Raw genomic sequence first — 144,179 nt, 5'->3', positions numbered from 1 at the left:
TAATAAGCAAGGTTGTAGACAACAGTACACCTATATTTCTCCATCAAGAAGAGGACGACCCCCTTGCGATGGAAGAGGATAAACTTTTCACTCCTCTACAGTCCCTCCCTGTCAACAGAAATTTCACAATTTTGTAGGGATAGCATCTGACTTCCTTATGTACAAAGTCTGTGGCAAGGGAGGTGATGAAATAGTCATCACTTGTCTAACGTACAGCATAAAAGAGTTCCAAGGTACATAAGGACAGATGAGCTAGGCTTTATAGGGACAGAGTAAAATAGTCATTTTAAGGGGGGACTGTGATGGATTTGGTAAAATGCCTATTCTGTTTTCTGTTTAAAATATACATTTTATACATTTTTACTTTTATACTTTTTTATATTTCTAAATATATGTGTTGTGAGTATATATATATATATATACTGTCTGCTGGGCTTTGCAGTCCTCCTTAACTTGTTTTGCTCAGAGCGATGCTCTCAACCCCTCCCTTCGCACTGAAAGGACCCTTTACTTAGACTTTGGGAATGTGAAGGGGAGTGAAAAGAGATAACGGGATGAGAAGCAAGCATCAAGTTTCTACATTTCTCCTATATTTCAACCAAGCAAAATGTGCCTTTTAGAATGTGACTGTATATACGTAATAGTGACGTATACTCTATTGTTTTCTATGTATAAAAGGTTAAGCATCGCCCTGCAATAAACAGAGATGATGTGAAGGTGGTTGTACTGGACAGTTGTCCGTGTAATTATTTTCCGGCGTGCACGCAATCCATATCTCAAAATTAGGAGCAGCAGCAGAAATCCTACCCTGAGCCCGATTGTGGTTCTCCCAACCTTTTTAATTGTACTATATGGCAGGCGGGAGGTGGTTAAAACCAACATCATATTCGTAAGCCGGAACAGCTACCTATACCTTGATTTTATTTTTAATACACTTGGAAATATAAAGTTAATGATTTTTTATAAAAGTGGACCTTTTAGTAACTTTGCAAATCTGCATTAATAAATCCCTGGCATACCAAAAGATACAGTTAGGGCCTTTCATTGCAATGCATAGCTGTAACATACCCCATGGCGTCCCTTCACGCTTGCATTACAGCAAAACGCAACAAATGTCAATGTGGAAACATGTTGCAGGAAATTCATGTGTGTGTTTTAGTGAGACCCTTGATTTGTGAAATGAATTGTCTGCCTTAACATAGCGGTGGACACAACACGTTAATGCACCAGAACATGAAGGTGCAACTGGACCCTAACAGTATAAATTTTATGAAAAGCACCCTTTTTTTATCATTGGAAAGTAAGCCATAAGCTCCAGTTTATTGAGATAACATGACCAGATTATACAGGCAGAGGGAAGCATGTTCTGATTTTCCTCTCTCGTTGATCAGACTGCAAATTCTAACTTTGTAGCCTGTCACAAAGGGAAAGGCTATAGTAGGGGCTGATTTGTGTCAGACTTTTGTGACACAGCTAAAAAATATATAGGAACCAGAATTTACATGACTGTTATCCCTGAGCCAGCATCTCAGTCCAACAACTAGAAGCTGGATGAATTCTGAACAAATATGACTCCATGCTTCTGTAGAGGAAAGCAGTTGAATTTCTGTGAGAGGTAATAAATATAGAAGTGTTGCATCAGCATTCAATAGAGACCAATAGGGTATCTTCTGTTATTAAAAAAAAACGTGCATGTCAGGATTTCTTTTTTATTTTCACTTTTCAATTCCACTTTGTGATTTAACTGCTTCTCATCCAGCCTCTTTGAGTGGTTCTGTGTCTTCTTTAGTGACCTTAGATTAAACAGTTCACTCCCAATGCTAGAGTCACCAGTGAAAGATTTGTGTATGTCAAGGATATTGAATTAAAATTCATCGAGATCCAGTTAGTAAAATGTTCCTCCTGCAGAAGTCCGAATCTCATGTTTGTGCGATGACACAGATCCCTCCTCTCTTCTTAGGCTAGGTTTACATCTCTGTGGCTGGGGAACAAATGTAAATTGCATGCGTTCCCGACCAACAGAGAAATGCACTACACTTTAGCAAATGTGTTGGGGTGCCATTAATTCTTAGTTAATGGCATTACAGTCCTCAGATAGACCCCATTACAGTCCGGAGCACCCCCCATTACTGTCCCCAGCAACCCCCATTTCTGTCCGCAGCACCCCAACATTACAGTGCTCAGATCCCCCCTATTACTGTCCCCAGATCCCACTATTATTGTTCTCAGACCTCATTGCTGTCCTCAGCACCCCCATTAAAATCCTAACACCCCCCATTACTGTTCTCAGTGCCCCACCACATTATTGTCCTCAGCACCCCCCATTACTGTCCCCAGAACCCTCCATTATGGTCTCCAGCACCCCCATAAGAGTCCTCAAACCTGCTCAATTACTGTCCTCCGTCCCCCTTTACTGTCCTCAGCACCCCTCCATTATTGTCCTCAGACCCTCCCCCATTGCTGTCCTAAGCACCTCCCATTACTTTCCTCAGTACCCCCCATTACTTTCCGCAGACCCCCCATTAGTGTCCTCAGCCCCCCCAATACTGCCATCAGACCTCCCTAATACTGTCCTCAGCAACCCCCATTACTGTCCCCAGCATTCTCCTATTACACTGCTCAGCGCCCCCATTACAGTCCCCTGACCCCCCCCATTACTTTCCTCAGACCCCCCATTACTGTTTTCAGATCCTATTACTGTACTCAGTACCCACCCATTACTGTCCTCATTACCACCATTACAGTCTTCACACTCCCCCATTACTGTCCCCAGCACCCCCATTACTGTCCTCAGTACCCTCCCATTATTGTCCCCAGCAACCCCCATTATTGTCCCCAGCACCTCCACATTACGGTCTCCAGCACCCCCATTACTGTCCTCAGCTCCCCTAATTACTGTTTTTAAGAGTTCTCAGCCCCCAACACCCCTCATTACAGTGCTTAGACCTACCCTATTGCTGTTCTCAGAATCCCCATTACTTTCCTCAGCACCCCCCATTACTTTCCTCAGACACCCCATTACTGTCATCAGACCCCCCCCCCCCATTACTGTCCTCAAAACTCTCTATTACTGTCCCCAGCATCCTGCTATTACAGCACTCAGCACCCCCCATTACAGCCCTCTGACCCCCCCATTACTGTCCTCAGACCCTATTGCTGTCCTCAGCACCCCCCATTAGTATCCTCAGCACCCCCATTACAGTCCTCATTCCCCCATTACAGTCCTCAGCCCCCCTAATTACTGTCCACAGACCCCCATTACTGTCCTTAGCATTGCCCATTACTGTACCCAGTACCCCCCCATTATTGTCCCCAACACCCCCATTACAGCGCTCAGACCCCCCATTACTATCCTCAGACCCCCCACATTGCTGACCCAGCACCCCCCCCCCACATTATTTTCCTGAGACCCCCCCATTACTGTCCTGGGAACCCCATTACTGTGCTAAGCACCTCCCATTACTGTACCCAGCACCCCCCATTATTGTCCCCAACACCCCTATTACAGCGCTCAGACCCCCCATTACTATCCTCAGATCCCCCACATTGCTGTCCTCAGCACCCCCCATTATTTTACTCAGACCCCCCCATTACTGTCCTGAGACCCCCCATTACTGTGCTCAGACCCCCCCTCCATTACTATCCTCAGACCCCCCCATTACTGTCCTCAGACCACTCTCTCTTTACTGTCCTGAGAGCCCCATTACTGTCCTCAACACCCGCCCATTACAGTCCTTCTCTACCCCCCCTCCCCACTACTTTTCTCAGCTCCTCCATTAATGTCCACAGCCCACATTAATGTTCTCACCTCCCCCCACTGCTGTTCTGAGCCAGGTCAGAAGGGACCACACACAGGAAGACACAGCTGAATCATACAGAGGGTACGAGCTGCAAACTGGTGATTGGTTGCTAGGACTGCCCTGAATCCCTGAAGCAACCAATCACTTGCTTGTTAACTCAGGCAGCCCCCACCCTCCATCCAGGAATGTCATGCCTCCCCGCTATGGGCTCTGAAAGAATGACAGCAGTGGGGGTGATAGCTGCTGGGCAGAACAGCTCCTTAATGGAAGGACAGCAGCAATCCGGATGGGACATTGATTCGGACTGCATTCGGACCGTGGTTCACCATTTAGTGATGCCTGGTATATGTGATCATATCACCTCTTATTCTCTGATTCTCTTCTCCAGGGAGAATAAGGTTAATTTTTGTAGTTGATCTTTATAACTGAGGTCCTCCAGTCCTCTGTAGCCCTTCTCTGGACTCACTCCAGTTCAAGGAATCCCTCCTGAGGACTGGTGGCCAAAACCTCATGATATACTGAAGATGTGGCAGTACTAGAGTTTTGTAAAATAGTAGAACTACAGTTTTAACTTTTGAGCAAATACCCTTTTTAATGCATGTTGATGGTCTGCTAGCCTTGTTTGCTGTAGCTTGGCATTGCATGCTATTGCTACATCTGTTGTGTACAAGGATACTCAGATCTCCATCCTCAATTCCCACAGAGGTCCTCTCCCTAGTGAGTATCTTCCATGAATAATATTAGTTTCATAAAGAGTTTATTGTGAGAAAAATCTGAATATTACAAACAGAATAACAGTGGTAGCATGAAATGCTCAAAGAGAAATATAGGTGATTATTGATTGAAGAATATTACAAATAGACAACAAAACTATAGGAGTTTCCATTCAATAAAGCAAATTGTGCAGTCAAAAACAATATTAAAAGCAGGGGCGGACTGACCATTTGGAAACTCGGGCACTGCCCGAGGGCCCGGGGTCAGTAGGGGGCCCCATGAGATGCCCCTGGTACCTTTTTCATAGGCTTTTTTGAGTTTGGGCAAGGACACAGGGGCCCCATGATCCCCTATTGCCCAGGGGCCCCATGAGTTGTCAGTCCGCCCCTGATTAAAAGACTAAGATAAAAGATTTAGTGGAGGATTATAGTAATAAGTAAACTGGATAAAAGACTAGACATCAAGGAAGATCGTGGATACCATTGGCCTTTCCCAAATAGTGTTACAGCTGACTGTTATGTTTGCCAAACCCTGAACTGTAATTGAGTAGTAAACCGATATGACAGGCCATTCCCTTTGTCGTCCCCGTCAGCAAACCCTTATAGCTTTATTGTATCATTAGCCAGAAACCAATGATAAAAAATATGCATGGAGATGACTGAGACAAAGTTATCACTTCCCTGAGTAGAAATAGGCAGGGCAATGTTCAAGGGTCAAGAAAAAGGCGGTGAAAGCAAATGCCGCAAAATATGCCCTATCTACATGACAGAGGGGCCGGCGACAGACTGCGATACCTGCAAAGTAAGAAACAGAGAAGTAAATCCAGATAAGAGATGGAAAAAGAAGAGGAGTAAAAATGTGGGAGGAGACAGAAAAAAGGGGGGGGGGACTGTCACATCAGAACCCGAGTGACTCCGCAATCAATAAAAAGTTTCCCAAATATCTAAAGCTGCCTGCATACTTTTAGCTCCCATGTTATTATTATAAGTACTTATATACAGTAGTGCTGTTAATTTACACAGCTCTTTACATACATATATTGTACATTCACATCAGTCCCTAACCCTCAAGGGGTGTACAATTAAAGGTCCCTAACTCGCAAATACTAGGGCTAATTTACCTACCAGCATGTCTTTGGAGTGTGGAAGGAAACCCATGCAAGCACAAGGAGAACATGCAAACTCCAGGCAGCTGTTGCCGTGGTTGGGAATCAAACTAACGACCATAGTACTGCCAGGCAAAAGTGCTAACCATTGGAAACAGAAGCAACACCTCCTGCGCTCAGGGACCCAGACCAAGGGTGGATGGTGGATAGACCACTTCTGGAAGTTCGTCCACCAATGGATCAGAGGTTGTGCAGCTCATAACAAGACTGGGGAAGCCTGACCAGTACTGCAAAGTAAAACAAAAAGTGCACCAACCTTGCGCATTACCTCAATAAACTGTGATTTTATTTAAAATGAGGTATATACTCACAAAGCAGTAAAACAAGAGTATAAGATCCTGCACTTCAATGTTCCTTTGAGGATTTTAAATGCTTGTTTTACTGCTGCTTTGTTTGTGAGCATATATCTCATTTTAAATAAAATCGCAGTTTATGGAGGTAAAGCGCAAGGTTGGTGCGCTTTTTGTTTTACTTTGCAGGAAGTGTTAACCATATAGCCACTACGCTGTCATCCTATTTGCATTGCTTTACATTTTTCAGTATTAACCCTCATCTGTTATTTGGCTGCTCTATTTTATCTAGACCCTCATGTAAAGTTGCTATATCCTGATTAAAAGTTATTGGTTAACCCCTTGACGCCGACGTCACACAAATATGCGGCCTCACAGAACTGGGCTTTTTTCCGTGGGGCCACAAATTTGCGTACCTGTCTTTGTGCTGGGAGCGCGCCACACAGCACACTCCCAGTACAAAGACCGCGGTGTCACTGAGAGCCCCGGATCCCGTTCTAACAATCGGACCCGGGACTCCCGATTCTGGGTCACATGATCGTTATGATTGCCTCTGATTGGCTATCACAGTGATCAGTCACTGCACAGCCCGGCCCCCTTGTTTTTTTCTCTCTCTATGAATAGAGAAGAGAGATACATTGTATCTCTCTAACTCCTGGCATAGAGAGAAAAAAAAGTGTTTGTAAAAAAAAAAAAAAAAAATATTAAAAAATAAAATAAAAATAAAGAAAAAAATACCTAGATCAAGGTTTGATCTATTTCAGTGCCAGAGTTATTGTTTGGGTCAGGGTCAAAGGTCAAGGTCAAAGGTCAGGGTCAAAGGTCAGAATTTAAATAAAAATTAGTATCAGTGTCAGTTAATGTCAATGTCAGTGTCAGAGTGTTTTAGGTAAAAAAAAAAAAAAGACAAAAACAAAATGCGCACTATTGTTTCTGGGCTGTACTACGGATACAAACAACAAATAACATACACATATATGGTATCGCTGCGATCATCAAGAGCTGGAGAATTTATTTTGGGTTGTTCTTTGGTGGTAGGTTATAATATTAACAAGAAACACACAGCTAAATAAAAAAAATATTTTTTTATTATTTTGGGCCAGGTATCCTTTGATAATAAAAAAAAAATCAGGAGATAACCATTACCATTTACTACCAAATGAAAGCCCAATTTGTCTTAAAAAAAAAACATGGTGTAATTCACCTGGATGTACAAAGTAGTTGTGATGATATGTACGGTTTTACTAACACATGTCAACGTTGCAAAATTGTGCTTAGGCATTTAGATTTGTTTTACCCTTAGGTGCGAAGGGGTTAAAGGTGTCTTAGAAAACGTTGGGTACGTATGCATCTTTTTGTGCCTAATTCCACTGGAGAGCTCCTACTGACTGGTTGCTCATTCACTTAGAATTGCATTGTGGAATGGAAGTTTTTTCTCCACTAACAATAAGTCAGCATTTACATAAGCACAGGGAAGGGTGTGACAGCATTTTATAAGGCAGATTTTAAAACTACCGGTGTCCCTTGGCACATTTAGGTTTGGTGTGTATGGGAAAAAAGCAATTTGCTTTCAAGTACATTCAGCTTTCATTTCAGACCACTTGTGAGTTTAGTCAAGAGTTCCTTTACAGGTGCATTTAACCTGCAGTTCACCTTTTTCTGATCTATATGTTGGAGGGGCCCCTAGCATTTGTGTAAAGTAATTATATATTATAACTAACTATAATTCAAACTTTTTTTTTGGATAGAGTAAGGGAGGGTCAGTTTATTTTTGGCCATATGTGTCCCATTGGAAAGATGTACCTTCACTTCCTGTACCAGAGCCAAAACAGGAAGTGGGAGAAAATCCCTGCAAAAAAAAATCTAATCAAATTGTTTGAACTGCGCTTCCAGAAATGTGGTGTATCTTCTCAGGTGTTCTAGTGGACAGGCATATATTGGACAAACCTCATGTGAGATTCGGATCAGGTTTGGTAAACACAGTGAACAAGGGAAGTGAAGGAGGTAACCCTACCTCACCAATAGCACGCCATTTCTGGAATGCAAATCATAACTGCTCACTATTACGGCATCCATGAAGAGGGGGACCTGGATGGGCCAGTACTCCAGATGGAATTATATTGGATTTATAAACTGAGCACGTTATAATCAAAGAGTATGAATGAAGAATGTGATCTTATAGTGTTTCTTTGATATGGTCTGGTTTCAACTTAAGTTGGTCATATGCTGTAAAATCAGATTGGAGAGTCTCCTTTAGATCCACTGTTTGTTTCATAGTGCTCAAGCTTGCCTGATGAGTTGCTAATTGAAAAGATTGCATAGAATAACCTACATAATGTGCAGTCTGTAAGAACCTGTGTGGGCAGAAGATATATATATATATATATATATATATATATATATATATATATATCTTTAACAAACTATGAATGATATTGCAAGCATATATGTATTAACCACTTGCCCTCCAGAGGATTTACCCCCCTTCCTGACCAGGCCATTTTTTGCGATACGGCGCTGTGTTACCTTAACTGAGAATTACGTGGTCATGCAACGCTGCATCCAAATGTATTTTACGTTATTTTTTCCCACAAATAGAGCTTTCTTTCAGTGGTATTTGATTGCCTATGAGTTTTTTATTTTCTGCGCTATAAACAAAAAAAGACCGACAATTTAAAGAAAAAAAAACTATATTTTTGACTTTTTGCTATTAACCACTTGCCTACTGGGCACGTAAAAAATCCCACAAAAATGTTTCTAAGTGTTAGTTTTGTTTCCTCTCCCACCTTGAAGACCAGGTCATATTAAAGTGTGTACACTGCTGGCATTTAAAAATACATTTGAGGTTATATTAGTAAACACAAAGCAGCATTAACCGCTTCCTGACTGCCCTATAGCAGAACTACTGCTACATGGTGGCAGGGCTGCGCAAAATCACATATATATATATATATATATATATATGTGATTTTGTATTTCCAGGGAGGGGGCACCCTACCAGCACCGCCATTGGTGGCTTCAGCTATCAACAGCTGGTGATTCCCCGCCGGCACACGGTGATCGCTGAGTAATACTGACTGGGGAGAGGTCTGTATGTAAACAATACCGATCTCTCCCGTCAGCTCCAGCACGCTGCTTTGTATGGCAAAGCATAGCAGAGCCATACAAAACACTATGCCTCCCTAGTAAAATACACACACACAGCACACAGTAAAACACACATTTGTACATTGTCAGTGCTTTTTATTAGCACTGATCACTGTATTAGTATCACTGGGGATGACAATGACAGGTAGTCAGTTCCCACCCAGTGTCAGAATGCCCACCACAGTCCCACTATAAGTCGCTGATCACCGCCATTACTAGTATAAAAAAAAAAAATTCCATTATATATACCACCATTTGTAAACGCTATAACTTTCACGTACACCAATTAATTTATACGTATTAAAATTTTGTTAGGCAAAGACAAGTAGCAGAATACATATTGTCCTAAATGTATGACAAAATTAGATTTTTTTAATTTTTTTACTGAACATGTTTAATAGCAAAATGTATTGTTTATAGTGCAGAAAAATAAAAAAGTGCACAGGCAATTAAATACTACCAAAAGAAAGCTCCATTTGTGGGAAAAAAAGGACAGTGCAACTGTAAGTTAAAGTGACGCAGCGCCGTATTGCAAAAAATGGCCTGGTTTATTTATAAAACATTGTTTGGAAGAATACCACAAGAATTTGTGTAGGCTGCATGAATGTTCCCCGTATTTTCAATTCCTAGGATTGTCAGCTCCATTTAGTAACCAAAATTCATTATAAATTCTCATTGAGATATTGCAGGAAACTATACTGCATATTGGCCACCAGATGGAGATGACAAACAATCATAGAAACTAATACATTATGGAAAACATGGGGAAAAGTCCTGCAGCCTGCATGAATCTTTGTGACATTCATCTAACTAACATTTTACAAATGGACCCACTTAGGGTTTCAATATTTATAGTACTATTTTTCTGTTTTCACTTTCTTTGTGTACCGCTTCCCCCTTGAGAGGCGCTGCTTTTGGGTCCCCCTATTTCTCTGCACAGCCTGTCAATATGCATTTTCCAACTCTCATTCAGAATCAGTAACCAGTCTATGGGCTTGTTTTTGTTGTTTTATTTGGGGATAAACAACTTTGATAGGGTCTAGGGGTATATGGGATGTCCAATCTGACTTAAAACTAATTTCTTTGAGGACAAACTTCACAAAATGTAGAATCCTTGACTTTCTTCTCCCTCTGGAGTGGCAACAGTCTCTTCATGGACCAGTAATAAAGTCTCTGTGAGGAGTTCTTGGCCCCCTCTAAGTGAACGTCTCCAGACCTCAGCTAGAAACTACCCATCTACCTGGTTGTCTTTTGAAGAGTATCCCAGAGCAAGTGATTCTAGTACAGGCTTGCAGCACTGTCCCAGGGAAAACTGGCTGGGTATAGGACCTAGCAGCCCTCTCTCCTGTAGGCCCTGGGGGTGTAGAGGTACTCACACTGTCCTTGTGTCCTGTAGCTTTGGAAAAAAACTGCTTTTGCTGAGCTGGTTTTCTCTCCAGGCTAACAGGCTCTCCTTCCTCAGTAAACTGTAGGACAGTGGAGCTCCTTCTGTAGCTTCTTGCTTCCATCCTTCTGACCTCCCGCCTGGAGGCAGAACCTCCCCTTCTCCGGGGTCTCTTCACAGGCTAAACAGCAGCACACATCAGCATCCCATCTTCGACCTGACTCCCCTGCTGGCCAGGCTTGTCTCATAGTTATGGGCCAGTCTGCCACATTGCCAGGGCCTCCTGCCTGGGATTGGTCAGGCTCTCATTAATATGCAGATCAGCATCTCCTGGCCTTCACCTACTGGCTTCTAGAAACTTCTCCAAGCTTCTAGAACCAGGAGGATGTACCAGAGGACTGATCAGTAGAGTAATCCAGCCTGACCTGAAGTAAACCCTCTGACTCAAACCCAGGCTTCTACCAAGCCTCTAGCTACACTCACCATCTATGTACACACGAGGGTGCTAAAACTGTAATATTTAACATGTCCCTTTAAACTCTCTCCTTGACTTTGTAAATTATTTTAAAGCACCTATATCTTACTATAGTAAGACAATTATGTGGAAACTTTGCACTTTTCAGCTGCTATATTAGGCACTGCATAATCCCCTTGTAAACTTAATTTGTAAAGGATTACAGAGTGGGAAAAAAACAACACGTCAGCAAATCAATTACTTTATTGATTTTCATTTGTGCTTTTGTACAGCTACAAAGGATTTCAGGAACAAACTCATAATAGAGACCATCTCCTTTAGGGTACATTCATACCAGGTGTGTATTGTTACACTGGGAAGACTTGCCCAGTGCGGTCCAATGCATGGACAAGGCAAGTTGCTTTATGTCCTGTGTGTTCAGTTCACATGTACAGTAGTGTGCACTGAAAAAGAGTAGGACACGCAGTGCTTTTTTCATCATGCCACATTGCAACACAGTACACCACATTGTAACGCATTGTGGTGAATACATATGAATTGAATATCATTTTGTAACATTCCGATAAAGTTTAAAAAAAAAGAAGAAAAGCAAGTAAACAGTGTGATGTGCTGTGTGTTACATTGCATCTGCTGGTTTTAACCAGCAATTACGAAGGAGACCGCTAAGCTCTGATCCCACCACAAATACTAAATAAGACATAAGCCTTTGCCTTTGCACATTAGGTCTTGATGGTATTAGGGATTAAGACATTACAGATCTCAATTTCTTTGTGATGTATTTAAATTAAACTTTTAGCCATGGGCTTTCAATACTTAAAAGAAAATGTACTGAAAAAAAAAAACTATAGATGTTACTACTGGCAATATCCTGCAAATGCTAGTTCCATGGCTATCATGTATTAGCACTGTCACTGACACAGAATATGAATGCAAACTAGGATTTCTGAGTTGATTCTAACTTTCCTGATCTGTATCAGGGTCTCAAAGTAATGACACCAAAGATAGCCAGGCAGCTAGCATTTTTTGGAAGGTGGTCAGTATTGTGTCCATGAAGATAAGGGGGCAGATCAAAAAAAGTCAACAACCAGTAGAAAAAAAAAGCCAAACACTCCACAAATGATGCAATGATACAGTAAATGAATAACAGCAAGGTTTACTTGCAACTTAATATGGTGAGCTCATTTTATTTAGTGTATAACGCAAACATAATGATATGGGTATCCCCATGTCAGATACTCAGACACAAAAGTTAAAGCGGTAATAAACCGTGAAAAAGAAAACTAAAGTGGTCCCCCCACAGGCTCATGTCGTTGCATCGCATACTAGCACATTAGGACACATTATAAAAATGAAGCCCTCAACGTTGACAGGGCTTCCATCCTCATTTGGACTTCCTTTGAGGGGCTGTTTAATTGGGTGAGCTGCGATTACATTTTCCTGTGCTCATGAGTGGTATGCATGGCCGTGGCACAGCTCTTTCAATGTTGATGCCACTGGCTGCTACACATAGTAATATCCCCTAAACGGTGCATGTTTAGGAGATATTCACTGTACCTACAGGTGAGTCTTTTTATAGGTTTACCTGAAGGTACAAGAGAATAGCAGAGTTTACTACTGTTTCAATGATATTCTTAAATAGTTTTAACATTATTGGTGTTTAATGAACAACCAAAAACAGCTGAAACACCAACATGCCTAGACAAAAAAGCCAATAGAAAAGAACATAAAGATGTGCAGGAGCATTGTCAAAAATAACATGTACGTAAGAGCACTAGTGCTGAGCAGAGATGGTAACTTTTTTTAATTTTTTTGTAAAAAATTTTATTGGTTTTATAAAAAAAAAAAAAACAATAAACATAAAAAATACAACACCCACACAGATGAAGATGGGCATTACAACATTATATTAGAGGTACAGGTCATACTAGTCATACACTGATAGCTGTAAACAGTTACATGGCATTTATCTGTGAGCGTATTGACCTTGCGTGGATGGAGTTAGACAGTTGTGATTTCACCAGAGTGCTTGGCATTGCTTTGATATTAACTAATCTGGTGGGGTAGGCTTAAGGACAGGGGGTAGCCTAGTATGAATATGCAAGGGTGGGTTCAGGATATGGGTTCTGCATAGTTGAGAAGTACATAGATGCCAGGATCGTATCATATCTGTCTGATGTAGTCTGTTCTTTAGTGGTGTGAGAAAAGATAGGTATTGGAATTGGTAGGGGTGGGTGAGGAAGGGGAATGGTAGTGGGAAGCGGAAAGGTAAGGAATAAAGATGAAGGGAGCTGGATGTCCAGAGAAGAACCACAGGAAGGTTGTTAAGGCTGAAAGACTTGTTTAAAGTGCCTGCAGACCTTGAAGAGGGAAAAGAGGAATTGTGTGGGAGCCCCTTTTTTGTCTATGTATCAGTAAATTGAAAGATCATCCATTTTGTCTGCATTTTCGTATACATGAGATGGTCACTTTTAACCCAGTAAAAGTATTATGCTCATGTGTGCCCTATATTGCATGGCAGAGCTGAGCTCCTAAAAAACTTGTTGGCATCCAAACACGAAGATCTTTGTCTGTGTTTCTGGCAGTGTACATCAGGAATGTATTTGAGATGGCAAGGTGTATGGTGAGAAGCCTGCACCTAAAGAAAAACCTAATCAAGAACACATATTAATGCATGAGATGTACAGTGATAATCCTAGATAGGAAAGAGGGAATAGAATGAAATATATAGGGTGCATAAGAGTGGAAAGGAAGGCGAAAGGGGCACATAGAAGGTGGAAAGGATCAGAGCAAAGAAGGAAACAAAGAAATGAGCAAGGATGGTGCAGAAAACAAGTGGAAATTTTAGGGAGAAGAAGAAGCCAACGTTCATGACATGTCAAAGACCTGATACTTCATAATACAGTAATAGGTTCCATATATTGGGTTGTTACAGCTGGCACATTTAGGCAAGCATGCATACCTTTATTCAAGTTTAAAGATTAGTTGTTCGATTTTTGTTTTCTTTAGAAATATCACCTTGGATCAAAAAATTTGGTAAATTACCCATTGCTATACTGAAACCCAGGGTGCTGTACAAGCAAGTTCTCCATCTCTGAGTCCTTCATGTTTCTCTTAGTACTGTTGGTTATGTGTTATAGAAGACACTGGTAGTGATAGCAGAATTCAGGCTTTACTTGTGTGGCTTAAGTTACAAACATACAGAGCACATTTCAGCAGACTGTATAACAGCAGACATATTACTTCCTGAAGAGATGATAGAGAAGAAGAAAGAAGCAGCAAGTTTTACACATATACAACTAGTAACCTTTAGCGTACAGTGCCATCTACTGGTCAAGTGATATTACCACAGAATACTGTATATAGTACATTATAGTACATGCTGTTGCATTCCCAACACCCCTTCTCAACGGCATGTGCATAATTATATGACATTTAGTCTCTTTTGTAGAAAACAATGACGTTCCCTTGGCAAAGGTTTGGTGAGTGCGTCTGCAGTCATCTCCTCTGATGGGCAGTACTGGATGTCGATAACCCCTTGTTCTTGCATGTCTCTGAGCAGATGATATCTTACATCAATGTGCTTGGTTCTTGGGTTAATCTTCTCAGAGTGTGTAAGCTTTATGCATCCCTGATTGTCTTCAAAGATGGGTGTGGGTTGTGACATATTCAGTCCCATGTCTAGTAGAAGTTGACGAATCCAAATGGCTTCTTGACATGCATGTGCTGCTGCTATGTATTCCGCTTCAGTTGAAGAGAGTGCAACAGTCACTTGTTTCCGACTAGACCAGCTTATGGTTCCTTGTCCATACTGGAAGATGTAACCACTTGTAGATTTGCGGTCAGTGGTGTCTCCAGCCCAATCGGCGTCCACATATCCAATCAGTTTTGGGTTTGACGATGCTGGAAGTCGCAGCTTCATCCGATTTGTTCCCTTTAGGTATTGCATTACCCTCTTTACTGCATTCCAGTCGTGTTGACACGGTGTTGCGACTTTCTTGCAAAGTATTCCCACTGCTAGGGCGATGTCTGGTCTTGTCACGGTGGCGATGTAGCTGGCCAGCTAAGACCAGTCCTAGGTTGTTAATATGGTTCACATATATGTGTATACCAAACCTGCCAATAACCTCAGTACAGTATATATGTGCACATGTTAAAGCCAAAAGCAGAATCATTGCTGTGATTTATGTCTTTGATTGTTATATGACATTTATATATTCATTGTGTTAGCAGAAGCAGAAAAGGAAAATATGCCTTTAAGAGTTAGTATAGAGCTAAGCCAATCACAGACAGCCTCACACTGTACAGAGCCTTAACCAATCCCAGCCAGTTTCACATTTATGCCTGTGTAAAACTCCCTACTAGGATTTTCTAGAGACACATGCTCACCAGACAGAGGAGGAAATAGACAAAGTTCCAATCAGAGAAGCTCCATGGAAGTACAGAAGGCCAAATAGGTATTTAATGCACTTGTGTGTTCCTCTATGGTTTAACAGTGCAGGTAGATCTGTGTCTAAAAACTGTTGTATGTGTATACTTGTAGTTCCACCGAACTTATCGAATATAACGAATTTATAAATCCAAGTGAATTTATCAATCTATCGAAATATACAGAACAAATTTATTGAATCTATTGAACCTATCGAGATAAGCTAACAAATCAAACCACTGTAATAGGAAAGAAATAAGCTACTGTATGATAAATGAAACAAGCCATTGTAAGCAGTGTAATATGAAGAAGATTGAAGTTATTAAAGAAGTTAACTAAAGTATTCGGTGTGCTCTTTAAACCTACTGCATCCATAGAGCGGCATTGGAGGAAATACAGAGTAAAGTCAGTCTAATCAAACAAAGAAACAGCAATTGCATAATTGTTCTAATGCCACAGCGCACTAGGCACCAAAGGGTGCTGCGCCTGCCACAGTGGAACTATTACCCTCAGAGGTCAAGCAACAGCGCTCCTCAACTTGCACAGTAAAGAGTACACTAGAATAACAGAGCGCCAACATATACCACCATGCGGAGACACCTCAGCGGAACAACAGTACAGGCCATAGCACTTGCGCATTAGTCAGACTGCAGCCAACTCTTAAAGTGGCATAACGGCAAAGGCAAGACAGTCAGAGAAAGAGCGCCAAACCTCCTGCACCCCTAGAGAGAGAAAGAGATGCATGGGGGGGAGGGCCACAGTCCAGAGCTAGAGTGCCCGCACCGCTATCCATCAAGAGACCACGTGTTGCAACCAGAGAGTTCACGCAGAGCATCGCAAGTCACCGCAGAGCATCGCAAGTCACCGCAGAGCATCGCAAAGTCACCGCAGAGCATCGCAAGTCACCGCAGAGCATCGCAAGTCACCGCATCAAGAAAAGTCTCCTTTTAAGACTGACATTTGTTTCTGCAACCTTCAGATCACGGTATCATGCTTTCCAATTAAGGTCAGAGCTTTCCTTTATTACTCACTTATGCACATAGGTTTCTGCAAGAGACATTTTTGTGCTCAAGAGAATACAGACTTTTAATAAAAAGAGACAGTTATAGTATATAATTCTGATGTATTTAAAGTGAAATTCATTTATTGCCTGTGTTTTGGTGCTATTACATGTAAAGTGAAAGTCATTTATTCTTGCATTTGTTAGTATTGCATTTAAAGTGACAGGTCCTTATTATTCATATTAATTGTTATAGCATTCAGAAATGGCTGAGCCTAGCATTGCCACCCCAGTGTTAGCAGATGCAATGATAGATATGGTAGAAGGTGAAGAGCAAGAGAACCTGTCTGAATCTGAAAGGTGCAATGTAACGGTAGTCTCACCCCAAACAAATAAAGCTGAAACAGGTGAACTAAGACGTTCATCACGGGACAGAAAACTGACCCAAAAGTTGCTAGAAAATTTGGAGCAAGAGGCAGCACTGAAAGGAAAAAAAGTTCGCCCGAATGTATGAGAGGTGGAAAGTATACATCAAAGACATTCGCAGAAAGCTAAAACAAGAAAGCATAAAGGAGAATTTGAATGAAATAATAGAGACAGTAGAAGATTCTGAGTCAGAGCTTATGACAGCATATGTCAACTTGCGGTCGTCCTTGACACCCTCCCAGGATACTGTAAGAAACATGGATACATGTACCGCAGTCACTAGGGATTTAGTGATGCTTATGAGAGAACTATCATCTGCAGCAAATTATGATGAAGTCAAGGCACGAAAGGGAATGAATGAGCTCTTCATGAAAGACTATGCTAGGTCCTTAGGAGGAACCACAATCTCAAGTGTGACTTCCATCACTAGCAGAAGCGCCAGCCACATAACAGAATTCTCAAGTACATCAGCCAAAAGAAAGGAATTAGCTGAACAACTCGCTGCCAAAAGAGCAGAAGTTGAGATGGAATCTGCCATTGAGGCTCAGCGCCAGGAAATGGAAGCTCAGCACCATAAAATGGATGCTCAGCGCCATAAAATGGAAGCCGAACTGGAGGCTCAGCGCCATAAAATGGAAGCTGAAATGAAAAGTCTGGAAAGGCAGAAGGAAGTTAAGATTATAGAAGCCAGACTCAGAGTGCACGAAGAGGATACGAATCAGGGTAGTCATAGATCCAAATCAGTACTAAGTGGAGAAGCTGACTCCTACGTTCTTCCTTACGCCCAGGAAAATGGAAGGAAATCTCTAGCATGTAGTAAAGAAATAAGTCATAGTCCTTCCATTCCTGCTCAGAGAGAAATGAAGAGAGACTCACCTGATTCAGAACAAAGTGGAAAAAGAGAACCAGATAATTCAACTCCCTTATGTCATGGCAGTGGTCACGTGTCAAGGTCCTACCTTTTCCCAGAGGTTTTGTTACTCCATGTGCTAGCATCCATCTTGGATTTCTGCTGAGCATGATGGGAATCTTTTATGCCTTCAGGTCTCTGAGGTCCATCCCCCAGAGGGGCGTGGCTGAGTACATATAAGCCTGGGATCTGCACATGCTCTTTGCACTTGTGTCTTGGTCTTGCTACAGCTCTGTGTATATGCTCGTGACTCTTCTGGTATTCTGACTCGGCTTGTGACTCTGTGTTTCCCTTTGATCTGACCTTCCGTTGCTGAACCCGGCCCGTGACCTGTGATTCTCTGTCTACTGTTCTGTACTGTTTTGTCCCGTTGTTATTGACCCGGCTTGTCTGACTACACTATTGTCATTCTCACCAGCTACACGCCATTGGTGGCGGCCATTACCGCAGCTGGGGTGTCTCGGGGGCCGCGACCTGGTCCCTGGTTGCGTCAAATCCATCCCCACCATCAGGGGCCCTGGTGAAGGGCAGCCTGGGACTTAGACTCCGCGCCCTGAGGGACTTCAGTCTGTTGGTGGTGGTTGTCGTCAGCCAGTGCGTTACCCTGCCACTAGGCCTACCTGTCCGTTCCACAGCCCTGCCCTGACATCACGAGGATGTTACAACTGTTGACCCGACGAAACCTCAGAGAATATTTCTTACTAGACTTCCTGTTCCGGAACCTACTGTATTCTTCGGAGATGTACTGAAGTTTATAGAGTGGAAGGCAAGTTTTGAAATGATCATTGAACATCATTGCTCCCGTCCAGTGGACAAGTTATTCTACCTCCAGCGGTATACTGGCGGAGAAGCAAAAAGGGTTCTTGAAGGTAACTTCTATAGGAAAGATGAAGAAACCTACAAGCAAGCTTGGGAAAAATTAAATGCAAGATATGGTCATCCTTTCTTGGTGCAAAGAGCTTTCAGAGAGAAGTTGATAAACTGGCCCAAAATAGGTCCTAAAGAACACTTCAAGCTCCAAGAGTATGGCGACTTCCTGCAAGCATGCAGCAATGCTATCCCACATGTTCAAGGACTAGAAGTATTGAACGACTATCTAGAAAACCACAGGATGCTAGCCAAGCTACCAGAACAAGTGGCTTCTGGATGGAATCGCTATGTGACTGAACAGTTAGATAACGGCAAAAACTTCCCAAGTTTCAAAGAGTTCTCTGAATTTGTCAATAAGGAAGCATGAATAGCGTGTAATCCAGTAACAGCATCTTATGTCTTAAAACCCTTAGAAGAAAGGCCTACAAGAGAGATAAGACGCTCAAGAGCAACTAGCTTTGCAACCAACACAGCTACTAAAGGTCCAGATGCCCATGAGAGCAAGTTCAACATCACTACTGGGATCAGTAAAGAGTCAGAACCGACAAGTCTTCAGACTACCTTCAAGTGTATGTTCTGTGAAGAGAATCACTCCATACATAAGTGCCAACAATTGAAGGAAAGGTCTCCAGACGAAAAGAAGAAGTTTGTGTTTGATAATCAGCTGTGTTTTGGATGTTTAAGAAAAGGCCATATTACTAAAGAATGCAAGAAAAAGGCCACTAGCAGCGTTTGTAAAGGACGTCATCCTACACCACTACATGAAGAACGTCCAAAGAAAGAGAAACTCTTAATGCCCAAGGACACTGAGGAAGAAAATAAAGCGACAGTATTCTCTTGCAGAGTGAGAGAAAGAGAAATCAATGGCACGTCAATGGTTGTACCAGTGTGTATTTCAAATCCTAAAAGGAAGAACAAGAAGGTATACGCCTATGCGCTACTGGATGCCCAGAGTGACGTCACCTTCATTGATCAAGAAATCTGCAAGAAATTACAAGTGGCCACAGAACCAGTGAAACTCAAACTCACCACAATGACAGGAAGAGACACATTGGTGAACAGTCAAAGAGTCAAAGGACTGAGAGTTAGAGGACTCCACTCAAACTGCATATTAGATCTACCTCCAGCTTATACAAAAGACGACATACCTCTAGATCGAGATCGCATACCTACCTGTGAAACAGCCAACAAATGGGAACACCTATCTGTCATATCTCATGAAATGTCCCTGCTGAAGGAATTTGGTGTTGGACTGTTGATAGGCTATGACTGTCCCGAGGCGTTGGTACCACAAAAGATAATCGCAGGAGGAAAGGGTGAACCCTATGCAGTCCAAACTGATCTAGGATGGGGTGTTGTTGGAGGAAAAACGACAGATTGCAGATTCAGGACAGTTGACAGGATTGTGTCATAGAATATCTGTCCAAGAGTTACCAACTGTAAGTCCAGCAAAAGTACTCAAAATCCTAGAATCCGACTTTGCAGACGTAAGTTGTAATGAAAAGAGTGTATCCCAAGAGGACATAAAGTTTGTACAAGTTTTAGAAGATAATATTCAGCAAAATCAACACGGTCATCTTGAAATGCCCTTACCTTTTAGAGAACGACCTCATCTGCCAAATAACAGAGATCTTACCCTGACAAGATTGAAAAGCTTAAAGAAAAGGATGGGAAGAGATCCCAAACTCAAAGACGATTATTTGAATTTCATGAAAGAAATCCTCAAAGAAGGGCATGCAGAGAAAGTTGATGGTCAGCCTAAAAATGGAGAAGTGTGGTACATCCCACATCAAGGTGTCTATCACCCAAAGAAACCAGATAAGATCAGAGTAGTTTTTGATTGCTCAGCAAGGTACAATGATGTTGCATTGAACGATCATCTACTAAAAGGACCAGATCTTACAAACACTGTACCTGGAGTACTCTGTAGATTCATAAAGTATCCCATGGCAGTCATGTGCGACATTGAAAAGATGTTCCACCAATTTCATGTGAAGGAAGAAGATAGAGACTTCCTGAGGTTCCTATGGTGGGAAGACGGAGATACAGATACAGAGCCAGCGGAATACAGGATGAAAGTACACTTGTTTGGAGCAGCATCATCCCCAGGTTGTGCTAATTATGGTATGAAGTATCTGGCCAATCAGAATGAAAAGGATTGTCCATCAGCAGCAAATTTTTTGAAGAAAAACTTTTATGTAGATGATGGTCTTATAAGCCTAGAATCCTCAGAATCGGCAATTCAATTGGTGAGAGAGAGCCAAGAGTTATGCGCAAAAGGAAACCTGCATCTTCACAAATTCATCTCAAACGACAGAGAGGTACTAGAATCCATCAGTGACTCCGAACGTGCATCAACAATAAAGAATGTGGATCTTAACTATGATCCTCTTCCAGTTCAAAATGTACTCGGATTGGGATGGAATGTAGAAAACGACAATTTTTTCTTTGAAATATCCATGGAAGAGAAAGTTCCAACTAGACGTACCATTCTTTCCGCAGTAGCCTCAATATATGATCCGTTGGGATTCTTGGCACCAGTAATTCTCAGAGCAAAATAAATACTGCAAGAATTATGCAGATAGAAGTTGGGATGGGACGAACCCATACCTGCAGGCTTGAGGCCAAGGTGGGAGAGTTGGATAAGAGACTTGCAAATTTGAAAGAAATTCGGATACCCAGATGTTTTGTACCTCCTGATTTCGGAAAGTACAAGAAAATAGAACTTCATCACTTTTCAGATGCCAGTAGTCATGGTTATGGTCAGTGCTCCTACATCAGAGCAGTAGGAGAAGGAAAGATACACTGTGCCCTAGTTATGGGAAAGGCCAGAGTAGCACCCAACAATATTCAGACAATACCAAGACTCGAACTAACGGCAGCCGTCGTTTCAGCCTTAGTAAGTCAGTTTCTGAGAGAAGAATTGGAACTAAAAATAGATGAAGAGCATTTTTGGACAGACTCACAAGTTGTCCTAGGTTACATAAACAATGAAGCTCGAAGATTCCACACCTTTGTCGCTAACAGAGTTCAAAAAATTCGAAAAACAACAAATCCAGAACATTGGCACTATGTTGACACAAAGCAAAACCCGGCAGATCATGCTTCAAGAGGCCTAAATGTAACAGAATTGAAGAATTCAAACTGGTTCACCGGTCCAGAGTTCCTTTGGGAAAGGGAAATCATACCCAGTGAAGGTTATACAGAACTGTCTATGGGTGATCCAGAAGTAAAGGTAGTTCAAACATTGAGCACTGCCGCCAAGTGTCAGGATGACATACTTGAACGACTAGCCAGATGTTCAAAGTGGAATACAGTCATAAACATAGTAGCTCGAATTCAACGCTTAGCAAAAGGAATCAGAAAGAAGGAATCATTGAATGTAGAGGAAAGATTGAAAGCTGAAGAAACGGTCGTAAGACTCATTCATCAAAGATTCTACAGTGAAGAATTGAAGAGACTTAGTCAAGAACCTAAGACATTCCAAACAACCACCCATTGTACAAGCTTAATCTTATTCTGCAGGATGGTATACTGAAGGTGGGAGGGAGGCTGGAAAATGCGTCGCTACCTAACAGAGTTAAGCATCCAGCAATTCTACCCAAAAATTCTACCTTCACAAGATTGATTATCAATCACTACCACAACAAATCCTTGCATCAAGGAAGAAGCTTTACTCAAAGCTGTTTGAGAGACGGTGGTTACTGGATAGTGAAAGGAAGCAAAGTTATAGCAAAGTACATAAGCAAATGTGTAATCTGTAGAAAGACACGTAGACCTACAGAAGAACAAAGAATGGCTGATCTACCAGCTGATCGTGTAAACCCATCACCACCATTTCTTTATAGCGGAATGGATTGCTTCGGCCCATTTATCATCAAACAAAACCGCAAGGAGTACAAGAGATATGGACTGATATTTACATGTCTAAGCTCCAGAGCAATTCACCTGGAAATGTTGGAAGATATGTCAACCGACGCCTTAAGATGTTTCATAGCCATTAGAGGTACTGTCAGAGAACTTAGATCTGACCAAGGATCTAATTTTGTTGGAGCAAAGAACGAATTGAAGAAGGTTCTAAAAGAGATTGATAAAGAAAAAGTAACTGAGTACTTGTTAGAGAAACAGTGTGATTTTCACATGAATGCTCCACATGCAAGCCATACAGGCGGAGTCTGGGAGAGGCAAATCAGAACTGTAAGAAACGTACTAAGTTCAGTGTTGAAAAAGAACGCCGGAAGATTAGATGATGCTTCACTTAGGACACTATTCTATGAAGTAATGTCTATTGTTAACAGTCGTCCACTTACAGTCAACAACATCAATGACCCAACAAGTTTGGAACCTCTAACGCCCAACCATCTACTTCACCTTAAGTCTGATTACATACAGCCACCACCTGGCAACTTCACAAAAGAGGATTTATACGCAAGGAAAAGATGGCGAAGAGTTCAATATCTATCAGAGCAGTTTTGGAATAGATGGAGCAAGGAGTACTTAGCTCATCTCATACTAAGAAGTAGTGGCAAACGCCTAGAAGAAATGTTCATGTTGATGACATAGTGTTTGTAAAGGAAGACGACTTACCTAGAAGTCAATGGAAATTGGCCAAAGTCCTAGAAGCTCGAAAGGATGAAGAAGGACTAGTAAGAAGAGTATTGTTACAAATGGGAGACTCAAAACTGGACAAAAAGGGAAAACGTCTCACAACTCCACTCAAGTTGGAACGTCCAATACAAAAGTTAGTTGTTCTGCTTGAGAGTGACAAAGACACTTGAGAATTGAGAAACGGATGGAAAATTCCTCAAATTCATGTTCGAATCCTATTACTGAGAACATAGAATTATAGGTAATTTTGGTGGGAGTGTAGCTGGCCAGCTAAGACCAGTCCTAGGTTGTTAATATGGTTCGCATATATGTGTATACCAAACCTGCCAATAACATCAGTATAGTATATATGTGCATATGTTAAAGCAGTGGTTCTTAACCTGGGTTCGATCGAACCCCAAGGGTTCGGTGAGTCAGTCTCGGGGGTTCGGCGGAGGTGACCCACACCCGACTCATGATTTGTGATGACATGCCCAGTGGTCGGCAAGCTGCGGCTCTTGTGTGCCGGGCGCCCGCTCCCCTCCCTCCTCTCGGGCGGCAGGGACTCAAATGCAATGATTGGCCAGTCTCGCTGCCACTCACATCCTGATAGCCAGTGATTGGCTGTCAGGATGTGTGTAGGCAGGGCAGCCTGACGAACATGAGAGGAGCTAGGCTCCTCTCACAGTCCGCCCTGAAGACCGGAACGGTGCGGGAATACAGCGAGAGGAACGCGCGGAGCAAAGGTAAGTGAATTGACACAGGGGGGACTTAATATGGGGGATGAATTAATATGGGGAATGAATTACTATAGGGGGGATGAATTACTATATGGGGGATGAATTACTATATGGGGGATGAATTATTATATGGGGGATGAATTACTATATGGGGGATGTATTACTATATGGGGGATGTATTACTATATGGGGGATGAATTACTATATGGGGGATGTATTACTATGGGGGATGAATTACTATATGGGGGATGAATTATTATATGGGGGATGTATTACTATATGGGGGATGTATTACTATATGGGGGATGAATTACTATATGGGGGATGAATTACTATATGGGGGATGAATTACTATATGGGGAAGGAATTACTATAGGGGGGATGAATTACTATATGGGGGATGAATTACTATATGGGGGGATGAATTACTATGGGGGATGAATTACTATATGGGGGATGAATTACTATGAGGGATGAATTACTATGGGGGATGAATTACTATATGGGGGATGAATTACTATATGGGGGATGAATTACTATGGGGGATGAATTACTATATGGGGGATGAATTACTATATGGGGGATGAATTACTATATGGGGGATGAATTACTATGGGGGATGAATTACTATATGGGGGATGAATTACTATATGGGGGATGAATTACTATGGGGGATGAATTTTCATACCGTTTGTTACAACATATCTTTGCGAGCAATCCTTTTCGAGGATGCTGGACATAAAGACGAAGAAAAGGAACAGACTTTGTTGCGAAAATGACATGAGAGTGGCACTTGCCAAGGTAATGCCGCGCATTTCTGAACTGGCCTCTGAAAGACAACAGCAGAAGTCACACTGATTTGCGGTAAATATTCATTATTTTGTTTTTGTGTGAAAATCATGTTTTAATGGTTTTGTTCTTTGTTCTTAATGGTTTTGTTCATTTTGTGCACCTATGTATAAATATATACCTATGTTTTGAATTTTAAAAATCATATTTTATTTTTCCAATTAAGAAGGGTTCGGTGAATGCGCATATGAAACTGGTGGGGTTCAGTACCTCCAAAAAGGTTAAGAACCACTGTGTTAAAGCCAAAAGCAGAATCATTGCTGTAATTTATGTCTTTGATTGTTATATGACATTTATATATTCATTGTGTTAGCAGAAGCAGAAAAGGAAAATATGCCTTTAAGAGTTAGTTAAAGATGAGCCAATCACAGACAGCCTCATACTGTACAGAGCTTTAACCAATCCCAGCCAGTTTCACATCTATGCCTGTGTAAAACTCCCTGCTAGGATTTTCTAGAGACACATGCTCACCAGACAGAAGAGGAAACAGACAGTTCTAATCAGAAGAGCTTTATGGAGGCAGAGCAGGCCAAATAGGTATTTAATGCACTTGTGTGTTCCTCTATTGTTTGGCAGTGCAGGTGGATCTGTGTGTTGAAACTGTTGTGTGTGTTTTACTTGTAGTTCCACTGAACGAACTTACGAATTTACGAACTTATCGAACTTATGAATCGTCACTGTAGAGTAATCATAAAATGAATTTACCGAATTTATCAATCTACTGAATTAATCTAACAACATAAGCTAATGAATCTATCGAGATAAGCTATTGAATCAACCCAATGTAATACGAATTAAACCATTGTAATATGAAAGAAACAAGCCATTTTAAGCAGTGTTATATGAAGAAGATTGAAGTTATTAAAGAAGTTAACTAAAGTATTCGGTGTGCTCTTTAAACCTACTGCATCCATAGAGCGGCATTGGAGGAATTATAGAGTAAAGTCAGTCTAATCAACAAAGAAACAGCAATTGCATAATTTTTCTAATGCCACAACGCACTAGGCACCAAAGGGTGCTAAGCCTGCCACAAGAAGTGTGATGCTTTAGTTTTTTTGGCTTCTTGCCAAACTGGTATTTGTAAGTGTGATTGCATGACTGTGCCAAACATCTGTAAGTTCCTTCAGTAGCAGGGAGGGACTTCAATGTTCTCAAGAAGCAATATTCAACATCAGAACACCGTGCAAATAAACAAATCTTGGATCCCAAAGAGCCAGTCTTTCCGGTAACAAGACACCTGTCACCACATCCCTAAGGCTTGTGTCTTTTCTCTAAAAAATACACTCTGACAGCTCAGTAAAGATTCTGCAAAGCATTGCCTGGCCAGGTGTACATAGCATGTTGGATAAAGAGGGTTTGTTGTTAAGGCAAGTTTCACATCTATCCATTGCAGTAATACATGGTAAAATATATTTTACCAAATACTTTGGAAATGCACCCCAACGCAATATATGTTGTGGTGTGGTACATTGAAAAATAGTCCAGGTCTGTTTTTGTGCATTGTGGTGCATTGGCACCCATTTGTAATACATAGGCTGTCCTAAAACTGAACTATAGGTATGATTTATACTGCATAGATACATTGATCTAGGTCAAGCCAATGTAAGTATACATATCTCATACCTGATAGACCGCTGTGGAAGATGCAATATGCTGATATTGCAATAGTAGTCAGCACTACTATAGTAATATCAGTGATCTTCCAGGTCCTGTACCAAGTGGCTTATCTTTTGCATAGTAACTACAGGGGGTTGCTCAGTAGCACTGCTGCCATTTACAGAAAACCCTGTTCTTTTTGTTTTCAATTAATACAAGGCATTCTCTGATTGGACAAGGAAGAGATAGTGATGTCACTGCCTTTCCTCCCCACCTCCTCCAATCAGTGAATGCCTAGCACTCATTAACAAAAATATAATGTGTTCTATGAATTGCAGCAGTTCTGACTGAGTGACCACTTGTGGTTATTATGCAGAAGGGCTCCGAAAACTACAGTGGTTTGCAGCTTCCACAGCGATTGCTCATGCAGAATTTATTTTGTTAATTTATGTAAAACTTTTACCCCAAGAGGTAAAAAAAAAACTGTTTGCTGTGTTCAGCAATTCAGCAGGAAGGGCTCGTTCACACTTGGCTGTTTTACCAACGCTTGCCAAACGCCCCTATAGTGTTTGGCAAGCGTTGGTCCGGCATTTGCGGAGCGTTTTTTAACGCTCGGCAAACGCTCCACAAACGCTGCATGCAAGGTTTAGCGGCGGTTGCTAGGCGTTTGCAGAGCGGTACAAATGCCTATAATGCAGTTTGAATGGTGTTACCGCTCCGCAAACGCCCCACAACCGCGTCACAAACGCCGGCCGGGCGTTTGTGGAGCGGCACCATAGACTAGAATAGGAGGCTTCAACGCCTCCTGACTCGACCAGAGGCGTCCGTTTTGCCGCGATGCGTCGCAAACGCTCCCGTTAGAACAGCACCATGTGCTGTAATGTGCAGAATTGGCAGAGGCGTTTGGGAAGTGGTAAAAATCCTTCCCAAACGCCTCTCTGTGGCCTGCACACAACGCTAGTGTGAACGTAGCCGAACTGTGGTTGAACAGAAGACAATTTACTGATCAACTTCTGTACAACTCCCTGTCGAAAAAAAGCTGCTTGATCAGCACCACAGGCAATAGAGTACAGCACTGATCTGTGTATTCTGATGGTGAGGAAGTTTCCACATCCTCAGAATACAAAGACACAGTGTGGATGGGTGAATCGGGTACCTGATGTATTGATAGCCAGCTTAATTCTGCTAATTCCCTCTCTCCACAAGTAACAGTACTGCTGTCCACGGGTGTCTCCATAGTTCCTACATACAGAGGGGAGACCCCCCAAAACAGAAATAGAATGTGTTTTACTGGCTGGATCACTAGGTGAAAATAAAGGGGGGAAAAGAAAAAGGAAATAAATGCAGCCACCTCATTTAAAGATTGGAAAGCTACTGTATCTTATGTAACACCCTGCAGTAATATTGGTTGCAGGATGTTAAGTAAACGCATGATGGCAGTGTTCTGCAGCTCAGTTATACAGATTCTATTGAAGAAGAGCTTTGTTGGATTTGTATGCTGGTAGTAGGACGTTGGTGCTTAGATAATGAGTGAACAGACTACATTTCCTAGAGGTAATAGCTAAAGGAGTGGTAGTATATACAGGTGAAACTCGAAAAATTAGAATATCGTGCAAAAGTTCATTTATTTCAGTGATGCAACTTAAAAGGTGAAACTAATATATGGGATAGACTCATTACATGCAAAGCAAGATAGTTCAAGCCGTGATTTGTCATAATTGTGGTGATTATGGCTTACAGCTCATGAAAACCCCAAATCCACAATCTCAGAAAATTAGATTATTACATGTAATCAATAAAACAAGAATTGTACATAGAACAATATCGGACCTCTGAAAAGTATAAGCATGCATATGTACTCAGTACTTGGTCTGGGCCCCTTTTGCAGCAATTACTGCCTCAATGTGACGTGGCATGGAAGCTATCAGCCTGTGGCACTGCTGAGGTGTTAAGGAAGACCAGGATGCTTCAATAGCGGCCTTCAGCTCTTCTGCATTGTTCGGTCTCATGTCTCTCATCTTTCTCTTGGCAATGCCCCATAGATTCTCTATGGGGTTTAGGTCAGGCGAGTTTGCTGGCCAATCAGAGTAATCCCACGGTCATTGAACCAGGTTTTGGTGCTTTTGGCAGTGTGGGCAGGTGCCAAGTCCTGCTAGAAAATGAAGTTAGCATCCCCATAAAGCTCGTCTGCAGAAGAAAGTATAAAGTGCTCCAAAATGTCGTGGTAGACGGCTGTGTTGACCCTGGACTTAATGAAGCACAGTGGACCAACACCAGCAGATGACATGGCTCCCTAAATCAACACAGACTGTGGAAACTTCACACTGGACTTCAAGCATCTTGCACTGTGTGCCTCTCCATTCTTCCTCCATACTCTGGGTCCTTGCTTTTCAAATGAGATGCAAAAGTTGCTCTCATCAGAAAAGAGGACTTTGGACCACTGAGCAACAGACCAGGTCTGTTTTTCTTTAGCCCAGGTAAGACGCTTCTGATGTTGTTTGTTGTTCAGGAGCGGCTTGACAAGAGGAATACGACATTTGAAGCCCATGTCCAGGGTCCATGTGTGGTGGCTCTTGATGCACAGACTCCAGCCTCAGTCCACTCCTTGTGAAAGTCCTCAACACTTTTGAATGGCCTTTTCTTGACAATCCTCTCCAGGCTGCGGTCATCCCTGCTGCTTGTGCACCTTTTTCTTCCACACTTTTCTCTTCCACATAACTTTCTATTAATGTGCTTTGATACAGCACTTTGGGAACATCCAACTTCTTTTGCAATTACCTTTTGAGGCTTTCCCTCCTTATGGAGGGTGTCAATGATGGTTTTCTGCACAACTGTCAGGTCAGCAGTCCTTCCCATGATTGTGATTCCTACTGAACCAGACTGAGAGACCATTTAAAGGCCCAGGAACCTTTTGCAGGTGTTATGGCTTAATTAGCCTATTAGAGTGGGACACTTTGAGCCTAGAATATTGAACCTTTTCACAATATTCTAATTTTCTGAGATCTAGAAGGCAGGAAGTGGATGGTGAGAGCCTGAGAACGGCAGTGTGTAGAAGACTGTGCAGGACTCGGGAGATACGAGCTGGGTCAGGCCACAGAGTGGAGAATTGAGGAGGAATCACAGACCACTGACATTGCTGACAAGCAGGATGGACAATCCTGCAGGCAGGCGGATCGGAGTGCTGTCATCTGCATCACTCTTCAACGAAAGAACCAAGGGAACACTGCCCCCCACCCCCTGCTGAGAGGCTCTCTCTCGTTCAATTGCCTTCTTTTCAGTTCAGTAGACTTCTTTCACAGCTATTTACACTGAGGCCTAGATTACCCCGCCTAATTTGCACTGCGGCCTACTGATTATTGCATTATCAACAGCTTAAACAGCAGGTCTTTGCTACAATACATGCATCCTGCAGACAGAATCACATTAGTCTCTCAGTTCCAGTCTGTTCTAACCCCAAAGGAACTTTCACATCACATTAGCTCACCACCCTTAATGAGGGAACAAAACCTGCTTAAGTCTGCTTCCACCCCTTTCTACAATCTCAGTTAAATCTTAGACTTCATGTGTTAAAGAGATATCATCTAAATTCAACATCACTTAAAGGAGGATCTCTCTTTTATCTGCGTTTATACTATCTTGAGGGAATCTTGATTTTACACAAGGAAGGATCTGAACCTTTATGTGCTTCAACTAGGGCCCTATCGAGTGTGCAGAAGAATGGACACCACTGTGTTAAAGAAAAACAAACAAAAGGGACATGGATGCATCTAACCAAAGAATGCACCTTCAGAGTTAAATCCAGTCACCAGTGACTGAGGACTCAAATGTGAGTTAGTCTGACAGTTTGATAGTTCCTTTCAGCTCATTTGGGGAGAAAGATCTCAGAAGCTGGAACATATTTTGCAGGACATATAAGAATTTAATAAAGTGATACTGTGTTTTTGGTTGAATCTTTTAGAGTGTTTAACTTTTATTCTATGCACATATACTAATATAATTTTGTTGTGCTTACACTCTTTATATTCTGACCTCAGCATAACCAGAATATCAGTTCACCCTAAACTGTGTGTTTAGTTTTATGGTTTAAATCCAGGGAGTCCTCCTGGCCAAAGGTTTAATGTGGTGTCAGCAGGGGTTGAGCTTCCAAAGCAGGCTTAGAACAGACTGAGAACCCATAAATACTCAGCGGCCCTCAAGGGGGTAGCGCTACAATTACATTTGTTTTGTAAGGTTTAATACTGCTTTAATACTGAAAAATAGGTATTATATATATACTGTATATATGAAACAATTGAATACAGGTCTGTAATCATAAATACATCCTAATTTTGTTTCTTTAAAAGCAAGCAGTGTAAGTACCGGTATTTGACTTGACATCAACCTTTTGAACAGCAGAGCTCAGACTGGGAGAAGAGAGAAGCAGCACAAAGAGCTAATCAATTGTGCTGCATTGTAAAGCTGGGTGCTCAGTAGAAGTTTTTTTTCTTTCAACCCACTGGGCTGAACAGAAAAACAAAAACGACAGATCTACATAGTAACACAAGCTAAGTTAACTGACCCCCCAGAGAGATGTACTCATTAGTATGCAATTTCTCCTTTAGTTAGTGTGCAGCAGATTAAAATCAGGTCCCATCCCCTGCCAGATAGGACTGTTTTCTGGTGTTCTGTAGGGGCCCATTTACACTTATCCATTGTAGTGCTTTGCAGAAATATGGTGATACTGCAAGACAAAGCAATGCACCATACACACGGTGGGTGTTGTGGTGCCATTCATTGTCATTGGCACCTCGTGCTCTAAGGCAACGGACCTTTGCATGTAGTATACTGCAAGGCATGGCAATGCACTAATAGTGTGGTGCTTTGCATTGGAAATAAAAAATGATGAATGTAAATTTAGTGGTTTGTGCTAGTGTGTTGGCAACCCATACCATTTACATTTGTGCATTAATGCACCACACCGGAATGGACAGATGTGAAGGACCCCTACATTTCAGAACTAGATGGACAGAAATAAAATCCTTTGATGGGCAAAACTCCTCTCCTTTATTTATTTCACTTGTGTATTTATTTGTTTGCCTGGATTTCAGGTTTTATGTAACAGACATTAATGTGCAAAATAATGCATGTTGACATGCATGGGCTAATGCACAGCAATGTAATACATGAGTGTTTTGATGTTGTGAACATTTTTATATGGCTGTGAAATTTTTTTTTTTGTATTCTGACAGTTAACAAATGGAACTAACAAGAAAGCAAAAATCCTTTCATGTGAGCTTGAGGACAAAGGCTCCTGTGACTTCTGTCCCAGTTTTAAACATATTTGAGTTTCAGTTCTATTTCCTAAGGGTAGACTTGGCCATAGTGACACCTGAATGATAACATATCTTCACTTCATGATTTCAACTAGAACAAAAACAGTGGTTAAAGGCACATATTTTCAAAATAATTGTCCCCAGTAGGCAAAGAAAACTCTGTATTTTTCACTCCATAAGACGCACCTGACCATAAGACGCACCTAGATTTTAGAGGAGAAAAACAAGAAAAAAAAACTTTGAACCAATGGACTGCAGACATAGTACAGGAGATGACCAGAGACTGCGGACATAGTACAGGAGATGACCAGAGACTGCGGACATAGTACAGGCGATGACCAGAGACTGCGGACATAGTACAGGCGATGACCAGAGACTGCGGACATAGTACAGGCGATGACCAGAGACTGCGGACATAGTACAGGCGATGACCAGAGACTGCGGACATAGTACAGGAGATGACCAGAGACTGCGGACATAGTACAGGAGATGACCAGAGACTGCGGACATAGTACAGGAAATGACCAGAGACTGCAAACAAAGTACAGGAGATGACCAGAGACTGCAAACATAGTACAGGAGATGACCAGAGACTGCAAACATAGTACAGGAGATGACCAGAGACTGCGGACATAGTACAGAGATGAACAGAGACTGCGGACACAGTACAGGAGATGGCCAGAGAGTGCAGACATAGTACAGGAGATGACCAGAGACTGCAAACATAATACAGGAGATGACCAGAGACTGCAGACATAGTACAGGAGATGACCAGAGACTGCGGACATAGTACAGAGATGACCAGAGACTGCGGACACAGTACAGGAGATGACCAGAGACTGCAAACATAGTACAGGAGATGACCAGAGACTGCGGACATAGTACAGAGATGACCAGAGACTGCGGACACAGTACAGGAGACGATCAGAGACTGCAAACATAGTAAAGGAGATATGCTGTTACACAGTTAATATTTATGTTAATGTACATGAGAATTCATATAGTTTATTTTTTGTACCATTTCCTATGGACATTTCTATAGTTAGTAATGCTGCCATCCAGTGGTCTTATTTGGTAATGCATTTATTTTTCATATTGCCTCCCTGAGATCTATGACAATTCCTTTGTATATGAAGCTCCTCCCTTCTTTTTGAGTTCAGCACTTCCTGTGTCATGGAGGCAGCTAACAGACCACATGTAACAGGGACACATGTATTCTGCATAGTATGCTACAGAAAGTATCATCTTTTGACCGCATAATACTGGAAATTATTCATTCTGCTGTATCCTGTTTCACATGTACAGAATAAAGCAACTTCTGGATGAACACAGTATTGGTGAGTTCAGCTATCTGATAAGGATTGCCCACAGTGATTATATCTGCTTATACAGGCTAGGCAGAGAGGTCTCACAAGGGATAAATCGCTATCGCAACAATCTGAGTCAGAATAGTCAAAAGATGCATAGAATCCCTACAGCCTGCTGTGTATATGTGTGTGCCTAATCTGCAATCAAGCTCAGTGCCATCCGCCATCTTGCAAAGCACATGGTCGCACAAGCTTACTGCACTTTATGTGAATGTTGAAAACTGTTTCTCTGCATCGAACTGTGTTACCCCACCTGTCTAAGCTGCTATTCATCTTCTTAAAGAGACAGTACCAACTTTTGCAGAACAGTAAAAAATGTCTAGACAAGGCTCTGAACACTCCTTTATGGCCGAACCAACGCAGATACATCATTCCTCTGAACCAGCAGACGTACAGGGAGCAGATTCTGCTGACATTCCCGAACAGGGCATAAAACCCAAACGTACAATAAAACCGACACAGAAACTCAGGGAAAACTATGAAGCCACTAGAGATGAGTTCTCCAGTAATCTGTCAGACCTCTGGGACCGAACTTCACAATGCATGTCAGTTTTGTCACACTTTAATGATCAACCAGCTGAATTAAGAGACTCTATAAATCGCCTATCTGCTGCGTATGAACGCTATCAGCGGCTGTCTGTAAAATACTCAGCTTTCTTGCAGGACTCTAATATAGAGGATTCTTCAGCAGAACTGACCAGGACTGATGCACTAAACCAACAAAGGGATCTTGCAGTGCAAAATGCTAAGTTTAAAGCAGAACTCCGCATTACTCAACTGCAGGAGACCAGATCTCACAGATCCACCTCAACCAAGCGCACTGCACTTTCTTCTAGATCCTCTCGCTCCAGAAGTTCGACGTTAAGCGATAAGCTAATAGAGGCCCGCACTGATGCTGAATCAAAAAAGGCGTAAGGCTCTTTTACCAGAAAGGAAGCAGAGGTAGAAGCACGCAAGATAGCTCAACAAGCAGAGATGATAGCTCAGCAAGCAGAGATAGAAGCACGCAAGATAGCTCAACAAGCAGAGATGGAAGCTAAAAGCAAAGCTCAACAAGCAGAGATGGAAGCTAAAAGCAAAGCTCTCCAAGCACAAATGGCTTCTCAACAAGCAGAGGCAGATTCCCAAATAAAGATTCTGCAGATGGAAGGGGAGGAAGCAGCTTCCCTAGCAAGGCTGAAAGTCCTTGAACAAGCAATGGGACAAAGTACTAATTCAGACTGCCTTATCCCAGCAGAACTGGAAGATCCAGTTGAACGTACCAGTGAATACGTATTAAAGCATAACATGTGCGAAGATACAGAATCATCTCCTGTACCTCCTACTAACAACACTGTTCTGACTCTCATCACAGAGACCTCTCAGCTCCATATGCCTAAGCCTCTTCAAATCTACAACACAAGTACATCTATGCAGCAAACCACATCAACTCCTGCCAAGAACAAGGTGACTTCCAGTGACAAGCCGCAGCTCAAGCCACAGCCAGCACAAGCCTTAGAGACTACACCACAGTTAAACGCTCATGCAACATCATTTTACCCTGGTAAACCTCACCCTACATCACCAGAGAACTTTCACGCCCAAGGGGTTCCATAAGTTACTTTGGCACCAAAGAGTGAGAGATCAGACTTGAATGACTTTGCCAGATATATGATTCGCCGTGAGCTCATTAACACCAGCCTCTCAAGGTTTGACGACTGTCCAGAGAGCTACAGGGCCTGGAGATCAACCTTCAAGGCTGCTATTGCTGATCTCAACCTTACTACTAAGGAAGAACTTGATTTGCTCATAAAGTGGCTGGGACCAGAATCTGCAGATCGTGTTAAAAGACTGAGAACAGTACATGTTGACCACCCAGATGCAGGTCTTGTTGCTGCATGGGCAAGACTTGAGCAAGCCTATGGTAGCTCTGAAGCCATAGAGAGCGCTCTATTCAAGAGACTGCAAAACATCCCAAAAATAGGAAACAGAGACTATCGCAAGCTCCAAGATCTAAGTGACCTCCTCATGGAGCTAGAGTTGGCAAAGACAGACCCACGTCTATCTGGACTAAACTTTCTGGACACCGCTCATGGTGTCAACCCAGTGGTGTCTAAACTGCCATACGGCCTGCAAGAGAAATGGGCACAACAGGGCTCAAGGTACAAAAGAGACTATAACGTATCCTTTCCTCCATTCTCATACTTTTGCAGGTTCATTAGTGATCAAGCCTGGACGAGAAACGATCCCAGCTTCAGCTTCAGTGAACCAAACTTGCCTGCTTCATCCTCATCATCATCAAGGTATGATAACACAGCAGCTAAACGTAGAGACTGTACTAGAGCAATATCTGTTAAAAGGACAGACATCTCACCCTCCACAACCTTGCCTACTGACCAAGGCATTGTGGATGTCAGAGATAAAGACCCTAATCGTCAGTGTCCTATTCACAAGAAGCCTCACCCTCTTAAGAAATGTCGTGGGCTTAGGGCAAAGACTTTACAAGAGCGCAGGGAGATTCGCCAGAAACTTGGAATATGCTACAAGTTCTGTGCTTCTTATAACCACTTTGCTAAAGACTATAAAGTTGTCATCAAGTGCACAGAATGCGGTAGCGACAGACATGTTACAGCCATGCATCCTACTCCACTTCCAGACAACCCGAAGCAGCTACCTACCTCAACCCCTGTCTCAAATTATGGCGGGGAGCAACAAAGTCATGCTCCAGCCAAAAGTAATGTTTCTTCTTCATGCACAGAAGTCTGTGGAGAGGGACTGGATCACAAATGCTGTGCCAAGATATGCCTAGTCAAGATATACCCCAAGGATCATCCTGAGGAAGCTGCTAGGATGTATGCCATAATAGATGAACAGAGCAACAGATCCCTGGTTAAGCCTAAATTCTTTGAGATCTTTGGCTTAGAAGGTCACGCCACACCGTATACTCTCAGAACCTGTTCTGGTCGTGTAGAGACCTTTGGCAGAAGGGTCGATGGATTCATGGTCTCTCATATCAAGGATGGAGAAGGCATACCCCTCCCAACATTAGTTGAGTGTGATCAGATACCAGACGAAAGAGAAGAGATTCCTACTCCAGAAGCTGCATATCATCATCCTCACTTAAGGCACCTTGCTGATGAGATTCCGGCGATGGACAAGAGTGCTGAAATCTTGGTCCTGCTAGGAAGAGACATTCTCAGAGTACATAAAGTACGCGACCAATGCGATGGACCTAACAATGCCCCTTATGCACAAAGACTTGACCTAGGCTGGGTAATAGTGGGCGATGTATGCCTGGACAGAACATCATCTGAGATCCACTCCTTCAAAACTTACATGTTGGGAAATGGACGTGCATCCCACTTCAAACAGTGCCCTCACCATTATGAAGTAAAGGAGAAGCCTCTTGACATCATCCAAGTACCTGATGTTACTCCTGTTCTTTGTGAGGACAACCCAGGTACCACAGTGTTTTGTACTACAAGTGACGACAACAAAATAGCCTTGTCAGTCGAAGATAGAGAGTTCATCAAAATAATGGACGAAGAATTCTTCCAGGATGAGTCTAACAGCTGGATCGCACCATTACCTCTTCGTGCTGCAAGGGCCACACTCCCAACCAATCGTGAACAGGCTTTATCCAGATTCAACTCCCTTCAACGAACACTAAAGAACAGGCCTGAAATGAAGGAACATTTCATCGCTTTTATGAAAAGGATCTTTGACAGTGATCACGCCGAACCAGCGCCACCACTTCAAAGACACAATGAGTGCTGGTACCTGCCTTTCTTTGGAGTGTATCATCCACGTAAGCCAAAACAAATCAGGGTAGTATTTGACTCCAGTGCCAAGCATCAAGGCGTATCCCTGAACGATGTTCTCACTGGCCCGAATCTAACCAACAACCTTGTAAGTATACTTATGAGATTTAGAAGAGAACCAGTTGCCATAACTGCTGATATTGAGAAAATGTTTCATTGCTTCATTGTACGTGAAGACCATAGGAACCTCCTAAGGTTTCTGTGGCACCGTAACAACAACATGGACAATGAGATAATTGAATACCGCATGAAGGTACATGTTTTTGGAAATAGTCCCTCACCCGCTGTTGCAACATATGATTTACGAAGGACTGCCCTTGATGGAGAAAAGGAGTATGGTGCGGATGCTCGACACTTCGTTGAGAGAGACTTTTATGTTGACGATGGACTTAAGTCTTTACCTACAGACGAAGAAGCCATAGACCTGCTCCAAAGGACACAAGGTATGCTTTCCGAGGCATACCTCAGACTACACAAGATTGCCTCGAACAGTGTCGCTGTTATGAAAGCCTTTCAACCTGGCAATCATGCCACTGGGTTTAAAGATTTAAATCTTGGGATGGACATGCCACCTGTACAGAGAAGTCTGGGCCTACGGTGGGACTTATTAAAAGATACCTTCGGCTTTCAAGTCGGCTCTGCAGACAAACCATTTACCAAGCGTGGTGTTCTGTCAGTGGTGAACAGCTTATACGATCCATTGGGATTTGTGGCTCCCATCACCATACAAGGTAAAGCCTTGCTTAGACAGTTCTCAGAGTCTATTAAAGATTGGGATGCTCCGCTGCCTACAGACAAGCTTCCAAAGTGGGAGTCCTGGAAACAATCTCTACATGCCTTGGAATCAGTATACCATGCTGTTACACCTCAGCTTTCCTTGCTACAAGTCAGAGAAAAGAGCTTCACATCTTCTCAGAAGCATCTGCCATAATCAATTCAAGACCACTTGTTCCAGTTTCTACAGATCCAGAGACCCCAACTATCCTTACCCCAGCTACTCTACTTACCCAGATGTGGCAGGCTTAGCACCCTTTGGTGCCTAGTGCGCTGTGGCATTAGAAAAATTATGCAATTGCTGTTTCTTTGTTTGATTAGACTGACTTTACTCTGTAATTCCTCCAATGCCGCTCTATGGATGCAGTAGGTTTAAAGAGCACACCGAATACTTTAGTTAACTTCTTTAATAACTTCAATCTTCTTCATATAACACTGCTTACAATGGCTTATTTCTTTCATATTACAATGGTTTAATTCGTATTACATTGGGTTGATTCGATACCTTATCTCGATAGGTTCAATAGATTTGATAAATTCGTTCTGTATATTTCGATAGATTGATAAATTCACTTGGATTTATAAATTCGTTACTCTACAGTGACTTGATTCGTAAATTCGATAAGTTTGTAAGTTCGATAAGTTCGTAAGTTCGGTGGAACTACAAGTAAAACACACACAACAGTTTTACACACAGATCTACCTGCACTGTTAAACAATAGAGGAACACACAAGTGCATTAAATACCTATTTGGCCTGCTCTGCTTCCATAAAGCTTTTCTGATTGGAACTGTCTGTTTCCTCTTCTGTCTGGTGAGCATGTGTCTCTAGAAAATCCTAGCAGGGAGTTTTACACAGGCATAAATGTGAAACTGGCTGGGATTGGTTAAGGCTCTGTACAGTGTGAGGCTGTCTGTGATTGGCTCAGTTCTTTACTAACTCTTAAAGGCATATTTTCCTTTTTCTGCTTCTGCTAACACAATGAATATATAAATGTCATATAACAATCAAAGACATAAATCACAGCAACGATTTTGCTTTTGGCTTTAACATATGCACATATATACTGTACTGAGATTATTGGCAGGTTTGGTATACACATATATTTGAACCATATTAACAACCTAGGACTGGTCTTAGCTGGCCAGCTACACTCCCACCAAAATTACCTATAATTCTATGTTCTCAGTAATAGGAATCGAACATGAATTTGAGGAATTTTCCATCAGTTTCTCAACTCTCCAGTGTCTGTGTTCTTCTGTAGGTCTACGTGCCTTTCTACAGATTACACATTTACTTATGTACTTCGCTATAACTTTGTTTCCTTTCACTATCCAGTAACCACCTTCTCTCAAACAGCTTTGAGTAAAGCTTCTTCCTTGATGCAAGGATTTGTTGTGGTAGTGATTGATAATCAATCTTGTGAAGGCAGAGTTTTTGGGTAAAATTGCTGGATGCTTAACTCTGTTAGGTAGCGATGCATTTTCCAGCCTCCCTCCCACCTTCAGTATACCATCCTGCAGAATAAGATGAAGCTTGTACAATGGGTGGTTGTTTGGAAGTCTCTTAGGTTCTTGACTAAGTCTCTTCAGTTCTTCACTGTAGAATCTTTGATGAATGAGTCTTATAACCGTTTATTCAGCTTTCACTCTTTCCTCTACATTCAACGATTCTTTCTCTCTGATTCCTTTTGCTAAGTGTTGAATTCGAGCTACTATGTTTATGACTGTATTCCACTTTGAACATCTGGCTAGTCGTTCAAGTATGTCATCTGGACACTTGGCGGCAGTGCTCAATGTTTGAACTACCTTTACTTCTGGATCACCCATAGACAGTTCTGTATAACCTTCACTAGGTATGATCTCCTTTTCCCAAAGGAACTCTGGACCGGTGAACCAGTTTGAATTCTTCAATTCTGTTAAATTTAGGCCTCTTGAAGCATGATCTGCCGGGTTATGCTTTGTGTCAACATAGTGCCAATGTTCTGGATTCGTTGTTTTCCGAATTTTTTGAACTCTGTTAGCGACAAAGGTGTGGAATCTTCGAGCTTCATTGTTTATGTAACCTAGGACAACTTGTGAGTCTGTCCAAAAATGCTCTTCATCTATTTTCAGTTCCAATTCTTCTCTCAGAAACTGACTTACTGATGCTGAAACGACGGCTGCCGTTAGTTCGAGTCTTGGTATTGTCTGAATATTATTGGGTGCTACTCTGGCCTTTCCCATAACTAGGGCACAGTGTATCTTTTCTTCTCCTACTGCTCTGATGTAGGAGCACTGACCATAACCATGACTACTGGCATCTGAAAAGTGATGAAGTTCTATTTTCTTGTACTTTCCGAAATCAGGAGGTACAAAACATCTGGGTATCCGAATTTCTTTCAAATTTTGCAAGTCTCTTATCCAACTCTCCCACCTTGGCCTCAAGCCTGCAGGTATGGCTTCGTCCCATCCCAACTTCTGTCTGCATAATTCTTGCAGTATTTCTTTTGCTCTGAGGATTACTGGTGCCAAGAATCCCAACGGATCATATAATGAGGCTACTGTGGAAAGAATGGTACGTCTAGTTGGAACTTTCTCTTCCATGGATATTTCAAAGAAAAAATTGTCGTTTTCTACATTCCATCCCAATCCGAGTACATTCTGAACTGGAAGAGGATCATAGTTAAGATCCACATTCTTCATTGTTGATGCACGTTCGGAGTCACTGATGGATTCTAGTACCTCTCTGTCGTTTGAAATGAATTTGTGAAGACGCAGGTTTGCCTTTGCGCATAACTCTTGGCTCTCTCTCACCAATTGAATTGCCGATTCTGAGGATTCTAGGCTTATAAGACCATCATCTACATAAAAGTTTTCCTTCAAAAAATTTGCTGCTGATGGACAATCCTTTTCATTCTGATTGGCCAGATACTTCATACCATAATTAGCACAACCTGGGGATGATGCTGCTCCAAACAAGTGTACTTTCATCCTGTATTCCGCTGGCTCTGTATCTGTATCTCCGTCTTCCCACCATAGGAACCTCAGGAAGTCTCTATCTTCTTCCTTCACATGAAATTGGTGGAACATCTTTTCAATGTCGCACATGACTGCCATGGGATACTTTATGAATCTACAGAGTACTCCAGGTACAGTTTTTGTAAGATCTGGTCCTTTTAGTAGATGATCGTTCAATGCAACATCATTGTACCTTGCTGAGCAATCAAAAACTACTCTGATCTTATCTGGTTTCTTTGGGTGATAGACACCTTGATGTGGGATGTACCACACTTCTCCATTTTTAGGCTGACCATCAACTTTCTCTGCATGCCCTTCTTTGAGGATTTCTTTCATGAAATTCAAATAATCGTCTTTGAGTTTGGGATCTCTTCCCATCCTTTTCTTTAAGCTTTTCAATCTTGTCAGGGTAAGATCTCTGTTATTTGGCAGATGAGGTCGTTCTCTAAAAGGTAAGGGCATTTCAAGATGACCGTGTTGATTTTGCTGAATATTATCTTCTAAAACTTGTACAAACTTTATGTCCTCTTGGGATACACTCTTTTCATTACAACTTACGTCTGCAAAGTCGGATTCTAGGATTTTGAGTACTTTTGCTGGACTTACAGTTGGTAACTCTTGGACAGATATTCTATGACACAATCCTGTCAACTGTCCTGAATCTGCAATCTGTCGTTTTTCCTCCAACAACACCCCATCCTAGATCAGTTTGGACTGCATAGGGTTCACCCTTTCCTCCTGCGATTATCTTTTGTGGTACCAACGCCTCGGGACAGTCATAGCCTATCAACAGTCCAACACCAAATTCCTTCAGCAGGGACATTTCATGAGATATGATAGGTGTTCCCATTTGTTGGCTGTTTCACAGGTAGGTATGCGATCTCGATCTAGAGGTATGTCGTCTTTTGTATAAGCTGGAGGTAGATCTAATATGCAGTTTGAGTGGAGTCCTCTAACTCTCAGTCCTTTGACTCTTTGACTGTTCACCAATGTGTCTCTTCCTGTCATTGTGGTGAGTTTGAGTTTCACTGGTTCTGTGGCCACTTGTAATTTCTTGCAGATTTCTTGATCAATGAAGGTGACGTCACTCTGGGCATCCAGTAGCGCATAGGCGTATACCTTCTTGTTCTTCCTTTTAGGATTTGAAATACACACTGGTACAACCATTGACGTGCCATTGATTTCTCTTTCTCTCACTCTGCAAGAGAATACTGGTGCTTTATTTTCTTCCTCAGTGTCCTTGGGCATTAAGGGTTTCTCTTTCTTTGGACGTTCTTCATGTAGTGGTGTAGGATGACGTCCTTTACAAACGCTGCAAGTGGCCTTTTTCTTGCATTCTTTAGTAATATGGCCTTTTCTTAAACATCCAAAACACAGCTGATTATCAAACACAAACTTCTTCTTTTCGTCTGGAGACCTTTCCTTCAATTGTTGGCACTTATGTATGGAGTGATTCTCTTCACAGAACATACACTTGAAGGTAGTCTGAAGACTTGTCGGTTCTGACTCTTTACTGATCCCAGTAGTGATGTTGAACTTGCTCTCATGGACATCTGGACCTTTAGTAGCTGTGTTGGTTGCAAAGCTAGTTGCTCTTGAGCATCTTATCTCTCTTGTAGGCCTTTCTTCTAAGGGTTTTAAGACATAAGATGCTGTTACTGGATTACACGCTATTTGTGCTTCCTTATTGACAAATTCAGAGAACTCTTTGAAACTTGGGAAGTTTTTGCCGTGATCTAACTGTTCAGTCACATAGCGATTCCATCCAGAAGCCACTTGTTCTGGTAGCTTGGCTAGCATCCTGTGGTTTTCTAGATAGTCGTTCAATACTTCTAGTCCTTGAACATGTGGGATAGCATTGCTGCATGCTTGCAGAAAGTCGCCATACTCTTGGAGCTTGAAGTGTTCTTTAGGACCTATTTTAGGCCAGTTTATCAACTTCTCTCTGAAAGCTCTTTGTGCTAAGAAGGGATGACCATATCTTGCATTCAATTTTTCCCAAGCTTGCTTGTAGGCTTCTTCATCTTTTCTATAGAAGTTACATTCAAGAACCTTTTTTGCTTCTCCGCCAGTATACCGTTGGAGGTAGAATAACTTGTCCACTGGACGGGAGCAATTATGTTCAATGATCATTTCAAAACTTGCCTTCCATTCTATAAACTTCAGTACGTCTCCGGAGAATACAGTAGGTTCCGGAACAGGAAGTCTAGTGAGAAATATTCTCTGAGGTTTCGTCGGGTCAACAGTTGTAACATCCTCGTGACCACTGCCATGACATATGGGAGTTGAATTATCTGGTTCTCTTTTTCCACTTTGTTCTGAATCAGGTGAGTCTCTCTTCTTTTCTCTCTGAGCAGGGATGGAAGGACTATGACTTATTTCTTTACTACATGCTGGAGATTTCCTTCCATTTTCCTGGGCGTAAGGAAGATCGTAGCAGTCAGCTTCTCCTCTTAGCACTGATTTGGATCTATGACTACCCTAATTCGTATCCTCTTCATGCACTCTGAGTCTGGCTTCTATAATCCTAACTTCCTTCTGCCTTTCCAGACTTTTCATTTCGGCTTCCATTTTATGACGCTGAGCCTCCATTTCGGCTTCCATTTTATGACGCTGAGCCTCCATTTCGGCTTCCATTTTATGGTGCTGAGCATCCATTTTATGGTGCTGAGCTTCCATTTCCTGGCGCTGAGCCTCAATGGCAGATTCAATCTCTACTTCTGCTCTTTTGGCAGTGAGTTGTTCAGCTAATTCCTCTCTTTTGGCTGACGTACTTGAGAACTCTGTTATGTGGCTGGTGCTTCTGCTAGTGATGGAAGTCACACTTGAGATTGTGGTTCCTCCTAAGGACCTAGCATAGTCTTTCATGAAGAGCTCATTCATTCTCTTTCGTGCCTTGACTTCATCATACTTTGCTGCAGATGATAGTTCTTTCATAAGCATCACTAAATCCCTAGTGACTGCAGTACATGTATCCATGTTCCTTACAATATCCTGGGAGGGTGTCAAGGACGAACGTAAGTTGACATATGCTGTTATAAGCTCTGACTCAGAATCTTCTACTGTCTCTATTATTTCACTCAAATTCTCCTTTATGCTTTCTTGTTTTAGCTTTCTGCGAATGTCTTTGATGTATGCTTTCCACCTCTCATACATTCGTGCAAACTTTTTTCCTTTCAGTGCTGCCTCTTGCTCCAAATTTTCTAGCACCTTTTGGGTCAGTTTTCTGTCCCGTGATGAACGTCTTAGTTCATCTGTTTCAGCTATATTTGTTTGGGGCGAGACTACAGTTTCATTGCACCTTTCAGATACAGATGGGTTCTCTTGCTCTTCAGCTTCTACCATACCTATCATTGCATTCGCTAGCAGTGGGGTGGCAATGCTAGGCTCAGCCATTTCTGAATGCTATAACAATTAATATGAAAAATAAGGACCTGTCACTTTAAATGCAATACTAACAAATGCAAGAATAAATTACTTTCACTTTACATGTAATAGCACCAAAACACAAGCAATAAATGACTTTCACTTTAAATACATCAGAATCATATACTATAACTGTCTCTCTTTTATTAAAAGTCTGTATTCTCTTGAGCACAAAAATGTCTCTTGCAGAAACCTATGTGCATAAGTGAGTAATAAAGGAAAGCTCTGACCTTAATTGAAGAGCAGGATATCGTGATCTGAAGGTTGCAGAAACAAAAGTCAGTCTTAAAGGAGACTTTTCTTTTCTTGATGCGATGACTTGCGATGCTCTGCGGTGACTTCGCGACGCTCTGCGGTGACTTGCGACGCTCTGCGGTGACTTGCGACGCTCTGCGGTGACTTTGCGACGCTCTGCGGTGACTTGCGACTAGTATCGTGAACTCTCTGGATACAACACGTGGTCTCTTGATGGATAGCGGTGTGGGCACTCTAGCTCTGGACTCTGGCCCTCCCCCCATGCATCTCTTTCTCTCTCTAGGGGTGCAGGAGGTTTGGTCTTTCTCTGACTGTCTTGCCCTTGCCGGTATGCCACTTTAAGAGTCGGCTGCAGTATGACTAATGCACTTGTGCTATGGCCTGTACTGTTGTTCCGCTGAGGTGTCTCAGCGTGGCGGTATATGCTGGCGCTCTGTTTCTCTAGTGTACTCTTTACTGTGCAAGTTGAGAAGCGCTGTTGCTTGACCTCTGAGGGTAATAGTTCCACTGTGGCAGGCGCAGCACCCTTTGGTGCCTAGTGCGTTGTGGCATTAGAAAAATTATGCAATTGCTGTTTCTTTGCTTGATTAGACTGACTTTACTCTGTAATTCCTCCAATGCCGCTCTATGGATGCAGTAGGTTTAAAGAGCACACCGAATACTTTAGTTAACTTCTTTAATAACTTCAATCTTCTTCATATAACACTGCTTACAATGGCTTATTTCTTTCATATTACAATGGTTTAATTCGTATTACATTGGGTTGATTCGATACCTTATCTCGATAGGTTCAATAGATTTGATAAATTTGTTCTGTATATTTCGATAGATTGATAAATTCACTTGGATTTATAAATTCGTTAGATTACTCTACAGTGACTTGATTTGTAAGTTCGTAAATTTGATAAGTTCGATAAGTTCGTAAGTTCGGTGGAACTACAAGTAAAACACACACAACAGTTTTACACACAGATCTACCTGCACTGTTAAACAATAGAGGAAAACACAAGTGCATTAAATACCTATTTGGCCTGCTCTGCTTCCATAAAGCTTTTCTGATTGGAACTGTCTGTTTCCTCCTCTGTCTGGTGAGCATGTGTCTCTAGAAAATCCTAGCAGGGAGTTTTACACAGGCATAAATGTGAAACTGGCTGGGATTGGTTAAGGCTCTGTACAGTGTGAGGCTGTCTGTGATTGGCTCCGTTCTTTACTAACTCTTAAAGGCATATTTTCCTTTTTCTGCTTCTGCTAACACAATGAATATATAAATGTCATATAACAATCAAAGACATAAATCACAGCAATGATTTTGCTTTTGGCTTTAACATATGCACATATATACTGTACTGAGATTATTGGCAGGTTTGGTATACACATATATTTGAACCATATTAACAACCTAGGACTGGTCTTAGCTGGCCAGCTACACCAGAAGCTTGGGTCCGTTCCTGTTCCACCTGGAAACTTTAAAGCAGGAAATCTGTGCTATGACCAGTGGAAGCGAGTAAAACACCTCTCCAACCACTTCTGGAATCGTTGGAGAATGGAGTATATTTCTACTCTGCAAGGACGCAGAAAATGGCAACGCTTGAACCCTAACATTAAAGTTGGAGATCTCGTTCTGCTGAAGGACCAGCAAGCTGAAAGAATCGAGTGGCCTATGGGACTCATTGTAAAGAACATTCCTAGTGATGACGGCAAGGTACGCAAGGTGGAGGTGAAAGTTGGAAGACAAGGGACTGTAAAGACTTTCAGCAGACCTATCACGGAACTTGTTCTGCTCTTGCCCTTTGGAGAATGAACTTGCTTGCGTATGCTGCTGGATCCAACCTGTGACTTCAAGAAGGAAGTGTCTTGAACTTTAATTGATACAACTTGAAGCCTTAAGTTATAATTGTTGCACTATATGCATGTTCTATTTTTTATGTCTTTCAGGTCTTCAAGACATCAAGCAAATTGCACTGTTTATTTGCAATTGTATAACTACTGTTATGGTTTAAATAGTGACATTTACAATGCCAGACGGGAGTATGCTGTTACATAGTTAATATTTATGTTAATGTACATGATAATTCATATAGTTTATTTTTTGTACCATTTCCTATGGCCATTTCTATAGTTAGTAATGCTGCCATCCAGTGGTCTTATTTGGTAATGCATTTGTTTTTCATATTGCCTCCCTGTGATCTATGACACAGTTCCTTTGTATATGAAGCTCCTCCCTTCTTCTTGAGTTCAGCACTTCCTGTGTCATGGAGGCAGCTAACAGACCACATGTAACAGGGACACATGTATTCTGCATAGTACGCTACAGAAAGTATCATCTTTTGACCGCATAATACTGGAAACCATTCATTCTGCTGTATCCTGTTTCACATGTACAGAATAAAGCAACTTCTGGATGAACACAGTATTGGTGAGTTCAGCTATCTGATAAGGATTGTCCACAGTGATTATATCTGCTTATACAGGTTAGGCAGAGAGGTCTCACAAGGGATAAATTGCTATCACAACAATCTGAGTCAGAATAGGAGATGACCAGAGACTGCGGACACAGTACAGGAGATGACCAGAGACTGCAGACATAGTACAGGAGATGGCCAGAGACTGCGGACACAGTACAGGAGATGGCCAGAGACTGCATAGTACAGGAGATGACCAGAGACTGCATAGTACAGGAGATGACCAGAGACTGCGGACATAGTACAGGAGATGACCAGAGACTGCGGACATAGTACAGGAGATGACCAGAGACTGCGGACATAGTACAGGAGATGACCAGAGACTACGGACATAGTACAGGAGATGACCAGAGACTGCAGACATAGTACAGAGATGACCAGAGACTGCAGACATAGCACAGAGATGACCAGAGACTGCGAACATAGCACAGGAGATGACCAGAGACTGCAGACATAGTACAGGAGATGACCAGAGACTGCGGACATAGTACAGGAGATGACCAGAGACTACGGACATAGTACAGGAGATGACCAGAGTCTACGGACATAGTACAGGAGATGACCAGAGTCTACGGACATAGTACAGGAGATGACCAGAGACTGCGGACATAGTACAGGAGATGACCAGAGACTGCGGACATAGTACAGGAGATGACCAGAGACTGCGGACATAGTACAGGAGATGACCAGAGACTGCGGACATAGTACAGGAGATGACCAGAGACTGCGGACATAGTACAGAAGATGACCAGAGACTGCGGACATAGTACAGGAGATGACCAGAGACTGCAGACCTTTGGGGGGGTACCCAAATTTGACAGGTACCCACTCCCACTTCCGCAGAGTTGTCCTCCCCCCTCCCCATAGTCTTGTGGGACACGTGACTACAGGCCATTTACAAAGCGCAGCCCTTCTCGGTCATGCACAGCAGGCACCCGGCTGTGAAGCCGCAAGCTGTCACAGCCAAGTGCCCACACTGAAGTTGCCGACGTAAAGGAGAGAAGATGGCTGATGGAAGCAGTACACTGCTGGACCGAGGAACAGGTAGGATGGAGGAGTGGGTTCTTCTACACATTAGAGCCGAGTGGTCGGCCTGGTATTCTACCACGAGGGAGTACCGGGCCAGCCGCTCCATAAGATGCACAGACATTTTCCCCCATTTTTGGGAGGAGGAAAGTGCGTCTTATGGAGCGAAAAATACAGTAGTTTGGAAAAATGTTAATTAATGTAACTGCAATACCCTTAGCCCATTTTCACTCCTTCCCCCTGAATGCTGGCTGAAAAACTCCTATAGTTAGCATTCCCCCTTCCTGCCTTGTTGCTGGGATGCTCACCACCCACATCATAGGAGTGAGCACATGTGCAGTGCACTCTTATCCTCTTTCAAAGCAATGCTGAGCTTAGTGGGGCAAAGAAAGCGCAACACAAATGCACAGAATTTGGAACAAGGAAGAGTGCTTGCTCCTGTGATGCAGGGGGCTAACTCCCAATGACTGGAGCATCCCAGCAGCAGCATCCATTTGGGAATTAGAAAGATTCCCACAGAGATGGTGCCTCGAATCTTGACAAAAAGAATAGCATCTTCAAATTTCATCCGATCTTGCAGAGGAGTTTTAGAGGGTTTAAACCACTTGCCCTCCAGAGGATTTAACCACCCCCCCCCCCTTCCTGACCAGGCCATTTTTTGCGATACGGCACTGCGTTAATTTAGCTGACGATTGCGTGGTCATGCAACGATGTACATAAATAAAATTTATGTACCGTATTTTTCGCTCCATAAGACGCACTTTTTTCCCCCCAAAAAAGGGGGGAAAATGTCAGTGCGTCTTATGAGCGAATATGGAGCGGCCGGTCCGGTATTTCCACCGCCGCCATGCAGAATACCGGGCCGGCCGCTCAGCTCTGCAGCGGGACCTTATAGAGATGACTGCTGACCTTTGGGGAGGGGGGGAGCGGGTACCTGAATTTGACAGGTACCCGCTCCCACTTTCGTGGAGTTTTTCTTTCATCTTACCCGTTCCTCTATCCAGCGGCGCGGTCTTCCCGGCTTCTGTAGTGTGGGCATGACAGCCGGGTGCCAAGTGCGCATGCGCAAGAAGCGATGCTTTTTGTGAATGGTAAGGCGGCACCTGGGACACATGACAGATCCCAGAAGCTGCCGGACCAATCACAAAGCGCAAGTGCTTCTCGCTCATGCGCACTGGGCACCCGGCTGTCATGCCGAGCGCCATTACAGAAGCCGGGAAGACAGCGCGCGGCTGGATAGAGGAACAGGTAAGATGAAAGAACAACTCCACGGAAGTGGGAGCGGGTACCTGTCAAATTCAGGTACTCGCTCCCCACCTCCCCAAAGGTCAGCAGTCATCTCCTGTACTATCCACAGTCTCTGGTCATCCCCTGTACTGTCCGCAGTCTCTGGTCATCCCTGTGCTGTCCGCAGTCTCTGGTCATCTCCTATACTATGTCCGCAGTCTCTGGTCATCCCTGTACTATGTCCGCAGTCTCTGGTCATCCCTGTACTATGTCCGCAGTCTCTGGTCATCCCTGTGCTGTCCGCAGTCTCTGGTCATCCCTGTACTATGTCCGCAGTCTCTGGTCATCCCTGTGCTGTCCGCAGTCTCTGGTCATCCCTGTACTATGTCCGCAGTCTCTGGTCATCCCTGTGCTGTCCGCAGTCTCTGGTCATCCCCTGTACTGTGTCCGCAGTCTCTGGTCATCCCTGTACTGTGTCCGCAGTCTCTGGTCATCTCCTGTACTGTGTCCGCAGTCTCTGGTCATCTCCTGTACTGTGTCCGCAGTCTCTGGTCATCTCCTGTACTGTGTCCGCAGTCTCTGGTCATCCCCTGTACTGTGTCCGCAGTCTCTGGTCATCCCTGTACTGTGTCCGCAGTCTCTGGTCATCCCTGTACTGTGTCCGCAGTCTCTGGTCATCCCTGTACTGTGTCCGCAGTCTCTGGTCATCTCCTGTACTGTGTCCGCAGTCTCTGGTCATCTCCTGTACTGTGTCCGCAGTCTCTGGTCATCTCCTGTACTGTGTCCGCAGTCTCTGGTCATCTCCTGTACTGTGTCCGCAGTCTCTGGTCATCCCTGTACTGTGTCTGCAGTCTCTGGTCATCCCTGTACTGTGTCCGCAGTCTCTGGTCATCCCTGTACTGTGTCTGCAGTCTCTGGTCATCCCTGTACTGTGTCCGCAGTCTCTGGTCATCTCCTGCACTGTGTCCGCAGTCTCTGGTCATCTCCTGTACTGTGTCCGCAGTCTCTGGTCATCTCCTGTACTGTGTCCGCAGTCTCTGGTCATCTCCTGTACTGTGTCCGCAGTCTCTGGTCATCCCTGTACTGTGTCCGCAGTCTCTGGTCATCTCCTGTACTATGTCCGCAGTCTCTGGTCATCTCCTGTACTATGTCTGCAGTCCATTAGTTCAGAATTTTTTTTTTTCCTGTTTTCTGCCTCTAAAACCTAGGTGCGTCTTATGGTCAGGTGCGTCTTATGGAGTGAAAAATACGGTAATTTTTTTTCCCACAGATAGAGCTTTCTTTCGGTGGTATTTGATCACCTCTGAGTTTTTAATTTTTTGCACTGTAAACAAAAAAAAGGCCGCCAATTTTTGGAAAAAAAACTATATTTTCGACTTTTTTTGCTACAAAACATATCCAATAAAAAAATTGTAAAAATCAAATTTCCTCAGATTTAGGCCAAAATGTATTCTGCTACATGTCTTTGCTAAAAAAAAATCCCAATAAGTGTATATTAATTGGTTTACGTGAAAGTTATCGCATCTACAAATGGCGGTATATATACTGGCGTTTAAATTTTTTTTATACTAGTAATGGGAGCGATCAGCGGGCATTCTGACACTGGATGGGAACTGATTAACTGCCACTGACATCCCCAGTGACACTAATACAGTGATCAGTACTAATAAAAAGCACTGACACTGTACTAATAACACTGGGCAGGAAGGAGTTAACATCTAGGGCGATCAAAGGGTTAACTGTGTGCTGTGTGTGTTTCACATTGTGTGCTGTGTTGTGTTTTACTAGGGAGGCATGCTGCTTTGTATCTCTCTGCTGTGCAGAGAGATACAAAGCAGCATGCCCATGCTGACAGGAGAGAGATCTGTGTTGTTTACACACAGATCTCTCCCCTCTCAGCCCTGCCGACGATCATCAAGTCCCGATTACCATCCCTGAGTGATTGACATCCCCAGCAGCCAATAGCGGCGGGGGTAGTGCACATGCGTGCGCTCCCCTACCCGGAAATGCAAATCACATATATATACATACACACATATATATATATATATATGTGTGTGTGTGTGATTTTGCGCAGCCGTGCTACCCTGTAGCAGTAGTTCTGCTATAGGGCGAATGGCAAGTAGTTAAATGATCCATTCCTGGAATGAAATTGTCAAACATAGTATACCAAAATAAATCAAAATTTAAGTCCAATATGCACGGTTTCCTGGAGCATATATTGAGGTTTGGATAAAGAAGCACTGGATGTTTTAGACACATTTATTTGTGGTTATTTAAAGTGGCTCAAGGTTTTTACCTTCAAGCATTCTATGCACGAAGGTAAAGAATCTTCTCCGTGCAGCATCCCCTCCAGCCCGCCCTAATACTCACCTAAGCCCCCTCTTGATCCAGCGGTGTGCACTGGAGTCTGGGCTATCCCGGGACTCCCTCTCCTCGTTGGCTGAGACAGAAGCAGGTGCCATTGGCTCCCACTGCTGTCAATCACAGCCAGTGAGCAAATGAGAAGAGAGGGGGAGGCGCAGAGCTGCAGCTCCATGTGTGAATGGATACACGGAGCAGCAGGAGCAGACTGCTTGCTGTGTGGGCACAGGAGGGAGGGGCAAGGAGCGCCAGAAGGGGGACCCAAGAAAAGGAGGATTTGGGCTGCTCTGTGCAAAAGCACTGCACACAGCAGGTAAGTATAAATATGTTTGTTATTTTTTGTTTTTAAATAAGCCTTTAAAATCACTTTAAGTATAAGGACACGTTGGATGGACTTTGATTCCACTTTATGGTCTTTCACTGGATACTGATCACATTACATGAGTTGATCATTTATCACAAATGTTTTAGCACGTTTTACTTTGATTATAGGAGCATGATACTTTATACTTATGTATATAATGGGAGCGCAGCAGTTAATTGTATTTATCACAAAATAACTGTTATCCACTTAGATAAGGGGGTATATGGTTCACAGTGCTAGCAGCCTCCAATGAAAAAAGCACAGATATAAATGGGCCCCATACAAAATAATTGCAATCTTCTTGTCCTGCATTGTGGCATGTTGGCCAACGCATGTTAAAATACCTCCAATCAGCTGCCTGTTTTACTGGCCTCTGGCCGCCTATATGAAGCAGGCCTTATACTTTAATCGCACAATTGCTAAAAGACCTTTGTTGTTACATGGACTCTATCGTTTAGCAAAAAGTCTGTGTTCATACCTATGGTATGAACAGGGACTTTTTGCTAAATGGTAGAGTCCATGTAACAACAAAGGTCTTTTAACAATTGTGCGATTAAAGTATAAGGCCTGTTTCATATAGGCGGCCAGAGGCCAGTAAAACAGGCAGCTGATTGGAGGTTTTAATTTCATAAATTTTAATTGCTGGCTGCCTGGTGCGAGGTAGAGGATTTCCTCTCACCATGCTGCTCTGATATAAAGTACTGAATGCAGTATTTTTTATCAGCACACTGTGTCTGCACACCACACGCAATAGTGTGGACAGGGCACATAGGAGACAAGGCATTTTGCCTTGTCCATGCAGTGGGACTGTGCTGGAATAGGTGCCCAATGCAGTCCCACTTCATCTGGTGTGAACATACCCTTACTCTACCCAAAATGCAAAAAAAAAAAAAAAAGTTTTGCCTTCAGTTCTACTTTAGATATATATTATAAAGTAATTTTTTGTACCTACTGCTCTGTAGTATTTTTTTTTCTCCATAATGTGGATATGAAAATGTACAGGGTGTCCCTAATGTCTGAACACATAGGAGATATCACTATATGCATATATACACTATATTGCCAAAAGTATTGGGACACCCCTCCAAATCATTGGATTCAGGTGTTCAAATCACCACCATGCCCACAGCTGTATAAAATCAAGCACCTAGGCATACAGACTACTTCTACAAACATTTGTGAAAGAATGAGTCGCTCTCAGGAGCTCAGCGAATTCCAGAGTGGTACTATGATAGGTTGCCACCTGTGCAATAAGTCCATCCATGAAATTTCCTTGCTACCAAATATTCCACAGTCAACTGTTAGTGGTAATATAACAAAGTGGAAGCAACTGGGAACAGCAGCAATGCAGCCACGAAGTAGTAGGCCACGTAAAATGACAGCACATGCTGAAGTGCACAGTACGCAGAAGTCACCAACTGTACTGCATCAACTGCTAAAGACCTCCAAACTTCGAGTGGCCTTCAAATTAGCACAACAAAAGTGTGTAGAGATTCATGGAATGGGTTTACATGGCAGAGCAGCTGCATCCAAGCCTTACATCACCAAGTGCAATGCAAAGTGTCAGATGCAATGGTGTAAAGCACGCCGCCACTGGACTTTAGAGCAGTGGAGACATGTTCTCTAGAGTGAGGAATCACGCTTCTCTGTCTGGTAATGCGATGGACGTGTATGGGTTTGGCGGTTGCCAGGAGAACGGTACTTGCCTGACTGCATTGTGCCAAGTGTAAAGTTTGGTGGAGGGAGGATTATGGTGTGGGGTTGTTTTTCAGGGGTTGGGTTTGGCCCCTTAGTTCCAGTGAAGGGAACTCTTAAGACATCAGCATACCAAGACATTTTGGACAATTTCATGCTCCCAACTTTGTGGGATGAGGATGGCCCCTTCCTGATCCAAGACAACCAGTGCACAAAGCAAGGTCCATAAAGACATGGATGAGCGAGTTTGGGGTGAAGGAACTTGACTGGCCTGCACAGAGTCCTAACCTCAACCCAACAGAACACCTTTGGGATGAATTAGACTTCTCATCAGTGCCTGACCTCACAAATGCGCTTCTGAAAGAATGGTCAAACATTCCCATAGACACACTTCTAAACCAGAAGAGTTGAAGCTGTTATAGCTGCAAAGGGTGGGCCAACTCAATATTGAACCCTATGGACTAAGACTGGGATGCCATTAAAATTCATGTGTGTGTAAAAGCAGGCGTCCCAATATTTTTGACAATAGTGTGTGTGTGTCAGGAATCAAGGAATGACCAGAAAGGTGTGGACTGACACAAGGAAACGCAGGTTTCAGGTATAGTATAATACAGGTTATTATTAGCCACCCAGATATATATATATATATATATATATATATATATAAACACACAGTGAGCAAACCAACCTTCCACTAATCTTTAGGAGGTGCAGGAACACAGGCGTAGTCAGGGCTGGAGAGGTGGAACGGTCAGGCCGGCCGTAGGGTTCTGTAATGACCGTTTGGTGGTACCTCTAGCGGTCCTCAGGGCAGGATTCCCCAGGGCGTGGAGTCTAAGCCCCAGTCTGCCTTTTCACCAGAGCCCCTGATGGTGGGGATGGACTTGGCGCAGGACTGAGACCAGGTCGCGGCCCCTGAGTACACCTGCTAGTGGTAGAGGGATCCGCCAGAGGTATATGCAGGTACGGCTGGATCCGTGCAGGATGGATGGATGGCAGAGTAGTTAGCGTGGTCAGACAAGCCGGGTCGGTAACGGTGGAGGCAGATCAGTACAGAGCAGCAGGCAAAGAGTAAACGGGTCACAAGCCAAGGTACAGCAACAGGAGGTCAAACAGCATAGGAGTAGGCAGAAGAATAGTCAGGGATGAGCCAGTAGTCAGAACAGGAGACGGTCAACAGAGATCAGGATCAAGCCGGGTCAGCAACGAAGCAGGAACACAGGATACAGGTACAGAGGCTCATGGGAAACCATACACCAAGGCCCAGAGCACAGGCCTGGTCATGCCTTATATACACCTTTCTGCAATCAGCCCCAGTTTTGGCTGATTGTGAGCTTCTGGCTGCTAAGAGCACCCGCTGGTCAGCTCTGGTACTGCAGCCCACACGGCTGGTGAGTCCCACCACCAGTGCTGAGAGCACCTGCTGGTCAGCTCTGGTACTGCAGCCCACACGGCAGGCGAGTCCCACCACCAGTGCTGAGTCCATTCGTGTGTGTGTGTGTGTGTGTGTGTGCGTGCGTGCGTGCGTGCGTGTGTGTGTCACTATATAAGCTCACCAGACCTTAAACCCTTGACTTCTTTTTTAGGGTATGCTAAAGGAGAAGGTATACTCAATGAAAATCACAGATATGAATCACCTAGAGCAACGCGTTATGAACGTATGTGCTCAAACTGACGGAAATGTGCAGTTACTGCATTGGGTTCATGTGAATCTTGCAAAGCGCATGGAACTTTGCAACACAAATGGTGGAAATCACATTGAAGATGTTGTTGATTATTCCAATGAAATAAAATGTTGCTGAGAAATGTATTTTGCATTTTGCCTATGTGCACAGACTTTAGGGACACCCTGTATAATAAAGTTACACATTATTAGCCAACCTCAAACCAATATTTTCCTTTATCCTTTCAGCAGAGCATTCTGCAAGAGAGGACATGTCTAAACATTATAGGGATATACTTTTACTTTCATTTGGAATTAGAATGCTTTGCTCCACCCCGCCACTTATACATATGCAGTACATTGTCTCTAAAGGTTGCTAGATGAACTTCCTCTACAAGACGGATAACAATGCCTTCCACCCTTCCAGCTGCAAGACGCTCATCATGTTTTTTATTAAGTTGTTTTATTTTCCTGAATGTATGCTTCCCTTTACTGGGGCAGTCTACTGAGAAGAAGGAACTTAGACTTGTTGTTGTGGTGAGTGATCTGCATTTCAGATGTTTTTAGAGGAAAAGCTGTTTCTTGTTCTATACTACATTTACTACTTGTATGTAACCTTCAGCATATGGAATACTGCATATCTTATCGTTCAAGTTTTGAAAACAATCTGTTCATAGTTGCTTTACTTTTGTGAATGTTTTAGGATTTTCAGTTTTGTGTTCTGTACTCTGTGTTGATGTGAGCGGTTTCCTGTTATGGTCATTTCAGATGTCTGTGACACATGTTTGGGGGTTTGTGCTATAACTGTACTATATAGCATTTCTCTTTTCTGTTTTCCTTGCTGCTTTGTTTTCCTGTGATCTAAGGCTACGAACAAACTGGCGATTAGGGCCGATGCGACTCGTAGCGGCAGGAATCTTCTGATTCTTGCTGAGGCTCTGAGCGGATAGAAGGCTATAATGACAGGTCACTGGCTGCCACAGGTATTCGCAGCATTCCACAAATGACCAGTTTTAGATGCTTGTACAAATGGCTATTGATTTTTCCATGATACTGCTGCAGCCAGGCAGTTGTCTGTCCCCCCTCCCTGCGCCCTCCTCCATAGGTGTTAACATACCTGTAGACTGGTTAGACGACTCGAGTGTACATGCAATGCATTTGTGTTTAATTATCATTAGAATAAATTAGTTTTGGGAAATCTGACATTTTTTTTCAAGGTTAACACCACTCAAAACTGATTTTTCAATATACTGGAGAAGCTGACGTTTAGGTAAAGTGTAACTGAAGGCAAACTTTTTAAAGCTGTGGATAGAGTGGAGAGGGATTAGAGCAGCTGTCAGGTTTTTATTGCTGCCTGTGCCCCCCGTTAAGGAGATTCGCCCTCTCTATTTGTCTTGTTTACTGTTCACATCCAAAATGAAAGTAAAAGAAAATCCCACATTTTTGGTTGTCACCAGAACAGAAATAGAGGGAAATCTTTCAATGGGGACGCTAGTTTTCCTACACACAGTGGGATCATAGAGAACAAATGTAGCCACCTTCTAACAGGAAGTTCGATCACAGCAGCAGCAGCAGCAGCAGCAACAAAAAAAAAAAAATATGGAGATGTGGAGGAGCTTGAGAGCAATAGATATTTGTGAGGTATAAAGGTATACTTAAAGCGGAGCTCCACCCAAAAGGGTAAGTTCCACTTTAAAGACTAGTCCCCTGCTCCCCATTAAGGACTGGCACCTTTGGGGAGCAGGGGAGGAGTGGGTATCCGAAATTGACAGGTACCCACTCCCACTTCTGCTGCGATCGCCTAGGTGATTGGATGTGAAAGTTTCCTCCTACCCTCCCTCCCTGTAGTCTTCTGGGACACGTGACAGGTCCCAGAAGACTATGGGACCATTTAGGAAGCGCAGCGCTAGTCACACATGCGCAGTGGGCACCCGGCTGTGAATCTGCAAGCTGCCACAGCTGGGTGCCCACACTGAAGATGCCGGTGCCTGGAACACCAGACGGCTGGTGAAGCGGGCTGCGTGGAGGACACCACTGAACCGAGGAACAGGTAAGTGGCTGTTTTTTAAAGGTCAGCAGCTACAGTTTTTGTAGCTGCTGACTTTTATTTTTTCACAGTGCGACTGGAACTCCGCTTTAAATTGAATTTATTTTCTAAACCACAGTTTTGAGTTACTTTAACTTCCTCAGCTCTTACTTATATTATTACAGGTATGTATTTATTACTGGTACTTATATAGTGCAGTCAATCTACGCAGTGCTTTCACATATACAGTTAGGTCCATATATATTTGGACACAGGACACATTTTAGTTTTTTTCAACTATTTACCAAAACATATTCAAGCTATAGTTATATGATGTATATGGGCTGAAAGTGCACACTCTCAGGTTTAATCCGAGGGTATGTATATCCAAATTGGAAGAACTAAAATGTGTCCTGTGTCCAAATATATATGGGCCACACTGTATATTGTACAGTCACATCAGTCTTTAACCCTCAATCTAAAGTCTCTAGCTTACATTCATACATACACATACTAGGGCCAATTTAGACAGGATCTAATTAACCTACCAGCCAGGGGCGTACTGACAACTCATGGGGCCCCCAGGCAATAGGGGATCATGGGGCCCCTGTGTCCTCACCCACACTCAAACCACACCCAAAAAAGCCTATGAAAAGGTACCAGGGCATCTCATGGGGCCCCCTACTGACCCTGGGCCCTCAGGCAGTGCCTGAGTGCCCAAATGGTCAGTCCGCCCCTGCTACCAGCTTGTCTTTGGTTGGGATTTGAACCAAAGACCCTTGTACTGCCAGCTGGAAGGGCTAGCCATTTAGCCACTGTGCTATAAGTATACATATATCCAGCATATTGAAGAAGTCCTATTGGCCACCTGCCCCTTTTGTTTTTTACAGAATGCCACATGTTCTGTAAATGGGGGACAGTATCCTGTCATTCATCCTCATCTCCTCCATTCACAAATCGTGCTGCATGCTGTGAAAGCAATACAACACTTTTCTGGATGGGGGAGAGGACAGTAAGAGAAGGGTGCCCATCAGGATTTTGTAAATGTACTGCAAAGGCAGAAGAAGTTAACCCCTGCAGCACAGGAGGTTCAGCACTGTGAAGAGGACCTGTCGTCATTGCAGGTAACATTTCTACACTAAGGAGCAATCAGCAGGATGATGTGGGAAATTGAAAGAAACTTTTGTGTTATATGAATTGGCAGCTTCTTATATCTCTTGAATTCTGTTGGAGAGATTTTGAGACTTGAGTTCCTGGGTCTGCATATTTGCTCAGGTCAGAAGGAGTCCTGTTCTCCTTATCAGATCTATTATTTATTTTATATCAAAAGAATGCCGCAGGAGGAACTGGAACATGCATAGCTGTGTGGGAGCACTCAGCGCATAAACAGCACAGAACTGGGAATTATGGCAAAGAGGTTTCGCTACTGAACACATTTAAAGCGGAGTTCCAGTTAGTTTTGTGTTTAGTAAAAGTAAGAAACTACAAAAACTGTAGCTGCTGACTTTTAAGAAACACACAGGGTCCAGCGATGTGCTCATCCATGCCGTCCCTTCTCTGCCTCTTCTCTCCCTGGCGCTGGCATCACAACTGTGGGCACCAGGCTGTGACAGTTTGTGGCTTCACAGCCGGGTGCCCACTGTGCATGCACAAGTCACGCTGCGCATTCTGATTGGTCCAGAAGTCTTCTGGGACCTGTGAGGGTTCTCAGGAGACTATAGGAAGAAGGAGGGGGCCAAACTTCCAGCTCACACGGCTAACTGAGCCGGAAGTGGGAGCAGGTACCTATCTACCTTTTACCCCCCAAAAGGTGACAAATATGGCAATATGGGGGGAGGCAAATAAGTGGAGCTTCCACTGTTGAGTGGAGCTCTGCTTTAAGACACCAGTGACTGACATGGCTGACAAAACATCCACCTACTGTTCAACTTCAATATGCCTTTTGGGTGTGTTTACCCTGTGGGCCTTTGACTGGATCACCATTCCAAATTGCCATATTACAGATACTGTAGCAATATTTAGAAGAGGCTGTTAACACAAGGAAAGAAGTTGACTGGCTGAGAATGAAAGAGACTTATGTCCATTGGCTTTTAACAAGCATTGTGTAATGAAAAAGAGAAATATGCGCTAGTTGCGAGAAAAAAACACAGTAGAGCAGCTAGAACAATATCACGACACCAAATATCAAAAACGTATTGCAAAACAGTACAGCACTTCAAATACAGGAGAAATGTGCAAAAAAAAACCACTATTAAACAAGATCATAAAAATATGTCACATGCTTATAACAAAATAGTATAAATATCATATAAAGAGGATTTGCCATTCAAGTGCAATTACAGATACCTATTACCTATTCAAAGTAAACGTACTGCATAAAAATCATAAACGGAAAAAAACGTGCTGAAAATTCACAAAAAGAAACACAGTCCCAATTCCACATGAATATACAAAGGTGCAAGCTATAATAATGGTCTTAAATTTCAACAATACATGCTGTCACCTTGTATTCATGCAGGTACATCAGCTCACACAGTGCTTAATAGGAGCTTACTAGATTAGCTTGACCATCAAATTATAGAGTGGTCAAGAACAGCCTTGTATTGAAGATCCCTCTGGCTGCTGCAAACATCCAGGCATATAACAATAAGTGACCCCCTTGCTCTCCAGTTCCAGTCATAATTTCACAGTAAATCCATGAAAGGAACAAACACACTCTCCATAGTGTAAATACCGAAGGTTAAAAATGTGGTTTATTAAAAATACACTTACAAGATCATATGGTTAAAACAGCGCTGTATACAGAGATCTCCTGCATATGCCCATTTGCAAATGGCTGCCGTCCAGCGTGCATATGTGGTAACATACACGCCAGCTCCTCTCGACGCGTTTCATCAGAGGTGACGTCATAAGGGGTTCTTCATTACTGTATATTGAAGCTGCACACTGATGTTTCTGTAGCACCCTGCTCATTAGAGTAGGCTCCTTTGTAACTTTTGATGGCTCCTCTGTAAACAGTGGAGCGGGGAATAATTGCTTAGAGCTGGTCAGCGTTTCCCAGGCTGCTGCTCTGCTACTTCCCCCATCTTCCAGACATTTCTAGAATATAGTGGAAGGAAGGACAGAGTCTTCAGCCTGAATATTTCTGGAACCCCAATCCCTGGGTAGGTGTGCCCAGAAAGTGGAGAGAGAGACCATAAATAGTCTGAGGTCTGAGCAGCAAGGGGAGATTGTTCTTGGGTCCAGTTCTGCAGGAGGAGACCCCCAATGAGGAGCTCTACCTTTTGCACATAAGTCTGGAAGAAAGCCAGCCTGAAGAAATCAAGGTCCCAGCTGGGCTTAGCTAGGGGCCCTATTTGCCACTCATGAAATAAAGCTGTTAAGAAGCTGTGGGAGAGAGCTCAAGTTGTCCAGAGAAGGTGTGAGACTACATCTCCCTCACTAGGAAGACCCTGGTGGACATTGGCAGGAGGCAACTGATGATCCTGTGACACAAGTGAGCACAAGAACCCAATGCTGTGAGTGTGAAAGTGTGGTGCTTTGAGATTCTGGGAGAAGTACAGGTAACAGACAGCTTAGAGATCCTGTGGGACATTAATGTGTGAAACTGCAGCTAGCAGTTGTCGTGCAGTACAGCCAGAAGTTGTTCAAAACCACCAGGAGTTGTGTAGAGCAACCAGAAGTTAAGCAATCCTCAAGATGGACAGTTTTACAGTTCCGGGGTATCCCTTGCTCCTTAGCCCTGTGTCGTGTGCCTGGCTGTGTGTGCTTTAAGGGGGGAAATAGGACTCAATCTAATAGCAGCTCTTTAGGGGGTGTGCTACATTTCTTCCAGCAATATTCCTTGTTGGCTTTCACCATTAGGTAACATACGGTCTATATAATACCAATCATGTGTCATTGACTGGGGACCCTACTCTAATTAATGTCTGCATGGTGACTCCACTCAGGGCCACCTGCATAACAAATTTTTTTTAGTACCCAAGAGTCATCTGCCCTTCTTCCCCCAGCCAAGTCTACACAAACCCAAGAACATTCAATAAGGGCAACCACCAGATTTCAAAAGGTCCCTTATCACAAGACTCTTACTCAATTCTACATGTTATTGCACCATGGGAAATTACATCCTATGGCATTTTGTTTTTGCTCTTTAAAAAATACAAGCTACATAAATTTAAAAACATCTCTGCCCCACATTTTCCACTTGCATTCCCAACAATGGAGTGTTAAACTTTCCATTGGGGTTAAAGAATTACTAAAATATTTTTTCTATTGACCTATTGGTCAAATTTTCTGATCACTGATCAAACTCTTAACCTGATAACCAATTATATATATTTAATGTGATGCCCAAAATCATCCTGTGTTCAAACTGACATGAATGGGACTGCCTACACATGGGTGTATGGAACACCTGTGCATGTCATGCAAGCAAGGTACGGCCTTCACATGAGTGAGCACTTAACTACATCCATTTGAATGAGGCCTCAACCTTCTACAATATGGACACTCTCAAGTTCTTCTGACCTCTGTGCAAATATAGTCTATGTCAGGGGTCTCCAAACTTTCCAAACAAGGGGCCTGTATATTGTCCTTCAGACTGCAGGAGGGCTGGACTGAAGCCAGTGAGAGTAGAAATGTTCTTGGTGTCAGTGGGACTAAACAATGCCCCATCATTGCTGTGAGTGGTAGGAATACTGCCCCATCCTTTGTGTCATTAGGAGGAATTTTGCCCCTTCATTGGTGTCAGTCGAATGACATATACCTGAATGTTGGTGTCAGTAGGAGGAATTGTGTCCCATCCTTGGTGTCATTGAGAGAAATTGTGCCCTCTCATTGGTGTCATTAAAAGGAATTGTGCCCCATTATTGCTGTCATTGAAATTGATTGTGCCCCATTGTTGGAGTCATCGGGAGCAATTGTGGCCCATCGTTGGTGTCATTGAGAGGAACTTTCCCTGATCATTGGGAGAAATTGTGCCCCATCATTGCTGTCATTGAGAGGAATTTTTCCCCATCATTGGTGTCATTGGGATGAATTTTGCCCCATAGTTGGTGTCATTGGGAGGAATTGGGCCCCATCATTGGTGTCATTGGAAGGAATTTTGCCCCATTGTTGATGTCATTGAGAGGAATTTTGCCCCATCATTGGAGTCATTGGTAGGAATTTTGCCCCACTGTTGGAGTCATTGGGAGGAATTGTGCCCCATCGTTGGTGTCATTAGAAGGAATTGTGCCCCATTGTTGATGTCTTTGGGAGGAATTGTGCCCTGTTTTTGTTGTCAATGGGGGGGACACAAGTCCAATTCCAATTGTTGGTGTCAGTGGATGGAATAATGCCCCAAGGGCTGGATAAGAGCAAGCAAAGGACCGCAGTTTGGAGACCACTGGTCTATATAATATCATAAGCAAATATTGTCTTAATACAAAAGGTGCTTGTTTTGTTACTTGGTGTGCTTTGTGTATTTCTTCCAGATCTGTGCAGTAATCCAATGCGAAAAGTTGCCTCTGTTCAGGAGCTTCCTGCAATAAAGACCAGCCACTGCTGCTTTCTCTTCCTGTGCAGGGTGACTGGTCTTGTCTTTGCCTCCTCCTGTAGTTTTCTGCAGGCAGCCTTTAGTGGGAGGGGCCTGATGGGCTCCTCCCACAGCTCTGCTGTCTGCACAAGCTATGTACAAGACAGCGATGATGTCACTATTACTTTTACAAAGTATTATCTGGGTTTGAAAAGGCATTTGGTGGATTTTGTGGCTATTGAGGAATATATTTGATACATTTTTGTATGTACATCCAGCTTTAAAATAATGTCTATGCCACACCATTTACATTGTGTTCTCTAATCAGAGAATTTAGCTAGGCAAGACACTCCCTTGCAGTCTCATATTGTTATTTTGTAAGGGTTCATACACATAGACACAAAATATTCTGCATTCAGATCTGTTACGTGTACACTTTTTTGCAAACTCTGGACACAGGTAAAATTTTTTGCTAATGTTTATATGGTTATAGGGACCATATTTGCTGTCACCACTGCTCAGGATCAGCATGTCAACATCAACAATGTACAGGTGAAACTCGAAAAATTAGAATATCGTGCAAGAGTTCATTTATTTCAATAATGCAACTTAAAAGGTGAAACTAATATATGAGATAGACTCATCACATGCAAAGCAAGATAGGTCAAGCCGTGATTTGTCATAATTGTGATGATTATGGCTTACAGTTCATGAAAACCCCAAATCCATAATCTCAGAAAATTAGAATATTGTGAAAAGGTGCAATATTCTAGGCTTAAAGTGTCCCACTCTAATCAGCTAATTAAGCCATAACACCTGCAAAGGGTTACTGAGCCTTTAAATGGTCTCTCAGTCTGGTTCAGTAGGAATCAAAATCATGGGAAAGACTGCTGACCTGACAGTTGTGCAGAAAACCATCATTGACACCCTCCATGAGCGAAAGCCTCAAAAGGTAATTGCAAAAGAAGTTGGATGTTCCCAAAGTGCTGTATCAAAGCACATTAATAGAAAGTTATGTGGAAGGGAAAAGTGTGGAAGAAAAAGGTGCACAAGCAACAGGGATGACCGCAGCCTGGCGAGTGTTGGGGACTTTCACAAGGAGTGGACTGAGGCTGGAGTCAGTGCATCAAGAGCCACCACACAGAGACAAATCCTGGACATGGGCTTCAAATGTCATATTCCTCTTGTCAAGCCGCTCCTGAACAATCAACGTTAGAAGCGTCTTACCGGGGCTAAAGAAAAACAGACCTGGTCTGTTGCTCAGTGGTCCAAAGTCCTCTTTTCTGATGAGAGCAACTTTTGCATCTCATTTGGAAACCAAGGACCCAGAGTATGGAGGAAGAATGGAGAGGCACACACTGCAAGATGCTTGAAGTCCAGTGTAAAGTTTCCACAGTCTGTGCTGATTTGGGGAGCCATGTCATCTGCTGGTGTTGGTCCTCTGTGCTTCATTAAGTCCAGGGTCAACACAGCCGTCTCCTAGGAGATTTTGGAGCACATCATGCTTCCTTCCGCAGATGAGCTTTATGGGGATGCTGACTTAATTTTCCAGCAGGACTTGGCAACTGCCCACACTGCCAAAAGCACCAAAATCTGGTTCAATGACCGTGGGATTACTGTGCTTGATTGGCCAGCAAACTCGCCTGACCTGAACCCCATAGAGAATCTATGGGGCATTGCCAAGAGAAAGATGAGAGACATGAGACCAAACAATGCAGAAGAGCTGAAGGCCGCTATTGAAGCATCCTGGTCTTCCATAACACCTCAGCAGTGCCACAGGCTGATAGCTTCCATGCCACGTCGCATTGAGGCAGTAATTGCTGCAAAAGGGGCCCAAACCAAGTACTGAGTACATATGCATGCTACTTTTCAGAGGTCCAATATTGTTCTATGTACAATCCTTGTTTTATTGATTGCATGTAATATTCTAATTTTCTGAGATTGTGGATTTGGGGTTTTCAGGAGCTGTAAGCCATAATCATCACAATTTTGACAAATCACGACTTGAACTATCTTGCTTTGCATGTAATGAGTCTATCTCATATATTAGTTTCACCTTTTAAGTTGCATTACTGAAATAAATGAACATTTGCACGATATTCTAATTTTTCGAGTTTCACCTGTATATCCAGTGGTGTCTGATCCACTAATTACATACTATTGATGTTTACATGTGTTGAATAGAACTCCTTTCACATGGGGCAGATTCATTCCATTCAGCAAGGGATCAGCTTACAGAGCTCAGAGCAGTGCAGCCGGATGACAGGTCTGTGTTTGCTCAGCTTCTGCAGAGAAGACATGGAAAAAGCTTTATGGGGATGCTGCTGTATGTGTCACTGGGTGTATACAGACTTTGCTGTCCGTTTACACCCGAATACCTTTCAATCCAATCTGCCTAAACGGAAGATGACGGATCCCCTTACATTTTGTTTTAGTGGACCCAATCGGGTACGGAGGTAGGCAGATGTACTGTAAATGGACACAAGTCAGCTTACACCCACCTGTCCATAGGAATGAATGGACCTTCTGATCAGATCCATCTTAAAAACGAATAGGCAAACCTTATCAGATCACCCATGTGAAAGGGGCCCAAGTCATTCACGTAGCGGCACAATGACTGAAAGCAGTATCTAATCAGCAGGCACCGAAGAGAAAGAACACTTACTGATTTCTAATAGTGAAAGAATCAGGTGAATTAATTCACATTTTGTTGCATAAACCTTAAAAATATCTGTAAGCATTGACAAAAACATAGCTTCTCACTAGATTTGCTAATCAAACCTTTCCACAAGTTATGACAATCTTTACTTGTCAAACTGAAAGGAAAACCTGCCATGTATGAAATACAGTTGTTCTATCATGTTGATACCTATTTAACCACTGACCTGGAACAAGCATACAGATGATGAACTTTTGATTTTTCTCGTCTGCCTCTTTGTTCTTTGTCAACCCAGGGGGTCAGTATACAAACCAATCAAATACCATGTTCTAAAAAGAGCTCAGCGATGTCAGCCTCCATGTTTCACACTTGACAAGTTTTTTTAAAGTGTTACTAAACCCACAACAGTAAAATTAGTCTGTATATACAGTAAAGCATGCTTGTTATACTCACTGTGGAACTTAAGGGGTTAATCCTCTGCATTGTGTAAAAAAGATGTTTGATCCTGTCTTCTCTGATCCTCTCCTTCTTCAGTGTTTCCCATTACATCTCCTGATAGAACACAACCTGGGGGACACTGCACATGCTCAGTTTTGTGTGTACAGCTAGAGAGTTTTTCTTTTTCTTGGGAGGGTTCATGTGATCAGCACAGGGCCAATCAGCACTGTCCAGACAGAGGGTTGGGGGTTATGAAATCACATAGTGAGAGGAGATTGAAAACTCCTCCTACAAGCTTTATTCAGTGCTCAGCTGGACACTGATAGAAGTGACAAGACTGCTCTAACTGCTGATGAGAAAAGGTATTTAGCAGTTTATATTTACTAAAATAATTGAATTTTCATTTTCTGTGTACTGTGGTAGATCAGATATAGTGAATGCAGGGTCCTGGGTTTAGTAACACTTTAAAGCTCTCATTGAGCTCCGGAGGTTGCTATTGCCAAGTCCCCAAAAGGAGAAGCTTTATAGATTCATTCTTAGCAACACTTTCAGGAATTGAGCCATGACAGCTTGCATCACTGGACTGAAAATTTGTCTGTGACCTTGAAATCATCTGCAGGGCTTTGTGAGAACATTATAGTTTAGAGGAAATACAAATTACAGCAACTTTCAAATCTGTGGCCTTACAGAGATGGATTAGGAGAAAAAAGGGCCCTAAGTAAGATAGTAGGATATTGCTCCTTATATCCCTTGACATTAATAAGGATTTCAATAAGCACATAGGCACTGCCCCATTTTCACAATCTGTACTGGCATGGCTGCCCTCATCAGACACCAACTGTCTACAAGTCCATCCCTCATTGTGTAGTGCTACCTCCTCAGGGGCCACTGATATTAGTTCCTTGTTTCCCAAACCATATAGAGGATTGCAGTCACCCAAGCAAAAGTCCATTCACTTTGTCTCCAATAAGCAGTCTAGGCAGGGGTGTATTTACCACAAGGCAAACAAGGCATTTGCCTAGGGCGGCATTTTTCAGGGGAGGCAGCACCACCTCCTGGAAGAAGGGACATTTGCAGCATGGGGACAAGGTAGGAGTCAAGAGAAGCTGTGGACTACTTGATGGGGTATATACAGAGCTCGACTCTCGTTCCCAGGGATGTCCAGAGATGTGAAAGTGAGTGACTTTCTCTCTGGGGGGTGGGATGTGTGTTAGTGGAAGGCTCTCTCGGGTGGAGGGGAAGAGGTGTTGTTGGTCAATGTTAGGCTCTCTGCTGGGCAGCACAAAACCTAAATATACCACTGAGTCTAGGGCTTGTCTTTTTGTAATTTATTGCTTGTAGAACTTGTAACAGGAGAGGGGTTGGAGCATGGGATACTCCAAAATTCTCAGTAACATTGATCAGAAGACACTTATCTCCTTGTGGGTTTGGGGACAGTCCAAGGCCTTACAGCTGAAGACCATGAGACAATTTCTTAGGCATCTGGCTACACTGCATGGCTGCACAGCTATAGGTAAATCAGTGCAGTTTTAGGGTGTACAGTCAAAAGGGGGTCAATTAAGGTCTTTACTCACAAGTCCCAACCACAGCTGCCTCCCTCCAGCTTCCTTTGAACATGGTCCAGTGGGTGAGAATCTCCCTCTCCAGACTCGATCTCCAGACTCGATCTAGAAATCCTGCACTCGGCTCCATATTATTCCCAAACCTTCCCTGACAGGGAAAAGAACAGTCTCTTCTGGGCTCCTATTTTCTACCTCCCAGACCACCTTCTGGGCACACCTCCCCAAGGATTGGTCAGGACATGATAAATATTTGCACCAGTTATTTGAATTTTCCACCAAAATCTCTAGAAACATATTCCAGAGACAGGGCGAAACAATCAAACTCTCAGCCTGTGAAACCCTGAGCAGAACTGAACAAGTGATTACTGCTCCCTTGCTTACAGAAAAAGGCAAAAACTGTGCTTTTAGAGCCTTTTCACACTAATGGCTGGAGGAGGGTGGTAAAACAGGTAGTAGAGCTGCGGTTTTACCATCTCTTGGAATTCTAACATTACGGTCAGGCTGTACACATGTTGTGGTCACAATGCTTTACTTCGCGGCCGCTGCATTTTCAACTCTGGCTGCAGAATTTGACAGACAACATGGCTTGTAAAACTCGTCCATTGAGATCAGTGGGACAACACTGCAACTAGGAACCAAATATGTGGGTGACAGTTCAGATTTCCCAGAGCTGGGCTTTAAGCTGGGCCTCTGGAATATCTTAGGCATCTGCTCAGGTTGCCATGTAGATGGATGATCTAACTTTGGGCCCATAACAAGTTTGGTGAAATTACTGATATTTCTGTATTACTCAGTCCTCATGCACACTTGACATTTTTACAGCTGCTGTTTTTGGCTTTTGATGTTTTTTTCTACAGCTAGTAAACCCCCCAGCATGTTATCCTATGTGTCCATGCACACATAGACTGTAATCAACATTTTTTGGCTGGAAAAAAACCCAGAACTAGTGGGTTTCTAGAGGAGTTTTTTAGCTGTAAAAACGCTCTAACGTTGAAAAATGAAGTAAAACATGGTAAGGCTCCATGCACACTGGGCGTTTTAATAACGCTCGTAACGTTAGCTGTGTAAAGTCATGTTAAAAACGTGAGTTTTTCAACATTTTTTAACGGTTTTGTGTTAGCGTTTAGCGGTGTTTTGCCACATTTTTTTGCGCTTGCGTTTTTTAGAGTTTTTTTAACCTAGAAAAAATTTTTTTTGATCAAAAAAAGTCCAAAAATGCTGGTTTGCCATGATTTTCCATGATTTACCACATTTTGCTGTGTTTTTTATCGTTAGAGCATTTTTTCTCCTTTCACATCAAGCCCGACTTTGATATTGTGTGACTTACAGTGAAGTCGCATGATTTCAAAGTCAGGGGACCTGTCGATTTCAGGTGCGGTTTGCAAGAAATCGGATACAAATGTCTGTGCAAATCGCACCAAAAGTAGTGCATATACTACTTTTGAAATCGGTGTGGCTCCGACACAGTTGGAATTGCACCGATATGGCCACTCTAATAGTGAACGATAGGGTACGACTTGGCATACGATTTGCAAGTCGCATGATATACATGGCATGCCAAATTGCACCCGATGTGACTGGGGGCTTACAGCTAAAAAACTCCTCTAAAAACCCACTAGTCCTGGGGGTTTTTTCAGCCAAAAAACGCCCCTGCCGAAAAACGTTGATTACAGTCTATGTGTACATGGACAAATAGAATAACATGCTGGGGGGTTTACTGGCTTTAGAAAAAAAGTCAAAAGCCAAAAACAGCCGCTGTAAAAATGTCCAGTGTGCATGAGGACGAAAAAAAATTTTTGTATAGTAATAATAGCGAGCGCTCTAGAAAAATAGCAGCTAGAACACTAAAAGGAAATCACAGTAACCTTAAAGTAACAATCGGTAAATGAAGTGCAGCGCTAACAAAGGATAAATAGATGAATAAATAAATAATAAATGAAACAAAGTTCGTTCAGAATAATTAGTTCACTCGATGGCCTCTAGTGAATGACACCACTGGAAATATCCACAACAGCACGTATGTCTAAAAGCTTGTGACAGGAAACAAATGGCAGAAGCGTGCACTCACCAACTGCGCATAGGAAATGATCCAGAGGTCTCCTTTAGGGATGTGTGAAAACAGCTTTGATGCAGGGCTCCCTCCTCTGGATACTGAATGTACTGTGGGTATAATAGCTCCTCCATTAGGAGCCAAAAAAAGGGAGGGTGCCAATAGTGTAGTAACTTCAGGTATTTATTGAGCAAACATGGTAAAAACACAGGGTGCAGGTACAGATACAAAGTGCCAAAATAATAGAGCAGAGTACTGCATGCGTGCATGCGCAGTCCCAAATTCTTCATGAAAATGGTGGCGGCGTAATGCGCATGCGCCATTTTGCTATATAAGCACCAGACGTCAGTCACACGGCTGTTAGCCTCCCCTCTGACGATGTGCCTTAGCACAAAAAGGCCTCAGGAGGAGCTAACAGCGTGTGACGTCATCGCCGCCGGGACCACAAGAAGTAGGCCCAGCGGCCATCTTGCTTAAGGGTCAGTGCTGCAGTACTTTGCTCTATTATTTTGGCACTTTGTATCTGTACCCGCACCCTGTGTTTTTACCATGTTTGCTCAATAAATACCTGAAGTTACTACACTATTGGCACCCCCCCCCCCTTTTTTTGGCTCCTATTGGAGGAGCTATTATACCCACAGTACATCCAGTATCCAGAGGAGGGAGCCCTGCATCAAAGCTGTATTCACACATCCCTAAAGGAGACCTCTGGATCCAGCAGAGTGATACTTCATCCAAGCTTGATGACCATTCTTCTGAGGGAAGCCCACCATACACCTACTGTTTACACTCCATTTGGCGGTTACATTTATGCGCATTTCCTATGCGCAGTCGGTGAGTGCGCACTTCTGCCATTTGTTTCCTGTCACAAGCTTTTAGACATACGTGCTGTTGTGGATATTTCCAGTGGTGTCATTCACTAGAGGCCATCGAGTGAACGAATTATTCTGAATGAACTTTCTTTCATTTATTATTTATTTATTCAGCTAGTTATCCTTTGTAGCGCTGCACTTCATTTACCTAAAATAAATTTTTGTTTGGTTAAACAAACTCTAAAAAAGCTAAAAACCGCAAACGCGAAAAAACGTGGATAAACGTCGCTAAACACTAATACAAAAACACTAAAAAACACTGAAAAACTCACATTTTTAACGTGACTTTACACAGCTAATTTTACCAGCGTTATTAAAACACCCCGTGTGCATGGAGCCTCATAATGTTAATCCAGGGGCGGACTGACCATTTGGAAACTCGGGCACTGCCCGAGGGCCCGGAGTCAGTAGGGGGCCCCATGAGATGTCCCTGGTACCTTTTTCATAGGCTTTTTTGGGTGTGGTTTGAGTGTGGGTGAGGACACGGGCCCCATGATCCCCTATTGCCTGGGGGGCCCCGTGAGTTGTCAGTCCGCCCCTGTGTTAATCTCATTTACAGTAGCTGAGCGTTAAACAAAATGTTTATGCTACTTTGCTTTTATTGATTTTGACAAGGTAAACCCTAATTCCACAGAGGATCCAGCAGATCAGCACATTCGCAGAACATTTGCCCCCTGTTTGCTGTTCATTCACTGCAAAATGGACAGGGCATTTATCTGCAAAACACTCACTGGGTTATAAATGCAGTGTATGTCAAACTGCCATTGGTAGCATCTTCCAACCCAGGGAAGCAAATATTCCCAGTTTTCCCCAATTTTATAGGTAAATCACTTGACCCTTATTTAACTTTTACAAGTATAATATTAAATGTTGATGTTGGGCAGACATTGTAATTAGTTTGATTTTTTTTTTAATGTGTAATAATTGGTTAAGCATTTTTATTTTTTAATATCTTCACTCTAAAGCAAATAGTTAGATAATAATCTTAATCTGTCACTTAAATTGTATTTTACTGCATCTTGGCTGCTTGTCATATGGCATTCTAGATCCCTTCCTGTCAAGTGGCAAACTGGTCAGATCAGTTTCAAGTTGTCTGCTGAGCTGATTTATAACAAAAAAATAGAAAATGTAGAAAACAACCCTGAGCAGTCTCAGTTTATTGATGGAAAATACAGATTTGTTTTACCAGTTGACTCTAGTGGAAAACTATGTGGGGGGGTGGGGTAAGGAGGATTTGACAAAATAAGGACTCTTTTCATAGGCAGTAAAGCTTTCCACAATCTGAAAAGCAATCTGCGGTGGTCTGCCTTTCAGAGGGAAGCAAAGTAGGGGCTAGCAGGTGTTCAGGAGGTGCTACTGCTGCTTCTTGACTCCTTTTGTTTTGTTTACCTTTTTTTAAATGGCCTAATGGCAATTTCACAATGGAGTACCATTGGCTCACAGTTGTGGTTTGGCCCCATTGATCTCAATAGGTATATTGCCGCCTGTCAAACCTGCAGCTCAAGTTAAAATTGCTGTGGTCGTGGCATGTAAACAACTGTAATATTAGAATTCTTGTAGGTGGCTGGGGAAGGGAGCGGGTGAGGCGGTAAAACCACATCTCAGCCATCTGTGTGAAAGAGCCAGAATTTTGGCCCAAAATATACTCATTTCAAACAGCTGGTTCAGAGGCAATTTCTGCCAGTTTTCCATTTTTTTCCCTTGAACCTGATTACATTTTTTAATGAGAACAGGATAGTATAGAATTGACATCTTTTTAGTCAGATACAAAAAAGCAGTATAAGGCCCCTTTCAGACAGGGCGGATCCATCAGTGTGATCCGCCTGCTCAGAAGGGGATCTCTCCACCAATCCCTGCTGAACAGGCGGATGACAGGTCTCTGTCCGCTCTGCTGCTGCTGTCACTACCCACTGATTTCAATTGGACAGTTGGATGGAAATGAAGTGCCTGTCCGTTTCTATCCTATTGTCATCTGATCCGATGCACTGGATGGATGGGGAACGGATCCCCATCCATCTTTTTTTAGGTGTACAGGGTTAGATCGGATGCCAGCAGGTGTCAGCGGACTATTGTCTGCTGACACCTGCTGGTCCATAGAAGTCTATGGATGGACCGATCAGGTCTGCCTGCAAAAAGGGACAGGTGGATCTCATATGTTTTTTGAAAACCCAATTGCTACTTCTTTAGCCATTTTAATTGGAGAATCAGCATAATACCACCTTGGATAATGCTTTGAATATAACTTGACGTTTGTATCTTGAGTTATGTGTCTCTTGAAGAAAAACTTCATCTATGGAATGTTGGTGGATTTCCCTCATTATCTTGTGTCTTTTTGTTGGAGATTTTAACCCTTTCACGTTATATGTCATACATTTAATTAGGCTCATTTCTACTGTTAGTTCACTACACTACCCAATTTCCCATCAAAGGAAGACAGATATAGACATTTTAAGATATAGACGTTCTACCTTTTCTCCCTTCCCCTCCTAAAACATCACCCCATTTTCCTCCCCACCCCCCTCTGTTCACCCACCCACAACCCTACTTTCAACCCTCCCTTCCCTCTACCTATCTTACCCCTAAGACCCTTATGGCCTACATATTGCCCTGGAATCTGTCGTGGATTATTCCCACTAGCGATTCCTAATGTGGGGTGAGACTCAAAACATGCACGCCCACTCCAATCCCTGGCTCTAATCATCAGTCAGATTGGAGTCTGACAGCATATTTGACCTCCTGGCCACCCACCAGCTCCACGCTCCTCTAGCCCCTCCATCCCTCCCACCCGTCATCTCGACCAGGTAGGAAGGGACCGAGGGCAAAGGAGCCATGGTGTGGCCGTTGGGGGGCAGGGGGGAGAGGAAAAAAAAAAACACCCTCTCTCTCCGAGCTTTCCCCCCCCAAACCACACCTCCCTACTTCTTCTTGGATACCCACTGCCATTCTCCTGACCCCTGCCCACCACTCTCTTTAGGTCCTTCTGACCACTCTTCAAGGTCCATTTTCTGTAAATCTAATTTCTCACAAAAGTCACTGAGATCTTCTGAGAACCTCAGCCTTGCCAATTTCCCATCTTTCCATCCAATCAGGCATGCTGGAAATCCCCAGTTATATCGAACTTTTTTCTCTCTCATTTGCTCCAGCAGCGGTTTCAGAGATCTTCTTTTAGCCAGTGTCTCTGGAGCAATGTCAGCAAAAATATGCAACTTTGTTTCCTCATATTTTATTTCAGTAATGTCATGCAAACTTTTCCATATTCTTTCTCTTAATAATGAAATCAAACTATCACATCTCTGGGGCTTTCCGCCGGAAATCCTTTTGGCCATCTAATCCTATGTACTCCCTCAATTTGCAGATTTTCTGTCGCTGGTCTTCCAATTATTGGTTTACATACTCTCTTTATTTTCTCTCTTAGATACTCTTCCTGTTCTTCTGGTAGACCACGGATCCTTAGGTTCTTTCTTCTATACCGGTTCTCCTGGTCTTCAAATTTAAATAGAAGCTTTCTCTGCTGTCTACGCATGTCCTCCACCTGCGTTTCTAATTTATTGATTGGTTGAACGTGTGCTTCCATTCTTCCCTCTACTTCTTCCACTTGCGTTAGAATTCGACCCAAGCCATTGCGTAGTACCCCCATCTAATTTTTCAAGAACATCTCCAGTTTTGCAAACATTTCCACCATATCCGTTTTTGTAGGTATTTGTGACATGGCTTCTTGTTGTTCCGTGACACTTTGTTCCATGACACTGTCCAAACTTATCGATTCGATAGTCTGGTTCCGTTCCCGGGAAACAGATGACAATCTAGATTGATCTCCGTCAGATTTTCTAACTTCTTCTTGTTTTTCCTGTGTTCAATTCTCTGGACTTATCTCCTGAGGGGCATGCATTTTTTAAATTGTTATAGCTTTCGCACTCAGTTGGGTGGGTTTTAGCTGATTTGCCCTTCATTCCTGATTCAACTCTCCTGTTATATTTCTATTATCTCAGGTTTCTAGTAACTGTCACATAGGTAATCACCTGAGCCTCCACGCACTGGGTTTACTGTAGTACTGTAATAATATCATCCCCAGGAAAGGGCCCTTTTTCTTTTACTTCTAGTGATTTTTGCCACCTTGGTTGATTACTTTAGGGGCCAAAATAGGTTCAACAGTTCCACCAACCTAAGAGAACCCCCCGCAGTAAAGTCCTCTGTCTCCCCCAGTGTTCCTGTATGTTTGACTTTGATTTGTTACATATGCATCAGATACAACAGAAGTTTAACCACTTGCCCTCCTGAGGTTTTACCCTCCTTCCTGTCCAGGCCATTTTTTGCATTACGGTGCTGCGTTACTGTAACTGATGATTCCTGCGGTCATGCAAAGCTGCACCCAAATGAAATTTACGTCCTTTTTTTCCCACGAATTGAGCTTTTTTTGGGTGGTATTTGATCACCTGTGCATTTTTTTTTTTTCGCTATAAAAAAAAGACCTACAATTTTGAGAAAAAAACAATATTTTTGACTTTTTGCTATTAAACATGTCTAGTAAAAAAATTTCTGCATAAATTTAGGCCAAAATGTATTCTGCTACATGCATTTGCAAAAAAAATCCCAATACATGTAAATTAATTGGTTTACGTGAAAGTTATAGCGTTTACAACTGGCAGCATAGATACTGGAATTTTTTTTTTTACTAGTAATGGCAGCGATCAATGACTTATAGCGGGACTGCAGGACAGCGGCGGGAATTCTTACACTGGGGGGAACTGATTTGATGTCACTGACATCCCCAATAACACCAATACAGTGATCAGTGTTAACAAAAAGCACTGACACTGTACTAATGGCACTGGGCATGAAGAGGTTAACATGAGGGGCGATCAAAGGGTTAACTGTGTGCAGGGAGTGTTTTACTAAGGGGCCGTGTCAGTGTGCTTCACTGTAAGAACACTGCTTTGGATGGCTGTGCTGTGCATCTAGAGCAGTGTGCCCCAGCTGACAGGGAGAACTGTTAGTAAACAAAACAGTCTTCCCCGTCGGAGATGCTTGGTAATAACCAGGTGCCGGTGGGTGATCACCGACCGGGACCCAATGATTGACAGCCGCGGCCGCGAATGGCAGTGCGGGTAGGGCGTGCATGCAGCTTGGGCATGTCCCCTACCCGGAAAAATCACGCGTATATATACGTTATTTTGTGCACCTGTGCTGCCCTGTAGCTGTATTTCTGCTATAGGGCAATTGGGAAGCGGTTAAATGTCCTGCCATTGCCCAACTCACCATCACCCTCCGCACCGGCCATTCAGGACCAATCAGTCCCTGTTCACTCCTCGGCTCCCATCATGGCCTCCGCATTGAGCTTCCAAACACACCTGTGGGGGAACATTAGTGATGGTCTTGGGGGTCTCTAGCTTTCCTGAGGATAGTGTCTCAGCACAGGGGGATCCCTCCAAAGCCCTGTTTCCTCTTCATCCACAGAGCCTCCCTGCTGTCCCGGACCTTTAAGATATCCCTGTGGGCTGGGCAGTCCTCCAATGCCTGGGCACTCTCAGCCGCCGCCTCCTGCTCCCAGCCCGCCGGGGACCCAGGACTCCTGCACGTCTCATGGCCTTTTCTGACCGCAAGCCATCTGGCCGCTCCAGGAGCTCAGCACCAGCAGGGTCCCCCACACTCACCAACTACCGCCAGGACCGCCTGGCCACCGCTGGATAGTCCTCGCCAACCAAGACCTCCCTCAGGTTAGTTCAGGGCAGTCGAGTACAAGGCAGTCAGGCACACATAGCTGGTAGGCGCCCAGAGCATCACGCTGCTCACGGCGTTATGTACAGGCCCTTCCCCTGCTACACTGAGGGGCAGTCACGTCCCTCCATAGTTGTTTCTAATACATGTAACACACTGTCCTATTTGTTCTTGCGTCTGCTTAGTAAGATTTGGGATACAAAATATTTTCTTTATTTCATCTTTCACTACCTTCCAACCCCGATGTCCTATGCCATGGAACTGTGCTATAATAAGTGAAGCACTGTGACGTGGGAGTCCTATTTGACCATTTGCGTCTAATGTCAACCCTTTTTGTTGCCAGTATTCTAGATCCTCTTTAGTTTCTGTATATTGTAGCTCCTTGAGAAGAGAATGTTTCGGTAGCATAGGTGGATCCAAAATGGCCATAGACTTTTGCGAGTTTTGCAAAAATTGTTGCTGTAAGCTGCAGGGGCGGACTGACAACTCATGGGGCCCCCAGGCAATAGGGGATCATGGGGCCCCTGTGTCCTTGCCCAAACTCAAAAAAGCCTATGAAAAAGGTACCAGGGGCATCTCATGGGGCCCCCTACTGACCACGGGCCCTCGGGCAGTGCCTGATTTTCCAAATGGTCAGTCCGCCCCTGGTAGGGTGGCACATTTGCATTCTATTAAAAAAGAACATATGTACTGAGAGCGCGCGCCCTGCACGCTCCCAGCACATATGTCTGGTACTCACGGAAATGTCCCGATCTCCTCTTTCGATCGGGACCTGTCCCGATCATGTGACTGCCGTAACGGCGTTTCACGGCGGTCACATGACCTTAAACCCCGCCCCACCTCCCGGCTTCTGAAACCCTTAAAGGGCCGGGAGGCGCCGGCGCGAAGGGGTTAAGAGTGGTCCAACATAATTTTCCTCCTTTATAATTGAACGAGTTGAACCCGTGTCAACTACAAACAGTAATATTTTTCCTGCTACTCTTAGAACTATTAAAGGTTCCTGTTATTATTATTATACAGTATTTATATAGCGCCAAAAGGTTTGCTCAGCGCTGTCCATTATAGTGGGGGACAGTACATGAGACAATACAGTAACAAAACAATACACAAGGGGTTCGAGGGCCCTGCTCTTTCAAGCTTACAATCTAGGAGGGAGGGGATAGTGGCACAGGAGGAAGTGGCTGTGGGGGATGGAGTGGTAGGAGAAGTGGAGGAGATCGGCAGTTAGGTGAGGGTGGGGTAGGCTTGCCTGAAGAGATGGGTTTTCAGGGTGCGCCTAAAGGTGAGGAGGGTAGGTGACAGTCTGATAGATTGGGATAGTGAGTTCCAGAGGATAGGGGAAGTACTGGAGAAGTCCTGCGGTCGGGCGTGGGAGCTGGAGACCAGGGAGCTAGAAAGTAGGAGGTCTTGTGAGGAGCGAAGATTACTGGTTGGGTGGTATTTGGGTATCAGGTCGGTGAGGTAGTTTGGGGCAGCGTTATGAATGGCTTTGTATGTCAGTGTTAGTAGTTTGAATTTGATGCGTTGGGTAATCGGGAGCCAATGGAGGGAATGACAGAGGGGGGTGGCAGATGCGGAGCGGTTGGTAAGGTGGATGAGTCTGGCCGCTGAGTTCAGGATAGACTGAAGCGGGGATAGTCTGTGATGAGGTAGGCCGGTGAGGAGGGAATTGCAGTATTTTAGGCGTGAGATAATGAGGGAGTGAACGAGTTGTTTAGTAGTGTCTGGGGTTATGAACGTTGAGGAGTATGTTAAACAACTGGACATGTGAGGGAGCTTTTACCTTAGGGGCAGCCCTATTGTGGACCTTGGTTCTGCCAACTGATCGGGTACTTGATGGGTGGATTTCTGCACTTTTTCTCCTGTGGTATGGATTTATTCCCTCTAAATTGTGGGCAATCCTTTTTCCAATGACCTTCCTGTCCACATACTTAACATCTGTCATCTTTGGGTCTCCCACCTCCTCTACCTTTATATCCTCTTCTCTCCCTGTTTCCATTGCTACCTCTTTCTCTAGGATTATAACTATGTTGTAACCCCTGAAAATGTGCTTTGTTGGTAGACTTGGGGACCTCACAACTTTCAGAGGCGTCTTTCTCCATCACTTGATTTTCAAACATACTTGCGTCCATCTCTATCCAGTTTGCAATAAGCTGTTTTATTAACAGCGTAATTTCAGGTCTGAATCCTGCCATCAAGGTTTGGATATGTATAGTACCCATTTCTGCACTAGCGATATCCACCCCAGCTTCTTCCTTCCAAACTTTTCTAAATTTTTTCACATACTCTGTCACTGTATCTTTTGTTCCTTGCTTACAAGCAACAGTAGTTTCTAACGATTTCCTACTTTTCCATATTCGCTCCATCTCGGCTGTCACCTCCTCCCATACCTTTTTCTGAGTGTCTTCCTTCAGCCATACATGAGTGTTCTATTCCAGAGCAGTCCCACTGCATGGACAAGGCAAAATGCCTTGTCTCCTATGTACCCGATTCACACCACTGCATTGCAGTGGTTGTGGGCACAATATTCTTATAAAAAGGACTTCATTCAGTACTTTTTATCAGCGCAGTGCGGTGAGAGGTGCCACGTGACTGACGATCTGCCGAGCTAAGTGCATCACCGCTGTGCTGAGCTCAGCTGGATCACACTGCTTGCCAGCAGCTTGTGTGAATCAGCCCTAACACCCTTCTCCTCCCTCCGTTCTAAGCTGAGCTGGGTGCGAGGATGGAGAGAGAGATCAGTGCAGCAGCTCCAGCTTTCCATTCTGTGAGAACAGAGAGCTGGAGCTGCATGCTCCCCTTTTGTGCTTGTACCCCTTTTTAATTAAATTAAAGTTGCCTTAACTCGTTGTGAATTTTTCCCATTATGTCTGGGAGTCCAGACATAATGTCCTGTTGCCTTATGTCAGTAAGAGAAGCCTATTAGCTTTATACTGGAATGGGCAGCAGGTACCAGAAAAGTGTCTTAAGTGCTTTATTGAATTCCCTGACATTTCTTTACCAGCCCTTGATAATGAAGTAAAGTCTTTCCACCTTAGTGCTGATTTGTTTTTACTTTTTCTCTTTGTTAGTTGTTCCGCCATGGTGACAGAAGTCCAGCTGATACCTATCCTAACGACAAGTATAAGGAAGATTCTTGGCCTGATGGGTTTGGACAACTCACGCAGGTATGACCTAAACAGGTTATTTTGTCATGGGTTTTATATGCCATTTTATAAATATTTTATCTACACTATATTTTGGAGTAATGTGTTAAAACTAAAGTTTTTGACCAATTGCCTATTTTAACAACTGTTAAAGTGTTACTAAACCCACAACAGTAATATCGGTCTTTATATGCAGTAAAGCATACTTGTTATACGCACTGTGGAACCTAAGGGGTTAATCCTCTGCATTGTTTAAAAAGGCTGTTTGATCCTGTCTTCTCTGATTCTCCCCTTCTTCCAGTGTCCCCCTCTTATCTTCTGATAAGGCATATTTTGTGGAGACACTCTGCACATGCTCAGTTTGGTGTGTATTGCTAGAGAGGGTTTTTTTTTCTTGGGAGAGTGCATGTGATCATCACAGGGCCAATCAGCATTGTCCAGACAGAGCTTAGGGGTCCTGCATCCTCCTAGAGCAGAAAGAAAACTCCTCCTACAAGCTTTAACCAGGGCTCTGCTGGACACTGATAGAAGTCACAAGACTGCTCTAACTGCTGATGAGAAAAGGTATTTAGCAGTTTATATTTACTAAAACAATTGCATGTCCATGTTCTGTGTACTGTGGGAGACCAGATATAGTGAATGCAGGTCCCTGGGTTTAGTAACACTTTAACCAACAAAAACAAACAAATGAACCATGAACACCTACCATCATACCTGCAATTGAAATAAACGTGTGTGTGTATGTGTATATAGACAGCTTTAAGCAATATGCTTAAAGTGAAGCACATACACAGCCAACATAGTGAAATAGCACAGAGTTAACCCTTTGATCGCCCCAGATGTTAGCCCCTTCCTGCCCAGTGCCATTAGTACAGTGTCAGTGCTTTTTAGTAGCACTGATCACTGTATTGGTGTCACTGGGGATGTCAGTGACACAAAGTCAGTTTCCCCACTGTCAGAATGCCCACCGCAGTCCTGTAGTCCCGCTATAAGTCTCTGATCACTGTCATTACTAGCAGAATACATTTTGGCCCAAATTTATGACGAAATTTGATTTTTTTATTTTTTTACTGGACATGTTTAATAGCAAAAAGTCAAAAATATTTTTTTTTCCTCAAAATTGTTGGTCTTTTTTTGTTTATAGCGCAATAAATAAAAAACACACAGGCGATCAAATACCAGCAAAAGAAAGCTCTATTTGTGGGAAAAAAAGGAAGTAAATTTAATTTGGGAGATGTGTTGCATGACCACGCAATTGTCAGTTAAATTAATGCAGTGCCCTGGATAAGGGTGGCAAAAGCGCACCCATGTGAAAGGGGCATTATATGACAGCCTTTTACTAATTTCCACTTTTCACTTTTGTAAGGTAGGCAACCCAGCTAGGATCCTAAAAGTTATATTTTTTCACACATATCATTATAGGAATTTATACTTCAATTCTTTCCTCATTTTAAACAGATTGACCAAAACAGTGAATATACTGTATGTAAAGTCAAAACTTTTTTTTTGGGTGCATTCACGTCAGTGAATGTATTTGCACTCCAATTAGACGTGAGAACCCTAGCAGGGGTTCCCACAATTACTGCAAGAGGCAGCCCCATTAAAAGCAATGGGAGACTGTTGACCTAAGTGGCTAACCGTGGCCACTTGCATGCAATTTCACATGCAGCAATCATGTGAGTGACACAGACTGCTTGGGGCCTTAACAAATGCCCTACTGTATTCAAAACATGTTTTGGCTATACATTCACATAAAGCTTTCTATGGAACAAAATAGTGTGGCATCACCACTTTCTTTCTGTAGCTGGAAAGTGTTACAGCAGCTCATCCATGTCATTGTGGTAGTGCTCCACTGAGCAGACATTGGGGGTTATTTATTAAAACTGGAAAGTGCAATATCTGGTGCAGATCTGCATAGGAACCAATCAGCTTCCAGGTTTTATTACCAAAGCTTAACTGAACAAGCTGATGTTAGAAGCTGATTGGCTACCATGCACAACTGTACCAGATTCTGCAGTGCTCCAGTTTTAGTAAATCTAACCCATTGCTTCATAAGGCAAAGAGTAATATGCAAAGTACAGAAACTCACAATAATCATTTTATTCATTCTTTTTAATAATATATCATCACAAGACATTTTAGTTAAAAGTGTATTTTAGTAAAATATCTTAGTAAAAAGTGTACAACGTCTTTAAGTTTAGCTAAAGTTAAAAACAAAGTCAATCCACTCTTAAGAAATGTTCAGTGTATGAAGTTGCTCACACTAGGTCTTCAATATCACAGACTTGTAATGTTATTATTATTATTATACAGTATTTATATAGCGCCGAAAAGTTTGCTCAGCACTGTACATTATAGTGGGGGACAGTACATGAGGCAATACAGTAAGAATACAATACACGAGGGGTTTGAGGGCCCTACTCCTTGGAGCTTACACTTCATTCATGACTTTAGGTAAAACTAATTATTTTTATTTTTTTATAGAGGAATAGCATGGCTTAGCATAAAAGGTTTTTGATTGCTGATTTTTTTGTTTTCCAAGGAAACATGAGACATGAGAAGTGAAGGAAATATACAGGTTCTTCTGACTGTCTGGTTTCCATGCTAACCCAATGCTTTCAGTGATTTCTAAAGCCTTGAACATAAATATGAGAATATTGGATGAAAAATACCGCTTTTGCAGCGATCATCTGATAATTTGATCATTGGTACACAGCTTTGGAGAGCCGATCACGACAGTTCGTGCGAAAATATCCGACAAGCTCTAAAATTTTCTGATAACGATAAGCAATTTTTGTTTAATAAGTATAGTATTTATCTGTAAAAAATCGAGTGACCAAAACCACACATGCTCAGAATCTAAAGAATACATTACAGTACATTATATCATCGTAGGATGTTGTACTCTGTCTTACGAGAATTTTTGGAACTTCATTTTTGCAAAAAAATCGGACTATCAATCATTCTTTCGATATTCTCATTGTGTGTACTAGGCTTTAGGCATCCGTTTACATCCGCCTACCTCCTAGTCCGAGATTTCATCCTTTTTAATTTTTTCCGGACCTAAATATGATGGAGGTAGCCTGGTGTAAACAGACACAAGTCCATGTACATCTGGCCACCCAAAGAGCATCACAGGTCCGCCACAGTCCACTGTCAAAATGTGAACCAAAACTGAATGGGCACAAAAATATCGGACTATCAATCATTCTTTCGATATTCTCATTGTGTGTACTAGGCTTTAGGCACCTTTAGCATGGGCTTTCCTATCAGGTCTGCCTGTCAGTTTTTCAGGCAGACCTGACTGGAATCTCCATGCAGGTCTACGGGCAAATGGAACTAAAAGGACTTGCATCCGTTTACATCCGCCTACCTCCTATTCCGAGATTTCATCCTTTTTAATTTTTTCCGGACCTAAATATGATGGAGGTAGCCTGGTGTAAACAGACACAAGTCCATGTACATCTGGCCACCCAAAGAGCATCACAGGTCCGCCACAGTCCACTGTCAAAATGTGAACCAAAACTGAATGGGCACAGGTGTCACAAAAGTGACATCCATCATGTTCTACTTCAATTTAGCAGTGATGTGCTCACGGACTTCCTACTGAACGGAGTGAAACACCCACATGTGAAAGAAGCCTAACTCACTGTCCTGTAAGAAGTAAGCAGATTAGGAGTCCTACGTTTACTTGCTGCATGTTTGTTCCAGGACAGTGACTAATAAAACATTCAAGTCCTTGGACCAGGGTAGTCAATTAGGATTTTCAGAATCAGGCCAGCAATGACAGTTTACATGTTTCTCACAGTTCAGGTTCCTTGATTGCGTCATCTAAAGATGCAGTGTAGGTTTAATCCACAAAGCTAACACACCAAGGTAAGGTTGTCATGTTATTTTTTTTTCTTTTATAAATACTACAATCCTGCTTTATGGACAGTATTAAAATGTCATAGTGTGACCTTTACCAAGTGATAGCAATAAGTCAACAGAATAAAAACAGCATGGCCTGAAAATAATAAAATAACACACACTGATTTTTTTCATGAAAACTTCTTGTGTATTTCAACAGCTAGGAATGCAGCAACATTTTGAACTGGGACAATACCTGAAAAAGAGATATGCCGGGTTTCTAAATGAAACGTACAACAGACATGAGGTAAACCTGTTAACTAACTTTTCTCTCTACCAGCAACTAGGGTTAAAGCTGAATGGAAGGCACAGACATTGATATACAGTGTGATAGACATTGTAAAAGCAATCTCCATTTCTTTTCACACCAGTGTCTAATAGGTGTCTAAATATGACTACAATTCAACAAGTCCCAGAAAAGACCCACTTTTGGCAATGTAATAGACCTGGTCAGATGCCACCCCCCTTCTCTGCAAAACGCCTGCCTATCAAGACACTTGTGCTGAGGGGTGTGGCTGTTATTCAGCTCTGCAAGCACAGGGCCCTGCAGTGTGAGGGCAGGAAGAAGCATTTTTGCTGCGCGTAAAAGCTATTTTTATGCATTTCCAAGCAAAAAAAAATAGAAGTACAAATGTCATTTTGCATAGTGCTGGGTTTAACAGAGCATATTGAATAGTTTTATTGTGCAGGCTGTAACATGCTGAGTATAAATTTTATTAGTATTATACAGAATTTATATAACACCAACAGTGTGTTCTGTGCTTTACAATATAAAGGCAGACAGTATAGTTACAATACAAATCAATATGTGTCACATGACCCTAAAGAGGGAGGGTCATGTGATACAAAAGGAAATATACATGGAAATAAGCTTGTGCAGAAAGCAAAAAGATATTACTTAGAAGCAGGATAGTCTCTAAAGTGATGGGTTATCAGGAGTGCCTAAAGGTGAATAGAGATGGAGAGAGTAGGAGATAGTTAGACAGATTGGGGTAAGAAGTTCCAAAGGATGGGAGAGGCTCTGGAAGTCCTAGAAACGAGCATGGGAGGAGGTGACGAGGGAGCTAGAGAGTAGGAGGTCTTGTGAGGACTGAAGAGAACGGTTTGGTTGGTAGCTTGAGACTAGGTTAGTGATGTAGCTGGGGCACAGATTTGGGTGACTTTGCAAGTTGTTGTTTGTACTCTGAATTTTATTTGTTGGGTAAGCAGAGGCCTGTGAAAGGATCAGCAGAGAGGGGTAACATTTATGGTGGACTGAAGGGGGAATAGTCTATACAAAGGTAAGCCAATGAGGAGGAAGTTGCAGTAGTCGGTGAGAGATAACCAGGGAGTTAATTAGAAGCATTGTGGCATCATTGGTTAAGAAGGGGTGTGATTTGGAGATGTTGAGGTGGCATGATTTAGATAGCGATTGGATGTGGGGCCGAAAGGACTGATAGTTGTGCCATCAATCTCAACAGAGTCATGTCAAGTGGGGGAGGAAACATTCTGAGCTGTTTCAATAAATTGAGTTTCAGAAAGTGATGTGACATCCATAATAACCACTTGCTCCCTAGAGGATTTACCCCCCCCCCCCCCATGACCAGGCCATTTATTGCTATTTGGCACTGCACTCTTTCTACTGGTAACTGCGTAGTCGTGCAACACTGTACCAAAATGAAATTGATATCCTTTCTTTTCACTCGAATAGAGCTTTCTTGTGGTGGTATTTGATCACCACTGGGTTTTTTATTTTTTGTGATATAAATGAAAAAAGGCCTAAAATTTTGAAAAAAACAATATTTTCTACTTTCAATTCTAGAAAATATCCAGTAAACTCAAAGTTAGTCATAAATTTAGGCCAAAATGTATTCTGCTACATGTCTTTGTTAAAAAAAATCCCAATGTGTGTATATCAATTTGTGTGAAAGTTATAGCATCTACAATGTATGGTATATACAGTATATTGGAATTTACGCAGCTTTTACTTTCTGACTGCCACATTTCTTGAGGTGCTAAAATGCCAGGGCAGTACAAAGATCCCCCAAATGACCCCTTTTTGGAGAGTAGACACCCCAAGGATTTTGCTGAGAGGCTTCTTGAGTCCATGGAAGATTTCATTTTTGCCACAAATTTTTGGAAAATTACAAAAAATTATTTTTTATTTACACAACGTTGTCAGTTAAATGATATATTGCTCACGCATGCCATCTGTGTATGTAGAATAATACCCCAAAACACATTCTGCTACTACTCCTGAGTATGGGGATACCACACGTGAGAGGCTTTTTGGCAGTCTAGCTACATACAGGCCCCCAAAATCCAATGACCACCTTCAGGGCATATTTCCTCATGTCACTTCCTCACTACCTATCACAGTTTCGTAGGCCCTAAAATGCCAGGATAGTACAAACAACCCCCCAAATAACCACTTTTTGGAAAGTAGACAACCAAAGAAATTTGATAAGAGGTATGGTGAGTATTTTTCAGATATAATTTTTGTTACAGCGTTTTTTTTAAAAAAAAAGGAAAAGAAAAAAATATATTTTCTTTTTTTGTTTCTTCATTTTCCAAAAACTTGTGGCAACAAATGAGATCTGCAAAATACTCACCATGCCTCTTAGCAAATATTTTGGAGTGTCTACTTTCCAAAAAGGGGTCATTTGAGGGGTTGCCTCTACTATCCAGGACATTAGAAGCTTATGACACGCTTCACTCACTCTTCTAACCTCTTGAAGACCAAGCCTTTTTTCACACTTTTTGTTTACATGAAAAAAACAGTTTTTTTTGCAACAAAATTACTTTCAATCCGCAAACATTATATATTATTTTAAAGCAGAGGCCCTAAAGAATAAAACAGTGGTTGTCGCAATTTTTTGTCACACAGTATTTGAGCAGAGATTTTTCAAAGCAAATTTTTGGGAAAAAATACACTTGGGAACAAATCCTGCAGCTAGCATCCATTTTGTTGGGCGGGCAGGCAGAAAGTGGTTAAAGTAAAACATTTATAGGTAAACATTTTTTCATTTTGGATAGAGTAAGGGAGGGTTATAACACCTGTTTATTTTTTGCCATCTTTGTCCCATTGATTTACCTTCACTTCCTGACCCATAGCCAAAACAGGAAGTGAGAAAATCTCAGCAAATTAACCACTTGCCTTGTGCTGCATAGCAGAAATACTGCTACAGGGTGGCAGAGCTGCTCAAAATTTGCATTTCCAGGTAGGCGGTGCCCCGCGCCCGTTGCTCTACATGTGGCGCTATTGGTGGCTGGAGATGTCAATCATCGGGTCCCGGATGGTGATTCCCGGCCGTCACTCGGCAATCGTCAGGGAAAGCTAAACAACACAGGTCTCTCTCCTGTCAGCATGGACATGCTGATTTGTATCTCTCTGCACAGAGAGATAGATACAAAACAGCATGTTTCCCTAGTAAAACACACATAGCACACAGATAACCCTTTGATCTCACCAGATGTTATCCCCTTCTTGCCCGTGCCATTAGTACAGTGGCAGTGGTTTTTATTAGCACTGATAACTCTATTAGTGTCATTGGAATGTCAGTGGCAGTTAGTCAGTTTCCCCCCCACCGTCAGAATGCCCGCGGCAGTCCTGCAGTCACGCTATAAGTCGCTGATCGCTGCCATTGCTATTATTAAAAAAAAATGAAAATTCCAGTATAGATACTTCCATTTGTAGACACAATAACTTTCACATAAACCAAATAATTTACATGCATTGGGATTTTTGTTTTTTGCAAACACATGTAGCAGAATACATTTTGGCCAAAATGTATGAAGAAATTTGATTTTTAAAACATTTTTATTGGATATGTTTTATAGCAAAAAGTTAAAAATATTTTGTTTTTAGTTTTTTTTTTTCAAAATTGTGGGTCTTTTTTTCCTTACAGCGCAAAAAATAAAAACCACAGAGGTAATCAAATACTACCAAAAGAAAGCTCTATTTGTGGGGAAAAAATTTACATAAATGTTATTCATTTACAGAGTTGCATGACCACGTAATTGTCAGTTAAAATAATGCAGCACCTTTTCACAAAATGGCCTGGTCAAGAAGAGGGGAAAATCCTCTGGAGGGTAAGTGGTTAAGGGAATTCCTTGGGGACCCACAGGTCATCAGAACTAGTGTGCCTATTGGAACATTTCTTTTTATTATTTTTCTAAGGACTACCTAAATTTTGAGGTTTCTTTTACTTGCAATTTCAATGATTATGGTAAACAGGACAAATAGAGAGGCGGATTCTCCCTAATGGGGGCACAGACAGTAATAAAACCTGGCATGTGTTCTAATTCCTCTTCACTCCATCCAAAGCTAAAAAAAAAAAAAAGTTTTGCCTTTAGTTATACTTTAATACAGTATGTCTGTTAGTAAATTAGTGATATGTGAGGAGACTGGTGGGGAGACCTGAGGAACAGAAAGAGTTTGGTGTAATTGGCACAGAAATAAGGTGCTGAATGTAACGAGGTGTAAGATGCACTGTTCTGTGCATATAGGATGCATGGTGACTAGGGGCAGACTGACCATTTGGAAACTCGGGCACTGCCCAAGGGCCCTGGGTCAGTAGGGGGCCTCATGAGATGCCCCTGGTACCTTTTTCATAGGCTTTTTTGAGTTTGGGCAAGGACACAGGGGCCCCATGATCCCCTATTTCCCGGGGGCCCCATGAGTTGTCAGTCCGCCCCTGATGGTGACTGTAACAGTGTGCATGATATGGAATAGTAAGTGTGTCTGATGTGCATGTTGCTGTGTGCTGAGTGTAAGTGGGTGCATGATATGAAATGTTGAGTACATTTTAGTGACTGATGTGGTGTGCCGAGTCTAATGAGGTACATAGTGGATATGTTATATGTACATGTTGAGGGTAGGTTGTGCTTTCTGATTCTCACCCTGTCTGCACAAACTCAATTCACAGCTGACCTGAAATATCCACTCTCCATTGCTCTCTTGAAATCAGTGGTATTGTACACGAATTGGCTTGCTTCAGAATGGGGGTACATATTATGCTGGTGGCTAATGGGCACTGTCTATAAAGCACCCCATATCCTTTTCACCCAACTAATTATTCTCTCAGGTTGACATGTCTGTGTAATATACTGTTATATGCTGTTGCTTTGGGAGTGTTATTGTGCTGTAGACTCTGAAAGGTTTGTCACTGTTTAACAGCACCCTTTAAAAACACACATATATGTCCTTGCACACAATCGACTGTATGAGCTTTAGACTTCACTTTTTGTATACACTTAGATCCCTGATTCTATTTTGATAACTTTCTAACCAACAAAAAAAAAGAATGGGTTCCAGTTCTGGCCAGGACCCTAAATATTAAAAAAATGTGCTTCTTCATAAACAAATAGAAGAATGTTGTCTTGAACATGGTAAGACCATATAGGTCCTTAAAAGTTTAAAACCTGATGTTTTTTCTGCCCATCACCAAATCCAAAATGCAAAAATGAAGGAAAATCATCTTATTTATTAATACGTTTTGTTTTTTTTCCCTGAAGTTTCGCTTTTAAGGGCTTCAAGTTAGCTGACTTTGCTGTGCTTGTAGGTTAGTAAGCCTGTGGTAGCTTCTTTAGGAACTGATATGAAATGTTCTGTATAGTCCATATATCTTTGTCGAATATCTTTGTGCTAAAAAGACAGATGATAATAACAATAATAATACTATTATAAAAAAATTTGTACCATAGGTTTTTGTGAGAAGCACAGATATGGATCGTACATTAATGAGCGCCCAAGCTAATCTTGCTGGTTTGTTCCCACCTACTGGCAGGCAAGTCTGGAATACTACCATTGCCTGGCAACCAATACCTGTTCATACAATTCCTATATCACAGGATAATGTGAGTAATGATTTATATAAACTTTAATATTTTGTTTGCTACATTATTTTACTGCTTTTAATAGTGATCCATTTGCAGAGTACTAGTGGAGAGACCATTTATTCACCATGCTCAGAGGTAGGCACAGGCACTTCTAACTACCAGGGTTCTTGGAGACACCTAGTATCTTGTTTGTGCTGAAGATCACGCTGGACTCACTGGATCAGTCACTGGTCATAGATGGCTGGTTTTGTGGGTGGGTAGAGAGATGTTCCTCTAGTCAGTTTTGTCCAATGGTGGATACTGGCAGTAAACCCTCTTAGGGTTTACCGTCAGTATCCACCATTGGGCACAACTGACTGGAGGGACATCTCCCTACTGCTGCCTTTCTGGTATGGCCTTAACGTTGTTTCCACAGACTTGGAATAATAGGAAAGAAGGAGTGCCCAATGTCCAAAAGAATGCAATATTGATGGTAGATTAAAAGGCATTTATTGAAAATAACAACAGGTATATCAAGCCAACACGTGTTTGGAAAAAGGACTCTCCCTTCTTCAGGGCTATTGGACAAGTATGAAAAATACACAGAAAAAACAGATATATGAAAAAAACAGGTAAATATATTAAAAAAAACAAAAAAAACCACAAGAACGTTATGTACAAACAGGTAATCCCAAGATAAAATATGTTTTACGATTACAAAAAAAATATATTGAGAGTAGAATAATCAGAATCATGATTACTATTATTGTTGGTATCACTATTACTAAAATTAATATTTTTATTTTATTTTTATCGTGTTTATTGGCACATAACTCCCTTTTTTGGCTTAATGATTACTATTATTATTACAGTTATTATTATTAGTATTAATGCCATCTTAGCCTCTGTTTGATATTCAACTGCCATGATTTGAGCAGTTATGACAATGGCCAACACTATTGAATTTCACCATATTAGCTCACAAGTAATATCAGCACTTGATTGAAATATGACAATGGCCAATTGATGGTTTGACAGTTTGGTTGAGAGTATAAGAAATGTGACAGTTACATTCCCGGAACGTGCTTGGAATGTAACTGATTTTGTACTCTATGTGTCCTGTTCATACCACAATACTAGTATCATGTGCAGATTGTTTCCTGCGCATGAATCTACAAGGTGTATAAAAATCATTAAGGTCTCATTCACACCATATGTGCAGAAAAATTGAAAACTGATGTGCAGATTTCACTTGCAGAACCATCAGTTTACAATCAATTTTCATGTTCACTTCAATGTGTTTTATAGACATTGCAGATTCTTGCAGAGAAAAATATGATTTTTACATGTAGGAGAGAAATGTCAGAATTGGCCTGGTAGGGAACTAGTTACTTATGATAAAAGTGTCCGGTCTAGTTTGAAAAGCAGGACATCAAGGAAAAAGTAAGGAAGGAGGGATGCACTGTAAATCTCACTTGAGTTAAACAAGTAGATGTAAAACAGTGTCCAGGTTTCACTGTCGCTATGCATCTAGTGACCATTTGTATGGCCACACACACCCATTGCTGGAGCTGATGTGTAGAAGGTTGAACTCCGTTCTCAAGGGGCACATAAGTAGACCAAGAGATGCTGGATCTAAGGCATGGTTACTATAGAAGAGCACCAATTGTAGATAAAGTGACTGCTACTCAGGCTAAAGCATGAGGTGGAAGGTGCTGGGGAAGCCTTTATAGTGGTTGTAAGCCCTTATATATACTTAGTGAAGTGACTAGCCGCAGGTGGTATACAGCGATTAAACAAATCCTCCTACATAGGTTGTGCCTGTTTATCTGCAGTCTTCTCTTCTCTACATCCACTCAAAATGTATAAAGCTTATCTGAGAGTTCAAACAAGGGGATGGAGAGCTGAATTTACACACTGCAGAGCTCAGTAAGATGAGCTCTGAGAGTTGATTGGAGGGAAGAGACACACTCCCCTCCACGCAGCTCACAGGAACAGAACTGAGGCTGTCAATTTGCTTGGTGGATCCTCCTGGTCATTTTTCTTGGTGTGAGGAGAACTTGTCAGAAGTGATTTGCACTATAGAGGGATATGATTTTTTCATATTTCATGTTTGAGGTTTACAGTAATGGGATTGGGAATACTGCTGAGCTTTATTGCATGCTTATGACTGTAGTGGCATTATTAATCACTGGCAGTATCAGTAATTAGTGGCTGGAGTGTTTGATGTGAGCAGATGACAGCACTTTTTACATATTGGATCCATGTGCAAGCCAAAATATGCAAATGGAGAGAGTGAGAAAAAAAAGATGCTATGTCTGGCTAGAATAACTTCCATTTGTATGAGGACAGACAACTTTGGATAGAACGGTGTTTGTATGTATGATATGATGAATGTATATACTCAGGACCGGTGCTTCCATTAGGCAAATTAGACGGTCGCCTAGGGCACACAGCCATCTAGGGGCACCTGGACGCAGCACAGGCCGGAATTCTCTTTGTGTGGGATGCCGCCACGTCATGAATGAAACTCCAACTGAGGGGAGAAGCGGTAGAGAGGAGGAAGAAAGGACAGAGGAAGATGCCGGGTGTCTGGGACCAGTGTAGCAGCTGAGCTGCCGCTCCTTCCAATGTTCCTCTCAGACTCTGTCCCTTACTGCAAGCCAGCTGGCGGCTGCTAAACACTTTGGCGTTCCAGCCCTTCTCTTCTCATTCATCAGTGGAGGCGGAGCTGCACCTTCGGAGGAAGGTAATGTCTGATTCTGATGTCTCATGTCTGTGTGAGTGTGACCAAGCTGGCAATCCATCACATTTGCAATGTGTTAGTAAGTGATGACATCATAACAATCCCAAAGCCTGCTCTTCTAGTGCCTGCTGGGCCTGCTGATCTGTGCGTGTGGGCTGGACTGCCTGCTGTCACAGCATTTTATCTCCCCCCATTACCTTGGGGAATTCCAGCCTGGGATCTGTCAGAGTGTGGATCCATCATCCTCCACTCACTGCAACTGTCATCCTGCCACTGCCAGCCACAGATACAGTCCGTCCGTGACACTGATTGTGTCTTTAATATTGATGCTGGTGGCATCTTATAGCACTTATTTTTCCAAATCAAAAGAAATTTAGCAATTTTATGTTTTGGTGATTTATTATTTTCTACTGGTTTTAATATTCTTTATTTATTTATTTATTGGGGGGGGATGCAAGTAGCTAGTCTTGCCTAGAGCGCAAAATAGTCTAGCACCGGCCCTGTATATACTGTACACACTGCTTGCTGTTTATATCAGTACTTACATCTTCAGAGGATCTGGATACAAGGTTTTATGTGTAACATTAATTTACAACTAATATAATTGCTACATCTAAACTGCTACAATATGCATGCATAATTGTCACTTCCAAATGACAGTTTAGGTAAAGAGGAAGTGACCCTAAAGGTATTAAGACCATATCTGGCCATGTCTGCTCTGATCAGCATGGGATCTGCAAACTGATCACCTACTAAATAGGAGTAAAATAGTACGCATGTCACTTTTGTGACGGTCATATCCTTTCTGTTTTGCTCTCTGCTCTCCCATAGCTCAACAGACATATTTTAGGTCTATTGCTAGGCAGATGTCTGAAAAAATAGAAAAAAAAGTAGACTTTATATTTTTTTCACACCTAGATTGACTCAGAAGTAATTAGATGTGAACAGGTGCACATCCATTTATATCCAGGGGCGGACTGACCATTCAGAAACTGCCCGAGGGCCTGGGGTCAGTAAGGGGCCCCATGAGATGCCCCTGATACCTTTCATAGGCTTTTTTGGGCGTGGTTTGAGTGTGGGTGAGGACACAGGGGCCCCATGATCCCCTATTGCCCGGGGGCCCCATGAGTTGTCAGTCCGCCCCTGTTTATATCCTCCTGCCTATACACTAACATGGAGATTTTGATCAGACCTGCTTAAACTGACAGACAGATCTGATCAGACCACCCGTGTTAATGGTACATTAAATTCACAGAAACAAGTGGTTATGCCCTTTTGTGTGGGTGATGCCAGGCTGACTGTGCTTCTTAGAACAGATATGTCCATTTTTATGGTATATAATGAGGAATAGATACATATATAGATTTGTGAAGTGCAATATATAATCTTTTCTTTCTTGTCTACAATGTATTTTTTTGGGAGGCCCTCTTCATAAAAATTAATTATCTATATCAGAGCAACCTAAATGCAATGGTGTATAATAAAGTGGTAGTGAACCACGGCATTTAAAAAACAAGCACATTATGAAATACTTTCCTTAGAACTAAGTCGTCCAGTGGTGTGCTGTCACCACTGACATGGCTTCAATCTTAACCTGGTCTTCCTTTCGGATTTGCTGGCTCCAGTCCTTTGAATGTCTTAGCAGCGATGACGTCACTCCTGCACATGCACATGGGAGTCGCGGTTTACGGCACAGAGTTCTGGAGGGACAGCACGATATGCTGTCCCTTCAGAGCGCATGCGTCGGTGATATCACCGACTGTATGTAGTGTGAATATCCCCTAAACACCACAAGTTTATGAGATATTCACTGTACCTACAGGTAAGCTTTATTATAGGCTTACCTGTAGGTACAAGTTTAGAAAAGGAGTTTACTACCACTTTAAATGTACCTCCATGCCCATGGTCTAGAGATTATGTTCTTTAAAGCTCCAGTACTGGTACACTTTTCCCCCTCCTATTCACTCTGCAGAAGGGCAGTTGGCAAGCCAAGGCTCAAGACTATTATGGACCAACTTCTCTTGGCTACCTACAAGCACCACAACTTTAAGACAAGGATGTCTGTATCAGTGAAATTGGAGATAAGCATTACGAACATCCTTACCCTGTCCTGAGCCGGGAAACTATCCCTTATTGCAGTGGCCTAATCAAAATAACATTCAATATAGAACATTAAACAACATATATATTGTGGAAGCACCTACTTATATGTATCTGGTTACACTGCTTGGCAGAAAACCGTATGCAACAGTTTCAAAATCTTTTCATTGACATGATCCATTCTTAACAGACATTGTCAATTCTAAATAGCTGGTGCAAACTGATTTTCTTCATATTTATTGAATTCATATTAAAAAATATTTATACTGTATTTTCCTTGAATGTTGTGGAGAGTCTGACTTTATTATCTTGATTTCAGATGCTTTACATGTCTACGGACAACTGCCCCAAATTTGATGAACTTGTAAATGAAACTAGAAAATCAGAAATGTTTAATGAACTTACAAATCCTTATATGGTAAGATTATTGTCACTAGTAAGAAATGAAACATTATGCAACTGCTTTACTAAGCTAGTAGTAATTTTCATCCAAGCTTGTCTTTCCATCAAATAATCATGACAGTTGTCGCTCCCATGTCACATTTTTACTATTTTTTTAATTTTCATAAACCTGAAGAAGACACACGCAGATGAAAAGTACACCTTTAAAAAATGTATGCCTCTCTAACAATGTTGTGTTCATCTACAAACGTAAGAGAAATGTGTTTTTTCTTTTTTTTTTCATATTCATTTGAATTTTTAGGCTCTTAGTTTGTTTCTTTGAAAGCTCCTTCTTTACCCAGTTCAAGGACTTATCAACAATCACTTATCCCAGTGACTCGCCCCTTATTGGATTTACTGTATGCACTTGAGCCAGCAGGGGTTTTTATATATATATATATATATATATATATATATATATTTTGGGCTCCTAGCTGGTTGCTTTGATGAAAGCTCCTGTTGTCTACCTAAAGACTCATCAACAGTCACTTATACCAGAGATTTACCCCTTATGGAAGTTAAAGCTATTTTTTCACTATATACTTTTAAGTCATCAGGAAGAGCCTCGGGTAAGTTTTTTTTAGGCTCTCAGTTTGTTTCTTTGATGAAAGCTATTGTTGTTTACCTGCTTAAAAGACTCATCAACAATCACTTATTCCAATGACTCATCCCTTAGTTTTTAGAATTTTTAGATTCTTTTTGTTTTCTAGATAAAGGTTTCTGTTGTCTACCCAGTTCAATGACTTATCCCAGTGACTCACTCCTTATGGAATAGCTCACTTTTAATCAAAGTGTGCCTCAAAGCAAGCTGCTCTGCTGTGTTGTTCTCTTTTTAATTGCCTCTTTGCCTCTTTAGGGAGAAAAAAAAATAATCTGAAAGAGTTTTAAAAAAAGAAACTACAAAAGTAAAGTAGATTTGATGAGCAGCTGCATAACAGACATAATCAAATGTGTGTTTACTGCTATTTTCGTTTGGATACAGGACTTCCTGAAAACGTTATCAAAAGATACTGGCTACTCATTTGAAAAGTTAAGTGGACTGATTGGACCCTACAAGTGGTGGACAATCTATGATGCACTGCTTTGTGAAGTAAGTAAAAGTACACTGTTCCATTACACAATAAAGCTGCCCATACATTGTTCAACATTTGACCAGTGTAGTAGGGACCTGACAAACACAATCAGTGTGTGGCCTTCCCCTCTTGACAGAAGTCAAGCATTTGGATGATTTTTGTTGAATGGACGAGTTGGAAAATTTTTCTTGATCAAAATTCAATGTCCTGGCAGGGGGTGTTGGGGGAGAATTCTTCCATCCACCTCATTTCTATTGATGGGGAATCTGTTCAGCCAACTGGGTAAATGAAAAAACACTAGCAGTGTATGGCCAGCTTAACTGAAAAAGTCATGGACATAAGGACTATAAGAAGCACCTGTTGGCTTTAGTCATGATAAGACACTATGTGAAAAAAAGAGACCCTATTATCATTGAATGCCTGGAGGCTGTCTAAATTATATAGTACTAAACACCATTCACAAAGCGCAGCGTTTCTTGCACATATGAAGTGGGCACCCGGCTATGAAGCCGCAAGCTGTCACAGCCGGGTGCCCACACTGAAGATGCCGGCACTGGGGAGAGAAGACGGCCAGTGAAACCAGCCATGGTGGACACCGCTGGACCGAGGGACAGGTAAGTATCTGTATTTTAAAAGTCAACAGCTACAGTTTTTGCAGCTGCTGACTTTTTTTTTCAGCTGGAACTCCACTTTATAGTGTATCTAAGCCCAAAATATAAATAGATACAAAGCTCCTATTGTTATGTGATGGCACATATACTATCACAGATATTGACTATTCATGTACTCAGGACAATACTAGTGATCTTTATTGCCGTATTTATGTACACAATTCTGAATGATTAGTTACTTTTCACTCCCGTTTTGTAAGAATTATTTATGGAGTTTGAACAAAGACTAAAATAGAAACCCCAAAACAAAGATTTATCATATTGCAGCTTACCCATCCTTAAAGTGATTGCAAAGCTATTTTTTGTAAAAGAATAAATATGTTATAATTACCTTACTTAGTATTGTACAGAGCAGCCCCGAACCTCCTCTTCTGGGGTCCCCCATCAGTGCTGTCTGCTTCTCTTTTTCTCTGAGTGCCTCCCATAGCAAGCTGCTTACTATAGAGACACTCATGCGGGCCTACTTCTGAGCCAGGCGGTGTGCTGCGATATACACACTCAGTAGCTCTCGGCCCCACTCCCTCCTCGCAGGATTTGAATGGCTCCTGCTGCTTTCAGAGCCTCCTGTGAGAAGAGAGAGAGGGGAGAAGAACTGCTGCAGATGGGCACAGCGCTGGGTGAAGATCAGCTGGAATAAGTGGTAAAGGGGTGCTGGGATAGGCAGATTTTGAAAATTTTTTACCGTAATAAATGGACACTATGGAAACTAATCTCACAATAGGTGCAAACAAAGTAAATTATCAGCTGCTATATATCAAAATATGCTCAAAAACCTAAACAATAAACAAATATAGTGCTGAAAAAATATACAATACATGTCCAAAATGTGATATAACATAAAAAAATCAATTAAAATAAACCTATAACCAAATATAAAAGTCGAAATGTGAACATGTGACTAAAAAGTCCAATGGTGAATAAACTGAAAATGTCCACCATCCATTGAATATTGAAATTCCTGAATATTCACAAAATGTGTGCCCTTCACTGCACTTAGGAACTGCACATACCAAAATAAAAGGGAAAAATGCCCAAGCCCCCGGTCACATCTGGTGCGATTTTTGCATGCGATTTGCATGCCAGGCGACTTGCAAATCGTCTAAGTTGCACCCTATTGTCCACTATCACAGCGGTCATATCGGTGCGGTTCCAACTTGGTCGGAGCCGCACCGATTTCAAAAGTAGTGCATGCACTAATTTTGTTGCGATTTGCATAGACATCTGTGTCAGATGTCTTGTAAATCACAAAAAAATCTGCAGGTCACCCGATTTTGAAATCGTGCAACCTCACTGTAAGTTGCACGATTTCAAAATCGGGTTTGATGTGACCAGGGTGCAAAAAAAAAGAAAATGACTGCAACCACCACATTTTAAACTGAACTAAAAGCACAAATACTAACCTATGCTCCAACGGTGTGATACCAGTGCGGTCCCTCGCTGGCGCTGACATCTTCTGCCCAGTTTATTCCATCTGCCGTTCTTAGGCCATTTCGATTGGTTGGCGTGGGATGATGTCATTGCGCACAAGTGTAGGAGTGCAATCATCCCTGCACACTACCAGTGTACATTCCGCAGGGGATTGCGAACAGGCAGGTAAGTGTGTTTTATTGCACAAGAAACATTGGGGTTGATTTACTAAAACTGAAGAATGAAAAATCTGGTTCAGCTCTGCATAGAAACCAATCCATTGCCAGTTTTTTTGTTTTTTTATCAAAGCTTAATTGAACAAGCTGAAGTTAGAAACGGATTGGTTTCTATGCAGAGCTGAACCAGACATTGCACACTCCTGTTTTAGTAAATCAACCCTATTGCATGTCTCTTCTGCAGTAAAGATCCTGTCACAATTTAAATTTTTTTTGTCTTAGTTCCACTTTAGGAATTGTAAGCTGAAATATATACAGTATCTCACAAAACTGAATACAGTGATCCCTCGTTTTTCGCTGTTAATGGGGACCAGAACCTTCCGCGAAAGCTGAAAAAACGCGAAGTAGTATTTGCCCCTAGGAATTTTTGTGTATGCGGGTACTGTACAAGAATGTTTTAAATATGTAAACAGTATTCATACTTTACTCATTTAAGACAAAAATTACAACAGTACTGTACAGTATACGTATTTACTTAAACGTGTCAGTGCTAATTACAATAGGGTTAATTACAAAACCTTATACAGTAATAAACATTAATCAACATTGCTTTCTGAGAGAGGCGAAGAGTCTTGTGTTGGTGGCGGAGGAGAGGCTCTCACTTGAATTGGAGACTCAAGATACAACAAGGGAAGATGCTAAGTGAGGCTGCAATGATGCGCAGACAATCAACTCACAGGGATAAATCCACTCGTACTCTTATTGGTCAATGTCACACCGGAAACCAATCACGCGCCTTTGTGAAAGCCCGTGGTGTGTACAGTACTCTGAGTCAACTCATCTCTTTGGTTGACATGCTGGGATCCTTCTCTCTCGCGCATCAACATGAAACAACGCTCCTTTCCACAATGTGGCTGCTGACCCGCAAAGTACTGAAGCCGCAAAACATGAAGCGCGAAGTGGCGAGGGAACACTGTACACCCCTCACATTTTTGTAACTATTTTATTGTAGCTTTTTATGTGACAACACTGAAGAAATAACACTTTTCTACAATGCAAAGTAGTGAGTGTACAGCTTGTAGTGTAAATTTGCTGTCCCTTCAAAATAACTCAACACACAGCCATTAATGTCTAAACCGCTGGCAACAAAAGTGAGTACACCCCTAAGTGAAAATGTCCAAATTGGGCCCAATTAGCCATTTTCCCTCCCCGGTGTCATGTGACTCTTTAGTGTTACAAGATCTCAGGTGTGAATGGGGAGCAGGTGTGTTAAATTTGGTGTTATCTCTATCACTTTCTCATACTGTTCACTGGAAGTTCAACATGGCACCTCATGGCAAATAACTCTCTGAGGATCTGAAATAAAGAATTGTTGCTCTAGATCAGTGGTTCTCAACCTTTCTAACGCCGCGACCCCTTAATACAGTTCCTCATGTTGTGGTGACCCCCAACCATAAAATTATTTTCGTTGCTACTTCATAACTGTAATTTTGCAGTAGGAGGAATAGTGCCACGTCATTGGTGTCAGGGGCAGGAATAGTGCCCCATCATTGGTATCAGTGGGAGGAATAGTGCCCCGTCATTGGTGTCAGTGGGAGGAATAGTGCCCCCTTCATTGGTGTCAGTGGGAGGAATAGTGCCCCGTCATTGGTGTCAGTGGGAGGAATAGTGCCCCGTCATTGGTGTCAGTGGGAGGAATAGTGCCCCGTCATTGGTGTCAGTGGGAGGAATAGTGCCCCGTCATTAGTGTCAGTGGGAGGAATAGTGCCTCGTCATTGGTATCAGTGGGAGGAATAGTGCCCCGTCATTGGTGTCAGTGGGAGGAATAGTGCCCCGTCATTGGTGTCAGTGGGAGGAATAGAGCCCCATCATTGGTGTCAGTGGGAGGAATAGTGCCCCATCATTGGTGTCAGTGGGAGGAATAGTGCCCCCTCATCGGTATCAGTGGGAGGAATAGTGTCCCATCATCGGTATCAGTGGGAGGAATAGTGCCCCATCATTGGTGTCAGTGGGAGGAATAGTGTCCCATCATTGGTGTCAGTGGGAGGAATAGTGCCCCATCATTGGTATCAGTGGGAGGAATAGTGCCCCATCATTGGTGTCAGTGGGAGGAATAGTGCCCCATCATTGGTGTCAGTGGGAGGAATAGTGCCCCATCATTGGTATCAGTGGGAGGAATAGTGTCCCATCATTGGTATCAGTGGGAGGAATAGTGTCCCATCATTGGTATCAGTGGGAGGAATAGTGCCCCATCATTGGTATCAGTGGGAGGAATAGTGCCTCATCATTGGTGTCAGTAGGAGGAATAGTGCCTCATCATTGGTGTCAGTGGAAGGAATAGTGCTCCATCATTGGTATCAGTGGGAGGAATAGTGCCCCATCATTGGTGTCGGTGGGAGGAATAGTGCCCCATCATAGGTGTCAGTGGGAGGAGGAATAGTGTCCCGTCATCGGTATCAATGGGAGGAATAGTGCCCCATCATTGGTATCAGTGGGAGGAATAGTGCCCCATCATAGGTGTCAGTGGGAGGAGGAATAGTGCCCCATCATTGGTGTCAGTGGGGGGAGGAATAGTGCCCCATCATAGGTGTCAGTGGGGGGAGGAATAGTGCCCCATCATAGGTGTCAGTGGGGGGAGGAATAGTGCCCCATCCTTGGTGTCAGTGGGGGGAGGAATAGTGCCCCATCCTTGGTGTCAGTGGGGGGAGGAATACTGCCCCATCCTTGGTGTCAGTGGGGGGAGGAATAGTGCCCCATCCTTGGTGTCAGTGGGGGGAGGAATAGTGCCCCATCCTTGGTGTCAGTGGGGGGAGGAATAGTGCCCCATCCTTGGTGTCAGTGGGGGGAGGAATAGTGCCCCATCCTTGGTGTCAGTGGGGGGAGGAATAGTGCCCCATCCTTGGTGTCAGTGGGGGGAGGAATACTGCCCCATCCTTGGTGTCAGTGGGGGGAGGAATTGTGCCCCATCGTTGGTGTCAGTGGGGGGAGGAATCGTGCCCCATCCTTGGTGTCAGTGGGGGAGGAATAGTGCCCCATTGTTGGTGTCATTTGCGGGAGGAATAGTGCCCCATCGTTGGTGTCAAGGGGAGGAATAGTGTCCCATCGTTGGTGTCAGTGGGAGGAATAGTGCCCCATTATTGGTATTAGTGACACCAATGATGGGGCACTATTCCCACTGACACCAATGATACTTACCTTGCAGACCCCTGCTCCAGCCTGGGCTCGCTCGCTCCCTCCCTCTCCCATGGTACCGACACTTACCTGTCAGCTGTCTTCCTTCTCCGGCCGCTCTCCTCCTCTTCACTCGCTCGATCTTCGCGGTGCCGCTCGGCTCCTCCTCTCCAAGCTCCACCTCCTTGCCAGTGATTGGCCGCCTGTGTGCCTCTCCTGAGCTACAGTGCCGGCGGCCAATCACAGGCGAGGATTGATCTCGAGGTGTGTCCAGATGACAGGGGCGGCATGTCATCCCGCCCACACCTGGAGACGGCGGTGGCGGCGGCGGCGGCGAGGAGCGGTGTCTCGGTTCCTAAGACCATCGGAAATATGTGTTTTCCGATGGTCTTAGGCGACCCCTGTGGAAGCGTCGTTCGACCCCCAAAGGGGTCGCGACCCCCAGGTTGAGAACCGCTGCTCTAGATAAATCCAGATGTTGTCTTTGGGAAATAGACGTATGAGTGCTGCCAGCATTGCTGCAGAGGTTGAAGGGGTGGGGGGTCAGCCTGTCAGTGCTCAGACCATACGCCGCACACTGCATCAAATTGGTCTGCATGGCTGTCGTCCCAGAAGGAAGCCTCTTCTAAAGATGATGTACAAGAAAGCCCGCAAACAGTTTGCTGAAGACAAGCAGACTAAGGACATGGATAAAGATAAACGTATTTGGTTAAGATGGTGTCAAGCGTGTGTGGCAGCAACCAGGTGAGGAGTACAAAGACAAGTGTCTTGCCTACAGTCAAGCATGGTGGTGGGAGTGTCATGGTCTGGGGCTGCATGAGTGCTGCAGGCACCGGGAGCTACAGTTCATTGAGGGAACCGTGAATGCCAACATGTACTGTGACATACTAAAGCAGAGCATGATCCCCTTCCTTCAGAGACTGGGCTGCAGGGCATAACGACCCCAAACACACCTCCAAGATGACCACTGCCTTGCTAAAGAAGCTGAGGGTATTCTGTTCATTTCCTATATATGCTTTTTTTCAAGCTGTTTAATCTACCTCACTAAATGGTGCAGTTTTTGTAGTCTATCTCCTAATAAAAATGTTTGTAAACAACAAAAAAAAGAAGCTGAGGGTAAAGGTGATGGACTGGCCAAGCATGTCTCCAGACCTAAACTCTATTGAGTATCTGTGTGGCATAGTCAAATGGAAAGTGGAGGAGCGCAAGGTCTCTAACATCCACCAGTTCTATGATGTTGGCATGGAGGAGTGGAAGAGGACTCCAGTGGCAACCTGTGAAGCTCTGGAGAACTCCATGCCCAAGAGGGTTAAGGCAGTGCTGGAAAATAATGGTGGCCATACAAAGTATTGACACTTTGGGCCAGGGGCGGACTGACAACTTATGGGGCCCCCGGGCAGTAGGGGATCATGGGGCCCCTGTGTCCTTGCCCAAACTCAAAAAAGCCTATGAAAAAGGTACCAGGGGCATCTCATGGGGCCCCCTACTGACGCCAGGCCCTCGGGCAGTGCCCGAATTTCCAAATGATCAGTCCGCCCCTGCTTTGGGCCCAATTTTCACTTAGGGGTGTACTTACTTTTGTTGCTAGCTGTTTAGACATTAATGGCTGTGTGTTGAGTTATTTTGAGGGACAGCAAATTTACACTGTTATACAAGCTGTACACTCACTACTTTACATTGCAGCAAAGTGTCATCTCTTCAGTGTTGTCGCATGAAAAGATATAATAAAATATTTACAAAAATGTGAGGGGTGTGCTCGCTTCTGTGAGATACTGGAACATTTTTGCTTTTGGGTTTAGCTATACATTAAAAAATACCAAAAACACAGCTTTTTTCTGCTTATTTATTTTATCCTATGTGTTAAAGTTTAAAGCCAAGCAAGTGGCTAAAACACATATCCAGAAGTTGTTTAACCTGCCTTGGAAATTCAAATGTATTTAGAATTATTCACCAAATTTATTTGGTCAAGAACTCATCTCAAGTCTGCTGAATTAACAGTGAAGGAGCAGCAGCACACTGATGAGGTCATCCGTCTGCTTCTTTTTCCAGTCAGCATGTTCATTGCAGGAGAGCCCAACTAGCTGAGAGGGTTGAACTTACTGTACCTCTCTATAACTGGGTACCGCTGTGCAGAGTATTACAAAAAGGCTATTACTGGGGAAAATCCAGTTACTTTGTGGCATTTAAAATAATTTTTTAAAGGAATACATAACTAAGTTTATTGAACCTTTTTTATATGCTTTTAATGCTGTTGAAGCCTATATAAATAACCGTCGGAAAAGAAAAAGAGAACCGTGCAATCACTGTGTGCTTGGCCCGTCTGTGCCCGTGGGCAGTTTACAGAGATGTATGTTCTGCTATAGCTATAGTTACACTGCTCAAATAAAGACTTGGCTGCCTTCTTAGTTGTACTTTTCTTAAACACATCTTAAACATTTATTTCAGAAAGTTCACGAGTACCCTTTACCTAACTGGGCAACAGATACTGTCATGGAAAAGCTTCTTCGTCTGGCAGAAATATCCATGGATTATTACTTTGGCATATACAAACAACATGAAAAATCTAAACTGATGGGAGGTAAATGAACCTGCTCATTTTATAAATCGGTACTAAATTGATGACTAGGGCAACAGGAAAGCTGACATTTTTTGTTAATGGAAACATGTATTAAGAAATATTGAGGCTGACATTCTGCCTTTCATTTCCCAGGCTGTCTATGGCTTCAGATGTTTCTAAAGCACTCTTAACCTCTTGGCGCCGGCGCCTCCTGGCCCTTTAAGAGTTTCAGAAGTCGGGAGGCGGGTTGGGTTTTAGGGTCATGTGACCGGTCACATGATCGCAAAGGTTCTCCTTTCGATCTCCCCTTTCGATTGGGACCTTCCGGGAGTTGCGGGCATATGTACTGGGAGCGCGCGCTCTCAGCACATGTGTAATTTCTAATTGTACGCAAAAATGCGGCCGCTCGGCATCAAGGCCCTGACGCTGGGAGGCCGCATATTTGCGTGCATTCGGCATCAAGGGGTTAAACTGGCTCTACACTAGTAGATTTCCAAACAAATGTTTGTATGAATATTTGTATGAAAATTGTAAGTACATTGGATGACTGGACGAATGTCATTTAAAAGTTCTTCAACATTTTGTTTGTTTTTAACATTTAATTTTGGAATGAATTAGGGATGCACCGATACTGATACTGGTATCAGTATTACTGCCGATACCAAATATTTTTATGAGTACAAGTACTCGTGAAAATGCTCGAGATACTGGAAACCAACACTTTCCGGTGCAATTTGCAGCAATACAAAATGCATATTGCACTGCAAAGAATAATAATTCTACTCTAATCTATATTTTATTCTTTTCTATTCTATTCCTGTATTTTCTGTTCTGTTTGATAATTTTCTTTTCTATTCTATTCTATAAAGCAGCCTAGGTAGGAATCATCATCTTATTTCACTTTTATATCTTACTGTATTTATTAGCAATATGTTTCCATTTCAAACCCAAATTCATTTTCAAATTCGAATTTTATTGCATTGTCAAATTCATATTCAAATTAATTTTTTGCTTCAAATTCAGATCATTTATTTTTTTTATAAATTATTTGGGATTTGTTGAAATGTATTACTATTGTGTTTCAGAAATTCTAGTTGTGTTTACATATTCTTTATGTGGTGCTCACCCCCCAAAGGGCCCGCTAGTTTGGTCCCAAGATTCTTCTTTCCAGATTAGTGCAGAGGCAGCCAGGCACACAGCATCAGTTGATCCAACTGGCTCATTGGACAATCTAGGGGTATTTTCTTTTTATCTTATTTTATTTTGGGGTAACTTGCATAGGGATAGGGAATTGTATGGGATACTCCAGAACTATGCACAAAACAGGAGGACACACTTACTATAACTGTACTTCAGGAACAGATAGCCTTTGCCTAACTCAGAACAAAATCTGTGTGTGAGAGATTAGGAGAGGTCAGAGATATGTATCACTCAGGAAAGGAACTACTTGACTTCTAGGTTAAAGAACAGTTCTCCTACGATAACTCTAAAGAGGCTGATAGTATGAATAGAAGAGAATCTACAAAGCCCAGGCTTGGCCAACAGTCTTTCACAAACTAGCTGGGACCTCAGTGGCTTGAGGTGAGGGGTATTCACCCCCATCTGAACAGGTGGAATCCCTTGGCAGGAAGACACTGCTGTTAAGAAATTCAGACTATTTATACACCTTCCCAGTCATCATCTGGGCCATATCTCCCAGGGATTTTTTTTAAACCATATAAATATTCATGTTGCCCATTTGCCTTGCACCACACCTATGTTCCAGAACAACCTACAGTTTTCTAGAAAGTAGAGAAGAGCAATAAAACCTGCAGCCTGTGAAAACCAGAATCAGTCAGCAATGCTCAACTCATTACAGAGGAGCCAAAAACTAAATTAACCTAACAACCTAGCAACATATAGGAGGGTGCTGCAATTAAATAGCTGGTATTCTCTCCTCATATGCTCTGCCTTCATAATGCAACAGGATTTTTCTCAGTCTGTTTTGTATAATCAATGATATCAACCAACTTAAAGTAGAAGTCCAGACTAACCCTAACTACTCTTAAAACTGCCCCATCCCCCTTCTTAACACCTATGCTAACTGACCTGTTTACCTATTTTCAGTCTGCTCTGGTCTGCTCAGGTTATTCAATTTCCCTGTGCCAGTCAGCGTGGCTTCAGGGGAGAGAAGGGAGCAATGATATCAAATGGGCCTTGAAGTCTATGGGGGATGTCACCACTCCAGATTTTTCTAGACTTTATCAGAGCACTCTCTTCTCTCCCCTGAACCTGCCGCTGACCATCACTGTGGAGATCAAGTGACCGGATGGAAGCGAGTAGGAAATAGGTAAGTATATACATCTTTCATAACCAAGTTAGTAAGCAATAGATGTTAGGAGGGGGGAGAGGACAATGTTAAAAGTAGTTAGACTCAAACTGGAATTCCACTTGTACCAGAGAAGGTGGGAAAGTCAAAATATTGTAGAGTGTCAGGTACTGTACTGCATGTGTTTTAAGGAAACTAGAAATGGAAACACTCAATGGGGATATCTTTACCAGCGAGGACTGTGCTCTTACTCAACCTTCGGTTCACATTAGTGCCATTTGGCCGTGGCACAGCAGCCCATTCATTTGAATGGGCTGCCCTGTCTCGCAAAGAGCAGGGAGAAGGTCCCTGCACCTTTCCAGAGGTTGCAGCAGGGTGTGATTTCCAGCACGGGTGGCGTGCCATTAAGAATAATGGCACCCTCCCACGGGTCCCACATTTTGTGTGCGGGTGGTTGCAGCTGCAGGATGAAGTGTAGGGCCCGCAGCAGCTTCCACCTGCACTAGTGTGAACTGAGCCTGAGAAAGAATATATCCCCAGGACAGAAAGTCTAAAAAATCTCCCCAATGAGACACAGACAGCATAAACTGAAGAAAATTACCATGCTTACCTTACCTAGAGCTTTCTTTAAATACACTTTGGATGCTTGTTCCACTGATTAAAACGACATACGTATCTAGTAGTAAGAACACCCTATAAACACCAAGTGCATGTTTGTAAAGCAGTGAATATGACTTTACCAAAGCATTCACTGTTGGTGAATCAATCACCGTCATTTAAAATACATGCAACTGGAAGATTTACCTGTGGGGAATTTTTGGTAAATGTCAGACTTACTGCATTATACACTGTATATGCCTCATGTAACTTTTCAAAGGCAAGCTAGCTAAACAATTGACAACTAGTGTGAGAACTCACGTAGCCAAGAAGTAAACCACCAAATTTATATTGTATTACCAGTGAATAAGGGGATGGTGTTTAAGCCAAAAATTGCTTACCTGGTGTTCTTTGACGTTTTGCAATTAATTGAAAGCATTTCATCTTCTTTTCAGGTGTTCTTGTGAAAGCCATTATAGAAAATATCACACAAGCTCTCACACCACCCAGCAAACAAAAGATGATAATGTACTCTGCGGTATGTATTTGACTTTCCTGGCAGTATTTCTTCATTATTTCTAAAAGGGTCTTTTATGTGAGAAAATATAACACATTAGAAATAGACCTCTAATTTAGATTTGGACATTGGTTGATGATAATCTTTATGCACCCTATAATTAATATATATGTGTGTGTGTATACTGTGTGTATATACAGTGAGGAACAGAAGTATTTGAACACCCTGCGATTTTGCAAGTTCTCCCACTTAGAAATCATGGAGGGGTCTGAAATTCACATTGTAGGTGCATTCCCACTCTGAGAGACAGAATTTAAAAAAAAATTCAGGAAATCACATTGTATGATTTTTAAAGAATTTATTTGTCTGCACTGCTGAACATAAGTATTTGAACACCTAAGAAACAGCAAGAACTCTGTCTCTCAAAGACCTGTTACTGTGCCTTTAAAAAGTCCACCTCTACTCCACTCATTAATCTAACTTAGTAGCACCTGTGTGAGCTCTTAAAGACACCTGTCCACCCCACAGTCAGTCAGACGCCAACTACTACCATGGGCAAGACCAAAGAGCTGTCAAAAGACACCAGAGACAAAATTGTGGACCTCCACAAGGCTGGAAAGGGCTACGTGGCAATTGCAAAGCAGCTTGGTGAAAATAGATCAACTGTTGGAGGAATTGTTAGAAAATGGAAGAGGCTAAAGACGACTGTCAGTCTCCCTCGGACTGGGGCTCCATGCAAGATCTCACCTCGTTGGGTATCACTGATGATAAGAAAGGTGAGGAATCAGCCCAGAACTACAAGGGAGGAGCTGGTCAATGACATGAAGAGAGCTGGGACCACAGTTTCAAAGGTCACTGTTGGTAGAACACTACGCCGTCATGGTTTCAAATCATGCATTGCACGGAAGGTTCCCCTGCTCAAGTCATCACATGTCCAGGCCCGTCTGAAGTTTGCCAGGGACCATCTGGATGATCCAGAGGAGGCATGGGAGAAAGTCATGTGGTCAGATGAGACCAAAGTAGAACTTTTTGGTCTAAACTTCACTCGTCGTGTTTGGAGGAAAAAGGATGAGTTGCATCCCAAGAACACCATCCCTACTGTGAAGCATGGGGGTGGTAACATCATTCTTTGGGGGTGCTTTTCTGCGAAGGGGACAGGACGACTGCACAGTATTAAGGAGAGGATGAATGGGGCCATTTATTGTGAGATTTTGAGCAACAACCTCCTTCCCCCAGTCAGAGCATTGAAGATGGGTCATGGCTGGGTCTTCCAACATGACAACGACTTGAAGCACACAGCCAGGATAACCAAGGAGTGGCTCCATAAGAAGCATATCAAGGTTCTGGAGTGGCCTAGCCAGTCTCCAGACCTAAATCCAATAGAACATCTTTGGAGGGAGCTGAAACTCTGTGTTTTTCAGTGACAGTCCCGAAACCTGACAGATCTAGAGGAGATCTGTGTGGAGGAGTGGGCCAAAATCCCTGTTGCAGTGTGTGCAAACCTGGTCAAGAACTACAGGAATCGTTTGACCTCTGTAATTGCAAACAAAGGCTTCTGTACCAAATATTAACACTGATTTTCTCAGGTGTTCAAATACTTATGTTCAGCAGTGCAAGACAAATAAATTCTTTAAAAATCATACAATGTGATTTCCTGAATTTATTTTTTAATTCTGTCTCTCAGAGTGGGTATGCACCTACAATGTGAATTTCAGACCCCTCCATGATTTCTAAGTGGGAGAAGTTGCAAAATCGCAGGGTGTTCAAATACTTCTGTTCCTCGCTGTATATAGGAAGCTGTCACCGTACCTGGGCCAATCAGCTGCAGCTGGGGCATTTCCCACCCTGCAGTCACATGTATACATTCGGCTGCAGGGCAATGAATGTTCTAATCTCCCTTGATTGGCCCAGTGCAGTGATAGCTTCTTGGCAGGCTTAGTTCGGAATAAGATCTGAATATGCCTGAGCTCACCACTATCCCCTACAGATCTCTGCACTTATTTTCTCTGGTGACAAGGGGAGCTTACAATCTAAGGTCCCTAAGTCACATTCATACATAATTTTTTTTAAATTAGAACATTGGTGCAAGTTCTTTATTAATTTGATGCACATGACTGTACATTGATAGAACTTTAATCATGATTTGGCATGTGCAAAACCACCACTTGTCTCATAACACTGTTTTTTTGGTACATATAAAATGTGCCAGTATTAGCGGACCAAAACATAAGTATTTCTGTTTGTGAATTCCCTCCAATGTCTTCAGAAATTAGCTAATAAACAGCAAATTTATGTATATCGATTATGTGGAAGACCATTTATCATACTAGATAAACCTGATCTGTAACAGTTGGTGTGATCTGTTTATCTCTTTCAGCATGATACAACTATAGCTGCTCTGCAAACAGCACTAAATGTCTCCAATGGAAAGCTCCCCCCTTATGCCTCTTGTCATTTTTTTGAGATTTACCAGGTTGGCAATGAGTAAGTATCTAAACAATTGATATTTGCAGGATTATAGTTTCAACTTTTGTGATCCCATTTCATATTTATTTTACATATAAGCATTTATTAATGAAAAAGGAAGTTTTCATATTGCATGTATACTGTATGCTAGTTCTTATAGCACACAGATGGTCATACCAGTTCACTCCAAAATCACTTAAAGGATAAGTTCACCATAAAAAAAATTATAAATGCAAATTTTTTTTGCAGGTAAAAAAATGTGCATTTATTATTTTTTTCCCTAGGAGCCTATGGAGCATTGCACCTGTGATTAGCAGATCATAGGTGCAATGTCAGGTTCTTGCAGATTGCCAATACACTGTCTGTCCGTACCTTAGATACGAGTAGGTAGTTACTGAAGTCCAGAAAGCTCAATGAACTATGAGAGCACTCACCAGCGCTCTTGCAGTTCATTGGGAACTGCAAGCCATCAGCCGCAATGGCTGACAGTACTTATAGTCTATTCATTCACATAACTCTGTGAATGAATGACGCAGCCGTGTGGGCGGAGACCTTTGTGGCCGTGCTGCTTTTAAATTATGACAGCAGCTGAGGGGAGAAGGTCCCTTGCTCACTGTCAGAAAGAGGGGCAAATCGGGCGCAAGGTGATAGATGCTTAACATGTTACATGTTACACCCTAAATACAATGAGACTTATCACATAATCACTTGTTCGAAAATCGACCAATGTATGGCCAACTTCTGCTTCACTAACTGTTAGTGATAGTCCGCAGATCACCTTCATGGTGTAAGCTATTGATTAGCTATTAACAAAAGCCTTGCAGTCTATGCATGAAATGCTTATACAAGTTTCTTGGGTAATCCTGCTCAATACAAAGTAGGCAAGGAGAGAACTTTTTCCTGCATACTGTGAATTTACAAATGATGGCAGACACTGAGAGTGCCTCCTTCAATCCTAGATTTACACCACACACATTAGTGGACATGCACAATCTAACTGTCTGGGAATGTCTTCTGGGCCATTAAACAGGAGTGCTCTAGTCACATGAACAATTTTATGTAGGGCAAAGGAGTAGGCAGGATGACCTGGGTGCAGAAAATTGCAGCATCAAGGAAAACAATCTGGTGGGGTTTCCTAATCTCCTGAATCACATTCATGAGAATTGCTTATTTGGGGTTGCTTTATGTTGCCTTATTGATATTGGATCATCTCTTGATCCAACAAAAATAGACCAGATTAGACTGTATATTGGCTGCAAAAAATTTTACTTTGAAATTAAAGGATAGCTTGGGATTTGGTTGTTATTGGTTCTAATAGACTTGTGCCAAGGCTAGGGACATTTAAATATTCACATAATCCTAGGAAAGAGTATATAACCTTTAAAATAAGTCCCTTGCTCACCTCTGTAGCTACAGGCACTGTGGAACAATTAATTGATAGCAAAAACACTGAAGCTGCTTAGGTCATTGTCTCAGGTTTCTCAACTTCCACTAAACTGTATTTCTAGTCAGGACTTTTATTTTGGTTTTGGATCAAGCAGAGAATGGCTAAAATACTTTTTTGTTGTCTGTGACCTCTTTGGAATATTTCCCTTAACTTCCTGTTTGGAGACACAGCAGTTAGGAGGCTGAGCCCACCATTGAAAACAAAGCCTGATATCTTATTCTGTAGACTATGGGCAAAATTAGGTGATGAAACCTAGGACATGCAATAGTAGTGTTAGAGACTGTTTTGATGTGCTGTTGTTCATGTTAGGTGGGTTTTGCATTCCTATACAAGTGTAGGGGAATGCAAAGCCTACAGGTCAGAGTAGAGCAAACGCACCTGTGAATTAATTCTGAATGATGTTAAAAGCAAATGAAACAGATATCAAGCTGATGCCATCAACACAGGTCCTCAGGCCTTTGATGCAGGCCTTAAATCTGATTGGAGGCTATATGCAAGTTTTCCTCCTTCTTTTGCTTCAGCCTAATAACTCAATACAGTGGGGCAAAAAAGTATTTAGTCAGCCACCAATTGTGCAAGTTCTCCCACTTAAAAAGATGAGAGAGGCCTGTAATTGGCATCATAGGTAGACCTCAACTATGAGAGACAAAATGAGTAAAAAAATCCAGACAATCACATTGGCTGATTTGGAAAGAATTTGTTTGCAAATTATGGTGGAAAATAAGTATTTGGTCACCAACAAAGAAGCAAGATTTCTGAATCTCACAGACCTGTACCTTCTTCTTTAAGAGGCTCCTCTGTCCTGCACTCATTACCTGTATCAATGGCACCTGTTTGAACTTGTTATCAGTATAAAAGACACCTGTCCACAACCTCAAACAGTCACACTCCAAACTCCACTATGGTGAAGACAAAAGAGCTGTCGAAGGACACCAGAAACAAAATTGTAGACCTGCTGGGAAAACTGAATCTGCAATAGGCAAGCAGCCAATTACAGGCCTCTCTCATCTTTTTAAGTGTGAGAACTTGCACAATTGGTGGCTGACTAAATACTTTTTTGCCCCACTGTACATCCCTGCTGCTCATGCTAACCAAGCAAATGATTTCCCTCATTACAATACCTGCTGTATAATGTTAGCTGGAATTTTATTGCTTTCCATAGAAAACAAATGCTTCTAACACTTGGTTTTGACTCAACCATACCATTCTGTTCTGTGCATACCTTAAACCATTTAAAACATATCTTTGGTCAAAATGTAACATCATATATTGATTTCTATACTGAAATTCAATAATATCTAGCCTATTCCTATTAATCTGAACAATCTTGCTTTGTGAAGATACTTCAGCATTTACATCCTTGAATTCTGTGACACATATTCACTGTGCCTTATGAGTAGGCACTGATGTGTCATACATTTCCCAGTACCTGCCTTCTGAACTACAGAGGTGCTGAGAGGAGGAGTTTCAGGAGGTAAAGTCAGTACAGGGTTCACTGCTTTCAGGCAGCAAGTTACCATGGGATATGTAGTCCTTAGAAATTAAATGTAAACAGCAGAGGAGAAGCTGCAAAGCATGCAAGGAATTCAGGATGTTGTGGAAAGAGATGGCCAAGAGGCAGGCAGCACTCACAACAGGAAGGGATATTTTTCAAGTAAGCGTATGTTGGATTGTCAATATTAACTATCATTTGTATTGCTATTAAAATGCTGATGTTATAAAATAAAAGTGTATTCTGTGACTTTAAATCTCTTTTAAATCCAACACACACTACCTAAAACATTTTTGAAAGTATCATATATTTACTGTTTATTGATCTATATTTAAGAAATTATACATGTAGTTTGCATAACATGATAAAAAATGTTTAACCATTATATATTCAAATAATAGGAAATATACTATTGAGATGTACTATAGGAATGATTCTTCAGTTGAGCCGTACCCAGTTGCTTTACCAGAATGTTCCCAGTCTTGTAGTTTGGAGCGTTTTACTGCCCTGACATCCTCAATCATTGCCCAAGATTGGAGAAAAGAATGTGGATTTAAAGATGAGGATAATAGCTCAGGTATGGTTACAATTATTTAACCAAGGTGTCAAATGTTACCTTTACTTTTTTACTGAAAGGATGGAACTCTTTATTATGCAATTGTTTGACAATATGTTTTCCTTCTCATTGTTCAAATTTTCATTAAACTAATTTTTTTTCGCCAAACATATACATACTATGACCATCTTAAAGTACAATTCCAGCCTAACACTAACTAGTCTTAAAAATATACCTTCCTCTCTCCTACCTATCCTGCCTAACCGGTGTATAGTGGATATAAAAAGTCTACACACCCCTGTTTAAATGTCAGTTTTCTGGGATGTAAAAAAATGAGACAAAGATAAATAATTTCATAACTTTTTCCACCTTTAATGTAACCTATAAACTGTACAACTCAATTGAAAAACAAACTGAAATCTTTTTCTTCATAAGAAAAGGCTTCCGTCTTGCCACTCCCAGACATATGAAGAATATATATAAAGTAAAACCTGCGCCAAAGAAAAAAACATATATATATATAATCCAAATGTAAATGCTGCTGCTCATGAAAGGAAAAAAAGAATCAAATATAAATAAACACTCCACAACGCAAAAAATATAAATGTGTAAAAAGTCCAAACAAAAGTCCCAAATATAAGAATGTGCTCCAAATCCAGAAATAGTGCCCAACAGAATCTTCAAAAAAGTGCTCACACCATCAGTGACTGACAATCCAATCCCCACTCACCAGATGAAGTGGACTCTTTGATGGTATGGCTAAAGAGTCAAACAAGCTCTTAAGAGCTCCTCCCCAGATACATCTGCACTTGATATCCTCCAAAAGCAATTCCCACATTTAAATGGCAAGGAAAAACAAATAAAGAACACAAATAGTGCAATACTATATAAAACTCTTTATTCCTAAAAAATGCTGTCCTTAATGCACTCACATGATATAAATTGTGTTCATGCTTCTATAATAAGCTGAGAGGCTCATATTTATGACACAAATCCATATAAACTCCTCCTTTGCAGAATTGGACTAGCAGTAGGTAGTATGAAATTAAAATCTCCTCTTAATGAAAGCAGGAAGTCACTCCAGAGCGCCGCAAACCAACGTGCGCTCCACTCACCGGACATGACGTCACTACGCATCCACTGGAACCGGAAATGCGTCGACGTGTTTTGCCCCTCCTCCAGGGCATTATTCAAGACCTTGGTCTTTCCGGTTCCGTTGGATGCGTAGTGGCATCACATCCAGTGAGTGGAGCGCACGTTGGTTTGCGGTGCTCTGGAGTGACTTCCTGCTTTCATTTAGGGGAGATTGTAATTTCATACTACCTACTGCCAGTCCACTTCTGCAAAGGAGGAATTTATATGGATTTGTGTCATAAATATGAGCCTCTCAGCTTATTATAGAAGCATGAACACAATTTATATCATGTGAGTGCATTAAGGGCAGCATTTTTTAGGAATAAAGAGTTTTATAGAGTATTGCACTATTTGTGTTCTTTATTTGTTTTTCATTGCCATCTAAATGTGGAAATCATTTATGGAGGATATCAAGTGCAGATGTATCTGGGGAGGATACACCCCGTCTTTAGAGCTTGTTTGACTATTTAGCCATATCAGCAAAGAGCCCACTTCATCTGGTGAGCGGGTATTGGATTGTCAATCACTGATGGTGTGAGCACTTTTTTTGAAGATTTTGTTGAGCACTATTTCTGGAATTGGAGTACATTCTTAAATTTGGGACTTTTGTTTGAACTTTTTACACATTTATATTTTTTGCGCTGTGGAGTGTTTATTTATATTTGATATGAAGAATATGGGAGATTGTTGTCACATGTACCACACAGCCAGTACTTGCCAGATATTCCTGTAGTTCCTTTAATGTTGCTGTCATTTTTTTTAATGACTTGCTGTGTGGGACTCTAGGGGACCCAAATTCATCAGCAATCCCTAAGGGGGTAGTTCTACATAACTATCACATGTATTATAATAAGTAATTATAGGCTTTACACCTTTTCCTATTTTTTCTGGTTTAAAAGGCACACCAAAACTTGCTTATATTAATCATTATAAATTACTTTTGTTTGTTGCATAGAATTATGATAATCAGTTTTAGGACTGGGTTAGGTAAATAGCTAGATAGACATGTAAGAAGAAAGGAGAAAGTGAGAGAGGGAAGAAGAGCTCTCTCTTTTTAAACATTAAGCCTGGTTCACATATATGCGTTGCGGTATATCGCATGTGATTCGCACAGGAACTGCACCGCATTCCTGTGCAAATCACATGCGATCTGTGTACGGTGCGATTGGAGCCATACATTTTGTATGGCTCTAATCACACCGCACCTGCACCAGAAACGTTCAGGACCCTTATTTTGGCCCACACTAGAATTGGATCGCATGAGTATTCACACCTATGCGATCCGATTCTGCACATCGCACCGCGTTTTGCGAACGACTTTTGGGGTGTTGTTAACATACACACCTGCAGCGATTCGCATAAATCGGGTGCGATTCTGATGCAGTGCGGAATTCGGACTGAAAACGCTGCGAATTCCGCACTGCATCAGTGTGAACCAGGGCTTACAATACTTTTACCAGCTCAGCAGTAACATTGTCTAAGGATACATCCAAATTTGACTTTTGACATAATTTATTAACACAAAAAAGTGTCCAAATTAAATGCCTTCCATACTCAATCTTCTTACATTTTTTAACAGAAGTGTAATACGTTGGGAAAAACACTCCAGACTGCAAGGGTTAAATGCTCATAAAACTTAGGGGGTTTTGAAAGAAGCTGTATTACATACCTGAATCCCTGCTCCAGCAGGCTTCTTGATTCATACTACCAGCCAACCACAGCCCCCTCTGAAAGCTGCTCTTGGCCACAGTCAGATGCTTGCCTCCGCCATGTACAATACACAGTTAATAGCCCTGCACTGTATGTGGCGGTGCCAAGGTTCTAGCCACAGACCAGATCTTCAAGGAAAAGAGGGGACCACCAAAGTCTGCTGGAGCAGGGAGTCATAGAAGGAATTCTGCACCTCCCTAGCATTTAATCTTGCAGTATGTTTGGAGGGGGGTTAGTGTGTTTGGATTTGGACATTAATGCACAGATAAAAGAAATGTATGTGAGCTGCTTTACCTGTCAAATGAACTGTAGGTGTGTTTACATAGTTGTGTGATCCTAGCCCCCTGGCATAAAGCATAGCTAGAATGGTGACCCCAATTTTCTCCAATGCAGTCAAGTAATACAGCAAGGTCACTTGTCTAAGCCTACTCTGGTGATTGGATAATGAAGCAAAAACATTAAGCTGTTTAGGTAAATGGTCTGCTTGCTGTGCTGTCTCCACCTGGCAGCAGGTTTCCAGCGTTAAACAGCATTGCGTGCTCCAGAGGAATAGTAGATGCAGATTTTGATTGGTTCACAGTGCTGCCCAACTTCTCTCAGCCTTAGCTCATCATCCCGATATAACCACCTCAACCCGAGACGTCATATGGCACCCTACGGGCAGGAAGTGGTTAAAGAAACAGGTTTACATTAAAGTATAACTGAAGGCAAAACTTTTCTAAGAGCTTGTATAGATTGTTTGATCTTCCTTTGAACATGCTACTCATACACATGCCTTTGTTCCAAACTCAGCATATGCATTTCTGTAGCCTTTACCCTGCTAACGCAAGGTGCAAGAGCAGGATCTATGTTTCATCTGCTTTTCTCTTTGATTGAGTAACTTTTGAAGCAAAATGAATACACATAGCATATAATAGATTTGCCCAAAGAAACACTTGGGGAAACACAGCTTCAGACTGAGCATCCACACTATGAATTAAATTTTTTGCAACTTGGGTTTAAGCCACACTACAAATGAAAATCAAATGCAGAAAGATAAACCCTTTTGTACAAGATTGAAACTGAGCATATGGTGGGAAAAAAAGCAGAGGTTACCTTGAAAAACCACATGTTAAAATGGTCATTAGATCTAGAGATATGGATAGCTAATGACGAGCAACTGATCACCTAAAAGGAGCAATGTTTAGGCTTAGAAGGTAAGAATTAGGCTAAAACACTTTTAAGGTCAGGATTTCCACTTCAGCTGCCTGGATGAGTGGGTCTGCTGATCATTTCAATAGGTGATACACTATATTGCCAAAACTATTGGGACACCCCTCCAAATCATTTGATTCAGGTGTTCCAATCACCTCCATGGCCACAGGTGTATAAAGTAAAACACCTAGGCATGCAGACTGGTTCTACAAATATTTTCAAAAGAAGGCTCTCAGGAGCTCACTGAATTCAAGCGTGGTACCGTGATAAGTTGCCACCTGTGCAATAAGTCCATCTGTGAAATTTCCTTCCTACGAAATATTGCACGGTCAACTGTTAGTGGTATTATAACAAAGTCGAAGCAACTGGGAACATCAGCCATGAAGTGGTAAGCCACATAAAATGACAGAGCGGGGCCAGTGCATGTTGAAGCTCACAGTGAGCAGAAGTCGCAACTGTCTGCAGAGTTAATAGCTAAAGACCTCCAAACTTCATGTGGCTTTCAGATTAACACAACAGTATGTAGAGAGCTTCATGGAATGGGTTTCCATAGCCGAGCAGCTGCATCCAAGCCTTACATCACCGTGTGCAATGCAAAGCATCGCATGCAATGGTGTCAAGCACACCAAGACATTTTGGATAATTTCATGCTCCCAACTTTGTGGGAATAGTTTGGGGATGGCCCCTTCCTGTTCCCACATGACTTCTCACCAGTGTACAAAGCAAGATCCATAAAGACATGGATGAGCGAGTTTGTGGTGGAGGAACTTGACTGGCCTGCACAGAGTCCTGACCTCAACCAGATAGAATAGCTTTGGGATGAATTAGAGTGGAGACTGTGGCCTTGTCGTCCGACATCAGTGCCTGACCTCACAAATTTGCTTTTGGAAGAATGGTCAAACATTCCCATAGACACACTCCTAAACCTTGTGACAGCCTTCCCAGAAGAGTTGGAGCTGTCATAGCTGCAAAGGGTGGGCCAACTCAATATTGAACCCCACGGACTAAGACTGGGATGCCATTAAAGTTCATGTGCGTGTAAAGGCAGGCATCCTAATACTTTTGGTATTCTAGTGTATGTGAAGGTAACCTTTTTCATCACGTTAGAATTCCTTGGGGTTGTGTCAGGTTATTTTTAAGGTAATGATTAGCGATAACTTTGCTGCTGGATTGCAACTGACCCTTGACAAGCTAGAAATGTAAATGTGCTCACTGCCGTTATTGTTTACTTAACCTAAGGAATGTTTCCTTTGCTCCATTAAAAGGGAATGAGGAAAAAAAAGTTATTTCCTGCAGATTAAAGCACTTATAGCCATCCTATAATAACAGCTATATGATCTACTCTGACATTGGTCATGATCACAAGCATGTTGCAAAGCTGTGTTGTATGTTTTTAGTATAGATTGCATTTACAATTGGCTGACCTGACAGCAGAGATGAACAGCATTATTTTTAAAATAATCACAGCTAATAAATGCACTGATTAGGACTGATAGTATGTAGTCAGCATCAGTCTACTATTTCAAACTTTATAACCATTGATGGATGTACAGTTGGCCCAAAACAGTCTATAAACTAAACCTCACCTCTGATTACATGGATTTCTTTTCCTGCTTTTTACCTAAACTGCCTTTTGGAACTTGACCTTGACCTTAAAAACGCTGACGATTTGAGCTTTTTTTTATTCCCCCAATTGCCCCTCCATGTTAACCATGCATACACAGGAGTATTGACGCAGGACCATTTATAAGCAGAAAAAAACATGACATATGCATTCAGAAGAGGAGCTTTTGAGCAAATAAAAAAATTATCAAAAGTGCCTAAACACACATTAACCCTAGGTTCACATATGTGTGGGTGGTGCGGCTGCGGATCCGCACAAAAATCTGTGCAGCCACACCACCCGCAAAGAGGAATGCGGACCCGCGGACGGGTTCCATTAGTTCTAATGGCACGCAGCCCACACTGGAAAACGCAAACGTACTGGGAACCGAGGTTTTTTGTGCGGGCTGCATTTTCAGAAGAAGTGCAGGGACTTCCCTGCGTGTCACGGGGCACGGGAGTCCATTCAAATGAATGGGCTCTCGTGCCCGTGCAAAATGTGGCCCACACGCCCGCATATATGTGACCCAGGCAGGGGCGGACTGACCATTTGAGCACTCGGGCACTACCCGAGTAGGGGGCCCCATGAAATGCCCCGATACCTTTTATAGGCTTTTTTTGGGTGTGCTTTGAGTGTGGGCAAGGACACAGAGACCCCATGATCCCCTATTGCCCAGGGGCCTCATGAGTTGTCAGTCCGCTCCTGGACCCAGGGGTAATGCTCAACCCTAGGCGTGTTTAGGCACATTTTCTTGTTAATGCATTTCAATGGCCAGAATTCTGGTCAGTAGAATTAGTTAACTTCAGACACAGGAACATGCCTAAACACACATGCAAAAACACGTTTTTTTACTACGCTCTTGCTGCTGCTAAACTCCTGTAGGAGAAAAAAGCATGAATAGAACACAGTGAGCATGAAGCCTTTTAGAGAAAAGTAAATCCTAACTAATGCAAAGAAATGAATGTGTGATCTCAGATTCACCAGCAGGTGGTGCTGTGAGCAAAAAAATCTGAAATGGTTGCTAACAGACTTCTTAGAATAGGGGAAATTATTGAGCTCAGGGATCTGAATTAGCTGAACAATTTTCCTCACAATAAGTATATTGTTTGTTAATGGTCATTTTTTGTATGGTGTTTAATTTAAAAATGTGTGTGTTTTTTTTTCCAGGCAAGATTGCTGGATTAACCATTGCTGTGGTTATCCTAACCATCGCATTACTTGGTTTTGTGGTCACGTTTATTATCTGTAGGAAACGGTTGCTGAAGGACAATTATGAAACAGTATGAGGAGATCAATGGAGAAGCACTCAGTTATATGCCTTTAAAACTGATTATATATTAAAATGACTGTGTGTAAAAACAAGAGGACAGGCTACTAAACATCTGACACAAAAGGAGATAAAAAAGAAATATCACTGCTGCTATCTCATCAAGAGGTCACACAAATCTGTTACAAAACAGTATGATGCGGAATCAGAGGATGTGCTTGTATTTAGGTTTTCAGATGGTGCTTTGGAGAGCAAAAGTGTCCGCCATGCTTTGCTAAGTGTGCAGATTACAAATAGTGCTTCAGTTACTGTAATATAAAGTAGGAAATGCACAAAATGAATGAAGCAGATTTGTGCTGATGGTAAAAAAGTGTTCAATACATATATGTTAAACAGCAATAATATATACAGTACTGTACATATTTTAGCAATTGTTACATTCTTTGTTGAGGGAATGGCCATCCTCATCACAGTTAGCATTAGGAATGATGTCCATGGCCCTAGCTTTAGTGTTCCAAGATAATGTTAATATTATCATAGCACATGTTCCTGGATCAGGCTGAAAAGTAGCTGGAAACTGAAAGTATCATAAGTCAACATTCATATTTGCCAGCACACCATAGATCATCAATGTCATTGAAAAAGCTTTTATTTGCTAGCACACCAAGGATTATCATTGTCATTGGAAAAGCTTTTATTTGCTAGCACACCAAGGATCATCAATGTCAATGGAAAAGCTTTTATTTGCTAGCACACCAAGGATCATCAATGTCAATGGAAAAGCTTTTATTTGCTAGCACACCAAGGATCATCAATGTCAATGGAAAAGCTGTTATTTGCTAGCACACCAAGGATCATCAATGTCATCGGAAAAGCTTTTTTATTGAAGAATGATCACATCATAGAAAGAAATGTGAAAAGTTTCAGAGCCACGCAGGACCCCTTCGCCAGGCATGTGATCACACCTGGAACACCTCTCAGGTTTTTATACCTGTCTTTACCTCCTTTAGGGACTTTCACCCTGTGGTGTGCTGGCAAATATATATGTTAGCTCTAGATTGTAAGCTCCAAGGAGCAGGGCCCTCCTTTCCCTCTTGTATTGATTTGTATTGTTGCTGTATTGTCTCCCTTTATATTGTAAAGCACTGAGCAAACTGTTGGCTCTATATAAATCCTGTATAATAATAATAATAGTGTTCTTCGCAATGTGTGCAGGCACTGGGGGCTGCTATAGGAAAATGGCCATGTTCATCACATGTGTAGAACAGCTGACACCTACATCAGGTTAATCGTATGGAGTATGCACAGCCGATTATGGCTGATCCAGGGTCTGTATGCAAAGTTCAGCACTGGGCTATCCAGGCATGTACCCTATTGGATGTATGCATTTTAAAGCTAGCTGTGTACGGTATGGGACCTGGTGGGGATTTTTTATCATTTGTACTTTAAAACTATTTTTGTGAAAATCAAGTTAAATAGATGTGCTGCAGCTACTGTTAATACTGTTTGAAGGTAGTCACCTGGGAAAACAGTGTATTGGACAATGGAACAGAACGTGAACACAAATAATGATGAATTAAGTACAGTTGGCTGACTGGCAAAGTCTAGTATAAATTGACAACTAAATTATCTTACAAACTCAACTGTTAACCGTGATCCATCTTAATGCTCTGAGCAGCCTTTCTCAACCAGGGTTCCTCTAGCGTAGCGGTCTCCAAACTTTCCAAAAAAGGGCCAGATTACTGTCCTTTAGACTTTAGGGGGGCTGGACTGGGGCCACTTGGAGTAGAAAAGGTCCTGACAGCAGTGGGAAAAACCAAGGCCTCATCTTTGGTGTCATTGGGAGGAATTGTGCCCCATCATTGGGGTCATTGGGCCCCATCATTGGTGTCATTGAGAGAGATTGTGCCCCATCGTTGCTGTCATTGGAAAGAATTTTGCCCCTTCATTGGCGTCAGTGGGGATAATTATGCCCTATTGTTGGTAGCAGTGAATGAAATCTTTCCCCAAAGGCCAGATAAAAGCAAGTAAAGAGCCACATCTGGCCCTTGGGACACAGTTTGGAGACCACTGCTCTAGAGCAGGATTTCTCAACCTTTTTAACACAGAGAAACTCATAAAATAACTTACTAGTATCAAAGAAACACAGCTAACATTTACTTTTTCTACAGATCACTGTACATTAGTGGCATGGTCAATCGAAAGAATTCTCCTTACATTTGAGATCAATGGGAAGAATCGCCTCTTACAGATAAATAGAAATATCATTGGTGTCAGTATGAGAAATTGCTCCTTACTTAAGGAACCTGTGGCAAACTCTGGAGGAACCCTAGGAATCCACAGTACCCTGGTTGAGAAAAACTGCTTTAGAGGATGCTAGGGGATCCTTGAGCAACTAGCAGTTTCTGCCTTTCACATAGGTAATCACTGACAAATATCTTTTTAGCTAAATATCTGTAAGAAGTTTTCTTCCCAATGACCACAAATGTAAGGAGCATTGTGCCTAGTGACCATCACACTGATGCAGGGCCATGGATAAGGGGGTACCTTCAGTCCTCCTGTAAGGGGCCCAGGGCAGCAAGGAGGCCCAAGCAGCTGGGTGAATTGGATGTGGGCAGGGAGGGTGATCGGCATGGCGGGTAGGGGGGGGGGGCACAATTATTGGAACTGATCCCCTGTGTGGCTCTCTCTGCAGCAGCTGAAAGCTGGCTTTTTCTCCTTTACCTCATGCTGGCTTTCAGCTGCTGCAGAGAGAGCCATACAGGGGATCAGTTCCAGTAATTGCCCCCCCCCCCCACTGCACCCTTCACCCTCCCTGTGCACCATACATTTCCCTCTGCTTCACAGGCCTCCCTGTGTGCCCTCACCCCCAAAGTGCTGCTGATTTCCCTCCTCTCCTCTCCTCTCCACTGGCAGCTGCAAGCACTCAACAGGATCCTTCCAGATGGAGAATGGGGGAAAGGTCCAATAAATGGGTCACATTTACCAGCCCCTTTCTTTCCTGAATGAACTCCACGAGTGATGGGTACAGATCAGTCACTGTATTCATTCATAACTGAATCATAATAAACTGTGTTTTTTTTGGGGGGGGGGGCTGTCAGGTTGGCTGTATGGGAACCGGTGGATTCTAACAGCAGCGTTGGACTAATATGCCATGAGTTGTAGATATAGTTATTGGCACAGATTCCCTGAGACCAAAAAATTATTTCAAGGGTCCCTGTGTTAAACAGGGTGATTAAGACTGATCTAATCTGCCAAACCATACATACCTTAGTTCAGTGTTTCTCAACCTTTTTTCAGTGAAGGCTGAAAAATTTTAGACAGTCCTGAGGCACCCTTTAAAATTTTGGACAGTCTTGAGGCACCCCATTCTCTTCTGCCTCAGTTTTTCTTGGTCACTGAACTAATATGACCCCAGCAATGATGGAAAGGGGCAGGATAGGGTCAAACTAGGATGCTGTGCAGGCAGCTGACACTCTCCTTATCAACTGATGATATAATTGGTTGTCAGGACGCCGGCGGCTAGACAGTCGTAATGGTGCACAATGAAAACCTGTGGCTTTGTGTAACTAAAAGGCAGGCTTGTTCCACCCGCTGGCTTGTAAACACTCTTTGGCCCATTTTTAGACATTTTGTCAGGGTACCCTTGAAGAAACCTCAAGGCACCCCAGGATGCCTGGTCACCCTGGTTGAGAGAGGCTGCCTTAGTTCATCAGAGAATGAAGAGCCCTTTATGTCACATAAAATGCAATGTAGTGGATGTTGGATGGGAGCGGAATACCTATGAGTGATACTCTGAACTTGCTTATGCAATGAATCCAGGAGAGAAGTGTGGCTTCACTATATCACAAGTTGTGTTTATTGCTCAGTATTTACCGTACTTGTTGTGAATAGTAATTCAGCAGCACCTTTTTTTAGCAAATGGCTTATGGTAACTATGTTCCAGATGTGTAGAAATATGCTACAGGTCAGACATATAGTTGCCCATAACAATAAATCTGATTCTCTAGATTATTTTCAAACAATAACAGTAGAAGTGACAGTTGGAAGTTAATAGTGTACTGGGTGCAACCAAAATGTTACTTTTAGCACACCTTTTCATACATTAGGCCATTCTAGGGCTACAGAGCCTACTACTCTTTGCTGCTAAGAGATTTAACTTTTTGTTGACAATTATCTAAGAATCATATTGATTTCAGTGTGATGTAAATGCAGCAACTGCCAACAAACATTCTTCAAAAAAATGATAGCTTCTGTAGCCCCAGACTTGGATTTGTTCAACATAGGGTAGGTCTTCATAATATGAGTATTAAAGGTTTAGTTCACCTTTTCCCCAAAAATGAAGTTAAACTAGCTCACAACACCCTCCCCAGCACTGCAGTCCAATTGCATGTACCTTACATGATTCCCATCTTCGAACACCCTCTCCAGGATGTATGATGGTCAAGAACTTTACAAAATAGCTCTTGACGCTGTATAGTGGTGTACTTCCCGAACTTTGAAGTGCTCATTTATCAGCACTGACCATGTGACTGCACTGACCAATAAGAATCTGTACTTCATTCTGGGATGCCATCCTGGAAGAAGCTTTAAAAGGATTTCCATTGGTCAGTGTGGTTATACAGCCTCCGAATCTGTGTAGTGCTGTTTTAAAGTGTCTGACCATTATACTGGCTGGATAAGGTGGTGGAATCATACAAGGTACATGCAGTGGGGACTAGAGGGGTGGAGAGGGTGTTTTGAGTTAGCTTACCTTTTCATTTTTCAAAGCTGAACTAACCTTTTAAAGAATACTTTACGTAATAGAAATATAAAGGTTCCCATTGTTGACCCCTGGCCTTCAATACTTTCTGAGTCACCAACTCTGAACATGTACACATAACAGGAAGTCAAAAGTCCATATCTGCTTAGTTGTTCTGGGTTAGTGAGCATTGAAGCAAAACTGGAACTGGAGCATAGGATTTTTGTGTCAGACAGGAAGATTGTATGCACAATAAATATCCAGACAAAAGAAGAACAAAGGGGATAGCAAACAACAAACAGCACTTGGCAGCTGGTCAGGAGCATACAAATCAGAGAGAGCAGGACTAGATGCAGCTCCAAGGCAAAAAACCTAAATAATCACGAGAGGGAATCATAGAAGAAAAGCTCTGGGCAAACAGTTTTGTAAAAATATGATCTCTGATAATAGGCACATAAAATAATGCGAATGTTAATGAATAATTAGGTTGTTTCCAAGTCATAAGGTGGTCATTGGAAAAAGAGAAACAAACAATTGCATATTAAATCCTTTTCACACTGAACCTGGGATTTTTAGTTTTTTCTGCTATATAAATGAAAAAGTCCGAACATTTTGTAAAAAAAAGTGTTTTTCTTATAAAAGTTTGCAAATAAATAGTCTTTCTTCATAGATCTTGGCCAAAATGTATTCAGCTATATTTTTAGTTTAAAAAAAATAACCCAAATTAGTTTATAACCAAAAATTATAATTTTTCAAGCCTTTTTTTACATACTGTCACCCTAGCGGTACAGTTTCACCATAGTGACACTGTACTACTTGTGGGGGGTGATAAAGATTTGTTATTCTTTTTTTACACTGACTGCTTTTACACCCATAAAGGCTGTAAAAGCAATCATTGCTCCTTCTCTCTGGCTGCACTCTTGCAGCCATTGAGAAATACTGTGAGAGCTGTGATTGGTCACAGCTTGTCACATGGTACAAGGCTGTTGTGAATAGCCTTGTACCATATGACCTCTGTGATCATTCACAGATTTCACAAGTAGTAAGCAATGATGTCAGGAAGTGACATCTTGTTTACTACTATTCATGTGATCACTGATTGGCCAATCAGTGATCACATGAATCAGGACCTCACACAGAGGTCCCATACAGCAATCCGGACACAGCAGGCACCAATCGCGGTGCCATGCACACAGGTAGTGAACGAGGGTGACGTTTAGAAATGTCAACCTGCTTCAGCAGTGCTCCCGTCCAGCCGTTTATCTACATGACCGGATGGGAAGTGGCTAAAGTGGTATTAAGCCCAAAACCAAAAACGGAATATATTGCAGCTTACCAATTATGAGATGTGGTAGCGCATTTTTGGGGGGCTTTATTCCTCTGTTTTCACCTGGTGATCTGGCCACTAACACACCTCCTGTATTAGGAGGAAGGGGAGTGTTAGATGTACTAGCAGATTTAGATACACTAACAAACTGAAGCCAAACTACAGATAACACTCAGTCACAGCAACAGTTTTTTTGTTCCTTTTGAGATGTAGGTTTTACATAAATAACAGACATAAAAATAGTAAACTGTGCCAGTGGTCTTGACAGCAAAAATAAAAAATCATTAGAAAAACAGCTGCAAGCATGCTAGGTGATATCTAGCTTAGCCCCTAAAATATTGAGTATTAACTCATAAGAATTGCAGAAAAAGAGACAAAACATCCATTTGTAAGTTCACTACTGAAGGAATGAGATAAATTAGTGCATCCTACATCAGTGAAACAAGCCATCACCAAGGGTAGTTTTGCAAACACTTTCCAGACTCCCATTACCAACTAAATACATAGAAAGATTATAAAATGCATGGGATAATTTCCCTGGCTCCCTTCAAGGCAGGCAAATGGATAATAGATGACACTCAGGAATACTCAGAGATGTTCAATCACTTCCACACAGCACAAAATGGAACTCCCATACTGTTTCACAGGACACGTCTGATAGCAGACATCCAGGCATTTTGCAATGTGAAAAGATCAAGACAGGGCTGTATAAAACATCAGTCCAAACTCATGGGGGACGCTTCCAGTATGCGATGAGGTCACGCGAGTGGCTCCATAACAACGCATTTCGTCAAATGTGACATTCTCAAAGGACTCAATAACTTACATAAATAAATAAACACTGATCATTGTAAGCACACCTGATAGTGGTAAATGGCTACATTTTGCGGGACAGCTTGTTCTGTTGAAATATAACAGACTTACTGGCAGGATCACAAGGTGAAAATAAAAGAAAGAATGCCTTAAAAATAAAACAAATACAGTTATCACATCTAAGGATTGGTAAGCTGCAATATAGTAAATGTATGCTCTTGGATTTAATACCACTTTACCAACTTTAGTACTCAGCATGAGTGGTCTCACAGTTTGAATGACTATTGCGTGCTCATGTAACACTGTACCCAAACTAAATTTTTATCATTTTGCTCACACAACTAGAGCTTTCTTTTGGTGGTATTTAGTCACTACTGAGTTTTTAATTTCTTTGTTAAATAAATGAAAAAAGACTGAAAATTGTGAAAAACAAAAAAAAAGTTTGAAACCAATTCATTCAGTGTTTTTGTTGTGATTGGCCACAGCTAATCACATGGCACAGATGGGCTGTGATTGGCCCAGTCTGTACCATGTGATTACTGTGACCAATCACAGCTAGCAACACAATTGTATACAATGGATAGCATGGAAGGAAGTCGTCCTTTGTTTACAATTGTCATGTGACCTGCTGTGATTTTTCACAGCGGTCACATAGTACCAGCAAGGGTACACAGATGCGTTGAGACAGATCTCACTGCAGGGTGGCCCCGCGGGTGCACGTGAGATGGCGATCTGGGAGGACATCATATGACACCCACCCGGATCAACGAAAGTCCCACACGGCCGTCATTTTACTACAGGCCGGGCGGGGACTGTTTAAATCAGTGGGTTTAGTTCCATTATAAACCCTTTTCAGACATAGAAATGTTGATATAAAGTAGAGCTATTGATGTAAGGTACAATCCATTTAACCTTTTATAATGAATTTAGGTATCTGAGGATTCTTTTTTTGAAGACTAAAGTAGTATTAAACCCCAGAACAAACATTTATTATATTGCAGTTTACCAGTCCTTACATATGATGGTTGCATCTGTTTTTCTTTTCTTTATTTATGCTTTTTTGCCTTTATTTTTACCTGGTGATCCCTCCAATAACACACTTCCTGTCTTAGGGTGCCTCCATTCTGGGTAAAAGAATAACAGAGGCACCATTGGACAGTAGCATTGTCAGGCTGGGGAAGCAGTAGTGTTAGACTTGACATTAAAATCCCAGCAAGCAATGCTTTTTTTGGGGGGGTGATACAGCTATTATGTAAATGAATAAAATGTGACCATTGTAAGCACCCAGTCAGTGATAAATAGTTTGTCTCATTCCTCTAATTGCCACTTTTGCTAGAAAGCTTGGTCTGTTAAAGGAAGTTGAAAAAGAGCAGACTTACTGACAGGATCAGCAGGTGAATATAAAGGGAAAAAAGAAAACTAATGCATCCACCTCATTTTCTTAGATTGGTAAGCTGCAATATAATATTTTTGTTTTGGGGTTTAATTCTGCTTTAAATTGTGCTTAGATATGCTATTGTGTTGAAATATAAAAAAAATCTTTAAAAGCTAAAGCAAATGTATAAGTTTATTATATATTATGTATAGTATATTTTAAAACAACATGAAGTTTATGGGCAAGCAAAAACTACATTTTTGGTGCTTTGTTTTTTTTTTGGTAAATGTGATAATAAAAAAATGATTGTGAATTGGTTCTGTTTGTAATTCTGTTGATGTATGCAAGCATAAGTGCTGTTTAGTTAAAGAACTTGTGTCATTTAAAAAGGACATCATATTCGTAAGCCGGAACAGCTACCTATACCTTGGTTTTATTTTTAATACACTTGGAAATATAAAGTTAATGATTTGTTATAAAAGTGGATCTTTTAGTAACTTTGCAAATCTGCATGAATAAATCCCTGGCATACCAAAAGATACAGTTAGGGCCTTTCATTGCAATGCATAGCTGTAACATACCCCATGGCGTCCCTTCACGCTTGCATTACAGCGAAACGCAACAAATGTCAATGTGGAAACATGTTGCAGGAAATTCATGTGTGTGTTTTAGTGAGACCCTTGATTTGTGAAATGAATTGTCTGCCTTAACATAGCGGTGGACACAACACGTTAATGCACCAGAACATGAAGGTGCAACTGGACCCTAACAGTATACATTTTATGAAAAGCACCATTTTTTATCATTAGAAAGTAAGCCATAAGCTCCAGTTGATTGAGATAACATGACCAGATTATACAGGCAGAGGGAAGCATGTTCTGATTTTCCTCTCTCGTTGATCAGACTGCAAATTCTAACTTTGTAGCCTGTCACAAAGGGAAAGGCTATAGTAGGGGCTGATTTGTGTCAGACTTTTGTGACACAGCTAAAAAATATATAGGAACCATAATTTACATGACTGTTATCCCTGAGCCAGCATCTCAGTCCAACAACTAGAAGCTGGATGAATTCTGAACAAATATGACTCCATGCTTCTGTAGAGGAAAGCAGTTGAATTTATGTGAGAGGTAATAAATATAGAAGTGTTGCATCAGCATTCAATAGAGACCAATAGGGTATCTTCTGTTATTAAAAAAAAACGTGCATGTCAAGGATATTGAATTAAAATTCATCGAGATCCAGTTGGTAAAATGTTCCTCCTGCAGAAGTCTGAATCTCATGTTTGTGCGATGACACAGATCCCTCCTCTCTTCTTAGGCTAGGTTTACATCTCAGTGGCTGGGGAACAAATGTAAATTGCATGCGTTCCCGACCAACAGAGAAATGCACTACACTTTAGCAAATGTGTTGGGGTGCCATTAATTCTTAGGTAATGGCATTACAGTCCTCAGATAGACCCCATTACAGTCCGGAGCACCCCCCATTACTGTCCCCAGCACCTCCCATTTCTGTCCCCAGCACCCCCCATTTCTGTCCCCAGCACCCCAACATTACAGTGCTCAGATCCCCCCTATTACTGTCCCCAGATCCCACCATTATTGTTCTCAGACCTCATTGCTGTCCTCAGCACCCCCATTAAAGTCCTAACACCCCCCATTACTGTTCTCAGTGCCCCACCACATTATTGTCCTCAGCACCCCCCATTACTGTCCCCAGAACCCTCCATTATGGTCTCCAGCGCCCCCATAACAGTCCTCAAACCTGCTCAATTACTGTCCTCTGTCCCCCTTTACTGTCCTCAGCACCCCTCCATTACTGTCCTCAGACACTCCCCCATTGCTGTCCTCAGCACCTTCCATTACTTTCCTCAGTACCCCCCATTACTTTCCGCAGACCCCCCATTAGTGTCCTCAGCCCCCCCATTACTGCCATCAGACCTCCCTAATACTGTCCTCAGCAACCCCCCCATTACTGTCCCCAGCATCCTCCTATTACACTGCTCAGCGCCTCCATTACAGTCCTCTGACCCCCCCCATTACTTTCCTCAGACCCCCCATTACTGTCTTCAGACCCTATTACTGTACTCAGTACCCACCCATTACTGTCCTCATTACCCCCATTACAGTCTTCACACTCCCCCATTATTGTCCTCAGCAACCCCCATTATTGTCCCCAGCACCTCCACATTATGGTCTCCAGCACCCCCATTACTGTCCTCAGCTCCCCTAATTACTGTTCTTAAGAGTTCTCAGCCCCCCCCCCCAATTTTTTTTGTCTCCAACACCCCTCATTACAGTGCTTAGACCTACCTTATTGCTGTTCTCAGAATCCCCATTACTTTCCTCAGCACCCCCCATTACTTTCCTCAGACACCCCATTACTGTCATCAGACCCCCCCCCCCCATTACTGTCCTCAACACTCTCTATTACTGTCCCCAGCGTCCCGCTATTACAGCACTCAGCACCCCCCATTACAGCCCTCTGACCCCCCCATTACTGTCCTCAGACCCTATTGCTGTTCTCAGCACCCCCCATTAGTATCCTCAGCACCCCCATTACAGTCCTCATTCCCCCATTACAGTCCTCAGCCCCCCCAATTACTGTCCACAGACCCCCATTACTGTCCTTAGCATTGCCCATTACTGTACCCAGTACCCCCCCATTATTGTCCCCAACACCCCCATTACAGTGCTCAGACCCCCACTACTGTCCTTAGACCTCCCCCACATTGCTGACCCCAGCACCCCCCCACATTATTTTCCTCAGACCCCCCCATTATTGTCCTGGGAACCCCATTACTGTGCTAAGCACCTCCCATTACTGTACCCAGCACCCCCCCATTATTGTCCCCAACACCCCCATTACAGTGCTCAGACCCCCCACATTGCTGTTCTCAGCACCCCCCATTATTTTCCTCAGACCCCCCATTACTGTCCTGAGACCCCCCATTACTGTGCTCAGACCCCCCCATTACTGTCCTCAGACCACTCTCTCTTTACTGTCCTGAGACCCCCATTACCGTCCTCAACACCCGCCCATTACAGTCCTCTCAAACCCCCCCCCCTACTACTTTCCTCAGCTCCCCCATTAATGTCCTCAGCCCACATTAATGTTCTCACCTCCCCCCACTGCTGTTCTGAGCCAGGTCAGAAGGGACCACACACAGGTAGACACAGCTTAACCATACAGAGGTTACGAGCTGCAAACTGGTGATTGGTTGCTAGGACTGCCCTGAATCCCTGAAGCAACCAATCACTTGCTTGTTAACTCAGGCAGCCCCCACCCTCCATCCAGGAATGTCATGCCTCCCCGCTATGGGCTCTGAAAGAATGACAGCAGTGGGGGTGATAGCTGCTGGGCAAAACAGCTCCTAAATGGAAGGACAGCAGCAATCCGGATGGGACATTGATTCGGACTGGATTCGGACCGCGGTCCACCATTTAGTGATGCCTGGTATATGTGATCATATCCCCTCTTATTCTCTGATTCTCTTCTCCAGGGAGAATAAGGTTAATTTTTGTAGTTGATCTTTATAACTGAGGTCCTCCAGTCCTCTGTAGCCCTTCTCTGGACTCACTCCAGTTCAAGGAATCCCTCCTGAGGACTGGTGGCCAAAACTTCATGATATACTGAAGATGTGGCAGTACTAGAGTTTTGTAAAATAGTAGAACTACAATTTTAACTTATGAGCAAATACCCTTTTTAATGCATGTTGATGGTCTGCTAGCCTTGTTTACTGTAGCTTGGCATTGCATGCTATTGCTACATCTGTTGTGTACAAGGATACTCAGATCTCCATCCTCAATTCCCACAGAGGTCCTCTCCCTAGTGAGTATCTTCCATGAATAATATTAGTTTCATAAAGAGTTTATTGTGAGAAAAATCTGAATATTACAAACAGAATAACCGTGGTAGCATGAAATGCTCAAAGAGACATATAGGTGATTACTGATTATTGATTGAAGAATATTACAAATAGACAACAAAACTACAGGAGTTTCCATTCAATAAAGCAAATTGTGCAGTCAAAAACAATATTAAAAGCAGGGGCGGACTGACCATTTGGAAACTCGGGCACTGCCTGAGGGCCCGGGGTCAGTAGGGGGCCCCATGAGATGCCCCTGGTACCTTTTTAATAGGCTTTTTTGAGTTTGGGCAAGGACACAGGGGCCCCATGATCCCCTATTGCCCAGGGGCCCCATGAGTTGTCAGTCCGCCCCTGATTAAAAGACTAAGATAAAAGATTTAGTGGAGGATTATAGTAATAAGTAAACTGGATAAAAGACTAGGCATCAAGGATGATCGTGGATACCATTGGCCTTTCCCAAATAGTGTTACAGCTGACTGTTATGTTTGCCAAACCCTGAACTGTAATTGAGTAGTAAACTGATATGACAGGCCATTCCCTTTGTCGTCCCTGTCAGCAAACCCTTATAGCTTTATTGTATTATTAGCCAGACACCAATGATAAAAAATATGCATGGAGATGACTGAGACAAAGTTATCACTTCCCTGAGTAGAAATAGGCAGGGCAATGTTCAAGGGTCAAGAAAGCAAACGCCGCAAAATATGCCCTATCTACATGAGAGAGGGGCCGGCGACAGACTGCGATACCTCCAAAGAAAGAAACAGAGAGGTAAATCCAGATAAGAGATGGAAAAAATGAGAGGAGTAAAAATGTGGGAGGAGACAGAAAAAAAAGGGGGGGGGGGACTGTCACATCAGAACCCGAGTGACTCCGCAATCAATAAAACGTTTCCCAAATATCTAAAGCTGCCTGCATACTTTTAGCTCCCATGTTATTATTATTAAGTACTTATATACAGTAGTGCTGTTAATTTACACAGCTCTTTACATACATATATTGTACATTCACATCAGTCCCTAACCCTCAAGGGCTGTACAATTAAAGGTCCCTAACTCGCAAATACTAGGGACAATTTACCTACTAGCATGTCTTTTCTTTGGAGTGTGGAAGGAAACCCATGCAAGCACAAGGAGAACATGCAAACTCCAGGCAGCTGTTGCCATGGTTGGGAATAAAACCAACGACCCTAGTACTGCCAGGCAAAAGTGCTAACCATTGGAAACAGCAGCAACACAATCTGCGCGCAGGGACACAGACCAAGGGTGGATGGGTGGATAGACCACTTCTGGAAGTTCGTCCACCAATGGATCAAAGGTTGTGCAGCTCTTAACAAGGCTGGGGAAGCCCGACCAGTACTGCAAAGTAAAACAAAAAGAAAGCGCACCAACCTTGCGCATTACCTAAATAAACTGTGATTTTATTTAAAATGAGATATATACTCACAAAGCAGTAAAACAAGCGTATAAGATCCTGCACTTCAATGTTCCTTTGAGGATTATAAATGCTTGTTTTACTGCTGCTTTGTTTGTGAGCATATATCTCATTTTAAATAAAATCACAGTTTATGGAGGTAAAGCGCAAGTTTGGTGCGCTTTTTGTTTTACTTTACAGGAAGTGTTAACCATACAGCCACTATGCTGTCATCCTATTTGCATTGCTTTACATTTTTCAATATTAACCCTCATCTGTTATTTGGCTGCTCTATTTTATCTAGACCCTCATGTAAAGTTGCTATATCCTGATTAAAAGTTATTGGTTAACCCCTTGACGCCGACGTCACACAAATATGCGGCCTCACGGAACTGGGCTTTTTTCCGTGGGGCTGCATATTTGCGTACCTGTCTTTGTGCTGGGAGCGCGCCACACTGCACACTCCCAGCACAAAGACCGCGGTATCACTGAGAGCCCTGGGTCCCGTTCTAACGATCGGACCCGGGACTCCCGATTCTGGGTCACATGATCGTTATGATTGCCTCTTCTTGGCTATCACAGTGATCAGTCACTGCACAGCCCGGCCCGCTTGTTTTTTTCTCTCTCTATGAATGGAGAAGAGAGATACATTGTATCTCTCTAACTCCTGGCATAGAGAGAAAAAAAAATGTTGGTAAAAAAAAAAAAAGATAAATATTAAAAAATAAAATAAAAATAAATAAAAAAATACCTAGATCAAGGTTTGATCTATTTCAGTGCCAGAGTTATTGTTTGGGTCAGGGTCAAAGGTCAGGGTCAAAGGTCAGGATTTAAATAAAAATTGGTATCAGTGTCAGTTAATGTCAATGTCAGTGTCAGAGTGTTTTAGGTAAAAAAAAAAAAGACAAAAACAAAATGTGCACTATTGTTTCTGGGCTGTACTACGGATACAAACAACAAATAACATACACATATATGGTATCGTTGCGATCATCAAGAGCTGGAGAATTTATTTTGGGTTGTTCTTTGGTGGTAGGTTATGGTAGTAACAAGAAACACACAGCTAAATAAAAAAAAAATGTTTTTTCTTATTATTTTGGGCCAGTTATCCTTTGATAATAGAAAAAAAAATCAGGAGATAACCATTACCACTTACTACCAAATGAAAGCCCAATTTGTCTTGAAAAAAAACACGGTGTAATTCACCTGGATGTACAAAGTAGTTGTGATGATAGGTACAGTTTTACTAACACATGTCAACGTTGCAAAATTGTGCTTAGGCATTTAGATTTGTTTTACCCTTAGGTGCGAAGGGGTTAAAGGTGTCTTAGAAAAAGTTGGGTACGTATGCATCTTTTTGTGCCTAATTCCACTGGAGAGCTCCTACTGACTGGTTGCTCATTCACTTAGAATTGCATTGTGGAATGGAAGTTTTTTCTCCACTAACAATAAGTCAGCATTTACATAAGCACAGGGAAGGGTGTGACAGCATTTTATAAGGCAGATTTTAAAACTACCGGTGTCCCTTGGCACATTTAGGTTTGGTGTGTATGGGAAAAAAAGTAATTTGCTTTCAAGTACATTCAACTTTCATTTCAGACCACTTGTGAGTTTAGTCAAGAGTTCCTTTACAGGTGCATTTAACCTGCAGTTTACCTTTTTCTGATCTATATGTTGGAGGGGCCCCTAGCATCTGTAGTAAGGGAGGGTCAGTTTATTTTTGGCCATATGTGTCCCATTGGAGAGATGTACCTTCACTTCCTGTACCAGAGCCAAAACAGGAAGTGGGAGAAAATCCCTGCAAAAAAATCTAATCAAATTGTTTGAACTGCTCTTCCAGAAATGTGGTGTATCTTCTCAGGTGTCCCAGTGGACAGGCATATATTGGACAAACTGTAGAGGAAGATGAAAGAAAGAGCGCACAAACCTTGCGCATTACCTCAATAAATAGTGACTAATTTTATTAATAAGGAAATATACTCACAAAGTGATGGTATAACAGGCATAAGTAACCATAATCCAAACAGGGTTACAGGTAAATCGAAAAGGGGGGGTGAAGGCTAACGTGTTTCGCAGGGTGCTCCCTTCTTCATCAGAGCTGGGTTGAGCAGATAGAGACTTCAGTATGGCAGAGTTCCCATGGCAAGGAGATATTCAGCCACTGAGTGTCAGTATTACAGCAGTTCAGCCTGTTTATTGGACAAACCTCATGTGAGATTCAGATCAGATTTGGTAAACACAGTGAACAAGTGAAGTGAAGGAGGGGTAACCCTACCTCACCAGTAGCACGCCATTTCTGGAATGCAAATCATAACTGCTCACTATTACGGCATCCATGAAGAGGGGGACCTGGATGGGCCAGTACTCCAGATGGAATTATATTGGATTTATAAACTGAGCACGTTATAATCAAAGGGTATGAATGAAGAATGTGATCTTATAGTGTTTCTTTGATATGGTCTGGTTTCAACTTAAGTTGGTCATATGCTGTAAAATCAGATTGGAGAGTCTCCTTTAGATCCACTGTTTGTTTCATAGTGCTCAAGCTTGCCTGATGAGTTGCTAATTGAAAAGATTGCATAGAATAACCTACATAATGTGCAGTCTGTAAGAACCTGTGTGGGTAGAAAATATTTTATATATATATATATATATATATATATATATATATATCTTTAACAAACGATGAATGATCTTGTAAGCATATATGTATTAACCACTTGCCCTCCAGAGGATTTACCCCCCTTCCTGACCAGGCCATTTTTTGCGATACGGCGCTGTGTTACCTTAACTGAGAATTACGTGGTCATGCAACGCTGCATCCAAATGTAATCTACGTCCTTTTTTCCCACAAATAGAGCTTTTTTTCGGTGGTATTTGATTGCCTGTGCATTTTTATTTTCTGCGCTATAAACAAAAAAAGACCAACAATTTAAAAAAAAAAACTATATTTTTGACTTTTTGCTATTAACCACTTGCCTACTGGGCACGTAAAAAATCCCACAAAAATGTTTCTAAGTGTTAGTTTTGTTTCCTCTCCCACCTTGAAGACCAGGTCATATTAAAGTGTGTACACTGCTGGCATTTAAAAATACATTTGAGGTTATATTAGTAAACACAAAGCAGCATTAACCGCTTCCTGACTGCCCTATAGCAGAACTACTGCTACATGGTGGCAGGGCTGCGCAAAATCACATATATATATGTGATTTTGTATTTACAGGTGGGGGGCACCCTACTAGCGCCGCCATTAGTGGCTTCAGCTATCTATCAACAGCTGGTGATTCCCCGCCGGCACCCGGTGATTGCTGAGTATCACTGACGGGGGAGAGATCTGTATGTAAACAATACCGATCTCTCCCCTGTCAGCTCCAGCATGCTGCTTTGTATGGCACAGCATAGCAGAGCCATACAAAACAGTATGCCTCCCTAGTAAAATACACACACAGCACACAGTAAAACACAAATTTGTACATTGTCAGTGCTTTTTATTAGCACTGATCACTGTATTAGTATCACTGGGGATGACAATGACAGGTAGTCAGTTCCCACCCAGTGTCAGAATGCCCACCGCAGTCCATCTATAAGTCGCTGATCGCCGCCATTACTAGTATGAAAAAAAAATTCCAGTATATATACCACCATTTGTAAACGCTATAACTTTCACGTACACCAATTAATTTATACGTAATAAAATTTTGTTAAGCAAAGACAAGTAGCAGAATACATATTGTCCTAAATGTATGACAAAATTAGATTTTTTTAATTTTTTTACTGGACATGTTTAATAGCAAAATGTATTGTTTATAGTGCAGAAAAATAAAAAGGCACACAGGCAATTAAATACTACCGGAAATACTACAAATGGAAAGCTCCATTTGTGGGGAAAAAAGGACAGTGCAATTGTAAGTTAAAGTGACGCAGCGCCGTATCACAAAAAATGGCCTGGTCAGGAAGGAGGTAAATCCTCTGGAGGGCTAATGTGGTTAATGTGTATCTTTTACATCTGCATTGGATATTGTCTGCTCACATATGTATATAAAAGAAACCTATAGGGGTTTATTTATAAAACATTGTTTGGAAGAATACCACAAGAATTTGTGCAGGCTGCATGAATATTCCCCGTATTTTCAATTCCTAGGATTGTCAGCTCCATTTAGTAACCAAAATTCATTATAAATTCTCATTGACATATTGCAGGACACTATACTGCATATTGGCCACCAGATGGAGATGACAATCATAGAAACTAATACATTATGGAAAACATGGGGAAAAGTCCTGCAGCCTGCATGAATCTTTGTGACATTCATCTAACTAACGTTTTACAAATGGACCCACTTAGGGTTTCAATATTTATAGTACTATTTTTCTGTTTTCACTTTCTTTGTGTACTGCTTCCCCCTTGAGAGGCGCTGCTTTTGGGTCCCCCTATTTCTCTGCACAGCCTGGCAATATGCATTTTCCAACTCTCATTCAGAATCAGTAACCAGTCTATGGGCTTGTTTTTGTTGTTTTAAACTTGTTGTTTTGTTTTTTTAACTTAAAACTAATTTCTTTGAGGACAAACTTCACAAAATGTAGAATCCTTGACTTTCTTCTCCCTCTGGAGTGGCAACAGTCTCTTCATGGACCAGTAACAAAGTCTCTGTGAGGAGCTCTTGGCCCCCTCTAAGTGAACCTCTCCAGACCTCAGTTAGAAACTACCCATCTTCCTGGTTGTCTTTTGAAGAGTATCCCAGAGCAAGTGATTCTAGTACAGGCTTGCAGCACTGTCCTTGGGAAAACTGGCTGGGTATAGGACCTAGCAGCCCTCTCTCCTGTAGGCCCTGGGGGTGTAGAGGTACTCACACTGTCCTTGTGTCCTGTAGCTTTGGAAAAAACTGCTTTTGCTGAGCTGGTTTTCTCTCCAGGCTAACAGGCTCTCCTTCCTTAGTAAACTGTAGGACAGTGGAGCTCCTTCTGTAGCTTCCTGCTTCCATCCTTCTGACCTCCCGCCTAGAGGCAGATCCTCCCCTTCTCTGGGGTCTCTTCACAGGCTCAACAGCAGCACACATCAGCATCCCATCTTCCACCTGACTCCCCTGCTAACCAGGCTCTCTCATAGTTATGGGCCAGTCTGCCACACTGCCAGGGCCTCCTGCCTGGGATTGGTCAGGCTCCCATTAATATGCAGATCAGCATCTCCTGGCCTTCACCCACTGGCTTCTAGAAACTTCTCCAAGATTTTAGAACCAGGAGGAGGTACCAGAGGACTGATCAGTAGAGTAATCCAGCCTGACCTGAAGTAAACCCTCTGACTCAAATCCAGGCTTCTAACAAGCCTCTAGCTACACTCACAAACTATTTACACACGAGGGTGCTAAAACTGTAATATTTAACATGTCCCTTTAAACTCTCTCCTTGAATTTGTAAATTATTTTAAAGCACCTATATCTTACTATAGTAAGACAATTATGTGGAAACTTTGCACTTTTCAGCTGCTATATTAGGCACTGCATAATCCCCGAGTAAACTTAATTTGTAAAGGATTACAGAGTGGGAAAAAAACAACACGTCAGCAAATCAATCCCTTTATTGATTTTATTTGTGCATTTGTACAGCTACAAAGGATTTCATGAACAAACTCATAATAGAGACCATCTTCTTTAGGGTACATTCATACCAGGTGTGTATTGTTACACTGGGAAGACTTGCCCAGTGCGGTCCAATGCATGGACGAGGCAAGTTGCTTTATGTCCTGTGTGTTCAGTTCATATGTACAGTAGTGTGCACTGAAAAAGAGTAGGACGCACAGTGCTTTTTTCATCATGCCGCATTGCAACACAGTACACCACATTGTAACGCACTGTGGCGAATACATATGAATTGAATATCATTTTGTAACATTCCAATAAAGTTTAAAAAAAAAGAAGAATAGCAAGTAAACAGTGTGATGTGCTGTGTGTTACATTGCATCTGCTGGTTTTAACCAGCAATTACGAAGGAGACTGCTAAGCTCTGATCCCACCACAAATACTAAATAAGACATAAGCCTTTGCCTTTGCACATTAGGTCTTGATGGTATTAGGGATTAAGACATTACAGATCTCAATTTCTTTGTGATGTATTCTAAATTAAACTTTTAGCCATGGGCTTTCAATACTTAAAAGCAAATGTACTGAAAAAAAAAAACTATAGATGTTACTACTGGCAATATCCTGCAAATGCTAGTTCCATGGCTATCATGTATTAGCACTGTCACTGACACAGAATATGAATGCAAACTAGGATTTCTGAGTTGATTCTAACTTTCCTGATCTGTATCAGGGTCTCAAAGTAATGACACCAAAGACAGCCAGGCAGCTAGCATTTTTTGGAAGGTGGTCAGTATTGTGTCCATGAAGATAAGGGGGCAGATCAAAAAAAGTCAACAACCAGTAGAAAAAAAAAGCTAAACACTCCACAAATGATGCAATGCTACAGTAAATGAATAACAGCTCATTTTATTTAGTGTATAACGCAAACATAATGATATGGGTATCCCCATGTCAGATACTCAGACACAAAAGTTAAAGCGGTAATAAACCGTAAAAAAGAAAACTAAAGTGGTCCCCCCGCAGGCTCATGTCGTTGCATCGCATACTAGCACATTAGGACACATTATAAAAATGAAGCCCTCAACGTTGACAGGGCTTCCATCCTCATTTGGACTTCCTTTGAGGGGCTGTTTAAATAGGTGAGCTGCGATTACATCTTTCCCATGCGCATGGCCGTGGCACACAGCTCTTTCAATGTTGATGTCACTGGCTGCTACACATAGGAATATCTCCTAAACGGTGCATGTTTAGGAGATATTTGCTGTACCTACAGGTGAGTCTTTTTATAGGTTTACCTGAAGGTACAAGAGAATAGCAGAGTTTACTACTGTTTCTAGGATATTCTTAAATAGTTTTAACATTATTGGTGTTTAATGAACAACCAACAACAGCTGAAACTACAACATGCCTAGACAAAAAAGCCAATAGAAAAGAACATAAAGATGTGCAGGAGCATTGTCAAAAATAACATGTATGTAAGAGCACTAGTGCTGAGCAGAGATGGTAACTTTTTTTAATTTTTTTGTAAAAAATTGTATTGGTTTTATAAAAAAAAAAAAAACAATAAACATAAAAAATACAACACCCACACAGATGAAGATGGGCATTACAACATTATATTAGAGGTACAGTTCATACTAGTCATACACTGATAGCTGTAAACAGTTACATGGCATTTATCCATGAGCATATTGACATTGCGTGGATGGAGTGATTGTCTTTCGCCAGATTGTCTGCTTGGCAATACTTTGGTATTAACTAATCTGGTGGCGCAGGCTTAAGGACAGGGGGTAGCCTAGTATGAATGTGCAAGGGTGGGCTCATGGTATGGGTTCTGCGTAGTTGAGAAGTACATAGATGCCAGGATCATATAATATCTGTCTGATGTAGTCTGTTCTTTAGTGGTGTGAGAAAAGATAGGTATTGGAATTGGTAGGGGTGGGTGAGGAAGGGGAAGGGTAGTGGGAAGTGGAAAGGTAAGGAATAAAGATGAAGGGAGCTGGATGTCCAGAGGAGAACCACAGGAAGGTTGTTAAGGCTGAAAGACTTGTTTAAAGCGCCTGCAGACCTTGAAGAGGGAAAAGAGGAATTGTGTGGGAGCCCCTTTTTTGTCTATGTATCAGTAAATTGAAAGATCATCCATGTTGTCTGCATTTTCATATACATGAGATGGTCACTTTTAACCCAGTAAAAGTATTATGCTCATGTGTGCCCTATATTGCATGGCAGAGCTGAGCTCCTAAAAAACTTGTTGGCATCCAAACATGAAGATCTTCGTCTATGTTTCTGGCAGTGTACATCAGGAATGTATTTGAGATGGCAAGGTTTATGGTGAGTAGCCTGCACCTAAAGGAAAATCTAATCAAGAACACATATTAATGCATGAGATGTACAGTGATAATCCTAGATAGGAAAGGGAATAGAATGAAATATACAGGGTGCATAAGAGTGGAAAGGAAGGCGAAAGGGGCACATAGAAGGTGGAAAGGGTCAGATCAAAGAAGGAAACAAAGAAATGAGCAAGGATGGTGCAGAAAACAAGTGGAAATTTTAGGGAGAAAAAGAAGCCAATGTTCATGACATGTCAAAGATCTGATACTTCATAATACAGTAATAGGTTCCATATATTGGGTTGTTACAGCTGGCACATTTAGGCAAGCATGCATACCTTTTTTCAAGTTTAAAGATTAGTTGTTCTATTTTAGTTTTCTTTAGAAATATCACCTTGGATCAAAAAATTTGGTAAATTACCCATTGCTATACTGAAACCCAGGGTGCTGTACAAGCAAGTTCTCCGTCTCTGAGTCCTCCATGTTTCTCTTAGTACAGGGTTTCCTTTATTACGAGGTTTCTTAAGAAGAAAAACGTGCAACATTGTTTAAACATAGGGTAAGGAGTTGCTGATCTCACTTAAGTACCTCTCTCGGCCTTCTTGGAGCAATGTTTCAGTCTTCAAAAGATTATACATCAGACCCAGTTGAAGGTATCTTTGATGGGTCCAATGACATCACTGGTCCTCTTCACCTCCTTCTTCATAATAACATGGTGCTACAATTTGCAGGCTTCTCCTATGAGCCCAGGGTGGGGGTGGGGGGGTTCTGTCTCTCCAATCTAAGCATTGATAGTGTGATCTCTGTAACTTACAGTTGTAATGAGATAGCTTCAACCTCAGCTGGATACCACAGTCAGTGACTCAATCGATAAGACATCTTGTAGATCTTGTGAAGTTTATTCCATAAACTGAGAGAATCTTACAACAATGAGCATTCGATAGGTCAAAAGATCATGATGTGATCTGCTTCATGACATGAGGCTAGAGCTGCAATGCATTTCTGGGAAAGGGGGAGGGCTATCTATACAGCATTAACTAAACCAAAGGAAAGGGAGGAGCAGAAACAAAATATAGAAAATACTTAATGACAGTCAATATGACAGTCATGTGGGGGTGTTGGTAACCCAGAAGAGGAATGGCATCCTATCGCTGTATTGGTGAGTCTGAGGGGGGTAGGGGGTGACAGCTCTAGAGAGAAGGTGAGTAAAGCATCTAGAGTTACTTATTTTTGCAGTTAGGCTTCAAAGTCAAGTTATATCCACAATAACAAGATAAAAATGAATAGCCAATTAAAAAAATAAAATAAAAACAGCAGCTTTTGTTGCAATTTTCCCTTTCAGTCCAGACCTCTTCCCTGCAGTATTTCTTTTTCACAATAAGATGCCTTAAGTCTTGATGGCCAGCATCAGTCAACCACATCCTCTGAACCCACATTATCTTGGACCCACCCCTGTCTGTCATTGGACAGTAAGAGAATAGGCAGCACAATGAAGAGTACACATTTCTGTCATTCTGCCTTCTCCTCCTATCAGCATACTTTTTGTCAGCACATAAACTGATTGGCACCTTGTACTCATTCTTTCTTTTATATTCTGGCCCTGCTGTACAGGGACTGCAAGAGGCTGATAACAGGTCAAATTTAGATACTTATGTAACCCATTGAAATGTTATTACTCGCAATACATTAAAATGGACATTAGATGGCAGTGGTCTGCTATGCAGGGTTACTCGCACTGATAGAATAGCCCTCTGGAACTTGTATTCCTGAATAGCAGGACTTGGCTGATAAGCAGAGTACCTGGAACTACATTTCCCAGGAGAGGTAGCGTTTGGGCAGGGGGCATATAAATATTAAAGCCTGGGAGATTGGCTAGGAGAGTGTGGAGGGAGGTTGAAGGAGAAGGAGGTATGCCGGTGGCTGAAGTGCTGGACTACACCACAGAGCCCAGATATGTCTCAAGAGAGGGAGCAGAAAGAATTTACTGACCGCCTGGCCTGCTACACTACCAAGCAGCTCACTCTGACAGCAGATGACAGAGCAGTACACCAAGTCTGAGCCAGAGGGCCCGTGGACTTTCCCTATCCATTGTGAATCACGGATCACGGCAATCTGCCAAACCACATTGACCAGGTGAGAATCCCAAGCTTGCGCTAACAAAGTGAACATTGATAGCTCGTCACCTCAGTTATCTGCTTGCACATAGTTGTGAACATCACATACTGTTGCCCCAGTTTGCCAGTTTGCAACCTAGTTATACCAGCTCCATTGTTGGAATATATCTGCAGTACAGTTATCGTTCAAGCTGACCACAGGACACACAGTCACAGATCAAGATACAGCAGTGCCACCTAAATCAACAAGTCCATTTCCCTCTCTGCAGAGTAGGATTCCTACTATTGTTCATCTTTTGCCTTTGACATTTCGAGAGAGTTATCTTTGTCCATAGACATTTATGTCAATTGATGCTATTTAGTACTTCAAGCTCAGTTCAAGGTTAGAGCTCCTAAAGGGAACCTTGCACTAATTCTTTACCATCAGTCAGAGAAGTGTTAAATCTTTTCCTTCACTATCTTGGATGTGACCACTCTAAGGAACTACCATTCAACCTTTGACGCAACTTCACATCAATTGGGCCCCAACATGCATGCAGAAGACATTATAGAGCTCTTAAAGGGGATACTACTAATTATAATTGAGAATTCTCTTTATTTACCCATTCCAGGTGCAAGGATTTGTGGGAATTGAAGTCCACAGCCTAATAGCTTCCATTACTAAGTATGGTGTCATGCCCCTTTAAGAACTACACTTTCAGAATTCGCTGGCTCTGCCCAGCAGGTTCTCTCTGAGGCTTCCATTGGCTCCTTCTCTTCCTTCCTCTGATTGGATCCATACTGCACTGCACTGCACAGCCTGTAGCACAGCCAGGAGGGACACAAGAAAGCAGGCACAAAGAGCAACCTGCTCTTCAGTCACACATCCCTCTGTTTATATAGCAGCCCAATGGGAGGGGGAGCAAGGTACAGAATATCACACAGCTGGCTTCACCTGGCTACAAAAATCTAGATGTTTTTGGATTAGTTGGCTTTAAGAGTGTGTCTGTTGAGCATACTAAAATACTCTACAGCACGTGTGTCAAGCTGGCGGCCCTCCATCCATTACCAAACTACAAGCCCCATGAGACATTACAAGATTGACAGTTCCCAGCATGACTCCCAAAGGCAGAAGCATGATGGGACTTGTAGTTTCTCAACAGCTGGAGGGCCGCCAGTTTGACACCCCTGCTCTACAACACCCCT

At 42.3% G+C, this 144,179-nt stretch overlaps 2 protein-coding genes across 2 annotated transcripts in view; both read left to right on the top strand.

Annotated features, from left to right (window-relative positions):
• Positions 1 to 716, top strand: part of LOC149435314 (uncharacterized) — a 2,711-nt gene extending 1,995 nt beyond the window's left edge. Inside the window, exon 1 of the mRNA XM_089662800.1 lies at positions 1 to 716. This exon is cut by the window's left edge and continues 1,995 nt beyond it. Coding sequence (XP_089518926.1) covers positions 1 to 137 — 137 coding nt within the window. The 3' untranslated portion in view covers positions 138 to 716.
• Positions 717 to 55,494: 54,778 nt separating this feature from the next.
• On the top strand, positions 55,495 to 120,926 carry LOC149435313 (prostatic acid phosphatase-like). Its single transcript, XM_089662799.1, has 11 exons — positions 55,495 to 55,650; positions 79,022 to 79,117; positions 83,166 to 83,252; positions 88,691 to 88,843; positions 93,970 to 94,068; positions 95,074 to 95,181; positions 103,035 to 103,167; positions 106,507 to 106,589; positions 108,946 to 109,052; positions 112,375 to 112,550; positions 119,338 to 120,926. Exons 1-11 carry the CDS (start codon positions 55,522 to 55,524, stop codon positions 119,454 to 119,456), a joined length of 1,290 nt encoding a protein of 429 aa, XP_089518925.1. The 5' UTR covers positions 55,495 to 55,521; the 3' UTR covers positions 119,457 to 120,926.
• Positions 120,927 to 144,179: the final 23,253 nt, after the last annotated feature.

The sequence above is a fragment of the Staurois parvus genome, unplaced genomic scaffold (assembly GCF_062004578.1).
Source record: "Staurois parvus isolate SC_StPar_1 unplaced genomic scaffold, SC_StPar_1.0 ptg001545l, whole genome shotgun sequence".
In the NCBI taxonomy this organism is placed as follows: domain Eukaryota; kingdom Metazoa; phylum Chordata; class Amphibia; order Anura; family Ranidae; genus Staurois; species Staurois parvus.
This window is presented reverse-complemented; position numbering and strand designations above follow the sequence as displayed.

Coding starts and splice junctions, on each gene's coding strand:
- LOC149435313 (XM_089662799.1), top strand. CDS start 55,522: ATGCCTTCCACCCTTCCAGCTGCAAGACGCTCATCATGTTTTTTATTA. Junction 55,651..79,021: donor AACTTAGACTTGTTGTTGTG/GTGAGTGATCTG, acceptor TCTCTTTGTTAG/TTGTTCCGCCATGGTGACAG. Junction 94,069..95,073: donor AACTTACAAATCCTTATATG/GTAAGATTATTG, acceptor GTTTGGATACAG/GACTTCCTGAAAACGTTATC.